This window comes from Cyprinus carpio, chromosome A17, assembly GCF_018340385.1.
Source record: "Cyprinus carpio isolate SPL01 chromosome A17, ASM1834038v1, whole genome shotgun sequence".
Classification (NCBI taxonomy): domain Eukaryota; kingdom Metazoa; phylum Chordata; class Actinopteri; order Cypriniformes; family Cyprinidae; genus Cyprinus; species Cyprinus carpio.
The window spans coordinates 28,467,301-28,611,479 of NC_056588.1; the positions used below are offsets into that span (position 1 = coordinate 28,467,301).

At 37.7% G+C, this 144,179-nt stretch overlaps 3 protein-coding genes, 1 long non-coding RNA gene and 5 pseudogenes across 5 annotated transcripts; 5 read left to right on the top strand and 4 right to left on the bottom strand.

Moving 5' to 3' along the window:
* The first annotated feature begins 3,353 nt into the window (after positions 1-3,353).
* LOC122148225 lies at positions 3,354-8,543 on the top strand (annotated as a pseudogene).
* A 3,433-nt stretch (positions 8,544-11,976) lies between these two features.
* Positions 11,977-33,702, top strand: LOC109078632 (HEAT repeat-containing protein 5A). Its single transcript, XM_042774586.1, is given in 50 exon segments — positions 11,977-12,043; positions 13,737-13,936; positions 14,568-14,609; positions 14,611-14,721; positions 14,724-14,742; positions 14,980-15,017; positions 15,019-15,134; positions 15,389-15,434; positions 15,436-15,603; positions 15,606-15,645; positions 15,739-15,854; positions 15,857-15,896; positions 16,706-16,956; positions 18,053-18,164; positions 18,324-18,379; positions 18,381-18,477; positions 18,668-18,699; positions 18,701-18,771; positions 18,917-19,026; positions 19,405-19,550; positions 19,552-19,569; positions 19,679-19,842; positions 21,295-21,400; positions 21,501-21,527; positions 21,529-21,692; positions 21,771-21,930; positions 22,022-22,211; positions 22,318-22,487; positions 23,231-23,257; positions 24,248-24,268; positions 24,270-24,380; positions 24,383-24,395; positions 24,763-24,899; positions 24,902-24,944; positions 25,343-25,579; positions 25,791-25,969; positions 27,781-27,849; positions 28,136-28,234; positions 28,236-28,316; positions 28,496-28,718; positions 29,341-29,580; positions 29,797-29,924; positions 30,540-30,584; positions 30,587-30,689; positions 30,775-30,848; positions 30,850-31,048; positions 31,321-31,545; positions 31,655-31,806; positions 32,222-32,435; positions 32,633-33,702. Coding segments are annotated over 50 exon segments (5,799 nt in total). The 3' UTR covers positions 32,935-33,702.
* An 883-nt stretch (positions 33,703-34,585) lies between these two features.
* Positions 34,586-63,522, top strand: LOC109078631 (E3 ubiquitin-protein ligase HECTD1-like). Its single transcript, XM_042774564.1, is given in 44 exon segments — positions 34,586-34,840; positions 37,448-37,693; positions 39,167-39,401; positions 39,532-39,759; positions 42,955-43,236; positions 43,405-43,675; positions 43,790-43,866; positions 44,275-44,373; positions 44,469-44,583; positions 45,040-45,214; positions 45,365-45,503; positions 45,599-45,769; positions 45,921-46,143; positions 46,270-46,533; positions 46,621-46,697; positions 47,020-47,142; positions 47,266-47,412; positions 47,498-47,592; positions 47,773-47,878; positions 47,986-48,120; positions 48,233-48,372; positions 48,510-48,833; positions 49,271-49,437; positions 51,217-51,396; positions 52,643-53,485; positions 54,793-55,014; positions 55,237-55,370; positions 55,713-55,850; positions 55,852-55,873; positions 56,213-56,435; positions 56,540-56,594; positions 56,911-57,093; positions 57,478-57,691; positions 57,777-57,859; positions 58,048-58,175; positions 58,274-58,292; positions 58,294-58,479; positions 59,092-59,229; positions 60,112-60,719; positions 61,079-61,157; positions 61,718-61,811; positions 62,038-62,188; positions 62,382-62,526; positions 62,612-63,522. Coding segments are annotated over 43 exon segments (7,716 nt in total). The 5' UTR covers positions 34,586-34,840; positions 37,448-37,553; the 3' UTR covers positions 62,750-63,522.
* A 115-nt stretch (positions 63,523-63,637) lies between these two features.
* Positions 63,638-64,923, bottom strand: LOC122148226 (annotated as a pseudogene).
* A 2,442-nt stretch (positions 64,924-67,365) lies between these two features.
* LOC122148254 lies at positions 67,366-88,435 on the top strand (annotated as a pseudogene).
* Positions 88,436-94,718: 6,283 nt separating this feature from the next.
* On the bottom strand, positions 94,719-99,731 carry LOC122148255 (annotated as a pseudogene).
* Positions 99,732-114,738: 15,007 nt separating this feature from the next.
* On the bottom strand, positions 114,739-124,318 carry LOC122148227 (annotated as a pseudogene).
* Positions 124,319-124,915: 597 nt separating this feature from the next.
* Positions 124,916-131,637, bottom strand: LOC109066240 (G2/M phase-specific E3 ubiquitin-protein ligase-like). Its single transcript, XM_042774565.1, is given in 15 exon segments — positions 124,916-125,891; positions 126,043-126,127; positions 126,130-126,256; positions 126,698-126,870; positions 126,967-127,148; positions 127,630-127,931; positions 128,383-128,527; positions 128,611-128,735; positions 128,836-128,952; positions 129,387-129,493; positions 129,598-129,760; positions 130,152-130,276; positions 130,362-130,463; positions 131,064-131,161; positions 131,292-131,637. Coding segments are annotated over 15 exon segments (2,160 nt in total). The 5' UTR covers positions 131,353-131,637; the 3' UTR covers positions 124,916-125,643.
* A 78-nt stretch (positions 131,638-131,715) lies between these two features.
* Positions 131,716-139,687, top strand: LOC122148228. 2 transcript variants are annotated; one of them, XR_006162203.1, is made up of 3 exons: positions 131,716-131,831; positions 132,539-132,664; positions 138,797-139,687. It is a non-coding gene; the product is annotated as an uncharacterized LOC122148228 (long non-coding RNA). The 2 variants fall into 2 exon arrangements; XR_006162202.1 differs by lacking the exon at positions 138,797-139,687 and adding an exon at positions 135,672-137,939 and having other exon boundaries at positions 131,717-131,831.
* Positions 139,688-144,179: the final 4,492 nt, after the last annotated feature.

The window sequence follows — 144,179 nt, forward strand, 5'->3', positions numbered from 1 at the left end:
CAAATTGTGTATATTGATTTTTTCTTTATACTGAAGTGTGAATAGATTGCCACCTAGTGGAGGTGTTAGATGTTATGGGGGGGAAAAGAACACTTTTCACTGTAGTCTTTTTCATTTCATTAATTTTAATGGAAAATATATTTACAAAGAGACCATGAGTGAATATACTATTTTAACTCTATAGCACTTTGTAAAGAGTCAAGTAAATACTGATGGGATAAAATATCATTGGCACAATGTATTAAAGTAAAAAGCAAGTCATGTTTCTCAAGCTCTTTAGAATAAGCAACTGTTTTCTATTAACAATTTATTTCCATTTTCCATCTTCAATGAAATGTTGCTTTATGTTTAAAAGACACACATCGAGGCAGATGCTGAAGTTGAAGAAACACTGATTCTTGAAGATTCTGCTGTCTGAAAGCGCAAAGTTGATTAGAATGAAGTTAACCGAGGTACCGAGGATATGCAGTTTGTGAAAATCTGGGGCATTTCTGGGATTACATCACAGATGTCATGACAACACAAGTCCAAATGGAGACGAAGGAGATCCGGCACCTGCTCTCCCATGAGAGACAGACACTGCTCAGCCCTGCGTACTGATTCTGCATAGACTCTGAGTGGATATCCTACTAGAAAACACAGAGACAGGACAAAAATATAGAGGGATTTGCTGCATAAAAATCAAATAAATTCAGAATTGAGTCTTATCTTCCTTAACATGCTTGTCTTGATCCAAACGTTCTGAAACAGAAACTAGGGATGTCAGCAGATTCAAATCAATGGTAACACTTTACAATAAGGTTCCATTTGTAAACATTAGCTAGCATGAAATAACAGTGAAACGTTATAAATCTTAGTGAATTTTAAGTCATAAGTCAGAAAGAGCTTTATTTACACACACAAAGAATTTGAGTGAGTTTACTAATGTATTATTAAAATGAAAAGTTTCATCTGTTAATGTTATTTAATGGACCTGAGCTACATGGAGACCTTGCAGCAGAAGCTTGGATTTTCAAGCTATTGTTTGTAATGCACTGTTCGTTTGTTCAGGGAGTACAGAGCGTTAAAGGCAACAGAGGAGAGGCAGGGGTCTTCATAGTTCAGCAGCTCCAGGCTGCTCAGGCCAAACTGCATCTTCTGGAGTCACTCCTGTGTGAAAGACAAGATGGGACGGGTTATGACTCTACATACTGAGTCTTTTCTTCACCAGATTTTTCTTTCCTGAAAGTATACAAACCCGAATCATGTCCACATGCTTCAGTTGGACAAAAATAACCATCAGGGGGAATACCATATTTTGGTCCCAATCTCAAGGAATGGTGTTTTAAGTTGGGCAGGGCCCTCAACATGCCATGAAGAGCAGTTTTATGGATAGGCTTTTTATCTTCATGGTAATGTAATGCAGTGTGGTAAGACTGACAAGTTGTGAAATGACAGCACTTATCTCTGATATCGAGGCTCTCTTGACCTCACAGTCAGTTGTCTCAAAGATAAAGGGAGCTGGTCAGACTCAGACAACAACTCACTGACGGATGACGAGCCTCTGGAGGTGTTGTAAAGGCCCCCAGTGAGTGTCATCAGAGCTGTGCCATCGGCGCACGGAACCGATCCACGGCAGCAAAGTCACAATTTGTTGCAAGACTTTTGCTGTTGCTTTTGAACGACAATATAATTGATTTTGACGAAGAATTTTCCAGAAATGTGAGTCATAGAATTTTTGGAGGACAATAACACTGTCTTTCCATATAAGGACCAATGGTCGATCAGTCTCAAAGTACGTGCAGCTTAAACGAACATTCAGTTTGTCGCGATCAGAGAGAAATCCAAACACATGGATCCTAATTTTTTCAGGTAGATGAATCTCGGACATCGTCTCCTTTAACAAACGACGAAATGTTTACTGCTCATGTATTTTCTATACACAGATCATTTGGAATTCTCTCCAAATACATATTTCCAATACGCACTCTACTACCGAGGCGTGCTCGAGGCGTTCTTTCGAGTCGGATCTTTTCAAGTAATAAATTGAACCGGTTCACTAAACCATTCTGAAAGAATCATTTATATTGAAAAGCTTGAATGTAGGAAAAATTGTGTTACTACTGTGGAAATAGACATGTCAGAGGTGTCTATTAACTTCTCCAGCATGTCCGTATTTACAGAATTGTTTAAAACAATTATTTGAAAAGAACTGTCTGAAGAACCGATTCATTGAAATGAACCACTCACTTCTTGGCTTCGTTATTAGCGGAAGTGACGTCAGTTCTTACGCGACGCGAGACGTTAGCCGCGCTTTATCCGGGAAAATTCAAACCAGTTTATATGGTAAGCGAGTCGGTTTTGTTGTTGTTGTAAAAAAAAATATATATGCCCCAATGTCACTCAGTCTACTATATATTATGTTGGTACTTTGTTTCACTCACTGATATGTAATCGATCATTTTACACGGGGTTTGTCGACGGATAAGTGTGCACGGGGTTATTTTCGTTTTAACGTTAGTATTTTACAGCCAGACTAACACTGGATTTAGAGAAGTGTTTATATAGTTAATATTGATTAAGATGTTTTATTACTGATGTTGCGTGTCATAGTAATACAAATCCTGTGACTGATTTTTCATAGAAAGCGTCCAATTTTATAGACGAAAGACAGTCTTTATAGACGAATCAATCATCCCTTTTATCTTATTTTGTTAATTAGATTTTCCCCTTCGCATCTTACAGGATTGTGTTGAGAACATGGACCACTGTTTTGCTGAAAACATTTAGTCTGAATTTCCTCTAATACAACAATGTATCATCCACTGCAAGACTATTTCATAGCTCCTGAAGCCCCTAAGCCTGGTGACATGATCACACCAGTGAAAACCATACCTAAAGCAGCTCACGGTTGGACAACTGTATCAGGCAGAAAGATTTCAAAGCGAGATGTGTTGGTGATGAACTCCACTGCACAGAATGCTGAAGAAAATAGCCCAAATATCCCATGTGAGCTCAGCAGCATCAATGCCACGGCGGAGGTCGCCCCTCTAGACAAAGTGGACCTGATGCTGAAGAGGTGCAGCGAGACGCCGGCAAAGATTTTTGCAAGAATGAAGGCAAAAGTTCGGAGACAATATTCTGCAGGGCATGGGGCAGCCTCTGATCATATAAGCAACCAAGAGATCTGTGACAGTGTCCCTTGAACCCTGTAACCCAGACCTCTCATAAGAGTAACACTGACCATGAGACGTATGTGTTAGCCCTCTCTCACCTCCGCAGTCACTGAGAGGAGATGTACAAGCTCGAGAAATGGACTTACCACAGGATAGCTTTCCATCAGTCTTCATAAAGTGCCTGGAAGACAACACGAAACCTTTAATTACGCATCATCGGAGTCATTTATTGGTTAGTTCTCCATTTTTTTTTTTTTCAGATGTCATACATGGTTGATGAAAATGAATTCTACTAATATCCCTTTTCTTTTTCTAGAGCCCTATGTTTTACTTGAGAAAATACCTGGGGAGATGTTATCAGAGATGAGAAAAAGGCGAACGCAAATGCCAGAGAATCTTTATAACAGAAAAAGAGGTATGATTTTAATGTTATTATTTTAGTAATGGCTGTTATTTGGCATTTAAGGACCGTTATCTACAGCGCAACCTGACTCAATTATAAAAATCTTTCTGTATTTGTTTACTCAAGAGCCTCATATGCTGATGAACAAGGTGGTTCCTGATGAGATGTTAGCCCAGCTTCAGCGGAAACCCATCACCTACGTCAGCAGTTCAAAAGATATCAGAAATAAAGGTATGACTTTTAATTTCACTCTGTATTACTCATAAAATTACAGTGAGTGGTTAAGAATAATGTATATGTCTGGATATGAATCTCGTTTTAATGACCTTATACTGATGCTCTGTTTATAATGACAAGTTTTTGCAAAACCAGACAGAAATGCATAACTCTTAAGTTAGTTCTTATTTGTCTATGTGTTTTATATGTATGAACATATGTGCACTGGAAGCTTCTTCTGTCACCATGACAAATTCTGTGTGTGTGTGAAAACAAACTTGGCAATAAAAAAAAAACATTGGGTTAGAATTACAGACTTATGCAGAATTATGCAAAAGTAGCTATCATGCAAAGAACATATGACACTGATCATAACACATTAGCCCTGTGTAATTTTACTTACAGGTGGCGTTGTATTTGGTGAGAGGAGCATTTGCAGTAGAAAAGGACTTTGAGGAAGACCTCCTAATAGACACGTCCAGTAGCCCTGAGTCTGATCCGTTTGGTCAGTCGGAATGCACAGAAGTGGGTCCCTGTACCCCCTCAGCCTCCTCATAATCTACTGGATGATCCTCTCCTGCAGCTCTCTCCTCGGGTGTTGATCCCACGAAAGACAGCGTCTGTGTTTCAGTCAAAACAACAAGCTAAACAAGCAGACGATGAAGGAACCAATGTAAGTAAAAAAAAAAAATGTAGCATTTGTTTGCTTAATGGTTTTTAATATTTTTGTAATATTTTGTAGTTAGTACATTGTTTTTGTATTTTAGGTGAGGGGGATTCATTTAAAAGACTGGGTTTTGAAACTGCTCAACAAAGACCTTGTGGTTGATGGTATTCGCATGTAAGATATTTGCTTTCTGCTTTTTTCCTATTAGTCAAGTTAGTTTGATTAGATTTTTTTTTAAATATCTTAAATAATTGTCATAGTGTCTGTCTGCACTATAATATAATGTATAATGTATTATATTACAGCGTTATGCTTTTTCATTAATCTTCCGTGAAGCTGTTTTATGTGGCTCTAAATGCTTTTGTTTGATATATACAGAGATACTATGATACCTTGGCACAGCAGTTTTATCACTGAAAGAATCTCAAGCAATGTTCTCAAGACTTCATCTGGCAGAACCTATGTCCTCATTGGGAAAATGGCCAAACATCCCAATTCATGTAAGAAAATGCTTTTTAAATCAAGTTGTGTTACTTTGATTGTGTGTGTTTCATTTGACAATTTTGTTTTGACCCTTACAGCGTTTCCATCATGGTATTTTTTGAAGAAGTTTCTTTTTGGGTTTCCAAAAATGTGGAAGGAGTACCTGGATCAGTTTTTGAGTGGTCATATGGGGTAATTTGCCTCAAATCTGTTATTATGCTGTTTATCAAATTATAAAAAGAAACTATTCTTGTTTTAGACTGCAGAAAAGTCAGAAGGACAACAGCGGTGTGAAACCTCCCAAAGCTATAAATCAACAGGCCGCTAAAAACTCAACCATGCAAACATCCCAAAATTCAGGACAATATAATGTGTGAGTATATCATTTCAACAGTAAAGGTGACCTTTATATCAGTTGGAAAGTTTGCAAATCTGTCTGAATGAATTTATTATTGAATCAGTCATAATTAACTGATTAATTTATTGTCTTGCTGTGTTTATATTTAATTGGTGTCTGTATCAAGAATGTTTGGAATCCCAGTTTTTGTTAAACTATGTTCATCCCCATTGGTTTGAAATGATCACGCTAATATATTGAATTTTTTTCGTGGGATAGCCCCCAGTCCCATCACTCCCACTGACAACATTCAGCAGGGCAGTGCGAAAGTTTCCCGCAGTGGCCGGCTCATCAAACCACCATTGGAATACTGGAAAGGAGGGAGGATTGTTATGGATTCTGACATGAATGTCACTATCCATGAGGACTACTCTACCTCAGTGCTGTCCACGGTACTCTTCTCATTTCATTCAGCACTGCAAACAATGTCTTTGATCTCTAGTGGCATTTAGAGGGCCTTTTTATATTGGTATGGTGCAGGTGGACCATTTTTTTTAAAAATTTGATTAAATTTGATGTTATTTTTGCTTTCCAGCCAAAGAAACCAGTAACTATGGCAACATCACAAATCACAGAGGAACAATCATCCAGGCCTGAAACTCTGGGAAGAGGGTGCATTCATAACACGGTGTGTTTTTTAAAGCGCATTTGTTTTTTTTTCATTCAAATTTTTCACATTTATTTCGTTTTTTACAAAAGGGAGGCGTAACACATCCAGCAGTGAAGATGAACTGTCAGTGCCAATGAGGAGGATCAGGCAGCGTTCCAAACCCCAAAGAAAAGTCCCAATCTCAGAGCAATCCATCTCCAAGTGAGAGCACAACACTGAATAAAAACCTTCAAGAGCTCAGAGAGGACCTCTGGTTATGGCCCTCAGCTCGAACTCGGGTCATGCAGTGTGAAACAAAAAGCTAGTCAACCTCAAAGAAACCTCTCGGAGAAAACAGCAGTCAGGAGGAGAGGAAAAAATGCTCTGGGTTCAGGGTCAGAGATGATGGAGAACAGAAAGGCTGATTCAGTGAATAGTCATTTCTCACCAGCAGGGTCATATGATGATCAGGAATCGGGCTTTGAGATGATCCCGAAGACAAAAAGCAATGGCAAGTCCCAAAAGCAATTTCAGGAGGAACCACAATCCATGCCTCACGACAGCAGTTTTGCTTACGCCGAAGTGCTCGCATATACTCCAGAGCCCAGTACTCTACTGACTCTAACAGCTCATTTGCATCTCCAGACCCTCCAATAAGGCGACAAGGCTCCACAAACCGTAAGCAGCTAACAAAACCTCACAAAACTGAGGTCCCTGTGGTGCAAGATTCTACCACTCATGAACAGGACTCAGTGAGAGGTTCACGTAGACCAAAAAAGGTCCGCACGCGAAATTCAGATGCTTTGGTAGGAGATGCTGTTGATTTTGCCCACAGATGATGATGATGATGACGAAGAGAGAAGGCGACATGACAAAGAAGACCACGTTATTGTTGAGGAGGACAAAGACAAAGGAAAGCTAAATCTGAACTTAAAACCAATGGACACTTTCCGTCCTCAGAGGACACATGCATTCTGAGCACTCAGAGGATGAGGGAAAGTGTTCAACATGCAGTTTTCAAATAACAGAAGATCAAAGAAATCTGAAACAAGAAAAGCAAACCCAAGAAGCAAAAAGCCCCAAACAGAAAACAGCAATAAGCATGAAGAAGATGAGCTATTAGATGGAAAATGGACTGAAGAAGAGCTTCAAAAACTACACGAGTAAGCTTTAAACTTGAGTTTATTATTATTATTTTTAAATTTGGTATTTAAGTTTACTTGGTTTTTTACAGGATAGGAAATTTTTTTTACGTCATTCCTTTGGATGCATGAAATGTAGACAGATCATGAGAGCACTGTTTATTTCTCTGGACAGGGCTGTCAGCTCATTACCTAAGCACAAGAGCGGTTACTGGGCAAACGTTGCGTATATTGTCGGCACTCGTTCGGCTGAAGAGTGTCAGGAACAGTATAATTCCAATCAGAAGACCAACAAAAGACCCAGAATAAGAGCACAGAAGAAACCAGCAGCAACCGAGGAGCCAGGTTTCTATACTTTTAACTGTATAATTTGAAGGGGTTGTGACAGTTTTTTTTTACAGATTTACCAAATTCATGCATTTGAAAATGGAAAAAAACAATGTCTGATCTTGCTTTTTTCTCACAGGAAAGGAGATAGTTGAAAATAACTGCTAAAGCTGGAACACTTAATAAGGAGACAGCAGATGAGGCATTTCTTGGACCACATGCCCAAAAGATGACCATGACGATGTATTTTTGCCAACTCACCAATGCACAATAAGCAAATCAAGGTGATTTATTGTCGATTGATTTGGAGCCAGATGCTGCTTGAACTGCACTTTCAGACCTAATAAAGCCCCCTGTCTGAGTGATACCATATCTTGTCTATACCCTAAGAAAATCTAAACTGACATCTCCTGTAGTTTGCCTGTATTCGCTGGCAAATGGAGATGAAGAGTTCAGCCTGCTTCAAAACCCTGAGACGCCGAGTTCTAGCATTTCTACTGCTGCTAAAACCCCTCAGTGTCTGCACATCAGCCCAGGAATGCTGGGATCCATCAACAAGTACGCTTTCATCTCGACTGCCAAAGCTATATTTAGTGGCGGATGCTGAGTGCAATCATCAGGCTTAATGCCTCATTTTTTAAAAATGCAGATGTCTAATTTGGGTCTTTGTATAATAAACCATTAATTAATTTCTTTATTTTTTGTTTATTTTAAGGAATAACATGGACAAGTACATTTTCCATCTTCAGAAGAACCGGAAGGGACGGAAACGGGGCAAAAAGGCAGCACCAATAGTAACAGTCTCAAAATCCTACTTATCTTTAATGTTGTTCCCATAAGTGATCCAACTGTTTTATGTTTTTTTTTCCCCCATGTTAATGATGATGCAATATTCTTCCTGTGTAGGATAAGCTTACACCAACCCCAGTAGTCAAGAAGACTCTAAAGAGATGTGTTGGTATGCAAGTTACCTTTTTTGAAACACAAACATGCTTCAGTGTATTGAGTTGAAAAATATGTAGTTTATTAATATTCACCCCCCTGTGTTTTTTAACAGCTGAAGATGATGACTTTCGTGTGTGGAATATGCTGTCAGATAAAGATATCCCATCCAGAGCTGATGACAGTGACGAGGAGGATGATTATTTTATGGAATACTGCTGAGTTTTCACTATCATGGTTTAGCACTCATAGTTAAAAATGTATCTTAAATCAGTTCGTTTCAGTGCTGTTATCCCAATATTTTACGGTGTTTTAGCTTCTACTTTTCCAGTGTGTTTTAAAGTGCGTTTTGTTATGTCAAACACCAGTGCTCATGAAATGTTTGCTAGCTGTAGCTTACAAAAATTCTCAAATTAAGATTTTTAATTTGCCTTGTTAAGCCAGTTCTTCTACAATGCAGTTTATCAGCGGATTGTATTATATATTTTTTTTTATTTGGCGTTCATAATCTGCGGATGTTTATACCATGAAAATTCTAATGAAAGCATAAACACAACTCGATATAAAGAAATGCAAAAGAAAAGTTATAATTCATCTGGTGTAAAAGAAGCTGAAAAGGCCAACATTTTAGATTATTTTATTTGATTATATTGTAAATAAATATATAAGCAAACACAATGTATGAACAAATAAAACGGTTAAAACTTATTTTTGTCCACCAGTTTCACTCAAGTATGCTGTGCTCACAGTAAAGCTCTGTCTTTTTCTTTGTTATGTTCCTTCACGTTCTTCATAAATATATATTTTTGGAAAATGTCCCTATTGTCTTTTAGGTTTCAGCTGCTTCTGAAACGCTGTGTAAAAGCATATTAACAATTAACGCCTTTATATTTTCATATCTCTATCCCTAAACTACACTTATCCTATTAATATAAGTTTTTCTTGCAACAAAACCTTTTATATAATCTTGGTCCACCCTCTCTCTCTGAACCATAGAATGTATTTATAAAGCTGTTTTTGATACTGTAAATGTAACTTGAAGTGAATAACAGTGCTTGTGGTTTTTGGTATGCTTTGGAGTCCTGTTCCTACATTGAAAAATCCTGCCTAAATGGGTGCCTAGTCTTTTTTGTTATGTTATAAGGCCCATAAATGCTGCCTAGGTAGGTGGCTAGAAATGCTGTACAGGTACGCAGCTATTCTATAATGCAGATAAATTTAGATTCAGAAAAGGTTGATATACTATAGCCAAAAAATAAATAAAATGTCTAGGTAGACGGCCGTGTAGTTTGTTTTTCGACGGAGCGTGAGTTTGGAAGCAGCGGCAGCAGTGTGTTTGTTTCCCTCTAGCGGTCACTACGGCTAGCGCCGGTCACGGTCTCTTTAACGTGGCGGAAAAATTTTGCGCTTCACATTTTTGACTCGCACTTTCACGCAAGCATATATGTCTTTGAGGTGTTTACACACAAACAGTCGACTTGAATAGGGATATAACCTTTCTCACCCGACATTACAGTTGATGGATTTAGCAGGTAATACACATTTTGCTCAGGATATTTTTTATTTTAAAGATAATAAATCGCTGCTTTTGAAAGATTTATCTTGCTAGCATGTCAGAGAATTAGTTAGCACAATTGGCTAGCATTGGATACACGCTAGCATTACCAAACACTCACTAAATCACTGACAATTGCATGTATGTTTTAGTTTGAGATGTATGTTTAGTCAAAAATAAATGTTAGAGGATAACTATCTTTGTGTGAAGTTGGGAGCAAAGCGGTTTAGGCCTGGAGTCAGCATCTACTGTACATCAAGAAATCAAACACACACTAAAGACTTGTTTGTGAAAACATGTGCTTATTTATTTATCCAGTAGATATTATTTATTTTTATTATTTGGAGTGGGTTTTATTTCATTAGAAAGCTACCGGTTAACAGCGTAGCATAAAACACTTTCACAAGCCGCTGTATAACAATATGCAGATTAAATTCACCTTGAAACTGAATATAAGTAACCAAATTCACACAAGCAGTTCCTTTGCTGCTAAATAACCTGTTGAGAAAAGTAGACAGTCGTCTGACTCATTGTGGACCATCCAACACACCTAAAATAATGTCACTGTCCCCATCCGTTTTGTTTCCCCTGACAAGGGCTTTGATGTCCGTATCTCCCCTCATTAATCTGGTTTAAACGTTGAGATCCATTTAAAAGTCTTCTTTTAGTAATTTTAGTTGCGTGATCTGTTGGTTTCTCTCCAGACTGCGCAGGACTCAGTGGACATGGATGCATAATTCATATCGGCGACATATAACTTTACAAGGTACCTTTTGAAGAAAGGGAGGTCTCATTTAGAATAAACCCTTCATAAACTGGCATGGTTCACACACTTTTGCACATTCAGATTTACATCAGTTTCTTTCTTTTTTACAGACATCTTTGGGTGTAATCCTTTGTGGCTGTCTTCAGTCCTTTAGATGGCACAGACCCCGAATGTGGTCGTCCTTGTGGAAAGGAACCCCATTATAAAAGTTAAAAGGCAGCTATATATTTTCATGTATAAAGAACCCTATCTGTACTGTGATAAAAAAAAAAAAAAAATATTAGTATGTGCAAAATGTTTATTAGTTTCTATTGCTTTTTTATTAATTTTTTCTTTTTTGCTATACGCAACCATCGTACGGTACAGGGTTGTTATAGTTAACTAAACCATTTAAAATAATCATTACTTAAATAAATTAAAATATATAAAAAAAAAATTAAAGTGATTTTAGTTCAGCTAGTGGCCACAGCACACATTTTTCTTTTTTCATTTCGTTTAACATCGAATGTACTAAAACTAGCGAAAAAAACTATAACTGAAATAAAAATGTAAAAACCTAAATAGACACTTACTAAAACTTTAACTTAAATGAAAAAGAAAACCGAAAATGTTGTTTATTTGTTTTGCTTATAACAGTTTATTTTTATTATTTATTTCTATTCACTGTTTTTGTTTTTTAAACACGTTTTTCGTTAAACTTTTCCACCGACCCCTTGCCACATGTGAACTTGTGGTTTATTTCAGGGAGGATGAAGGTGTCTGGAATGTGAGGGGCGCTGCGGTCGAGGTCTCAGGTGAAAAGCTGGAGCGCAAGAAAGAGACAGAAGATGGAGCAGGTCTCATAGTTTATTGCTGACACGAGGAAGCCTTTGCAATCAGCTAAAGGAGCACCAGAGGGCTGAGTTTGTCTTCGAGTGGCTGGATTGTTTCCTCAAGAAAATACTCCCTGCACAGCCCGGGTGAAGCTGAGGGCGCTGACAATAAGCTCTCTGTTTAAGAGAAACACTTCTGTGTCTCTCTCGGTCTCTCTCTCTCTCCTCTCTCCTCCTCTTTTCTCTCTCTTCCTCTCGTCTCTCTCTCTCTCTACTTCTCTCTCTTTCGCTCTTGTCTCTTCTCTCTTCACTCTGATTCTCGCTCCTCTCTCTCTTTCGAACACAAAACACAAGCAGGCCTCTTTGAACAGACTCCCTGATTATTTGTCTTGCCTTCCACCGGCTGTCTCGCAGCTGGAATGAACTAGTGATCTATCTGTCTGTTTTTTCTCATTGGTTTAAAGTGCCACGAACGAAACCCAATTAAAGAGACGGGCCCTCAGCTAACCGCAGTAAGTCGGCATGGATCTGTGTGGGCAGGCCAATGTGAAACAGAACCAGAAGCACCTGTTGAGAGCAGCTGACGACGGTACCTGACGAGTTTCTCCTGGCCTCCCCCGACGCGATTGCTGCTGGCACAATGTCTGGGGCGTGGTGTACCGAGTGGTGGGCGACTCCCTCACACTCCAGCCTACACTGTGGACCGGCTTGCATGGACATCATCCGTAGCAAAGGATGACTCGCCCAGCTTCCTGCCTACCAATGACTGTGAGTGTCATAAATCTAGGAGCCCCCTACGTACCCACACATGCATCACGCACACCCACTGCCCGCACTACAGATGGGCTTCAGCTTGGTCACTTGCCAGTGAGTTACTCTATTGCTCCCTACCAGGGCAGGCCGTGCGGCCTGTTTGGTGTGTGCTGTATGAGCAAACTGGGGCGACTGCTCATCAACTCGTTTTAAAGAAACCATGGCAAACCTTCTGAAAAGCAATGAAGAGCGCAGAGGTAACGTGTGGCACACACCAGTATGTGATTTACAAAACACACAGGGATGTGACTGTACTCCCTACTCTGAAAAAAATCATGCCTTTTTGACACATAGTTTTGAGGTCAAACAGGTGATTCAGGTGTTTTGAATCATCACATGCAGTATTTTTTTATTATGACCATCACAAAATGCTTAGAACTTGTCAATTAGCTGATGGAATACACTACCGTTGAAAGTTTTTGGGTCAGGAAATTCTTATGATTGTAGTGTTTTTTATAAATGATTTATCTGTGCACATTATAATTCTTTTTTTATTCATATGCCCTCATAATCTTTTATCAACTTCCACTCCCTTGCAATGGCATCTCTTTCTCTTCTCTGATGAACATGGACCAATAATCTCACTCCTCCAGCAACCCGTCATTCACATGAGATCACAGCAATAGCAAATGACAGTGATCCAGTGATCCAATCAATGTCTGATGGTCAAATCAAGTGTTCAAGAAGCTGTTTCACTCGGATATATGTCACAATAAGGAAGAAAGGACAATCACAACTTCTGTTTCACGTGGGGGGGGGTGGACTTTAATGTTTTTGATAGAAGCCTGTTATGCTCACCAAGGCTGCAATACAGTAAAACCAGTAATATTATGAAATATTATTACAATTTAAAATGATTCTTTTTCTAAAATTAATATATTCGAAAATTACATTTATTTCAGTTATGGGAAACTTTGACTTGTCTTAAGCGTCACCATGATCTTTTGAAAAGTCATTCTAAAATGCTGATTTGAAGAAACATAAATTAGGATTTATCTTACCATCATTGTATTTTGAAAAACACTTGTATTATTTAATATTTTAGTGGAAATTTTTGTTGAATGAAAAGTTAAAAAGAATAGCATTTATTTCAAATAGGTTATTTTGTAACAGTGTAAAAGTCTTTACTGTGTCTTTTTTTTTTATTTCTTTAAAAAACACACACACACACTGACCCCAGTTTTTTAAATGGTAGTGTGTGTTTTAAATAATTTCTATAAATTCTATTTCTACTAAAGGTTAAAGACAAAACTCTAAAAATCAGTGTGCACTTTTTTTAGACATTAATTATAGACATGCTATTACTTTTCTAAGAAATTCCATTAACTGTCACAGTTATAAAACAGGCAAAATAGACTTAAAATTATAGGAGGGGGGCCCCGAGTCGTATATGGGGAAACCAGAATATCACAGAGAACTAGGGATGGGCACTTTTTGAAAAATGGATTAGAGATATTTTTATATTGTAGAAGACCGTAGCTGTAATAAATGTGTGCTTATGTTTTATTTTGTCCAGTCTCAGGGCCGCTGTGAGATCATGCTGTGTATTGAGAGGATTCTGAAGGGTTTAGGTGTGAGTGCTGTGTCCTGTCACAGAGACATCATCTATAAAGCTGCTCGCCCATGTCTCACCGACCGCTCCATGGGTGTGCGCTGTGCTGCCACAAAGGTACTGGATACACAACCACATGCCTCAGTTACAAATCATATATCAAAAGTTAATAATCATCTTTTGTCAAACATGTATCACAGTTGACTGAAGGCAAAATCCACATTTTGTTCTTTCTTTCTTTTTAACAGATGTTTATATCGACCACAATTCAGTTTATAATATTCTTATTACGTTATTATATTCTCACAAATATCACAATATAATTAAAATATGGATCCTAAATGTTATTGTAGTATTTCTAGCTATAGAGGAAGTAGTGTAAAACACTTACTCTTCTTCATTTAATAAACAAAATTATAAGATTAATAGAATTTCTCTTCATTTTCTTCCAAACAAAAGCTAATTTGAAAATCATATTTTGTTTTTAGTTTTTGTTCAAGTCTTCCCAGAGAATCATTATCAATTTGTGATGTGAATTAGTGTTATTATTATTATTATTTTTATTTGTATTATCATCAGTGTTATTTTTGGTAGTGTGGAGTTTGATGTGTCTTTGTTGTGATGAGAAGTGGCGAAAATTCCCCTGAATATTTCAAATATTACTATAATCCCCAGTGTATTTTTTGCTTTTTCCGTTTTTAGCTTAGAATCTTGAAGTTGTGAAATGAACTATTTTCTTTTTTGACAGTGTCTTCTGGAGCTCCAGAGAGAGGCTGTCTTCCTGTGGTCCCACAGAGCTGGAGAATGTGGCCACTCTTTGTTTCCGGGCCTTCGAGGGCTCAAACTATGATGTCCGAGTCGCTGTCTCAAAACTGCTTGGCACTTTTATTAGCATCGGCACTGGAGCCCCAGACAGGCCATAGGTGGGTGGATTTCATTCAGTAATCTCAGTAACTTCCTCAGAGGACACTGAGTGATCATTTACCCATGGAGATCATGGAGATGAAATCATTCCCTCCTCTCCTCTCTCACCCACATACTGCACACACACATACACTCCCACTCGATTCCTTCTGTTCTATTTTTTATCCGCTCACACTCTCTCTCACGTGTCTCTTCTTTTCATTCTTCCTCCCCTGTTCCTGTGGCTTTGCTCTCAGCTCCGAGGCCAGGCTCCAAGCGCAACTCCCTGGAGGAGGGTGATGGAGCTGCTGAGTTCTGGTTTCCTGCGGGGTGGAGCCGGCCTCCTGCGGGCCAGTGGAGACATGTTGAAAGGAACCAGCTCAGTCAGCAGAGACGTGCGCGTGGGCATCACAAGGTCACCCACCCTCCTACAATCCTGATCTGAATATTTGTGTTTTAGTCACAGCATGACTGGCTTTATGTCTAGTGTTAAAAAAAAAGAACAAATGAAGGTTATATAATATCAGAAGAAATGTATTTCTGCCTCTATTTATGTATCAGTTATCTGTTATGCAAAAAAAAAATGTTTTTTTTTTTTTATATGCATTTATTTGATCCATTTCAGTTTAGTAATTTAACATGAATACCACATGTTCTCTCTCTTAAACAGACATGTGTGGTGTTTGTGTCCATTCTGGGTGGCGCATGGCTGGGAGAACCACTTCTCCTGTCTTCTTTCTCTTTTCATGGTGTGGGTGTCTCACGCACAGGGTGACGCAATAACCCAGCAGATGCTGTTGTCCTGCCGCTGCTGTGTCTCCTTCATACTGCGGGCCACTGTTGGCACTTTGCTGGGGGAGAAGGCCCAAATCGCAGCTGCCAAAAGAGGATCTGTCAATTGATCAGCAAACAGAAGAGGGTTTGTGGGTAAGAAAAACTCGGCCAAGGGTGAATATTTAGGTTTCGTTGGATATTTGAGTTGTCATTTCTTAATTGTATCCCTGTGTTCCTGTCAGATGCTGCTCTTCATGAGGGGAACATGGAGACACGTGTGAGCCCTGCGGAAGTCGCAGCTAGTCAGCATGTGCTTGTGTGTGCACTCTTTGAGCTGGGCAGTCTGCTACAGGACTTTGAGCTCCACTGCCGCACCCACTGCTGCAGGACACCAGCATAGGTTGTCATGCATTATTAACCAACGAACTCTGGGCACTCCATTAAACACTTTCTAAAGGATGTTTAGATACTCCATGGAGGGTACGGTTTAAGCACCTCTTTTTTCCATGCTTTAGTGGCTGTGGTGATGAAAAATGTCAGTCAAATGTAATGACAACATGTGCCCCTCTGTGTTCTTTGTTTTTATTTATTTATTTTTGTTTTATGTAGTTTTTTTTTTACCATTGATGTACACTAATGTTCAAAAGCTTTGGGATAGTAAGTTTTTGTATATGCAAATCTATATTCTGTTCATGCCAATGAATTTTAAGTATGGGGATGGACAGGATGTTAGATATTAAATGGTTAGAAACAAATGGCATCATAAAGGGTAAAAAATATTCTGGGAGACAAATATTGGTTACGGGGTTGCAGTAATTTCAAAAATAGCTGTAATATTTTTTGTCAATAGAACAGGTATAGACAACATCCCTGTCCTAACATAACACATTTTTTGTGGCCTTATACTGAAGTTTGAACCAGGATCAAAGGAAAGAAAGATGTTTTTCAGGTGTCTATAGCTGTATCTCATAGATTTTGTGTCAGTGTGTCTGCTCTTTAATGGATGTGTCACAATAAGGCCGGATGGAGGAAGAAGGAAGGAGAGAGCAGAAAAAGTGCCTACAGCTGCAGAATCAACACATCCATTCTGCTTCAGTGACACCGTCTTTAAAAACAATTCAGAAAGAGCTCACACTGTCATCTCGGATGCCTTGAACTTTACTAAAAACTGCAAGTTCCAATAGTTTCTTTGTTTTGTTTTTCTGACAGGAATGTTGGACACTGTGATCTCTGTTCTTCTTCACCCCAGCGCATCTGCTCGGCTGGCCGCCGCCTGGTGCCTGCGGTGTGTTGCCGTAGGGATGCCTGCTCAGGTGGCAGTGTTGCTAGACCGCTGTGCAGAGAGGCTAAATGCCCTGAAGTCATGCCCAGAGGCTGTGGCAGGGTACAGTGCTGCCATCGCAGCTCTGCTGGGAGCCATACAGCTCTGTCCGCTAGGAGTATCACACTCTAAGGGCAAGGTATGAATGAGATTTGTGTCTATATGTGTCCTATGCCTCCTTTTAAAGCTCACAGTAAGTTTGTTACAGTAAGTTTTGTTTTTTGAACATTGAGAAACTGAAAATTAATGACTTAATTTTGAAATGGATGACTTGCTCCTTTTAACAGCAATGTCATCCCTTTGGTGTTTCCACCATGTATTATTTCGTATTGCATACCACAAAGATGAAACATTGTAAACCTTTAAGGGATGTTCATGCCCAAAAATGAAATTACCCATGAAAATTACCCCATGATTTATCACCCTCAAAGCTGTTCTAGGGTGTATATAGGACTTCTTTCAGACAAAATGCACATCAGAGTTATATTAAAAAATGTCCTGGCTCTTCCAAGCTTTATAATTGCAGTGATGGTTAGTCAAGATTTTGAAGCCCCAAAAAGTGCATCTGTCCATCATACTCCACATGACTTTGGGGGCCTTCTGAAGCAAAGTGATGCATTTGTTTAAGAAAAATAACCATATTTTAAAACTTTATAAATCGTAATCTCTAGCTTCCACTAACTGCTTATGCGCGTTCATGAGAGTGGTGTTCCAGCAGATAAACGTAGGATGTAGGAGTAGTGTTCCTTTCTTCTGCAGAACATGGTGGTTTGTATACAGTGGTGTTTGCACATTTGGTATCATTGATCGATACTGCGAAAAAAAGAGTATTAAAACAGTTTCAAATATTTCAGTATTGAAAAACCAGTATTTTGACAACACTCATTTAAGGAACACTTGTCACTAAACTGTTTTGGTGACCACTGACAAAAATGAACAAATACCATTTCTTAAAATATATGTTTTTTATTTTCTAAAAAGAAATAAAGTTGAAATGCAGATGAGTGTATGATGACAGAATTAGCATTTTTGGGTGAACTATCCATTAAGGAAAAGAGCTTTATTCTCTCAGTTGGAATTCATGAAGAAATCTTGTGTTGCTGGGAAGAAATGTTTACTAATCCTTTTCTTTTTTTTTTTGTGTTACAATGTGTTTTTCAATGTGACTGTAAATGTTATTAGTATCGTGTATGGTTATTATTTTTCTTCATTCCTCTGGACTGGTTGCAGATCAGGTGATGACCTTGGCAGAAGATCTGCTGCGCTCTGCAACTCAGCAGAACAGCAGAATCTCCATCCAACGCACTCGAGGATGTTGGCTGCTGCTCAGTGCCCTCTCCACACTGGGTATGAACCAGTTTACTGGTTTGTGATCTTCAGTATCCCCAACATAGACAAGATAATGCCGGATATTGTAACAACCAAGTGTGCTAGTTTATTTTTCTGTTTTCAGATATATGTTTTTTTAACCTCCTTTTTGATCTTTCTGGTATCTTTTTATTCAAGGACCGACTGTAATGGAGCATCACTTACCTCGATTGCTGTTGCTATGGAAATGTGCCCTTCCCACTGTCTGTGAAGGGTGTGGAGAATGAGCTGCGGCGTGGAGACTCTTTCACCTGGCAGGTGACCCTGGAGGGGCGAGCAGGAGCACTGTGCGGTGAGGGTCGTTTTAGAATCTTCTCACGTTATGTCTCTTCTTTTCTCTTTTTTTTCATGCATAAGTCCATCTGCTGATATACTCCCTTACAATCATAGTAATAAACTTTGCTTTAGGTTCTTTGCTGTGTTGACTGCATATAGGAATAAACAGGATGTTAGTCTTCATATCTTGTGTCATTTCTTTATAGCACTGAAGAGTCTAGTGGTGCACTGCAAAGACCCTGCTGACCGATGATGTCTTAAGTCGTTTGTTTCCTCTCTTGTCCTGTGCAGTGGCCTGCTCAATCAGTGAGTATATCTTTTTTAGCTTAAAAAATGAAAATAGCACCTTGAATTTATTTTTCAAGTTATAAATGCCTTTTAAAGCATTGCAGAATGCAGATGTAATGTCAAACAGGATGTTGATTGACAAATATTTGACATACAACTCTTTTTAGGCTGCCCTCTCTCATTTAAATCCTATGGAACCAGATCAAAAATGCAGCCACTGTCTTTAGATTGAGAGTGTATGAGATCCTCACAATGCTTCAGCCTAAAAGATATGAAGGTAAGCAAATTCTGAAATGATAAACTAGATCATGTGCTGATGTTTTCTGCTTTTTAATCAGGGCTCACAGTTTGTGTTAATACAAAAGTTTGAATTGTCAGAATTACAGCAGAAATCACCCTGTCAGGGTTTAGTTTTGTGAAAATGGCTGGCTGACTGCACATTATCCCTTACTTGTTGAGTGGTCATTACCATGGTATTCAAGTGAAATGTGCTAAAGAAACAGTACTTTTAAGTCATTTTTATTACGCTTTGAAATTTAAGAGAGCTGTATAGGATACTTATTTTCATATCCCACAGTAGTGTATGAAAATTGGACTGTTTGATTACCCAAATATGTATTATTTGTTTTATGTGTGGTTGGGTTTGTTGGCTCAGAGAGCTTTGGCATGGTGTTGAAGCAGCTGCTGAACGATCTGACCGGGCCAGAAATCACAACATGTGCTGAGCTGAACCTGCTGCCCTCCCTGTGCTACAGACAAGACCTGGCACTGCTGGGCCCTGCACTGCAGGATGTGGGTCAGCCACTACATAGAGGAACAGGTCAGATCACAGCCTAATCATCAAGGAAATAGCCTTGTTAATGTGCAGTCAATGCTAGTTACTGCACACTTCATTTTGAAATCTCATTGCTTTTCTGTCTGTTTTAAAGCTCCATTGTGGTGGTTCAGGAGGTGGGACATTAGAATATGACCCATTTACCATCTTTGAGAAAGCCCAGGAAGTTCCTACCCCTCTCCCTCCAGGCTCTGCTTTAGCAGCAGCAGCTGTCAAGCTGTTTGGGGTGATTTTCCCCCACCTGGGAATTCAGCAGAAGTACGTCCACTGTCTCCACAGAGACTCCTTTCAGAGGGGTGCTTGAGTTTCGTGGTTTCTGTCATTCATTTGTATGCTCTTGCTTTTTGTTTGGAGTGCTTTTAGTTCAATTCATTTGAAAGAAAACACTTCAGTTCAATTAGTTCCTTTATATAGGACCTTTGTTCAAGCAGTACGCTTCATAATGCTTCACATCTGCAAATGGAACAGGTAATGAATGAATGATGATGAATAGCTAAACAGAAAATTCTCAGATGAAGTTGGCTATTTACTAGTTTTGTTTCCCTCAACTCTATAGTGATGGTGCTAATGGTGCATTCCAGTTTGTAAAATGATTTATGTAGTTTGTTTGATGTTACATTCACTAAAATGTGAATGTACTAATGTCTAAACTACAATATCCTTTTAAAGTTTTCAAATTGTTAGGAGTAACTGATACTTTTACTGATAGTGAATGCTTGTGGGGAACTGGCCCTTATGAGGTCTAGAGACTTTTTGAAGCACTTTCTTATGCAGCATAGCCAAATTTACATCCCGACTTCTGCATGCATTTGCATAATTGGGGGCTGTTCTGGCCATGTCCCATGCATTATTAAACATAGCAGTGGAGAGAAAATTATACTGATCATATGGGGCCATCGGTCCACTTGCAGTGCAATCTTTCATCCCACTAGCAGCTTGTCTAGATTATTTTTAATGTTTGTTTTTTTTTTGTTAGAAGTTGCAACAAAGACAACACACTTTTGGAATCTGGATTTTTTACAGTTTGTACAATTTTACCATCTGTTTTTAAAGAGGATTTTTAGAGAAGAACAGCTTTGAAATCACATATTAATTTTTTTGAAATACAATGGATAGATGAATGACTTTAGTCAGTATGCTTTAATCATGTTTTTTTCAATGAAAAATAGTTTATTATATTTTTTATAAACCACATGACAATGCCTTTTTCAGTTATCTAGTGAATTACATACTCAGCAAAAATGCATTTGCACCAAAAAAAAAAAAAAAAAATGTTTTCACTTATTTTCTTTTAGTTTAGGTCTTTGTGGATGAATATGAATGAAAATGAATAGGCCTCACAGTGCAAAACATTTACCACGAAGGAACGCTAAAAGCCAAACATCAGTAATTAGAAGTACATTTGGGCATCCAAAACATTAATAATGTACAGTATGGATATTTATTTTAAGATTGTTTAACAGTGTTATTTAATATTAGTGGTTTAAGAGTTTAATTTGTCATTGCATCATCTAATACTCACTTAAATTATTAGTGGTTTAAGAGTTTAATTTGTCATTTGTCATTTATTCAGTTTGGCCCAAAATATATCCAATAGCAACAAAGTCTGTAATATTGGCTAATAAACTGGTACATACATATAATGCATCCCTAGGGAAAATAAGATATAACAGTAGCTGAACGGTACATCTGTTGTATTTCCTGTCTCAGGGCTCAGATCCTAGAGCAGTTCTGTGAGTTTGTGCGTCAGCTTAAAGGAGCCCGGCAGCAGACTGTTCAAATCCATGTAGCTGCTGCTTTCTGCTGCACTTTGAAGGTAAGAAGCAATTTAAAAAGTAACCATTTAAAACCACTGCATTCACACCATGTAAAGCCACTTTGCGCTTCTCTCTCCCCCATCTTTTTTTGCCATATAGTGTTTGGCATCAAGTCGGAGGGAACTGGGGGTCAGACGAGGTTCAAAGACCAGCACTGTCTCTCCTATTAGGGGCGCTAGAGGGCCCAAACCCTCTCTTGCGCTGCATGGCTGCGGAGGGTTTAGCCAGGCTTGTGCAAGTTCTTAATGACCCCAATTTCACCGTTTCCATCACACTTATGAGCTTTGACAAGTGAGTGCATGACAAGTTGAGTGTAAAAAAAGAATATGGTTTTGAAACTATTCTGAAATGAATGTAAATGTGTTTTAGACTGAAGACAGCGAGGGATGCCATCACACGCACAGGTCATGCTTTGGCACTCGGCGCTGTATACCGTTACCTGGGTGGGATAAGCTCCCCTCAGTACCTTAGTACCTGCGTTGGGGTCCTGTTCACCCTGTCCCAGGACAGCACCTCACCTGAAGTTCAGGTTCAAAGACCACATGACTGTTTATTATCGCTATAAAAAATTAAAGAAGACCATGCACTAACCTTTCAGTGAACTATTTGCATGTATGCAGATGTGGTCTCTCCACGCTCTTTCCATGGTTGTGGATCTAGCTGGTCCTTTGTACCACAGTCACTTGGAGGCTAGTTTTAATCTGGTGCTACGTTTGCTGCTCTCAACGCCACACACGCATGTGGAGGTACAGCAAAGCTTGGGCCGCTGCTTTAACGCCCTCATCACCTCCATGGGGCCGGATCTGCAAGGTGCTTACATTTATTTACCCATAACCACACACACACATTGTCATCATGCAGGTGAGACCTTTACACACTCTCTTCTCTCTGCTCATTTAATGTAAACTGTCCCCAGGTGAGGGTGCAGGTGTGTGTGCAGTGAGGACCTCGTGTTTGGTGGGCTGTGCTGTGATGCAGGACAGTCAGGACTGTCTGGTCCAGGCCCAGGCGATCTCTTGCCTCCAGCAGCTGCACATGTTTGCGCCAGGCTTTGTCAATCTGGCCAGCCTGGTGCCCAGCCTCTGTGTACGTCATCAATGCACTTAACACTCACAATCATGCTGAACAACAGACATTTAACTGCATTCACAAAACATTTAACCGAACAGATTTCTGATAAATTACACACAGTGAACAAATAAAGTTTGTTTGACCAGAATTTGATTGAAGTGTGAAATATTAGGCTGTTATATAATTGGTTAATATTATTTTTCAACCCCAAGCAGCTTGAGTTATCAGCAAAAAAGTAAAGTAGGGTCTAAGGTTGATAAATAGAAATTAAAGGTTATGAAAGATTTTTAATTTTTAAATTTAAACTAACAATGAATTATGCACTCAACCAAGGAAATATACTTATTTTTTTTTATGTTTCTTCAAGTTGTCTTTAATCGTTACAGTGTTTTATTTAGGTTTATGTAGAAGGAGAATTTCAGTTTGGTTTAGGCAGGTGGTTTGAGAAGACATTTTCTGTAAAGGAATAGTAGTTTTTAATATCCTGGAAGATGTTTACAAGGTATTAATTATTAATTTTATGGCAGGTAACCAATAATTATAATAAATATATTATTGATATATTGTTGAAATATAACCAGTAATTAAAAAGAATGATATAATATATATATAATATATATATATATATATAATATATATATATATATATATATAATGATATATGAAATGAAATGAAATGGAAGAGGTGAGTGAGTGTTCACAGACCTGGCTTTGCCCTCATCTGTAGTGACAGTGCTGTTTTCTGCTTTCTTGTACAGGAAGTCTTATTGGATTATTCTTTGTTGGTAGGTTTTGTCTGTCTCTCTGCTGTCAGGCCACTTTATTCCCTTCCCTTCCCTTTGTTTGCACTTCATATTCCCTTCTTTCTCTTGCGTCTCTCTCTGTATAATTATGCTCTGTTGTCGTCCTCTCATTTTTCCCAGTGTGAAACTAACTCGAGAAGGATCTGGTTTTGAGCATGAGCAGACAGTGTCACTGCATCTAACTGCAGGGTTAATGCCAAGGATTAGGTTTGCTTGGCTTGTTCTTTTCTGTAAAGGCTTCTAACACTGACCACCCACACACAGTACACGACATTCACATCCACAGCTGTGGCCTCATGCCAATTCAAGCAATTAGCTTTATTACTATGAGAGCTTCAGTCCATTGCTTTCTCTCTCTCTATTCCTCACACAGCCGCACACACACACACAAGTTTAGACATTGTTAGACAGTGATTGAGAAAAAACATACTTTGTTTTCCATGCTCTATTTTTAAATGGTTTGATTTATAGTTCTATTCTTTGCAAACAGATCGCTTGTCACATCATTTAAAGCTCAAAACAAGCCTTGACAGTAGCCCTGCTGTCCCTTTCTTCTCTCCCTCTGTCCTTCTCTACACTGAAAGAGCGTTTGTGTGGGATCTTTTTGACATAACTAAACTAACTTTGATGTGAACGCAGCTGTCTGCTGAATTGTTTTTTGCACTTTTGTCTGGATTATGTTGTGCTCAGTTTCTGAATTCATCTACTTGCTCTCAGTCTGAACTATTATGGTTTATATATTATATCAGAGGTGTGCTGTATGGTTAAATAATTTCAACCATTACAAGTTTTTATTTAATTATTTTAAATATTTATTTTGTTATACCACCCAGCTCCAATGTCTCAGATACATTTTTCTATTTCACAAGACCTCACTTGATTCACAGCTCATCATTTGTAATCGTAAGACCATATTAATATCAAGATCTTATGTTACTTTTAATTTCATGTGTAATATTTGTGCATGTCCAGATAAACCTGTGCAGTTCGTACACTGTCTCTGAGGCGTGCGGTTGTGGCCTGCCTGAGACAGCTGGCTCAGAGGGAAGCAGTGGAGGTATCGGAGCACGCAGTTGCTCTGGTTAAAGAGCTACCACGCAGAGACACAACACACAATTGGGTGAGTCAGCATCGCCCCCACTGCACAACATGAAGTGAAAGTGACGTGTAGCAAAAAATTATGTCCCGTAGAATTTGTGCTCTGCATTTTAAACCATCCAAGGGGAAGCAGTTGGGGGTTCGTTGCCTTGCTCAAGGTCTCATCTTAGATGTAGTATTGAGGGTGGAAGAGAGTGCTGTACATTCACTCCCCCCACCTACAATTCTCAAACCTGTGACCTTTGGGTTACAAGTCAGAATCTCTAACCATTAGGCCACGACTTCCCATCATAATATATCAAGCACACATTTCAAGCAAAACGTCATTTGTTGCAATATATATGTCACAATGTGGGCTGTATGTTAAATGATTATTGTTGATCCTGCAGATGTCACTATTAAGGAGGTGGGATTGGAGGGAGCTTTGTTCAGTCTGCTGGACAGGGAGTCTGACCCGTGCCTGTGCCGAGACATTCAGGAGACGCTAGTCCACATGATGAGCTCGGCTGCTGAGGGTAACCTGGCCCCACTGGCTGTAAACTCTGCAAAGACGTGCTCTCTGCCTCTGCAGGTGGGCTTCAATCTTAGCTCTTTGAGCAGAATATGATGAGAATAAAATAAGCTTAATTTTTCATCCCAGGACGTTTTATCTCCTGTATCTTGAGTAAAAGATGTGTTAATCCTATTCACACAAAGAACACTGGAAATTTGTTTTAGTCTCTGAGAAAAGTGCACATATTTGAACAAAAGCAAAACGTGCTCTACTTATTCACATTTTTTTGTGTACAAAAAAAACAACAACTCACCTGACAAGTGAAAAGGCCTTGGGATTGGCTTAAAATGTTGTGAACTTTGTGTACAGGCTCATGACAAATTCCTTTTGTTTTAATTCCTTTAGTGTTTTGTTAGTTTGACTTGCAAAGAGTTGCATCCTTTGAGTATTTAGTTTTTCATGGTCTTATTCTGAAGACTCCGCTGCAGCTGCTGCTGTAGAGACGCAACAGGAGGAGGATGGAGATCGATATGATGACTCCTCTGCATTCCACGCAAAGTCTGAATCCAGCGGCCCCTTCAGTAACCTGCGCTGGTCCACTCGTGTGTTTTCCATGGAGTGTGTGTGTCGTATAATAGCACAGTGTGAGAACGGAAACAGTGCTCACTTCAACATGGCACTTGCTCAAGAACAGCATTTACATGAATCTGCAGGTTAGGACACATCACTTCTGTTGTGTTAGAATTTTATTTATTTTATTTCCATTCTTATCCAAATTGCTTTAGTGTATTGCTGAAACTCTGTATACTGGGATGTCTTTCTTGATGTGTTCAGTAAATCACTGGATCTTAGCGCCACCTTCTGGGGTGATTTATATACATGTTTTAACACTGTTAATATCAGCAACCCCTTCCTGTCTCTCAGATTTCCTGGTTCTCCACTTGGCGGACCTCATCCGCATGGCGTTCATGGCAGCCACAGACCACAGCGATCAGCTCCGACTGGCTGGTTTACAAACACTGCTGGTCATTATCCGGAAATTCTCCAATGTGCCAGAGCCTGAGTTCCCTGGACATGTCATTCTGGAACAGTATCAAGCCAATGTGAGCAAGAACTTAGTACTATTGAGCCACAGTCTTAAAATCAACTATGCACACTTTCATATGCCCAGAAAAATGTTGAAAGAAAGAAATTGCTTGTCTAGAACAAACATGAACATTGATTGGCAACTCAATTAAATAGGATATTTCCTAAATGCCTTTGAGTAAATGATCCTTATTGCAAATGTAATTGTAGGAAGCAGGCCCCTGCAAACTATTCATTTATTTTTATGTCTGGATTCTTTTTTTAATTATCATATTTTTATTGATTGATTGATTGTGCTGAAATTTCCGAAACATACCACTTCTGAAGATTGATGGAAAATATCAACAGAAACCCCAACTTATTATAATATTATATGTTATTTTGTAATATGCTTGTAATATTATATGTTATTTTATAGGAAGTTAATTTAATTTTGTACTTAAAAAAAAAAATCTAATTCAAAATGAACATTTAATTGAATTATCATTATTATTATTCAATTTGAATTATTATTAATTTATTAGTTATAGGCACAAATATAGCTTTTTCAGTTTCAGGTTTGCAGACTAACGTTATGAGAACTTTAGGTTTTTGCCAAGAAGTTATTTTGTTGCATCACTAGTTGTTTATAACTTTTGAAGACTGCCCGTTAAACTAGAGGATGCTTGAATATTTGAACTTTATGTTCTGAGCTGTACAGAAAATCTCTCAGCTGTTATTCTTAGAACCCCCCAGAAGTACCTGAGCTTGTTGATCAGTCTCTTGTTACTAAGTGCATGTGCATGTCTGTGTGCATGAATGTGAGAGCCTGTATCACTTACACTACATTAGGTTATCTGTGGGCTTAGCGTGGGGTCCTCATTTCAAACAGTGACGTGAAACATCTTCAGTATCGTGCTAGAATGTTGTACGCTTAATTATGCTTAATAAAATTACACAGTCGAGTTTGGTTGTAGGCCATCAGTCTTGTATAGTATATAAAAAGACTGGACAATAAAAAGTACAGTAATGTTCAAAAGTTTAGGGACAGTAAGATGTTTTTAAAATGTCTCTTTTGTTCACCAAGGCTGCATTTATTTGATAAAAAATTCAGTAAAACAGAAATAACTGTTTTTTGTTTTAAAATAATAATATACAGTTTCACATGATGCTTCAGAAATCATTCTAATATGTTAATTTGGTACTCAAGAAATATTTATTTTTATTATTGATGTTGATGCACAAAAATAGCAGGTGCTTTTTGTGGAAAAAGAACAGCAATTACTTGAAATTGATTTGAAAAGTCTTTACTGTCACTTTTGAATTAATGCGTCTTTGCTGAATAGAAGTGTTATATTCTTTAAAAAATAAACATGACTCAAATTTGAATGGAAGTGTATGTACAGAGTGTGAATCATATTTTTAAAACTAAATTTACATTTATGTTGCATTTAATTACCGGTAATGTATACATTGAAGTAAAAGTTCTAAACACTTTATTTTTATTTTCCACAATTTAAATTAATATCAAAACTATGAAATGGCACAAATGGAGGTATTGGAATTATGCAGCATCAAAGCTATATTTTATATTGCCATTCTCCCAGCCTCTATCATGAAATGCATCCTTGGAACAGTATATTATGGGCACTTATTGACTCATTCACGTTCTTGTTTTTTATTTAAATGAAAGTTTTGTATAGACATCCAAACATAGGCACAACTTATCTTATCTTACAAAACTTATTTTAGCATAAACTTTTAGATCAGAAGATCTCTAAGGCTATGAGAAACCTCCCAAACTTCTGATTGGACTGGTTTAAATACTAAATGTTGTTTGATGTTGTAGGTTGGAGCTGCACTCAGACCTGCCTTCCATGTGGACGCCCCTCCGAATGTGACTGCCAAAGCCTGCCAGGTGGTCCTATTTAATGAACTTAAGCATTATTATCTATAATAATTACTTTTCTGTTTTTGCGTTTACCAGCAAATACCATGTAACCCAACACACTGTTTCGAATCTTGAGTCATATTTGTCACGGGTCAATTGGGCATCCCAAATATGTTCCTTTTTTTAGCATTAAAATTTCCAAAACAATCCTTTACACAATGTTTTTAACCAGTTGAACCCGCTTCATGCTTGTTTACAAATACCTCGAGTTCACGTGGGTTCACTTGACCTAGTTTCTTTTGTTGGTGTTCAGGTTTGCAGTGCATGGATCGCCAGTGGGGTCATCAGCGACCTGCGTGACCTGAGAAGGGTACATCAGCTTCTGGCTTCCTCTCTCGCCAAAGTTCAGGTGGGGGAGAGAAGTTTCCAGTCAGCTCTATAATGAAAGCACCTTCACCATGGAGACGCTGGCTGTGCTCAAAGCCTGGGCAGAGGTACTGAACACCATCACACAAATATTAAAGCAGTACCTCTACGTCTGGCCATTATTTAATTCTAGGGATGGGCAGTATGATGGTATATAAAGTACAATGGCCACACTTTTGGTACATCTTTTTTTGAAAAGAAAACTTTAATCTCACCTGCGTCTGAGTAAATCTATGTGTCTGTACAGGTGTATATCACAGCGGTACAGGGCTCCAGGCAGAGAGAGAGTCCAGGCAGCCTTCTTCAGCAGCAGAATGATGAGGCTGGGACTACAGGTCCAGCAGGGGCTGGTTTGCTCAAACTGGTCCAGACTGATCTTGCAACCCTGAGCCGCCTGTGGCTGGCTGCCCTTCAGGACCATGCCCTGCTCACCCTGCCCTCACAATACTCCAGTCAACTCCCCTCCACAGGTCACTACTCACACTCTGTTTCTCAGATTAGACACCTACCTGATGGAAAATAAGTAGATATAATTCTTTACTTCCAGATTTAATATCAGTGTTATGAAAAATGCTTAATGCCTCTAGTGCAACCAGATAAATATAAAAAAAATGGCAATTTGCAAACAGATTTTCCAACCTTGTTGGCCATGACTTAGCCAAACAGATAATCCTTTCTTAAACTCATACCATTGTTAAATTCTGGATTCTTTGATGAATAGTTCAAAAGAACAGCATTTATTTGAAATAGAATTATTTTGTATTTTTACAAGTGTCTTTACTGTCACTCTGGATCACTTTAATGCATCCTTGCTGAGTAAAGGTAAAAATAAAATTAAACAATAGAATTGTTTTTTATAAATGCATAAATAAAATAAATAAATAATAGAAAATATATATTACTAAGCCCAAACTTTTGAATAATAGTTTAATTTTTAAATTGGTAATTCAGATTATTTATTCAGATTATTTTATTACCATTTAAACAAAATTTAAAGTGGACTGAGACCCTAATTTTATGATTAATTTAATTTTGTGTTATGTATCTTGTTTAGAGCTACTGTATGTGAGTATGTGCATCTTTATTTGTCAGGTGGCTCATTTTACACTGCAGAGACGGTGGAACAGGCCCGTCCACATTATTACAGTGCCTGGGCTACCATTCTCCACGCTACTGCTCTCTGGCTCAACAGCACTGGATTCATCATGGTGGACGAGGGACCTGCCAACCTCTCCAGACCGGTCACACCCACCTCCATGGGCCAGTCTACCTCATTGAGTAGTGTCAAATCTCCAGAAGACGTCAACACTGACCGCCTCCACCTAATCCTGGGTACAGATCTCAGTGAATATTTCCGGTTTCATTAAGTGGATGTAGTTCAAGGTTTATAGGGTGTCCAGAGCTAGCTCTCAGTCATTCAGAGAACCAAATTTTGCTCTAGTCATTTTACATGGGCTGATTATGAGGATCCTAAATACTAAAAAAGATTTGAGATGAACATATTTTTAGTCTTGTTTAATGTTCAATTCAATACAATTTTCCCATCAGGAATCAGTGTGGAGTTTTTGTGTTCTCCTCACTCTGGAGACCAAATGGAAAACATCGATTCTTGTCTTCAGGCTCTGCAGGCCTTATTGGAGGTGCCTTGGCCCCGTTCCAAAGTGGGCAATGATCAGGTATTCTATAATCAAAAACAGATCAAAAGATTTCTATTTCAAATACATGCTGTTCTTTTGATCTTTAATTTGCTTTCAAATATTAAGAGACCCGTTCCAAAGTGGGCAATGATCAGGTATTTAAGATATATATATATATAATATATATATATATATATATAAAACACTGATGACTTGGCCATCACAGGAATGAATTGCATTTTAAAATCTCACAATTTCACAATATTGCTGTTAGTATTCTATTTTCTGATCAAATAAATGCAGCCTTGGTGAGAATAAGAGTTGTTGTTATTAATGTATTTTCTGAGTAATTTTGTAACTTATTTGTATATTTGTATTTTTTTTTTAAATTTTTTAATTACAAATCAATGGATTATACTTTTGTTCAACAACACACCAATTGTTTCAGAAATAAAAAACCTCAGTAGATAAATACTCCATAAAACAGTTTTGAAAGTTGTGCCATTGTAAATACTGTAAGTCTGTAATGCATTGAGATTTGTGTTTTGGCATTTGTTTTTCCCATGTACTTAATGTCTAGTATGTTTTTGTCTAGTTTGTCTTTCTCGTTAGTCACTCTGTGTTCCTGACAAGTGTATGGTGTTTTCTCTATAGGCTCTGGGTGTGGAGATGCTCAGCGTTCTACACAGGCTCATAGTCACACTCGGGAATCTCCCAACATTCAACTGGCTGTGCTGGAACTGGTGCGACAGATTGTTTGTGCTGCTCAGGAGCATGTCAAAGAGAAACGCCACAGTGCAGAGGGTAAGTCTCAAGAACTACTTTGGCTCAAATAGTGTAAAGCATAAATAACCCTCTGAATTCATCTTTATTTGCTGTATTTGGTCAGCTGATGATGGTGCAGCAGAGAAGGAAACTGTTCCTGAGTTTGGTGAGGGGCGGGACACTGACGGCCTGGTGCCTTTTTAAGTCTCTTGTTTTTGGAGCACTGGAGCTGTGTCTCTGCACACTTGTGAGAAAGCTTCCGCAGCTCAGCCCCAAACTGGCTGGCAGCCCCACTGGGCGGGGAGGGCAGACCTGCTCCCTCAGCAACACTGACTGTAGACTCGTCACATCTGCTCTGGTCATCCTCTCAGAACTGCCCTCCATCTGTTCACCAGAGGGTAGGAGGTCCAGAGAATTACTGCGGCCATAACAGCTTTCAGATTATGAGAAAATCATTCCTCCAGCCTACTTTTCATTTTGTTTATTAAATTTACAAATTACACTTTTTCTTATTCTATTACAAGGTCACATAAAACAATATACTGTTTGTTTGTTTTTTGTCCTCTATCAAACATTTTGTCAAACTTTAATATGAAATGTCTCTTTTTTTATTTTTTATTATTGTATAAATGATCAGAAATCTGACAGTGTTTTGTTCTTCTCTCCACAGGCAGTGTGTCAGTGCTGCCCACAGTGCTCTATCTGCTGCTGGGGGTGTTGAGAGAGGCGGTGAAGGGCTCTGTTGGAGCAGAGAGTGGACAGCTGGTACCAGGCATCCTGCAGGCCTTGCGCACTGTTCTCACCTCTCCCATGAGCAGAGCTGAGAAGAGTCGTGGGGCCTGGACTGAACTGCTGCGATGTGCACTGCACACGCTCTTGGAGTCTTGGCACACAGGTAGTGCTCTATCTCTGTCATCAACCACTCTCTGTCTGTGTGTGTTTTCAGCATGTTATAGAATCATTTGAGGAACATTCTCTGGTTTTTCATGGATTGTTTTGGACAGATAAAATGGAGCCTGGAGTAGATTAGGTCACCATGTTGACATCTCTCACCATCTTCCTGCTGTACGCCAGGGCTGACGTGACCACAGTGGAGCCCCTGCAGACACGCTGCATCCAGATATTCAGAGCCAGTCTGGAATCGAAGGACCCCGTGGTGAGTGAAGAGGGATTTTTACACTACAGTCCCAAAACTTGGGGTCAGAGCAAATCAGCATATTAGAATGATTTGTGAAGGATTATGTGACACTGAAGACTGGAGTAATGATGCTGAAAATTAACCTTTACCCTAACAGGAATAAATCACACATTAAAATGATTAATATAGAAAAAGTTCTTTTAAATTGAAATATTTCACAGTATTAATGTTTTAATGTATTTTTGATCAAATAGATGCAGCCTTGGTAAGCAGAAGAGACTTCTTTTAAAACATTTTTAAACAGTCTTACCGACCCCAAACATTTCGAACAGTAGTATCTGGCTGTTTAAATGAGGAGCTTTGCTCCAATTCCTAAAGAAGAAAAAAACTGTTGACTATTCTTCTCTTGCATGTCTTGCCATTTCCCATGTAGGTGCTGAGCAGAAGTTATCAGTTGCTGGTATCATTTTTATTCCAAGGTCCAGCACCAGTAGCCAGGCCATTTATTCTAGCTCTGGGTGGATGTCTGGTGTCACAACTGCAGGAGGTTGAAAAGAGTCGTCCGCAAGGCCCAGCAGAGCTACAGGCCGTGCAAGATGCAATCCGAGCCCTGGAAGCACTAGTGTTTGCTGCTGATGAAACTCACTGTAAGTGACTGGAAATGTTTACAAGTTTTAGCCCCAAACAGCTGTAAGTTATGATATCATAAAAAAAAGAAGAATTCATTGATTATAAATGTGTTTTTTTTTTTTAATACTGTTAGTAAAATATTATAGTGTTGTATAGAATCTGACTCAATATTATAAGGACACCAAGCACTGAGTATATGTTTTTAAACATGCAGGTCCACAACTGGTGGCTGTGCTGTTGCCCATCCTCATCTCTCTCCTGCTAGATGAGAATGCTTTGGCATCGGCTCCGGCAGCCTCTCGCTCACTGCACGAGTTTGCCTTGGGAGACCTCATGCGCATCGGCCCCCAGCACTCGGCTGTCTTCAGAGCGCTGATGGCCTCCGCCCCGCACATGAAAGCCAGGCTGGAGGCAGCCGTCAAGGGCAACCAGGAGAACATGAACACTAAGGCACAAACAACTCGGGTCATTAGCAAAAACATGCCAAGCATTCAACTGAAGTTCAATTTCCTGTGAATTCTCCTGACTGGATATGATACGAGTATTATGATTTTAATGACTGAGTGAATGTTGAGGTGGTGGTGTAATCAGCTTTGTTTTTAAAGATAAATCAATTTAAAATTTGTTTAATAATTGTAGTCAGTTTTAAAACTGCATTAACCTCTATGAGGAACTTAATACATATTTACTCAGAAAGCAAGGGGAAGTGTGTTTCACAAGAAGCAGAACAGCTGGACCATGGGAGTGAATTTTATATGGCTACCATTTATATAAACTTTTTGTTAGTTTTAATGGTTACCTTGCTAACAAGCTTGAATGATTCTCTTTAACTCGGTTATACATAGCAGGATTTTTTTTTTTTTTTTGTAAGAAGAGTTTTTTGTAAGATTGTGTCTTAATAAAGAATGCAAATCATTAATTTCTCAATGCTGCACACAACCCTGACCAGCAGCTTCACTGCTGGTAATCAGTTATCTGCTGACTTTACATATACAGTTTTAGTGCATTTAAATATGATACATTTAAATTATGTTAAATATTTTAAGTTGCTTAGAGATAGTTGCATGTGTTCTGAATGTATATTCATGATAAAGCATTACAAACAGATACTTGCATCGCATCACTGCATTGATATGTGAATACATCTGCAGATTGCATTCATATGGAAGCCCATTTCTGTCACATAAGAAAATAAAATCATGGTTTGATAAAAAAAAATTATGAGACAGTAAGTCAAAATTGTGACATACTAAGTTACAACTGAGTAATAAAGTATTTTTTGTGTAATTGAGCTTCATAATTTTCACTTCATTTAAAATGTAACTTTTTTATGTTAATTTTGACTCATAATAGTTAAGTCACTTTTTACTCATATTTTTGACTGATATCAACTTGTATCGATTTGTCATCATTTTGACCATAATTGACTTTTATCTCATGATTTACGAAAGCATGATATTTTTTCTAATGTCGCAGAAATACGCTTCCATATGTTAATGTGGTACTTAACTATAGTTTTTACATTTTTTTTCTGTATTCTAATTATGCATGGAAATCTAATTTTATTTCATCACAACTGTTTTGCACTTGCATTGACAGGCTTTAAATGTAATGGACCAATCTTACATGAGCAAAAAAATATTAAACAAGCAGCAAATGAATATTTACTACTATAAACGCACTACAAACAAGTTTACAATGCAAATGGCAGAGTTTCAGCTAATATTGGACCATTGTTTATTGCCAGTTTCTATGAACTTAAGGTGCTGCTTTCTGCTAGAAGCAGCGATGATCAAGTACAATTATGCATTTGTAACTGTACTATATATTTTGTATGTTGTAAAATGTACAAATTAAAAATTAGGGTAAGATTAACATTTATTTTCTGATTATACTGGAAAAATAAAATCTAGTTTTGCTTCAAGAGTCGCACTGGTTTTAATTTACAGTGGAACCTGGAATATGTTCTAATTTGGACATGTCCAGTCTACTATGGTCACTAGTTTTCAAGATGAACGTTAACCTTACTAAAACAGTGTTTGATTTTGGAGAGTAAGTGTCACTGTTCACTTTCTACAATTGTGCAATCTAGGTGAATGGTGTGTAATCTGTGTGGCGACCTAGTTGACTGTAAATGGCGAGGTGCTTTAGCGCCCCCTATCGCTTAGCCGCATCGCTGCGTGTTTCTCACTGCTGCTGCGGAGCCTCGTGATATGCGGAGCCTCGATTAGTCCTTTCGACGGCTCTCCATTTCACTCAATATTTCACCCGTCGCCTTCCCGTTCACTTTGACCTCTACCTTACAGCAAACAGGAGCGGGGAATGAAACAATATTCACATCTTGCCGTCTGACAACGCCATCCAGAGAATTTTGTCCACCCTGTGTGTTTTTTCTTATCTTCTCGTCGTTCGGCGATAAATGGTGAGTATTTGTTTCGCTTGGCGGAGGGTTTGTTTCTCAGCCTGACAGACGCGTTCAGGCCGCGGGCGTCCATTCAACTTTAGCTCGAGGATTTACTGGTAAACATAAGGCCGCGTTTGTAATACTTGGTGTTTTTTGTGTTTTTGCCTTAACCTTACCTCAGACAGGTTTTTTTTTTTTTTTATTAGTAGAGAATATATCCATCCTATACAAATTAAGTAAAGGAAGTTTGGGATTAATTTAATTAGGTCTGTCGATGTGACGCTAACATTTTAGCTAATCCCAGCTAACTATCCCTCGCTTTCACAACCGACAATTTGTATTTATACGCATTTGCTGTAAAAACATATAGTCAAATATGACATTAACGTGAAAATAAACAGTTTTGGACTCTGTCATGGAGTGTAAGCTAGCATAAGCTGTCTGAACTCAAGAAAGAGGCCATCAGGACAAGATTGGACATTAATGTATGATTTTTTGCGCCTAACTTGCCTTCTCTAACGTTTAATCTCAAGTTACTGAGTTTGATAACGTCTTATAGTTCATGGTTGGAGATTTTCAAGGGTAACTGCACTGTTTGTTCACCTGCTCGGCTCCCAAGATCATGTTAGATGGCCATACATGAAGTTAAACACGCGACATGATATTATAAATCAAACACGATATGCGTGTTTCCTATTAACGTTCAGAGGTGCCGTCTGTGCTCACTGTGAAGGTGGTTTTATTGTGCTGCTGTATAGGCTGGTGTCATGATGACATCGGTTGCAATCAAGTTGTTTGTTCACTCCTTAGTCAGCTGCACTGGCAGAAAGTCAAAGAACATCATTAGAATCATGTCTGTCCGTCAGATATCATGAATGCAAGAGCCACGGATAAGCTGAATGTCTGCTTTGCTGGCACTTTATTTTAAGTTGATCTAAGAACAACAGCAGACAGAATCTAAAAATACATTACTACTTAAATTAACTTAGAAACTACCTACATTTCTTCCTTGCTCTTATATTCAGCTTAGGTGGGAATGATTTTAATGCTTCAGTTAACCCTGTAAAAGACCTGATTTTTTAACATGATAAATAAATAAATAAAATCTCAAATCTATATGGGTTATCAAGTAAACGTTGCTCCAATCCAGTAAATATTTAATTTTGAAATATTAATAACAATATAAAAATGACTCTTATGTTAGCTTTATAAAAATCATTAAAGATTTCGCTTTTTTTTTTTTTTTTTTTTTTTCAGAATTACACAAAGGATTTTTTTTTTTTTTTACTAAAAAAGTATGATCTATTGATCAGCGGGCAGTAGGCATTTAGTAGATTGTGTACATGTTTTTCAGCAAAGTTTTGATTATTTTGATATTTTATAGGCCTTAGAAATTCATGTATCAAGTATGATACAGTATACAATCAAGATCTTAACAATAACAATATGAGATAAAATTGTGTGTTATTACTGGATTGGTGGGCCTTGAAATAAACACCTCCAATTCATTTGAAGGTAGTATAATTATAGTAAACCTTCTGAGTTTTCTTTCCAAGAGAGAATGTAACCCAGGGCTATGGCATCAGAACTTGTTTTCAGAAGTTTAGTATATTGAATCTATTGTGTGGTTCACAATGGTCCAGTGTGACTGTTAAAAACGGCTCACAAAACCAGAAAGAGCTACTCGGGATATGTCAGCTCATGAATTAGAAAGTTATGCTGAATGCATTTGCTATGGAGTATAATTGTGTAATCTGATTCCGGTCTGATTAATCACAGTCCGGTGACATGCATATGTAAACTTGTTTTAGAGTAGCAAAGTAACGTGCTTGTGTGTGATATGTTTTTTTTTCTCCTCTCCATCCAGTAAATCCAACAGTTGCTTTGATTGAACAGTTGAACAGAACATTCTTCCTGAATCAAGTTAGTCACTTAATCTGTTGATAAGTGGATCTCTGTTTGTTAGTCTCTAAAGAAGGTGGTGGATCTATCAGAAGCCTGCCTGTCTGTAGCCACCTGAGCAGTAAAGAAGAACAGACTTCTGCTATTTGACATAAATCTCCCGTTCTAATAAATTTATCCTCATGCTTGACTCAGCTTTTCTGTCTCAGGAAAGTAGTGCTGCGTTTTCTGTAATGGTTTGTTTCTCAGAACAATAAAAGCATAGTGATTTCTCAGTTTGTATTCCCTACTGTGTGTCTCTGAAAAGCTGGGCTGTCCGGGCCATGCAGTGTGAGTCATTGATGAACTATTCATCATGCGAACTGTTGTTGGCCAAGCATACTTATCAGCTTATCACAGCGATTTCTTTCAGTGCTTTGATTACAGGCGGCAGTTCATCATGTTTATAGTCTGCTTTACTCCTATTAGTATACCTTTGAAGATCATACATCTTCAAGCAGTCGCCTGCTCCACCCGTTTCATTATTACCCAAGAGTTTTCCTTCTGTTATTTAAGGGGTGTGTTTTCAGATCAGTGCCAAAAGATACACACCAAACAAGTGGGAGAAGTGGGAAGTTAAGGCCCATGGCAACATTGCAGAGGATTTTGTGTGATGTTTTTGTCTTCTGTTGTATTCCCGATGTCATTTCCATGCTCATATTTTGTTTTGTTTTTCTCCTGAAGGTGAAGACTTGATGAGACAACTAGAGGACCAGTGACTGCCCTGTTCATTTCTCTCCTGCTGCCGGCGGGGTTTCTGGGTGTTGGGTGGGTAGGGTAGTGAGGTGACATGGCGGACGTGGACCCAGACACATTGCTGGAGTGGCTGCAGATGGGACAGGGTGATGAGAGGGATATGCAGCTCATCGCGCTGGAGCAGCTCTGCATGCTGTTGCTCATGTCAGACAATGTTGACCGCTGCTTCGAAACGTAAGTCTGCATACTGATGAGGTGCCAGTTCTGGTTGGCTGAAGGTTTTATTGCTTTTGACAGTGACAATAGCGCTTTTTATATATTATTTTTAGATGTAATATTTTGCAAAATGTAAATTGTCTGAAATTTTAGGATGTGGTACATTCAATGTAGCTTATTAACTTGAAAGTGTGACAAGTAGGGCCCTATGAAATCCGTTTATTCGTTTAATTTTTTTATTAAATTTTTTTTTTTGTGTTTTATTTTTTGTGTTTTATTTTTTTTTAATTTTTATTTTTTCCTTTTTAATGGTTAAATTAAATTTTATTAATCAAAAAACATGTCTATTTAATTAAAATCATAAAACTTATAGATTTTCACATCATTTTATTAAGTTTAACAAAAATTACATGTTTAGGGCCCTATGAAATGTTTATTTTTTTCTTCACCATATGTTTTATTGTTACCTAATTCTGTGTTTTAGCATGTCTAATTATTTAAATGCATAAAAAGAACTTAATTTATTCATTTTTTTCTTAAAATAGCCTTATGAAATGTTTTTTTTCCCCTCAGAAATTCTGTGTATTTACATTTTTCTGGTTATCAAAGGAAGGCATAAAACATTAATTTAATTTATCTTTTAATTATTGAAAATTAAGCAAACTTTATTTTTTTGTAAACAAAGCTGATTTACTATTAAAATTAAAACATGGAAGAAATGTTGTGTGATTATTCATTAAAAAATAATGTGTGTTTGTTTTTAGCAGTAGTAGTAGGCTATGTACGTTCTGCTGAACAATAGTAATACATTTCTGGCAAATACTTGTCTTTAAATTAAACCAGACTTTTATTTTGAGGGGTTGCTTTGAATACCTTTACAGTTCTGTGTACGTGATATGACACTAGTTTTACTCAAATAAAAAGGTCACATGCTCATGAAGTCACTCTCAGAGCAGTGTTGTGCTTATTTCTCAAACTGAGTAAGCCAAGGCAGGACAGCCACAATAGCTTCTGAAGATGATCAAGACAAACAAGGAAGCACCTCGGTTGTGTTGGGAGTATTTTGGTCTTAAATGTGATAACCCTGCTCAGTCACAAGTGGTTTGTAAAAAGCTGTATCACAGGTAGTGGTTACCCAAAGGAGAAATGCAGCAGTCATCTTAAACCCAAGTTTATATTTACAGTTGACTGCAATTAATTAAGGGTAATACTTTTTACAGCATGTCACATGAGTTAGAGATATACTGTTCACTTTGAGAGGTTGAAACAATGCTTTGTTTACCTAGGAAGAACAGGAGACATGCATTGGATTTCATTATTTTCTGGCTTTAAATAATAATAGAAATTGATTTGACACATTTTAGGTTTATTGCATCACATATCACTCTTGTATTATCTAACAAATTAATCTTGTATCAGCATTGTCCCTCCGTATTGTGCAGACCTAATAACCCTTCATTTCACTCTGACACTGCTGTCTTGCCACCGCAGGTGTCCTCCACGGACATTTCTCCCAGCTCTGTGTAAGATCTTCCTGGATGAGAGCGCACCAGATAATGTGCTGGAAGTGACAGCCAGGGCCATCACCTACTACCTGGATGTGTCTGCTGAATGCACCCGCAGGATTGTGGGAGTAGATGGAGCCATCAAAGCCCTGTGTAACCGGCTAGTGGTGGTGGAGCTCAACAACAGAACCAGCAGAGATCTGGCTGAACAATGTGTAAAGGTAAATATTCCTATATTTACTGCCATGACTTTCAGACTTTTTTTTTTCCCAGTCAATTTTTCCAGTGCTGTTTTTGAACAGTAAATTCCTATGCATGATGGTCATACTATATACTGTCTTGTGTCACCAGGTTCTGGAGCTAATCTGCACACGGGAGTCTGGAGCTGTATTTGAAGCGGGTGGACTGAACTGTGTGCTGAGCTTCATAAGGGACAGCGGTCATCTTGTGCACAAGGACACATTGCACTCTGCCATGGCAGTAGTTTCTCGTCTCTGTAGTAAGATGGAGCCACAAGACTCTTCCCTAGAGACATGTGTGGAGTCCCTCTCTAGGCTGCTGAAACATGAAGACCACCAGGTTAGTACATGAGTAACACTTCAAGAGATAGTTCACCTGAAACTTGTATTAAAAGCATTAATCTCAACATGAATTTATAAATTTAATTGGACTCATGCCACCTCTGAGGCTCATTAAATGTCTGAAAATACACCTACATGCCACTTGTGTTCTTCTGTTCCACCTCTGTACAAATTAATTTAGTTAATACTGATTTAATTTGATTGGTAACTTATTCTTCTTACTCTACTTGTTCTTATTCTGTTGTTTTAAATAGAAATTTTAAAAAGCTTATAAATATATATTTTTGAAATTTGACATAAGATGACACTTTTAATAAAGTTAGAAAAATGCCATTACAAAGGTAAAAATATAATTTCCCTCTAAATCACTTAGTCATATATCACCTCATAATGGGAAGGCTAATTTTTGATCAGTTTTTTTGATTAAACATTAGGGAAAAAAATGATTAAGCCATATCTTAGAAGGCTGAGACATTCCTTCATTCAGAAAGCATAGAGATGAAAGCAACCTAAAATAATGAAACATTAAGTGACATATTAGTTTAAACGGTTTTTAATGTTTGTTTAATGTATATTTTGTATAAAGGAAAAAAAACAAAAAACAGAAATATTTGAAATACACTGATTCTGAAAGGCATTCATAAATAGTTTTAATACAGTTCTTAATGTCAGTTTGGAGGAGAGCATGATAAATTTTGTTAAGCTGTTTTGAAAACCTGTTTTGATTTGTTTTTTTTTAAATCAATGTAGAATGTCTGTACCTCTGTGTGTTGAACTGATCATCACTGTTTTGTGTGTTAAACACAATCTATTAAATATAGACAACTTAATTATACTGAAAAATAAATCTGACAAAAATACTATTATAAACTAGGTTAGTGGATAATTCAGCAGCAAAAGTTACTTTAGAAAAATGAGTGCACAATAATTTTATAAAATCTAAACATTTAGTGAAAAAAAACATTAGTGGGTAACAAATAAAACTGAATAAGTGTAGGACTAAATCTGGTAGAATGATACACATTGCTCTCTGTATTTTTGTAAAATACATTTATGAAAAACAAGTAAATATATACTATAAAATTAAAAGAAATCTCTTTTTTAATGTATATCACAGTAATGATGCAGCAACGTGATAGGACAGAACAAGAAAGTCTATTAATAACCTTTCATTGCACAAAGGTATTATAACATGAAAGGCTCTAATACAGAGCGGCACAAAGCACTTATGCACATCCTGCGTGCAGAATGATGCGCTTGAAGCAACATGGAGTCACAACGCAACTCGTAGAAAAGTTCAAAGCACAGGGATAAGATATTGATACGTAGTGTGTTAATCTGTGCCTTTTCTTTTAACAGTTTTAAATTTCAGTTACAGTTAGTGTTGCACAATATACCAGTACTAAAAAGGTATTGCAATACCCTACTTTTAAAAATGGTACGATTCTTCATTTTACTAGTACCGGTACATTAAGAATGACAGCATTTTAATCAGAGCCGTATTTCCTGAGTTGCGTCATTGTGCGACAGACAGCAGGACAGTGTATTCACTTCAGCTCCCTGCATGAACACTGGCCGTGCCAAACTGTATATATCCACACAGCACTTCTTAAAGTTATCGACGGTTTAGGAGTTAATAAGAAACTTGCAAGAATGAGAAAATAAAGTGCGGGATGTGCTTGATGTTAAAAAGAATTAAGTGCAATAAACCTCGAAAAGTGCTAGCACACACCCAAAGCACATGCACAAAAGTCCAGCATGCGATCGTGAATTCAGGTCTCTTTCAGCAGTTACTGCGCTTCAGCCGTCAAATACACACACAATGATGTTAAAATGCCCATCTTGGTTTATGACTGAAATGAACATAAACAGCTGAGAAAGAAAACGCGTTTATCAATAAATTGGGTGTATGCAGCTCTTAAAAGTGATACCAGACTAATATTTCTGCTGCTGTCTGTCTCTACAATGTTTATCAAGAAAAATAGAAAATCACTCACTAATCTTGACTAACTTTACTAGCTTTAATAAGGATAAATGTATGAATGTTTCATTCATACAGTGAAGACTGTACTGTGCTTTACTTTTACATTTTGATTACTTTATTCAATTTCTGTATCATCTCTTTCTTGAATGCTACTGTTAAATAGACCTACTGTATCTTAAAACACTGTTTATTTCATTTGCGTCTTTTTTATGCGTTTTATTATATTAGTCCTTTTGTTTGTTACTTGCATCTTTGTTCTTATTATTAATAACAAAAATGACTATATCATGATATAAATTATTGTGAAATAAAATTACTCCTAGTGTGGAATAATATTTTGGTAATATTTCCCACCCCTAGCTCATGCCCTCAGCTGCCTTATCAATGTTGCAAAGATCTATGCATACTTGTAAGCTCGGCTGTAGTTGCTCACCACAGGCCTGTGCTGTGTGATTAGATTTTTTTTATTTATTTAATTTTTTTTTAAGGGGAAGGAAATGCTCAAAAAGAAACACTGATCAACTAAGAGATTTCGTTCTTTTTCTGTCTTTTTCTGTGTTTTTTTTTTTGTTTTGTTTTTTTGTTTTTTAATTAAATTTTTTTTTTTTTTGGTTTGGTTGGTATCGGTTCAGTAGTAGTATCTAGATATTTTAGTCAGGTATCGTATCGGGACAACAGTAGTTATGGTGCTTTATAATGTTTTTGTGCCTTTCGTTTAACAATAGCACAGGGTAGTATACGCACAATATCGGATTTGGATCGGTCTTGTGTACGATCCATCAGAAAATGGTAGTATCGGAGCTGATAGCGATACTGAGTTTCGGATCGATGCATCCCTAGTCATTACTCCGTCTTCAGTGTCTCATGATTCTCCACAAGTCATTCTTTGAATAGAAAGTTCAGAAGATTAGCATTTATTTGAAATAGAAATATTTTGCAACATAAAAGTCACTTTTGATCAATTTAATGCATCGTTGCTAAATGGAAGTTCATTTCTTTCGTTAAAAAAAAAAAAAAAACACATACTGAACCTAAACTTTTGAATCGTAGTGCAAGTAACTGTTGGATAATAGAAATAAAATCAGGTTTATACTTTCATGTGTAGATCAGTTTCTTTTCCATAGTTGTAAAGGACTGACTTTGTTGGTAAAATTACGCACAAAGGTAATGTCAACTTAATGCTAATTATTGTCCTGGTGTCATGCACAGGTGTCTGATGGAGCTCTTCGTTGCTTCGCTTCACTGGCGGACCGGTTTACGCGGCGAGGAGTTGATCCAGCCCCATTAGCTAAGCATGGACTGACAGAAGAGCTGCTGTCCCGTATGGCTGCGGCAGGAGGGACGACATCTGGACCCTCCTCCACCTGCAAGCCTGGCAGGACCTCTAGTGGAGCCACTCCATCTGCTGCGGACTCTAAACTGAGCAACCAAGTGTCCACCATTGTCAGCCTTCTGTCCACACTCTGCAGAGGCTCACCACTTGTCACACATGTAAGATGTATATTCACAGATATATACTTGCTAAATGTTGCAAGTACTGTGTGTTTCCTCAAAGTTTATTATTTTTTTATGACAGATCACTGCAAGAGGATGTGTATTAAAATCACAGTTTCCACTGGTTACTTTTTATGAACATTTGTGTTGCATCTCCTCCTTCAGGATCTTCTGCGCTCAATGCTGCCTGACTCTATGGAGAGTGCTCTACAGGGGGATGAGCGCTGTGTGCTGGACACCATGCGGCTGGTGGACCTACTGCTTGTGCTGCTCTTTGAGGGACGCAAGGCTTTACCCAAATCTACAGCTGGTTCTACCGGCCGTATCCCTGGTCTGCGGCGTCTTGACAGCTCCGGGGAACGCTCTCACCGACAGCTTATTGATTGCATACGCAGCAAAGACACAGATGCTCTCATCGATGCCATTGACACCGGTGGTAAGTGTTCAAGTAGTGCATGCAAGATCATTTGCGGGGGGGTTTTGTGGGCTATTGTCAGTTTGATGTTACATCCTGACTAACATGTACTGTTACTTTTTATTTCCTTCTAAGCATTTGAAGTAAATTTCATGGATGATGTAGGACAGACTCTCTTGAACTGGGCATCTGCATTTGGAACACAAGAGATGGTAAGATTTTTATTAAAAAAATAGACTCTTTTTAAATTTTTGGATTTTTGGAATTTTTTTTTTGTTTTTCAGTATGCAAGATGTTGGATTTTGGGTTTGTGGAAAGTGATGAGGAATGAGATAGCAAATAGCAGACTTGTGAATAAAGGTTTTATTCTTACATTGTACAATATGGTTATGTGGAGGAGACACAACTAAATGGGCAAGACTGTAATTCTGGCGCCACCAGTAGCACTGTTACAAATCCCACGCATAATGAAAACTTAATACAATCTGATTTCTTGACCCTATGTGTCTGGTAATGGCTTGTGTTAGTTGGAATAATGGGGTCAGAATGGGCTCAGTGCAACAGATGAACATGTTTTTTTTAAGGATTGCAAGTACTCACACTGTATTCTGGGCTGCTTAGTGGAGTTCCTCTGCGAGAGAGGTGCTGATGTCAATAGAGGCCAGAGGTCATCCTCTCTGCACTATGCTGCCTGTTTTGGCAGGCCACAAGTAGCCAAGGTAAAGTGTTTGTCATGTAACTGACTCTTTCTATAGTTATTATACATTGTTTTTAATGTATTGTATTTATTTTATGGCAAATGTTTTCCCAATAGACTTTACTGCGCCATGGGGCCAACCCTGACCTGAGAGATGAAGATGGGAAAACACCATTGGACAAAGCTAGAGAGAGGGGACACAGTGAGGTTGTAGCAATTCTCCAGTCTCCTGGTGAGTCCATCAGCTTTCATCTCGACTTTATGACAATATTGTTTCCCCTTTTTCTTTTGAAAGTAAAAGTTTCAGAAGATTGAACTAAAATGTTCCTTGGGGGATTGGCTAATTATTCATAAAATGTCGACAGTGAGGCTATATGGTGCTATCAGAACATTGCTGTTGTCTTTTGAGCATATCAAAAGCAGCCAGACACAGCAGCATTGGCGCAACCAAAAGTGTGAATTTGGGACAGACTAGTTGTTTGGACAACCAATGGAAGATTAAGAAGTGTTTGGAAAGCCCTGTTTAAAAACATTTTTATTTTAGCTATTTCTTTGTGGTGATACTGGTGGCATAGAAATAACAACCGTGTGCTTTAATGCAGTTGCTCACAATTAATTTTTTAATGGTGAATTCAAGGGGATTTGTGAGATTTTCAAAATAAAGTGTTTCTTGTGGTGTTTGATATAGGAGACTGGATGTGTCCTGTCAACAAGGGGGATGACAAGAAAAAGAAGGATGTTAATAAAGAAGAGGAAGAGGGCAGTGAGCCGAAAGGTGACCCTGAGATGGCGCCCATCTACCTGAAAAGGCTGCTCCCAGTATTTGCACAGACCTTTCAGCAAACCATGCTGCCTTCAATAAGGTGAGGGGCTCTAGAGGACCATCAGTGCCAAACAACATTTTTCAGAAAGAAAATCAGTATAGTAACATTTTTGTATTTTGTTTCCACATGTCAGTAGGACAACATTGCTTTCTTTTCAATGATAGTTTGTTTGTATAATCTCTTTCACAGGAAAGCTAGTTTAGCTCTGATCAGAAAAATGGTGCACTACAGTTCTGAAGTTCTACTTAAGGAAGTGTGTGACTCTGATGCTGGACACAACTTGCCCACTGTACTTGTGGAGATCACTGCAACTGTGCTGGATCAGGAGGTTGGATGATTTGGTCTTTCCCTCCTGATGATCTTTTCTGAAATTGAATAGGTTTGAAGTTAAGGCTTATTGACCTTTCTACTCCTTTTTCACAGGACGATGATGATGGTCACCTGCTGGCACTGCAGATCATTAGAGATCTAGTGGATAAGGGAGGTGACGTGTTCTTAGATCAGCTGGCCAGGCTGGGGGTCATTAATAAGGTATCCACTCTGGCAGGACCCACATCAGATGATGAAAATGAGGAAGAGGCCAAGCCTGAGAAGGTCAGACTCAACTCATTCCAGATTTGCTTTTTTAATGTCGTTGAGTTTTTTATTTTGTGCATCCAGAAAGTCTGTGTTGATGAATAAACAACTTTTTCTTGGAACTATTCAGAATATGCTCTGAAATAAATGAGTCTGTCTTATTTTCCAGGATGATGAACCACAAGAGGATGCCAAAGAGATCCAGCAGGGGAAGCCTTACCACTGGAGAGACTGGTCCATCATCAGAGGCAGGGACTGTCTCTATATCTGGAGTGATGCAGCTGCTTTGGAGCTTTCCAATGGCAGCAATGGTTGGTTCCGCTTTATTCTGGATGGTAAACTGGCCACCATGTACTCCAGTGGAAGCCCAGAGGGTGGCTCTGACAGCTCGGGTCGGTCTCCTGCAAACAAACTGATCAATCAGTCAAAGAACAGAGCAATCTTGGCGTCAAGTAAATCGAACAGGATGGCTCCCGGGAACTATAGTAGCAGATGCTTTCTTTCCCTCCCTCCTATAGAGAGCAGAAGTGAGTTTCTGGAGAAGCTGCAGCGTGCTAGAAGTCAGGTCAAACCGGTGACAGGCAGCCAGCCCATCCTGTCCACACAGGGCCCCACCAAACTCACCGTGGGGAACTGGTCTCTAACTTGTCTGAAAGAGGGTGAGATTGCCATCCATAATTCAGATGGCCAGCAGGCCACCATCCTGAAAGAGGACCTACCGGGTTTTGTGTTTGAGTCAAACCGAGGCACTAAGCACTCTTTCACTGCAGAAACCTCTCTAGGTAAGTTTGGAATATTAGTTTAAAAACATCCAGTTTGCCAGTATCGTTCCTCAGTCGCTCAGTGATTGGATTCTTTGTTTGTCACAGGGTCCGAGTTTGTTACTGGCTGGACTGGTAAGCGAGGAAGAAAGCTCAAATCCAAATTGGAAAAAACTAAACAAAGGGTAGGATTACTGAGCATTCTTTTTATCCTTTAGAGCATGACTGACAGATGTGACCATGCATATTGAGTCATTGTTACATGATTCTCAGTAATCATTTTAATGTGCTGATTTGGTGCTCAAGAAACATTTCTTATCAATGTTTAATAATAAATTTGTTGTCCCGCCACAATATTTGTGGAAACTGTAATACTTCAGGATTCTTTGAATAGAAAGATAAAAAAAGAATAATAAATCTTTTATAAATAAAAAAAAAAAAAATCTTTCTAACCCCAGAACATTATATTTTATTTATTTAAGTTTTATTTTCTTTTAAATTCTGTAGGTAAAAACCATGGCCAGAGATCTGTATGACGATCACTTCAAGGCTGTGGAGAGTATGCCGAGAGGTGTGGTGGTCACTCTGAGAAACATCGCCACACAGCTAGAGTTACATACTAACAGACAGGTAGAATTAAGCTTAAAACTGTATCTACCCATACAATATTATACCTAGAGAGTTTATTTTAGTTCCCATGTAGTTGAGGTCAAAAAGAAAATAACAATGAGAGTTTGCTTCTTGTCTCTTCAGTGCATTGAAGGTGAAAACACATGGCGAGACCTCATGAAAACAGCTCTGGAGAATTTAATAGTTGTTCTTAAAGATGAGAACACCATTTCTCCATATGAAATGTGCAGCAGTGGCCTCGTACAAGCACTTTTTACTGTCCTTAGCAATGTGAGTCATGCACAATTTAACTGTTACGTGTAAACATGTTGTCTGCTTTTATAACCCTTTTACTTATATCACGTTTTCCTCACAGAGTGTGGAGCTAGATGTGAAACATGATTGTAAGCCTCTGATGGAAAGAATAAATGTGTTCAAGACTGCGTTTACTGAAAATGAAGATGACGAAAGGTAAAGTATATCTTCTCTTACACATAATGGTAATTGAGCTAGATACAGCATGTAAAAATTATCTCTTCCCTATATTTCTGAGTCTCAACCAGCAGCTAATTTGTCTGATTTGAACACAATATGAGAATTTGTTTTCCTGTAGTCTGTTTGTCTTACATTTATATTGTTTCTGTCCTCTAGCCGACCAGCAGTTGCCTTAATCCGCAAACTGATAGCTGTGTTGGAGTCAATAGAGCGCCTACCTCTCCACTTATATGATACACCAGGCTCAACGTATAATTTACAAGTCAGTCTCCATGTTTGGCCGTAGATTTTTAGTTTGGTGCATGTGAAACAGTGACAGTTAAATTATGAATTGTGATATTTCATTAAAATCTTTTTCTGTCATATTAGATACTGACAAGGAGGTTACGCTTCCGTTTGGAGCGTGCTCCAGGTGAAACAGCCCTGATTGACAGAACTGGTAGAATGCTAAAGATGGAGCCGCTGGCCTCCGTTGAGTCACTGGAGCAGTATCTGCTCAAGATGGTAGGAAAGCTTTTTTGTGTTATTTCTTCTATTATTCCATATTTACATATTTAGCTGTATGCCCACCGGCATCTGAGAAAAGATCATAACTTTGTCTCATCCCTTTCCCCAGGTGGCCAAGCAGTGGTATGACTTTGACAGGTCTTCATTCATCTTTGTTAGGAAGCTCAGAGAGGGTCAGAGCTTCACCTTCAGGCACCAGCATGACTTTGATGAAAATGGAATTGTGTACTGGATTGGCACCAATGCGAAGTGAGCTGCCTTGTCCTTTTTTGCATCATCATTTAAATTGATTTAATTGTAATTGTTTATTCTTACACTTCGAACCCCATAATGACCCATTTAAACAAAGCGTTGTGCATAAAGAATCCACTTCTATTTGACCACAGGACCGCATATGAATGGGTGAACCCTGCAGCTTATGGATTAGTGGTGGTGACTTCCTCCGAGGGCAGAAACTTGCCCTATGGCCGACTTGAAGACATCCTGAGCAGAGACAGCTCCGCGCTCAATTGTCACACCAACGATGACAAAAACGCATGGTTTGCCATCGATCTTGGTTTATGGGTCATCCCCTCTGCATACACACTTCGGCACGCTCGTGGATATGGCCGATCCGCCCTCCGGAATTGGGTATTTCAAGTGTCCAAAGATGGTCAGAACTGGATGACTCTCTACACCCATGTGGATGACAGCTCCCTCAATGAGCCGGGGTATGTGTGTTATAACCATTATTTTGGAGTGTGCTGTTATTGTGCTCTGCCTACTCTGACTTGACCATAGCCCCTTTCGCACAGTGCGTTGATCCCGGAAATTTGTCAAAAAATTGCCAGAGTGCCTTCTGTGTGAGTGCAAACACGTCCAGGGATTGATCCCGGTAATGATCCTGGGTTGGGGACCTAGTAAAATTGCCGGGATCAGTCCCGGAACAAGCCCTGTGTGAACAAAAGGCAGGACCAAAGTCTTTACAGGAAGTGTGTAAATGCATGCACAAATTCAGGAAAATCACTGGCAGTGTGAATGAACCAAAATCAAATTGTCCTGGGACAGATCACGGGACACATTATCCGTGTATTTTCCGGAATCTCTGTGTTAAGAGGCTCATGTGTCTTTTTTGTGCACCTGCTAATATGTCTCATTACTGCCTTAGGTCAACAGCCACATGGCCTCTGGATCCATCCAAAGATGAGAAGCAGGGCTGGAGACACATTCGTATTAAACAGATGGGGAAGAATGCCAGCGGACAAACGCACTACCTCTCCCTGTCTGGTCTAGAAATCTATGGCACTGTTATTGGTGTGTGTGAGGACCAGCTGGGTAAGTGCCAATAATTTCTAATACTACACTGTCTCATTGTAACCCAATTATAATATTTATGCCTAGTCAAAGAGCTGTTTGTTGTAAGGATATGAGTCTTTGCCATGTAATTGATCTGATTTCAGTAACCTAATGTCATTGATTTTTCTATTGGGATTTGTCTCCCAAAGCACCACATGGCAACATTGAAGATTTTGTAATGTGCTACACTATTTCACAATACACAGGGTTTGTCTTTAAAGTTTTATGTCCCACAGAAGGTTTTCAGATTACTTGAAGAGTGATTTAATGAAGAAATATGAATTGCAGCTCACCTTCAGCATAATAATTATTTTAACTCACGCCAGACAGAGACTGAGACGTTGCTCCTGCATGTCATGCCAAACCTCTTATGGCAGACATGTCATCAGATTGAGATCATTTTTTTGAGATTGGCCTTTTTAGAGAATGCCAATCAAACATCACAACGCTGTTATCGGCCGATAGTGAATGGTAGCCGATCAATCGGAGCACACCTAGATGTAACAGAAGTAGCATCAGATCTTTTTTCATATTGTTACATACAGCCGATAAATTATCAAAAAAAAAGAAAAAAAAAAATGTAGGGCAGGGACTTATTCTATATCTATTGGTTGTTGATTGATGAAGGAAGATCTGAATGTGAGTTTGTGTCTGTTGTACGGCTGCAGCTAAACGATTATTTTGATGATCGATTAGTTGCCCGATTATTTTTTTTCCCCGATTAATCGGATAAAACAACCCCCCAATTTGCTTTTATTTTGACAAAAACACACTATTCCACATTCTTCCACATTCTACCCAATGTCCTTCAAACAAAAGTGCCAACTGAATGCTATGAAAACATACAGTGCTTAACAATTTATTAGACCACCTGTCATAATAGAGAAAACACAAATATTTTAGGATTAACAATTTATTAAAAGTAAATCTAAAAATGCTATTGTAATTTATTGGGCAAATAACAAAACGAAACGACTAAATAGTATTTATTCACATAACAAAAAAGGGCCTCCTTTGCCTTTGAGAACAGCTTGCATGCTTGCTGGCATTGTTTATGTACTTAGTTTATGTACTTTTTTTCTGCCTCTCTTTCATAGATAACAGCAATGCGTATATTATAGCATTAGAAATAGCCTACTACTGTAACTAAAGAGCTTACGCATATTGGAGGACTAACCAGTACAGAAAGCTAAAAAATGATTTTGGTAATTACCAGTACTCTTAGTTAAGAGCAGCAATGGCACAAACCTTACAAATCGGTAGGCAGACCCGACTAATCGATAAAAAGACTAATCATCGTTGTCAATGATTTCCATTATCAATAATAATCGATTTTATCGATAAGTTGTTGCAGCCCTAGTCTGTTGTAAGAGGAAGGGTTTAAGTGGGATAAAATTATTGGAGACGTCCAGTCATCAGAGAGTCTGTCATTTCACCTGAAAATCAAATTATGACATTTTGATTAAAAATAACATGGTCAAAAAATGAAACGTATGCATGGTTGAATTTTTCACAGTAGGACATTTCATGCTGACTTTAAAGAGTCATCTCTCATCACGACAGTGTTGTATTATGTAAATGAAATGATCAGGCTTCCCATATGAACTGAGTCATTAAAAGGAAGCTTTTTAGCAAACATGTTATTTTAATTTGTCTACACCATCACAAAAAAATGACCTTCCTTAATTGCATGCTATTTAAATTTGCTTTGTCTCTGCTCATTTTTCCAATCAGTTGAGGTTTGTTCTGCATTGTCAGGTAAAGCAGTGAAGGAGGCGGAGGCCAACTTGAGACGGCAGCGCCGGCTCTTTCGCTCTCAGGTGATGAAGTACATTGTACCAGGGGCACGGGTGGTACGCAGGGGTATCGACTGGAAGTGGAGGGACCAGGATGGCAGTCCTGCTGGAGAGGGCACTGTGACTGGAGAGGCTCATAATGGTGAGGACCAGTGTCACTTTTGTGCTCTTAGTGTGTGCATCCAACCATTGATAGCTTGTATAGGAAAGCACAATGTGTAATGCGTATGCCATAGCAGATTTCTGTACAACGGTGTTCAAGGTGTCACTGCATCGGACCACTACATGAAAAGTTCTTTACTGGCCAATCGACAATGGAGTTCAGTGGTACTTCAATGTTTTTATGGGAAACAAATTGTGAACATCAAGTGCATTTGCATGTTTTGAGGAGCTTTCTGCAGCAAATCCATCACAAGTGAGGGGGGGAGATGGAGTTACCCATTACTGACGTTCACACATTAAAACAGAACAAAAGTTAAATCACATTGGACTTGTTTTCCCAGCATGCCTCAGAGGGACTGCTTTCAGATCAGCCCTTCTTATTTTCTTCACAAATACTGTGTGTAGTTAAATAAAACAACATATGGCTGGGTTTATCTGAAACCAATCTTTCTTCCTGTGTTTACTTATTGATGTGATGCTTTCCTCTTGCTTCTATCCTGCATGTTTTAAATAATATTAAAAATTAAAAAAAAATCAGTTTCACACTCTGAAGTTCAATGATAAGCATTAGATTACTACTTTTTGCTCTCTGCAACTGTCACTCCATACTTTTTTGTTTTTATTAGTTTGCTATTTTGAAGTGCAACCTTTATCCCTCCCCCCCAACTTAACAGGTAACATTTTTGATGTCCTAATCGTATTATCTTAAGCATCCACTCTGTTGCTATTGATTCTTTGGGCAGCCATGTGTCAGTGTGTAAAACAGCATTTTTTAACCTGTCTCCATCAGTCAAGGCAAGTGCATGTTGATGTCACAATTTGCAAGCTCCGAATGAACTCCATTGCAAGTGTATTTGACACTGACCAAAATGATTCTTCTGTTCTTTTTCTCAAGTGGCTTCATAGCTTGGCATTTGCAAAGTTCTACTGCCTTTATTTTATTTTTTTTGTCATTTTCTGTGCTTCATGTTTCTACCTCACTGCTTCACCTGGACCAGAGTGATTTGGGCTTCTTCTTAGATGATTGCAAGTATATTGAATATGAATTGGAGAGATTTTTTATAGATCTAAAAATCAAATTGACCTCATTCGATGATCTTGGTTTATTCTGTTATTTCTGGTCCAGTGTCGAGCAAAAGCTGTTGTCTTTGACTCGCTGCTGTCTTTCTCTGCTCTCTTGCTGGGTCTCACCCGTTCATATCCCCCCTCCCTCCCCCACTTTCCAGGCTGGATTGATGTCACCTGGGATGCCGGTGGCTCAAACTCGTATCGTATGGGTGCGGAAGGGAAGTTTGACCTCAAGCTTGCACCAGGGTACGACCCTGAGTCAGCGCCGTCACCCAAACCTGTCTCATCCACTGTTGCAGGCACGCCGCAGTCCTGGAGCAGCCTGGTGAAAAATAACTGTCCAGACAAGGGTGGCTCATCCTCCACAGCAGGGGCCAGCTCCTCTAGCCGCAAGGGTAGTAGCAGTTCGGTGTGTAGCGTGGCCAGCAGCAGCGATATAAGCCTCAGCTCCACCCGAGTAGAGCGCAGAGTCGAAAGCCTGTTGGAGCAGGGAGTAAGCATCGGAGAAGGGCCCCTGGGGGCAGAGGGCCAAGAACCGATAGTTGTGCTTTCCACAGCTGATGCCGGCTCTGCCTCCAGCACCAGCACACTAACTGCAGACACAGGAAGTGAAAGTGGCGAACGTAAAACACCAGCACCCGATGGCACTTCAAGACAGTCGGCAGAGTCAACGGCTATCTCTATGGGAATCGTGAGTGTGAGCTCACCAGACGTCAGCTCTGTTTCGGAGTCCTCTAGTAAGGACGCTGCATCCCAGAGGCCCTTGTGCTCTGCTACCAGTGCACGGCTGTCTGTCAGCTCGCTTTTGGCAGCTGGAGCGCCCATGAGCTCCAGTGCCAGTGTCCCCAACTTGTCCTCTCGCGAGGCCAGCCTGATGGAGTCGTTTGTTCGCAGAGCACCCAACATGTCTCGCACCAATGCCACCAACAACATGAACCTGAGCCGAAGCAGCAGCGACAACAACACTAACACACTGGGACGCAATGTAATGAGTACTGCCAGTGAGTATATTCGGCTCCCCATTTTTCTAACAGCCAATACCAGGTTTAGGTCAGCGTTTCTCAACCTTTTTGACTCCATAAGCCTATACTGTCCACAACAATATTCAAAGGCCCCTAGCCTGAATTTTGTTTTAATCTATGGGCACTTCTAGTTACTGCAAATTTAAAAGTAACTACAAAAGTCAAAATTAAAAGAATTCAGTTTCAGGATTTTGGAAGTTTTAGAAGCTGAATAATCTTTTTAACCAATGAAATTACTCTTCCCAGTAATTTGTCATTTACTTTATAAGGATTTTTTTTTTCTAAAACATATTTGTTACTGATGTTCTATCAAAATAAAATATTTTAGAATGGGCATAACTAGTAAAAAGTATATTCATTCTAATAATGAATAAAGAGTTTTAAGATTTAATTAATTTACAAATCACACTTTTATAAAATTATGCTCCATTATGGTTTCCTTTGAAGAAGAGTCAGGGTTCCCACTATCATGACTTTTTTTATTTATAAAATATAAATTTTATATGTGTGGTGTGTGTGTGTGTGTATATATATATATATATATATATATATATTATATATATATATATATATATATATATATATATATATATATATATATATATATATTTATATTTATTATTATTATTATTATATATATATATATTTTTTTTTTAAATAAAAAAAAAGTCATGATTAAGCTTATTTTAAATGCTTGTTTTGTCTTATTTGAAATTATCTTGAGGCCCCTAATGGGCCTTGGCTCCTTAGTTGAGAAACACTGGTTTAGATAAATTTTTTTAACCAAATGTTTTGTATAACTGACTTAAGTGGAGGATTATTATTTGATTATCATGTGGGAGATGTTCTCAGAAAAATTATAGTTGGGTTAGAAGTGCACTCTGAAACATGTAAATAGAGAAATAGAAAATGGAGAAATAGTCGTATTTCCTGTCTTTTGTAACCATTTCTTTGCTGTGCCTTAGACTAGATTTGCATTAATAAAATTTCATTTGCAAGCTTTTCTTGCATTTTCAGGATGTTTCTTGAACCTTATTTCTCATTATGTAACCGTAACCATTTTGTTGTAGGAGTACAGCGTTACTTCCTGCTCTGGATTATTTAACTGTTCTGTGAATATTAACATGACTCAAAGTTTTGCCATGATTTGCATATTGCAGCCTTTTGAAGCATGTTTAGTTTGTAGAGTGAGCTTTCAGTTTTCAGTTACCTGCTTATTTTGTTCTTTTTGAAAACTAATCACGGGTTTTTATTTTTATTTTTTTATTTTGTTTGTTTGTTTGCAGCTTCTCCTCTCATGGGTGCACAGAGCTTTCCTAACCTTACAACCACTGGTACCACCTCAACTGTCACAATGTCCACCTCCATAGTAACCAGCAGCAATAATGTAGCCACGGCAACTACAGGTTTGTCCGTCGGCCAGTTGCTAAGTAACACGCTGACGACCAGCCTGACTTCTACATCTAGTGAAAGTGACACAGGTCAGGAGGCTGAGTTTTCGCTCTATGGTAGGCCATGTTACATTTATTATTCACTCTCTTTTCTCTCATCTGCTCTTGTTGTAGTACACGGCCTTTAGTCAGCTGGTTTTCTTTTTGGCATATTAATCTCTTAATTTGTTTTTGCTTATTACTAAGCTAATTCTCAGTCTTGTTCTCTGAATTAATCTCCTTGATTTATTTTTTTGCAATATGAAAGCTGATGATTTTCATCGATTTTCTTTCACTCAGACTTCCTGGACAGCTGTCGGGCCAATACATTGCTTGCCGAGTTAGATGATGAAGAGGACTTGCCAGAGCCAGACGACGATGATGATGAGAATGAGGATGACAATCAGGAGGAACAGGAGTATGAGGAAGTTCTGGTACGGTCCAGGGTCAACCTTGGTTACCACGTTCATATTCATAGGGTAAAACCTGTTGTAGTTTCAATAATAGTACAGTGGAAATCCTTTGTTTTTAGTTTTCTTCTGAAATTTGGTGTTTGTATTTTTTTACTTTGGTGAATAATGGTGGATTTATTGGTTAGGAATGTATTTGTTTTTCCTGTTTATTATTATTATTATTATTATTCATTTGTTTGCTCGTTTACTAGCATGTTTCCTCTGTGTAGCATGTTAGGTGAAATATGTGTTTCACATTTACAAGCAGTTGAGCATTATGTGTAAGAGAGCTATACCATTTTGCTTTTTCAATGGCGGCTTAAGGAGGAAGAGGAGTATGAAACCCAAAAGGGGGTCGGCGCAGGGACCTGGGACGACGACTTTGTGCTGAAACGACAGTTTTCTGCTTTAGTACCTGCATTTGATCCTAGACCAGGCCGGACTAATGTCCAGCAAACTACTGGACCTGGAAATCCCTCCACCAGGTACTGTTGATGCTGTAGAAAGGGGATAAATTCTTATCACTCTGTTGGCTGCAGTGTTATTGTAGTATTATTTTTAAAGTATTATTAGTATTTTTTTTAGTTTTAGTTTGGGTCATTTTACTACTTCAGCGTAAGCAAAAATGAGCAACATTAACTTGGCAGCTAACTGAAGAAAGTTTTCATTTTTGAATTTATTACATTTATATTTAATTTATTTCAGCATTATTTAAATGAACAAATTCGAATAGTTTAACCATGACACTGCTGGGCTGCTGAGTCAAGCACAGCAATCCATTGTGATTTTTTACGTTGTAAAATTCATGTTTAATGTGCTCACAGGTACACCTCGCTCAGAGGTACAGGAGGAGGTTGAGTGTACACCTTCACCCCGTCTGGCTCTCATCCTGAAAGTGGCAGGTCTAGGGACAACGCGAGAAGTAGAACTACCTCTCAACAACTACAAGTGCACCATTTTCTATTATGTCCAAAAGCTTCTCCAGCTCTCATGCAATGGTGCTTTTAAACCTGACAAGCTTAGACGCATCTGGGAACCTACGTATACGTGAGTCAATCATTTCACAGTTGTTTTTCATATCAGATTGTTTCCATTTATGTAGTGTGTTCTCCTAGACATGTTAATAAACTTAGTTGTTTTTTTTGTTGTAGGATAATGTATAGAGAATTGAAGGACTCTGACAAAGAAAGAGAGAGTGGAAAGATGGTAATGACACATTTTTAACGTCTCTGCTCCACACTATCTCTCTACCTATCTTCCTTTCATTCACTCACTCTCTTCGGCTCATTAAAATCTTGGCTGTGATTTTTCTGTGGCTGTCCACAATGTGTAAATGCTCCTCCTCAGTAAACTGTCTGTCAGCCGTCACTAACCTTAAAGCCAGAAGACTATGAAATGAATCCCAGTGGTATCTATTGTTAAATGCACAGGCCTCTCTAGTGGTTAAACCTACTGTAATGCATGTGTATTGCGTGAGACTTTACAATCAGGAAAGACCAACGTTTGGTTCTTCCTGTTGTAGGGTTGCTGGTCTGTAGAGCATGTGGAACAGTACCTTGGCACAGATGAATTACCAAAGAATGACTTGATAACCTACATGCAGAAGAATGCAGACTCAACTTTCCTGCGCCACTGGAAATTAACCGGCTCTAATAAAAGTATTAGGAAAAACAGAAATTGTTCGCAGCTCATAGCTGCATACAAGGTATAAAATGCCATCGGATGTGCATATATCTATACATACCATCTCTTTATTTTCCCTTCTCTGTTTATCAAGTGTTTTTCTATTTCTTGCTTGACTGTCACTTGTGTAACCACCTGTTAGACAGTTTTTGCTGTCCTTTTTTAAAATTTTCTTGCCTAAATGGGTGTAAATGTTGTACCATAAAAGTTTTTAGGTGTCATTGTGGACTTTGTTCTCTATTTGGTTTGATTTTAAATTTTTTTGTTGTCGTCTTTGGCCATAAACTATATAATTTTGTAAGAATGCAGTAATCGCATTGGTTTAGGTCTTGTTGTAATTGTTGTAAAAGGGTTGGGAGAAAAAAATTACAAGTAGTTTGTGTTAACAGTTCATATGGTTTTGCAGGACTTCTGTGAACATGGCTGCAGATCTTCAGGACTGAGTTCAGGAACGTTGTCCGCCACGCAGAGCTGTGACATTCTGAGTGCTGCACGCGAGCAGGCTCAGGCCAAGGCGGGCTCAGGACAGAGCGCCTGCAGCGTAGAGGACGTACTGCAGCTCTTGCGCATCCTCTTTACTATCGGAGGAGAACCCTCATCCGGCCGCACACTACAGGAAGGTAAAGAGTTTGTCTGCACAACATTGTCTTCAATGAGTTATTTTCTCCATTAGTATGCATTCATAACTCACATTTCTTTGTGTAGATGTGGAAGAGCTGCAGTTCAATGCATCACCTGAGGAATTCACCAGCAAAAAAATTACAACCAAAATCCTGCAGCAGATTGAGGTAATTTGATGTGTTAATTATGCATGTTGTATGCATTGTAGATACAATACCGTTCAAAGCTTTGGGGTCAGTTAGATTTTTGAAGAATTAATACTTTTATTCAGCAAGAATGCTTTAAATTGATCAAAAGTGACAGTAAAGACGTGTAATGTTAAAAAATATTTCTGTGTTTTTGTGTTGTCTTTTAGGAGCCACTGGCCCTGGCTAGCGGGGCTCTCCCAGATTGGTGTGAACAGTTAACCAGCAAGTGTCCTTTCCTCATACCATTTGAAACCCGGCAGCTTTATTTCACCTGCACTGCATTTGGAGCCTCCAGGTCTGTGATTGTAGTATTGAAAGAGATTTTTATTTTTACAATATTCTAGAATACTAAATCTGTGAGACAGCGATTTGAGAATTTGCATCTCTCTCTAGGGCAATTGTCTGGCTCCAGAACGAACCGAAGAGAAGCCACTATGGAACGTTCCCGACCATCCACAACGGTTCGCCGTGATGATCCTGGCGAGTTCCGTGTAGGTCGGCTCAAGCACGAGCGTGTCAAGGTGCCTCGCGGAGAGAGTATGATGGAGTGGGCCGAGAGTGTGATGCAGATACATGCTGACAGAAAGTCTGTACTGGAGGTAAACGCCACAACATTATGTTTGCATTAAAATTGTGGGGTCTAAAAATCGGAGACTGCTAGTGAAAATGCTTTTGTTTTCAATACATATATTTTCATTGTAGATGTAAATGTACAGTTTTACTGCATTTGGCATGTCTTTTTGTTTTAATGACAGCAACACTGGCGCTCCACAAGTATATGTAAACATACAAAGGAGTTTGATAATCAGTGCCACTAATTTAATTTAATTTTTGCATAGAAAATACTCCTAGAAATGGTTTGGAAGTTGTTTTCTTTTCCTTTAAATCCTGCAACTGTTTATTTCCAGGTTAAAATCCAGGTTTTCAGTGTAGTCGCAAGCTTTTGTACCTCAGTGTAATGGCTAAGATATTTCTTCTGTTATTTCTGCTGTAAATATGACAGTTTTACTTGTTTTCAAACTATTAACTGAAATTGGGAGTGTTGATAGTTTAAACATAATTCATTTTGTAATTTCTTTAAGTTTCAAGTTTCTCATTCTGTATGTTTCTCATTAAAATATTTTTTTTTTCTTTAAATTATATTAAATAATTTTTTTAAGTCCATTTCAGGCTGTTTGATGAAGACTGATCATGATTGTTATTTTGCACAGGTGGAGTTCCAGGGGGAGGAGGGCACTGGTCTTGGACCCACCCTGGAGTTCTATGCTCTCGTGGCTGCAGAGTTCCAGAGGACTTCCCTTGGTATCTGGCTCTGTGATGACGACTTCCCAGATGACGAGTCACGTCAAGTAAGTATTTTACTGTTTTACCGTAAGACACTGGCCCAGATATGGCAGATTGTTTTTAATTGGCTGATTAACCCTCTGGGGTCTGCAAACATGCCGGTGCGTTTTTTGGAATTGTTTCCTTATAACACCGAAAATAACTTAAAATAGTTAGTCATTTTTTGATTGTACAGATAAGAGCAATACATCATTTGAATCTGTAAAGGTCTTATTTGTATACACTCATAATAATGAAAAAGAAAACGAAAAGGTTGCATTTTTTCTGCCGTCTTGGTCTCCGTGAACTTCTTTCTGAAACGCGTCACTAAAATTAACCAAAACTCAGATTGCTTGAGACAAACGAAAAATATATATATATAGAAAGCTTGAAGTGTCTACTTTTAAATTAAGTCATGTTAAAAACAGATATTCTCTGATAAAGTAATCCATATTAAACCAAATCGAGGTCCAGTTTTTCCCATCTGAGCTCATTATCTGTAAGGTGATATCTTAATCTTTTCACAGGGATTTTGTTTTCATAGTTAGATATCATGATGTATTGTTGTAGGATTGTCTAGCAAAATATTGATTATCGCAGAATCGCTGTATTTGTGTGATTATCGCATCGTGAGCCATGAAAACTGAAAAATTTTGAAAACAAAAAATATGTATCAAAGTTTTGAACAATACCCGTCCCTACTTAAAAACACAAACATGTACCTTCACGTTGCCTACATATAAGTGTAGCACAGTTTGTGCTGAATACAGTGTAATCAGACTTTAGCCATATGTTTTTCAGATACTGAAAAATAGCACAAATGTCAGGGCATGTCAAAACTTTTCCATGGTCCCAAAACCCCTTCAGACCCCAGAGGGTTAATGAACTTTTTCCATTTTTTTTATCAGGTGGATCTGGGCGGAGGCTTGAAACCACCAGGCTATTATGTGCAGCGTTCCTGTGGCCTTTTCCCTGCTCCCTTCCCTCAGGACAGTGATGAACTGGAGCGTATTACCAAGCTTTTCCTGTTCCTTGGCATCTTTTTGGCCAAATGCATCCAGGACAACCGGCTTGTGGACCTGCCCATATCCCAGCCTTTCTTCAAACTGCTCTGTATGGGCGACATCAAAAGCAACATGAGTAAGCTTCTTTATCAACCTCGTGTCGAGTCGGACTGCCACTTCTCTGAAATCCAGTCCGAAGCGTCTACCGAGGAGGGTCAGGACACATACTCAGTGGGTAGCTTTGATGAAGACTCCAAGTCCGAGTTCATCCTTGACCCACCCAAGCCCAAGCCACCAGCCTGGTATCATGGCATCTTGACCTGGGAGGACTTTGAACCGGTGAATCCTCACAGAGCACGGTTCCTGAAAGAGCTGAAGGCACTGTCTGTGAAGCGCAGGCAGATCCTGGGCAGTAAGAGTCTGTCAGAGGATGAGAAGAACACACGGCTACAGGATCTCATGCTGAAGAACCCTATGGGCTCTGGCCCACCACTTAGTGTAGAAGATCTAGGGTGAGAGATAAATATCACTTTGTATATTAATCAAAGAAAATTAGGCAACAATTAATTTACAGTCTCCTTGTATTATATGTTATGCAGTCTCCTTGTTATACATTTACTATTGTAATAACAAGTAATTATACATAATTACGAGCAAATAACCTAAACTAAAGGTTAAACTTAACCGTACAGTAAATGCATGTTATTAATATTATTTAGTACTTAATTGTGTAATTAAACTGTAACAGGGACAGATTTGAAATCATTACCTAAAATTAGTTTGAGATGTTGCATGAATGTTACTTCCTTGCTTTTTGCAGGGTATTTTATTTACAGACGGTACTCATCTAATGTTTTATTTTTGTTATTAGATTAAATTTCCAGTTCTGTCCATCATCCAAAGTACATGGTTTCTCATCAGTAGACTTGAAGCCCAATGGAGAGGACGAGGTAGGTTACATGTTGTTCGGATACACCATCGAGTGTCCTGTGTGTACTGTTGTACAAAATCCTGTTGATCCAGCCATATATATATATATATATATATATATATATATATATATATATATATATATATATATATATATATATATATCACTGTATCCAGAAATATTGAGCAGCACAACTATTTTCAACACTGATTTCTGAAAAGTCCTGTGACACTGAAGACTGGAGTACTGGCTGCTGAAGATTCAGCTTTACCATCACAGGAATAAATTACAATTTAAAATATACTAATAGAATAAAGTTAATTAAAAAAGTTATTTTAAATCATAATATTACACAATGTTCTATTTACTCTATTTTTGATCAAATAAATGCAGCTCTGTGAGAATAAGACATTTTTTTTAAAAAATCTTACTGACCCCAAACTTCAGCACGGTGGTGTATGTGTGTATTTTAAACACAATGCTTGCGTGGTCTGTAATTATATAATTCACGTGTTTTTTTGGTGTCATCTTTGTTAAAATAAGTTATGAATGCTAATAATTCTACTGTCCTCTCATCAGATGGTCACCATGGAAAACGCAGAGGAGTACGTAGAGCTCGTGTTTGACTTCTGCATGCACACAGGAATCCAGAAGCAAATGGAAGCCTTTAGAGGTATGGCATCATGCCCTGTACTTTCAATACGCTCGAGCTACACAGTTAAAGTACATGCAACTTGGCTATACATCAGTTTATTATTATTATTATTTTTTTTTTTTTACAACATTATTCTTTAGTTACAAATATGTTGCTAAATGCAAAATGTATACATGTTTCGTTTGTTTTTGTGTGTGTGTTTTATCTTTTGTTCTAATTGCAGTCTGTATTTGTTTTGCTACAGAGGGCTTTAACAGGGTGTTTCCTATGGAGAAGCTCAGCTCATTTAGTCATAAAGAGGTGCAGATGATCTTGTGTGGCAACCAGTCTCCATCCTGGACCGCTGAGGACATTGTTAACTACACAGAACCTAAACTTGGCTACACGCGGGACAGGTAGACACTATTGTTATTTCTACATTTTATGACGGGATACTGGCTATAATGGCTGAAAAATATGGTACATGTAAACCTCTTTGAAATAAAGATTTCATTCAGCTTTCTAAAATGTCAAATATATTAAATAACTTGCTTGGCCACATTTTATACAGTATATGTATATCATGCTGATTATTTAATTGTATTTCAGTCCTGGTTTCTTGCACTTTGTTCGAGTGCTGTGTGGAATGTCATCAGATGAGAGGAAAGCCTTCCTCCAATTCACCACAGGCTGCTCGACCCTGCCCCCTGGTGGACTGGCCAACCTACATCCACGTCTCACAATAGTCCGGAAGGTATGCAAGCATGCAATTTAATCAAATCTATAATGTTAAAAACCCAGCCATCCCTTCATACCTGCTGTCGTCTTTTCTCCTCTAGGTTGATGCTACAGATGCCAGCTATCCTTCAGTTAACACGTGTGTGCATTACTTGAAGTTGCCGGAATATTCCTCCGAAGAGATCATGAGAGAGCGGCTCCTCGCTGCCACTATGGAGAAGGGCTTCCACCTCAACTGAGCATGCTCTCCCTACATCATTGACCAACTCCCATACTGGTGAAGCCTGTCGTGTTTTGTTGCAGAAAATAAAGCTGTGCTTTGATGAAATCCTTTTCCCCTAAGCACCTCACATGTACCCAAATAAACCGGAAAAACAGTCCCATCTTAGCTCCACTAGCTCCTGAAACTCCACTGACGGCTTCACAAGGCCTTTCCCAGGTCACTCTACACTGCTTTAAGGGCTTGAGCCGCTGGCAGCCAGGGTAGTCTCTCCTCACCTACTGTGTTTACTGTCATTGTAAATTTTGGCATAGATCATCTTTTTCAGACCCAGATATCACCATCTGCAGCGCCAGACCCTGGACACAAGCACACCCGCTTCTGTAGAGCTAACTATAGAGTGTTTGGGCATTTCCTTAACAGATTTTAAGTTTTACTAGTGCCTGCATTGTTGAAATATTAGGATTTTTTCTTTCTTTCATTTGTTTTACTTAATCTGTCTGCATACAATCATGCACACGCTTTTCCTTTTTTGCTTCCGTTACTGTGTATGTTTTCAACTGTTTGTTGCCCTGCTAAAGTATCAAAGTCCCCGAGTGCATTTGTGTAATTTTACAATAAAGCTATAGATACAGAAACACTGGTTCTGTGTGAAAGGCACATTAAAAAAAAAAAAGGTAAAGAAAAAAGACAAAGCAAAAAGCAAGCTGTGCTTTCCCTTGTATTTTCTTTGTATATTATAAACCTTTATTTAACTCAAGTTGCAGTTTGAAGTAAACAAATATTTTCAAATGTGTATGCTCCAAAATAATCATTAAAATGTTTGCAAAGTATCAACACTATCTTGTTTGCTTTTTCCTGCTGATGATGAACTGACACAAATATTTCTGTTTCTGAATCTGATTCACATAATTTTTTTAAGAGGAATTTTTAGACATCTTTGATAATGCATTGGGATTATTACAGATCACAACAAAATTATGTTATAAATAATTTTATGGACAATTAACTCAAGTTTAGACTCTTTATTTATATTTGTAACACTGGATCAGCTTTCAGCCATCTTGTCCAGGGCCAGGAGTGGTGCCAGTATCCGGGTCTTGTTTGTCTCCACAATGTGTCCATTCAGAATCATTTCATCAAGTATAATGTGTACTTTATCTAAACTGAACATGATCTGATTGTGCATTAAGGAATGAAACCCTCCTATAAATACACATGTATCATTGAAGAAATAATCATAGCCACGATCGGTCAATAATACTTAATGTGTAATTTCACTCATAAAGGATACATCTAGCTCACTCTGTCAAAAGAAAACAGATAAATCAATCGTAGTGAACATAAAACATTTAATATATGTCTTTACTAATGAAGCTGTAATATTTCTTAATCAAAATGTCAGAACTCACCACACGACTGAAATACTTGTCTAACACTTCGACGAAGTTGTGCACAAGTTCATAGATTGAGAGTTCATTCTGTGTGAAAGAGGGCAGAGACCATAAATCAGATTACAAAAGCTACTCGGAAAAAAATACTGATTAAGAACATTTCACCAATAATATTACTAACCTCATTTTCAGTGATGCCAACAACAATAAAAAGTGCAGCGTACTGCCGATAGACCATTTTTGTAGTCCTTAAACTCCACAAACGAACACTGAGGAAGAAGCAATACAAAAAACACTTAAGACATCTTGAGTTCAGCAGCAGATTTTAATTATGAACGGTCAAGTTTGAAGATTTGAAGAATTTAAATAAAACTCAACCACGGACTTGAAGTCTACAAGGTGGAGTACATACTTGTAAATGTAAATTCTATGTGTAGATACATACTAGATATGTGTCACACAGTGATGCTTGCTTAACGTGTACACTGCTTGATGTTTCTGTTGTTTATATCTCCCCTGAGGGTCAGTAATATTTGCATGTCTGTTTGATTGTCTATATTCATAATATTTTGCACGGCAAACAGTGGCTAGTGATACAAGTAGTGTGGTTAACCCTTCATTTGAAAGTAAATGTGACTGACCTCTTCCTTCCTCCGCGCGAGGCATCCCCTGACCACGTCAGCTTCCAGAGATGCTCTCTTCCCAAGCTCCACTTGTTCATAATACCTGGATAGGCGAGTCTGCCCCTGTTTTGTTGACCATAAGCAGGAACTTGATCATAGTGATTTAGAAGAGTGGCCTCCGCTAGGAAGGAGGAGCAATTACGTCATTACGTCAGCAAAAAAACTGGTAAAAAAAAAAAAAAAAACATATATATATATATATATATATATATATATATATATATATATATATATATGTTTTTTTTTTTTTTTTTTTAATAATTTTTGGTAAATATTAGTTTTCACCAAAATACCACAGTTACCACAATTATTCCAAAATTATTACTGCTAAGTGTTTGGCAGAGCTGGTCATGTGTGACTCAACATGGCAGCGTCCACGAGGGGGCGACCTGCTCTATGTAGAAAAATACAGCTTTTTTTTTTCATTTTCATTTGAGTATTTCTCACAGTGGCTTTTATATATTTATTTTTATTTTTAAAAAAATATTTTCTAAATGAGCAAAAGACATGTGCACCGAGAGGAAAATGGGAAAATTATTTTTTACTCCGCCCTACTAACTGTTATATATTGCTATTTTCAATGCCAACATTTTTATATATTAAAAATAGAAATTATGTCAATAGTAAATAAAATGATCACAGTTGTTACTTGTAAATTGATAAATAAGATACATAAATTTCATTATTACCAATAGTTTTCACCAAAATATCCGTTACCACAATTATTGTTACTACTGTAAAATTGTTAATGGTGGATTTTTTTCACCTTTGTGTACATCATTGGAAAAAAAAATAATTCAAACGTGCTTTAATTTTTTCTAGGGGAAAAAAAATTGAAATAAACAAAACAGAGCGCACCTTTAAATTATGAAAAGAAAAGAAAAAAATCTCATATCAGTTGAAGCTATTTTACCTTTATTAGAAGATAATGAAGATATATTACTTTTATTTGAAGATATTTTACTTTTGTCCGCCCTACTTTATACAGGTGCATCTCAATAAATTAGAATGCTGTGGAAAAGTTCATTTATTTCAGTACTTCAGCTCAAATTGTGAAACTCGTGTATTAAATAAATTCAATGCACAGACTGAAGTAGTTTAAATCTTAGTTTATTTTTTAATTGTGATGATTTTGGCTCACATTTAACAAAAACCCACCAATTCACTATCTCAACAAATTAGAATATGGTCACATGCCAATCAGCTAATCAACTCAAAACACCTGCAAAGGTTTCCTGATCCTTCAAAATGGTCTCTCAGTTTGGTTCACTAGGCTACACAATCATGGGGAAGATTGCTGATCTGACAGTTGTCCAGAAGACAATCATTGACACCCTTCACAAGGATGTTAAGCCACAAACATTCATTGCCAAAGAAGCTGGCTGTTCACAGAGTGCTGTATCCAAGCATGTTAACAGAAAGTTGAGTGGAAGGAAAAAGTGTGAAAGAAAAATAACCAACCGAGAGAACCGTAGCCTTATGAGGATTGTCAAGCAAAATCGATTCAAGAATTTGAGTGAACTTCACAAGGAATGGACTGAGGCTGGGGTCAAGGCATCAAGAGCCACCACACACAGACGTGTCAAGGAATTTGGCTACAGCTGTCGTATTCCTCTTGTTAAGCCACTCCTGAGGGGTCTTTCCTGGGCTAAAGAGAAGAAGAACTGGACTGTTGCCCAGTGGTCCAAAGTCCTCTTTTCAAATGAGAGCAAGTTTTGTATTTCATTTGGAAACCAAGGTCCTAGAGTCTGGAGGAAGGGTGGAGAAGCTCATAGACCAAGTTGCTTGAAGTCCAGTGTTAAGTTTCCACAGTCTGTGATGATTTGGGGTGCAATGTCATTTGCTGGTGTTGGTCCATTGTGTTTTTTGAAAACCAAAGTCACTGCAGCTGTTTACCAAGAAATTTTGGACCGCTTCATGCTTCCTTCTGCTGACCAGCTTTTTGAAGATGCTGATTTCAATTTCCAGCAGGATTTGGCACCTTCCCACACTGCCAAAAGCACCAAAAGTTGGGTTAAATGACCATGGTGTTGGTGTGCTTGACTGGCCAGCAAACTCCCCAGAGAGAATCTATGGGGTATTGTCAAGAGGAGAATGAGAAACAAGAGTCCAAAAAATGCAGATGAGCTGAAGGCCACTGTCAAAGAAACCTGGGCTTCCATACCACCTCAGCAGTGCCACAAACTGATCACCTCCATGCCACGCCGAATTGAGGCAGTAATTAAAGCAAAAGGAGCCCCTACCAAGTATTGGTATTGGTAGAATTTTTTTTATTTTATTGGTCTTATGAAGTATTCTAATTTGTTGAGATTCTAATTTAGTTGACTTTTTTTTGCTAAATGTGAGCCAAAATCATCACAATTAAAAGAACCAAAGACTTAAACTACTTCAGTCTGTGTGCACTGAATTTATTTAATACACGAGTTTCACAATCTGAGTTGAATTACTGAAATAAATGAACTTTTCCACAACATTCTAATTTATTGAGATGCACCTGTATACGTACATCTAATTTTCAAAGCCATATGTTAATATCGTCAGGTACAGAGCCAGTCATTATTGATCTGGTCATTGTACAGCGCCGTCCACGCATGCGCAGTGTCCGCCCGTCAGTTCTGTATTCGGATGACTCCAGACGGCACAGGGTTGGGTGAACGCGTCCCATCATGCAGCGCGCGAACCAGTCCTCCCTCACTCACTCACCCCCGCAGTAGGAGACTCACATCCAGGGATCGGACTAATGGCGGCCGGCAAATCCGTGCGCTGACACGAAATCCACAACAGCCGCTCGGGTACCAGCCTATTTCGTGGCGGGGGCAGGGCGACGTCGCTTCGCTACACGAACGGTAAAGAAGGGAGGGCTGAGGGGAAACAATCGGCGACTTCTAGCAGGACTTTCCTATTTTTAAACATGGATGAACAGCCCGGCGGAGGAGGAGGAGGAGGAATGGCCGCCCAGAGACAGCAGCAGCCCGCTCCGCAGCAGGGCAACAGCAGCATTAATCCCCAGATCTCCAGCGCTGGAGGAGCGCCTATGGTTCAGCATCAGCAAGACGAGATGCCCAGGCCCCAGCAGTACACTATCCCGGGGATTTTACACTACATCCAGCACGAATGGGCCCGTTTCGAGATGGAAAGGGCGCACTGGGAAGTGGAGAGGGCTGAGCTCCAGGTACAGACCCGTGGATTTGCTGACACACTAGTTAGAAACCCCAAATCGGGGCATTGATTGCCATCAAATCGGCTGCTTTATTTGAAGACTTAACGTTGGTTTATTAAGCAATTTACTACAGCTTTACTACAGCTCTCGCGAGCTTCCTGTCCGCCCCATTTATGCTTAACTTAAACCCTTCCATCATTATAAACGAATCCGTCTGCACTCCAAGTATGCGTGACATGGCATTTAGTACGCTTACATTTTAACACAGCGATCTAGTGCGTCGCTCGTAGTGTGGATGGGCTGAGCTAAGCTAAGCTAATATGACATCGCTGTATGTATTAACGATATTACGCCACACTCGGTACGATCGAGTCAGATTATCTTACCCGCGAGCACAGGAGCAAATCTAAAAGTCGTTGTCGCGGATTAATCGTGTCACCAGAAGGCATCTGTCAACGAAAGCCAGCAGACTTTGTCAACTATTCTCTTGTTCTGCCATTTTGTTTTGGTCAATATGGCGTCCCTTCTTTTATTGATCCTTCCTTCTAGCGTTCACTTTCACACCCCGCTGTAAATGTAGCGTTTTTCTGACACGCTATATCCGTTCTTTTAAAATTTAAAAAGTAAACGACGCCGTTTCTTTCTGATTAACCTGAGAGTTCACTGGGAGAAGATGTTAGGCTGAATGACAGCGACAGCCACCATTCGCCTTCATTCTGTGGGAAGAGATGCAGTGGAAGAGAATGGAGACCGAGACTTCATTTATACTTCACATAAGAAAGTTATACAGGCTGGGAACAGCATCAGGGCGAGTATGTGAGGACTTAATGTTCAGTGTTGGGTGAACCATCCCTTTAAGAGTGTTGTGAGCAGATAGTCTTGTTAGTTTTGCTCCCCATCTGTTTAGTATGTTTCTAAAGAAATCAGTCACCTTGTTTTTAAATAGCTGAATGTATCAGCAAATATATTACACCATCATATTTATTTAGTCACCCTGATGTTTTTACCAAACCAGTACGACTGACACAAAAACCATTTGATCAGTTTTGTGTGTGCAGGTTGTTTTGACAGCCATACCTTTAACAGCTGCAATAACTTGGTCTTAAAGGAATAGTGTACTCAAAGACGGAAATTGTCATCCTTTATGTGTTCCCAAACCTGTATGACCAACGCACGTACTTCTGTGGCACATAAAAGAAGAAATTTCTAAAAATATCTCCACATGACAAACAGACGGCTGCTTAGTTAAATTTTTATTTTGTGTGAGCTGTGTTTTATACATTGCAACACTACTGTTTTGGGGAAACTATTACTTGAAGTGTTCTGTTACCTGTATTGATGGGTGTAGCTGTCATATTTTTAAGGCCTACTAGAGCTGAGAGTGTCAGTTTAGCTTTTGTGAATGAGGAAAGGAGCTGGAAGGCCTGGGGCGGGATGTAGCGTTATGTAAACAGTCAGTCTTCCCTTAGCAGGCCGAGGAGTTTTCACCACCCCTGTACAGACTTGTTCAGTGACATGCTTTGAGGATGACTCCCAGCTCAAACTTAATGGGCACTTTTCATTATTCAGAGGAAGTCAGCATGTACTCTCCCACACTCATACCATCCAGGTTTTCTCAGAAAAGGGTTGGTCTTGTTTATCTGCACCACATTCCATGTTTCAGATGTTAACTTGCCACCAAATCATCCGACGCTCACTGAACAACATACTTCAAACCAATTCATTCTAAAAGTTCAGCCGTATCGAATCGTGAATCGTTATTAAATATGAATGTTTTGATTCTCCAGCCTTACGTGCAGATGTTTATGTCCATTATCAGGAGCTCTTCCATGCATTTAGCATATTTTGTACGTGTAGGAGACTTGATGTGATCGTAATGAATAGTTGTTCAGTTCTGCTTAGACAATGTCTGGCTCTAATTGATGTGAAAGTCTTGTCAGTTTGTTGGGCCTCGTAGGCATAGCTGCTAGCAGAGATGTCCTGAGCAGTCGCATGGGGACGGGGTCTGATGAGTGTTATCTGGGTTAGCTCAGGGTTTGTAGGTCATGGTAGCACCATCTTCAGTTTGTCAAGTGCAGGTTTTATATTTGTCACATTGTAACTTTCATGAATGTCTGTAAATCTCTGCCATCTTCTCCTTCATATGTTACCGTCTGACAAGTTCTAACTGAAATCAAAATCATTGCTAAACAATTCACAGACACACTTACTCAGTCACAGGTATTCAATTAGCTTCTATTCAGCAGTTTAAAAAAGCAGTGCTATTTTAGTAACATTTACATATCCTTATTGTATTGTATTATTATTTTGAATTGCCTTTGATTTTATATTTTCAGTTTTCATTTTAGTTTTTATTTTTGTAGTTTTGTTGCATGTTTATTTAGTTATCATTGTTGTTGTTTTTCTATTTAGCCTAGCTTTATTTTCACTTCAGTTTAAACTTATTTTATTTCAGGTAGTTGGAATTGGTTTTTTTGTTGAGTTTTTTAATTTTATTTTTGCTTGTTATATTTAGCCTATATTTTATTTTTATTTCCTTATTGGAATGAACAGAAATAATTTTAATAGTTGTACTTTCAGATTTAGTTAACAATAGCATCACTGGAATAGACAAATAATTAATATCAAATATCTTCCATTTGGAGCAAAAAGACAATTAGGCCTAGTTTGTGTATTTCTTCTTCACTAACAAATATTATCAAATATAGTCACTTTGCTTCCACTTTGTAATGCTCACGTACTTTAATCTGAAATTTCATAAATACAGACAAACAGTGTAATCCATAGCCTAACCCTAAACCAGTCAAGTGTGATGACCAGAACTAACTTTTATATAATAGTGAATGTTGTATTTTTTGGTATTGTCATATTGTAGTTGCATCCAGTTTTAATGAATCATTCTGTAACAATATTAATCTTTCTTAAATATACTTTCATGCTGTTTATTTCTAACTGAAATATAAAGTTCTGCTTCGGATGTGCTGTTCGTTTTGGTTTATACACATTTTACTTGTATAAATATTGTACTATTACATTTTCAGTATATTTCCATTGTGCTATTATTAAACCCATAGGGTCCCCTCATTCAGCTGTTTTTCTCCCACAGCACAGAGTATTTTTAGTGTCTGTGTTCAGTCCGCACAGCTGAAATGCTGTTCTGCCGATCTTTAAATCTGGTAGGTGACAGAGATTTCCAGCAAGCATCAGAGAGCTGCTTGGGGCTGTGAGCAGCCAGCTGTTCCTGACCTTATGTACCAGCCATCCTCACACTGACACTCGCAATGCTGTTTTAACACAATAGTGTTCCATAGTATTACCTGCCAGGACTAGAGTTGTGCTGATAGACAATAGTATTGTGTATCGAAGATAGTCAGAGTTATCGCCAATGGCTGATGCCTTAGATGATATAAAGAAGATTATTATTATCATCAGGGATGTGCCAATCCGATACTGCCATTTTCTGCTAAATCGGGTTTTCGGTCAGACAAGACTGATCCAAATCCGATATTGTGTGTATACTATTGTGTTATTGTTTAGCCCCACGAAAGGCACAAAAACATTATAAAGCACCATAAAGTTTCCGTGCGCTATATTCCAGTTGTTTTGAAGTCGTTCCATAGTTTAATGTGAGGTACAGATGAATATTTAAGTGGTTATATTCAAGTTGACGTAAACTCTTCTAATATAATAGAAATTCTACATTGATTTAAATAAAAAAAAAACTGCTAGTATCGGATCTGTATCACCCATAAACAGAATTTTTGGGATTGGTTCTGAAAAAATTGTATCAATGCATTCCTAATTATTATTATTATTATTATTATTATTATCATCATCATCATCAGACTACTATTATTATCTAATTAATATTAGGGCTTGTTTTTCATCATATTTCTTTTTACACATTTTTACAGTGTTGTGAGTTATAACCAATCACACACGATTCTGATGAGTTTATGAATGCAATGGCCAATCAGACGTAGGGTTGTGCCGATAGACGATAGTATCGTGTATCGACGATAGTCAGAGATATCGATGATGTCGATAGTCAAGACGATATTAGGCTCATTCTCCTATTAATGTATTAAATTATAATAATATAATTATTATTTTTTTTATTTGGCTGCCTATTTGAATTCAGCTATCAAAGTGCCTCGCTATTTCACTTCAGCACCGCATTTCACACACACGTGCACAAATGAGGATTAGAGCCTGTAGCCGGTGAAGAAGTCTCCATCCACAAACAGACATAGCCTACATCGTCTGCAGATATAAAGAATTTCATTGCACTTTAACAAGTAATCTGAATGGCCTATATATTTGCAATATTTTAAACGAGCCCTGACTAACTGAGTTTAATGCCACAGTTATGTTAGAATGCACCTCATTCATTTCTGTTGGGGTTGCTTTGGGTTCCTCATGGGGTGCACGGTCCGCAGCGCTGTATGACTGATGCATCGGTTCAATTGAACTTTACTCCAAATATATGAACTTACCTGTTTTAAATACTTTATATTTAACGTGTTCGTTTATGTCCAATATTTAGTGTTAAACTGTTGGTCTTTAAATGAAATCTGCTATTGATTTTCACCGTTGACTGATTTTGCAGAACATTTAGACTGATAACTTCCGTGTGCAGATGCGGCAAATTTGACTTTATATGAACTAGCTGTTTTAAATATAGTATTTTTATATTTAACGTTAGTTTATCAGTATGTTTGAAAGTATATTTTTTCGATTATTGATGATTCCATATGCTCACTCTCGCGCACCTGCGCAGTTTAAAACACCAAATAGTCACAAAGGCCCCATTTACACTGCATGGTTCAAGTGACCCAATTCCGATTTTTTTCCTCTCATGTGGCACAGATCGGATATGACCGGTGAACGTGTAAGCAGGAAAAAACCGCATGGATTCCGATTTTCTCAGATCGGATTCAGGCCTCATTCATATGTGGTAATAAATCAGATATGAATTGGATACGTGCATTTGCGTGTGCCATGTAAGCAGACAAATCGGATATTCCCCAGTAAATGCGAGTCGTTCGTCATTAAAAAAGTGACGTCAACTCAGGTGGACACCACCAACTGAGATCACATGACTTATTATAGGTGCGATGGAGGATGAAGGATACACACAGTGGAGCAATGCGGAGGTTTCATGTCTTTTAAGTCTTTGGGGCGAAGAGACAGTGCAGGCAAAAATGCAGGGTTGTTACAGAAATAAATCCGTGTTTGAAGACATGTCACGAGATATGGGGAGGCACGGTTTAAGCGATTTTTTCTCCGCCGTACGAGACCAATGTTTTGCTGATTTTTTTTTTGTTTACTTTTCAAAATATTGTGAAAACCAAAACACTGTATAATTTTATTTGCATCTGCATCCATTGTATTTCGTGCTGTTTTACTTCCTTTTCCGGGTCAGAATGTCTACGTTTGGTAGTTTCAGCAGTTTATAGTGTAAATGCAAAAATCGGATACGGGTCACTTTTAAACGATGATGTCAGCGGGTCGTCAAAAAAATCGGATATAGTCAGAAAATCGGATTTGGGCATCAAGACCTGCAGTGTAAATGCAGCCAAATTATCACAAATTCTCTCATCATATAAGAGATTTATTCATCATACTACAGTGTAGACGTAGTGATGTTCTTTGATAATGTAAATATTCTTTGCTCGTTTTCTGTAGCTGAGAAAAAGTATGTATTATAATTAGTAAATTTCAATGTTTTTATTGAATTATCATGTTTAATACAAATTCAGTCATATTAAAAATATTTTATGACATGACATCCATATACTACTTAACTTAAAAGACATAAAGTGTTGTTAATAGATTACACTAATATTAGGCTGCTTTTAGCCTTACCCTGGAGTAGGGTTACTCTCCGGCTATGAAACTAAGTAAATAATTAAATAAATTAGCATGATAATATCGTGTATTGGCAATTTCACATACTGATGGTATGACTATGGAGCATATTTCCTAACACTAGCCAGCCCTTTAGACTGCTTAGGAAGTGAGAATGAAACTGAATCACCAAAAAAGTAGGTCTAGTCAAGTTAGTCCAGAATTAACACATTGCGTTCATGCTATTGATGTATGCTTGATCCTTAAAAATTTGGTAAGGTGAATTTCTAATGGCCTAATGCTGTACTAATACAGACTCAGCTCATTAATATTCAGATCTTAATGCATGTATCCCATTACAGGGATGAACCAAGTAGTAATCTGATCACTTCAAGCTGCATGTTTGTTTGTTTGTTTGTTTGTTGGAGTGGTAAACTTAAACTTTAACACAAGACTATGCCAACTAGACATGATGGGGATGTTTTAAGATCAGAGAACTTATTTATGATATGGGCCATATTGGACAAATGGAGATGTTTTGAGGAAACACTTGTAAAATTGAAATGAATATCACCCACACATTTACCAGGCTTGCTATGGGAAAGGACTTTTAAAGGCGAAAATGTCCCTTTTTTTTTTTACTTTTTTTTTCTACTCACCATTTATTTAGTTCATCGTTATCATCAGTATTTTGTGTTTGTGGTTTCATCAGGTTTCTCGACTGCAGTGTCAGCATCAAGACCCGGTCAGCTCTGTTGGACTGCCGTGAAATGCTGTAACCATTTGCAACTTAGGAAATATGAGTCCTTGATTAACAAAAGAGGAAGCTAGACCAACGAGGAGTGAAAACAATGACCATTTCAGTCAGTCCCTGATGCAACTTCAACCGTTATGACTAATGCTGCAGATGTCTTTGCTCTCACTTAATAGTCTGATTATACTATAACTTACTTGCTTACACACTGAATAGTTGAACAAGCCTTGTCAGAGGATTTTGTCCAGCTGGTTTCTTGAAATTTTGTAAAGATTCAGCACAATTGCAGGCTTGAGAGAATGTCTAATCGGTTTATAAATTAAAGTAAATTTTCTTAACAGGTTGACTACAATACAGTTCAAAGGTTTGGGGTTAATTAGTGTTTTTTTAAGAAATGCTTTATTCAGTTAGGACGCATTAAAATGATCAAAAGTGACAGTAAAGACATTTATATTCATTAAAATGTGATATATCGCCATGGTATATTTGACATTTTTTAAATATCGCACACAGCGCTCACATTCTCCCTCTTCATGTTTGCTGTCGCCGTTTAACAGTTCTGTCTAATATGGATAGAAGTCTGTAATAAACAGATAGAACTGTTAAACAAAGGTTTATAAAAGGATTGCTTTTATATTATTAGTAATAGAAAGGCAAACATTATAATGCTTTCTCGTTTACCGTCAACATTGAGCAAATACGCATTTATATCATTTAAACAAATCTGTAAAAGTCTAATAAAAATTTAATTCACAAACCTTGAAGAACTTCAAGGACTTTGAATCTAGCTGTTAGATCTTGTTAAGTGCTTTTATATCCTGCATGATCGCGTGTACTTTGCATGAAGGTAGGTCCATGCAGATTGAATTCAGCTTTCAATTCAGAGTTCAGCTTCACTGGAGATGCACAATCGACAAACTTCAAACTCGTGATTTCAAACTATGCTGCACTTTATCCTTTTGCCCGCTGTCATATTCATGTCATTTTCACTGTGTGCTGTATGTAAAACGAGTGTTACTTTGGATTTATTTAAAAAAAAAAAAAAAAAATTCAAATGCACATAGCCTGCCCAGATTACAGAGTGCCCTCTTGGCTACAGAGTTTACTTCCTTTTATTAATATTTTTTAAATATTTATTTTTATTTGTGAAAAATACTGTAACAGGATTACAGAATCAAGAAGTTTTCATCTAAAGTATGTTTATTGCCACATTTTTACACTATTTATTTTAATATTATTTCAAATTTCTTAAATCTTAATTAAAAATATATAATATTATTATATCTATATATATATATATATATATGTGTGTGTGTGTGTATATAATATATTATATATATATATATATATAATATATATATCTATATATATATATATATATATATATATATAGATATAAATAGAAAATATTTATACCAATATATATTCCAGTATTTATAATGTTATGAAAGATTTATTTTTCCACAAAAAATATTTTTTCCCACAAAAAGCAGCACACCCGTCTACAACATTTTTTTTATTATAATCAAAGTTTCTCAAGCTCCAAATCAGCATATTCTGATGGATCATGTGTCATTAAAAACTGTAGTAATGAAGATTCAGCTTCACAAGAATAAATTACATTTTAAAATATATTTAAATTGAGAACAGTTGTTTTAAACGGTAGTTAATGTTACTGTTTTTAATGTATTTACTATATGCTCAAATAAATGCAGCCTTGGTGAGAATAGGAGACTTAGACATAGGTTTTGGATGATGTATAGAACGAAAGCTGTTGAAAAAAGATATTTTCATGATATGCAGGTAGTTCAGCTTTAGGTCAGGCTGAACTCGAGATTCTGAAGTGTGTTAACTTAACATAACAGAATTGCACAAATAGGTTTCCTGACTGTTCCCACGCCTGCCATCAGTGGACAAACCAAGTAATGCTCAAACAAAACCATTTTTTCATAGCGCTACAGAGTTTGTGCTTTTTTGGGTAAATCAACCAGCACTTTTGACAGTCAGCTTACTAGTTAGTGGCATTTTAAAAGTCGTCTTTGTCCAGTACAGTTTATTTCAGAGAAATGAAAAAATTCAAGTAGTCGAACAGCTTTCGTGAGTTTGTCTGTCAGACGAATGGTTACGTCAACAGTTAGTAAAATCGTCATTAGCTTGTAATATTCACTGCTGTTAACTCATTAATCTGACAACTGTATGGTGGAATGTGTCATGCGTCGATGAGGGCTATTCTTGCCCCATGCGCTGCAGCTCGCCCCTTGGTAAGGCTCTAGTTTTGGCCAGTGATCTCACTATGTTTCCCTTGGGCTGCCTGTGAGGCGTCTCAGTGGAGTGACCTCACACATTGATTCCAGCGCTGTGAACGTGGGGGTGGGGCTGGGCGATATGACGATAATATTGTATATCGATATCTTGTAAGTATCACAGTGTTGATGTCAACAGTCAGGTAACAGATGATTATCAACATTATCGGGGAAAAAAGACAAACCTAATAAGTTGCAAAAAATATTTTTCACAGCCCCATAGTCAAGAGTTTAGAAAGAAAACAAGGGTGTATTGGATCGGTGCACTGACAGCAGCCGCTGCCGCCAGTCATTAATGTTAATCAAGGAACAAAAGAAAAGAAAATCACTGATCTTGACTGAATCACTTTTGTAAACCTCAGTTTATATTTTATTTGCCTGTTGTTTTGTGCTGACTACTGTAATGGCAATGTGCATCTGTGTATGTGTTCCAATATAATTTATCCTTATTTAGGGTATAGGCCTATTATATTTTGATAATTAAAAGTTTAACAGAAAAAAGATAAAAAGTAGCACTGCATGTGTTTCTAAATATTTATTTAAACAGACTGTATAATGATGAAAAACCATAAACATGATTGGTATAATTAAAATATGCAAATTCCTCAGTGCAGTATTTTTACAGATTCTTTAAACCGTGTATACAATATAATTGTTTGATTAAGCTGAGATATAGCACTATAAACTTTCAAGTTTTGTTGCAAACGGATAAAGACATTAGTAGGCTTCTCAGCTCCCAGTCAACATGTGCACGCATTCAGTTTCTGCATCCCAACACTGAATATTATATTGTGGCCATTGTATTTTGATTAATAAAATAAAAATTATAAAAATGACAATACAAAAAATGTATTTAATTTACCTTGCTTCTAAATTAATAAAGCAGTTATTTTTATTTAGTTAAAAACGGGCCAAAAGAGACATCCAAACGAGTAGGCTACCAGAAAGGGAAAAAACATAAAAAGGGAAAAAAAACGTAATGTTTTTGCTTAGAATTAGATTTTAATCCCTACATGATTTTAGTAATACATGATAAATATCAAATACGTTATAGCTTGAGTACAAGTTTAAAAACAGCGGAGCAATTATTATAATCAAGGAAATTAAAGTTACCATCATGAAATTTGTCTACTTGGGGCGATAATTCCAAGAAGAAAAAAACGTCGGAAAATAGGCATATTATATTCTAGACATTATTATATGACATCAGCATGCATTTATCATTGTTACAATCACCGCCAGAATGTCCAGCTTCACCTGATGACTTTCACCTCTATGATGAGAACTTAAAACTGGGTTCTATTATTTTTCCTCAACAGTTCACAAAAACGAAATTAATTTCAAAAGCAAACTTGATAAGAACAGAGTGGAAATTATTAGCAACACCAAAGTAACAGCAAAGCTAATATTTTCTGTTAGTTTAAGCTCAAACTAAGAAAAGTAAAACTAAACTTAAGACCAAACTGAACATGGTGTGTGTTTATGGTGCAGGTCGGCAGTGTTGTCTCAGCGGGGGCGGGGCATGGTGGAGGTGGGGCTTAGGTAGATGATATTATAGGATATCACAGTATTTTTATATTTGATATTTTTTTACATGTCACCCAGCCCTAGTGGACTTCTGCCAGATGCTTAGACAGTTCTTCTCAAGAACTCACCTCATACTCTTTGCAGTGATGCCACAGTTACTGATTTATTTACAGATAATGGTAAATAATGTTTGTATAAGTCTGTAGGTCAGAGAATATATATATATATTTGTAATCAGATCATGCTGTTACGGGGTCATACACATGGTGTGTTTTTGAGTAGTGCAGGCCTCGGTGTGTCAGTCTTGTTCTAAAATGTCTGTACAGACAGCTGTCTTGTGTGAAAGCTCCTTCAAGCCCAGCCTGTGTTCTCTCACTGGCCTTTTCTCTCTTGATCTAAAATGTAGTTTCTTTGGATATAAGTCTTTATGAGTAATATAAAGTAAAACATTTTCACAAAAATTATTTGTTACAATTAACATTTAATTATGCTCCTAACTTGTATGTAAGTTCCATAATGAGGAATGCTTATGCCGTCAGAACAATTCATGTTATTTTCATATTATGGCCTATAGCCGATAAATTATCTCCTATTAAAATTCTATACTATTATTATACTAAAATCAATTATTTTAAATATTAATATAAATAATATTATTTTAATGCTACACTTTATTTTAGTACAATTAGGCAGAATGTGCAATTTTGAAAATGTATATTCTTTTTGAGATTTGCCTAAAGATTACATTTAACAGTATTATGAAATTGTTAGTGTTTTTAATGAAAAGTTTGATGTGATGATGGTACAGGCAATCCAAATAGAGGAAAAGAGTATGCTCAATTAAATTCACCATAAGAATAAAACTTTGTATTCTTTATGGAATATTGTACAGTTTGTTATAATATATAATTTATCCATCATTTAAAAAAAATATTCCATCCCAATCTTTAATCAAAAATATTATAAAAAACGTTTCTTGTTTGAGAAGCCATTTTATCCGTATACACTTCCGTATATACTTCATATACTAGTTTTTATATGTTGCTATATTTCTTGCCATTGCTTCACTGGGGGAACTTTTTCTGTTTACAAAGTATTACACTTTGCTCCTCAGCATATTGCTTGTCAGATATTTGAGTTTGACAGTTAAATATTTTTAAGTTCATGAGGTGAAGGTAGTGTTGACTCGATCAATGGACTAGCGTCTCACTGTCCTGCTTGTTGTGCTGTATTTTACATGTCGGAAAGAAATGCCCATAAACTTTTTTTTTTTAAGGTGAAATTTGGAACTTCACTTTTATTTAACAAGTTGTATTAAACCCTATATTTCTATCTGTCATCATGCGGTTTAGGAAAATATTGTATAATCGAATTGTAAAAGGACAGGACCACCTCACCTTTCCTGTTTCTATGAAAACCGTAAAGGATGTCCTTCTCTAGTTTACCTGCCAAACAAATAAAGTTGTCACGAGAGCCTGCAAGAGCTCTTTTTCTCCAGTAGGTTGAGGGTTTGGGTTGTCTATAAATACCCCCTCCCCTTGCCTCCTCTCATTCACTTCCTGGCCTTTAAGAGGGGTCAAGTTGCACAGCTGCTCTCATTTGCTAATGTTAACCTGCTCTGTAGAGCTCTGTTCCTCTGGGTCATCGCCCGCCAGTGGCCTTGTGTTTGTTCCTCTTTAGAAAATAAGAGATCTTTGCATTTTTTGCTTGTTTGTTTTGGGTCTGATTTTCCAGGGCATCTTATAGCCAATTAAAACTGGGTTCTTGGCTTTCATTCAGTCTGATTCAGCAATCGATTTGACTGATTCATTAAAAAGAACTGCACTAATGTAACAATCCATTTACAAATGCGTATTGCATTAAATGTTCACTTTTGTGTGATGTCAGCAAGGGCAATGCTGTTTATCGTCAGTATAGAGGGGGGGAACTATGACTTCACTTTGTAGGCAAAAACCCGGAAGCAAGTTAGCATTTTAGCACTTCTGGTTCCAGCGTTCCAGAGTCATTGGGTTTCTTGAATGGGAGTTTAATTAAATTCCCTAAAATAAGGTCTGTGTTTAACACAAGCTCAAAATGCTTTCACATTTTATTCTACGACAAAACACACCAGTTACACCCCACTAGTGATTTTTTTTTTTTAAACTGTTACGTTTCTTGAAAAAGATGGTTGCTAACAAGTTGCTAAATGGGACTACAGGCATCGTCTTAGACATTAAAAGTCATCACTCCAAACTGTTGATTTATAGCATTTTCCAATTGTAGTATAATTAGTACAGTTAATTGTAGGATAATCAATTAATAGTTTCCCCGCATTTGATTATTTTTGTTTGCCAATATTTTTTGCTTTGCCCCGAAATGCAATCACAAGTCTTCAGATGGAAGATGCTTGTTATATTGCTTGTTTCCTACTGATGCGGAGACTGACAAGCTGGGCAAAACCATGATCATATTCTGTGCATGTTTTGCGCAGCTTGTCAGTAGTGTAGTAAATGCTGCTCCATGTGAAAGCATGCACATGTAGAGATTTACCACTGATTACAGAACCGGCTTTACTGATGAGATGTACATTAAATATCGTGCCGATATTTATCGTGCATCCCTAGTTTGTACAATAAAGTAAACTCATATTACGATTATTCCATGTAAACACCACATTTACCAGCTTTACCTGGTCACCGTGAAAGTGAAACTAACAATGCATAGTGCTTAAAGCCACACTAAAATTAAATGTTTATGACCATATGAAGCTGTTAGAAAGCAGAACATTTGAGGATTTTCTAGAACCAAGGATAAAATAACAATTTGTGTAACCACCCTAACAAAATTATAGCTGAAATGTGGTACTTTATTAACTAAATTAAATATAATATCACCACATCCAAAAACTTGCTCACTCTGCTATTTAATAGATTAAATGCACTAGAATTTTATTGAATACTACATGGAGACTACACTTTTTTTTATTCAAATATTCATTTTAATCAATGATTTATTGACTTAATGCACCTTATCTCGAAATGTACAGAAATACGTGCTTTCATATGTGCTTTAGTTATGATAAGTTAATTTATTCACTGCTTGCTATTTATTATTAATGTTTCATTTCTGTTTTAAGTTTGGATCTAGTTTTGTATTTATTCCAGTTTTTATATTAAAAGGTTCATGTAACATGGATTAAAATTCATCCACAGAGTAAATCCTTTTCACTGAACATGCTTCTAAAAATAAGTTGTGGGAAGCATGGTAATGGTGACGTTGTAGTTCGTTTTTAGTCTTTTTTTATGTTTTTTTTTTTGGAGTTGGTATTTAGTATTTTGGTTTTGTAAAGGTTATATTATTTTGTGAAGATTATTATCTTGATGGACAAAACGTCTAAGTAAGTGGTTGAACACAGAGCTTTTTTTTTGTTTGTTTTACAATAATTCAAAAGCCTATTGAAAAATCCTATTGGCTTTTTGTCGAGGGAACCGGTGTGATGCTAACAGCTGATTGGCCTACAAAGTGACATCATAGTTCCCCCACTCTATATTATTTTGGTGCCAAGTCTTTCTTATAACATGCAATTCACAAGCTAAAATATATACACTAGTTTAACCTTTTTGACCTCCTTTTGTGTCTTGCAGGCCCGAATAGCGTTCCTCCAAGGAGAAAGGAAGGGTCAAGAAAATTTAAAGAATGACCTTGTTAGAAGAATAAAAATGTTAGAATATGCATTAAAGCAAGAAAGGTTTGTAGTGTTTTTTTTTTTTTTTTTATACATGCATACAAATATTATGAATTTTAACAAAGATTCTCTCTTCTATTTCCAGAGCAAAATACCATAAATTAAAATATGGGACAGAACTAAATCAAGGTGAAATGAAAATGCCTAGCTTTGAATCAGGTAAGTGGACACAACCTACTTTTTAAAATGTGTACATACACTACCATTCAGAAGTTTGAGGTGGGCATTTAAAAAATTTAAGGTTTTAAGTCTATTAAGGCAGCATTTTTTTTTGATCAGAAATGCTATAAAAATAGTTAGCCTATATTGTGAAATATAATTACAATTTGAAGTAACTGTTTTATTTTAATATATTTTAAAATGCAATATATTCTTATAATGGCAAAGATGGATTTACTTCAGTCTTTGGTGTCACATGATCCTTCAGAAATCATTCTGATATGCTGATTTGCTGCTCAAGAAACATTCCTTATTAATAATGTTGAAAACAGTCGTGCTGCTTAATGTGTTTGTGGAAACTGTGTTGCATGTTTTAATAAAAAAGGCAGCATTTATTTGAAATTAAAAAAAAATGTTTGATTTTAATTTTTTTTTTATGTTTTTTTGCTTGCTGAATAAAAGTAGGAATTTTAAGAAAAAATAACTGACCCCAATCTTTTGTATGTGTATATACATATATGTTTTTGTTCTGCATTCAATGATGTAGTTTGTTTATTCTGTTTCTTAAACAAGATACCAAAGATACAGAGGTCTCGGCTATACCTCAGAACAGCCAGTTAACGTGGAAACAGGGCAGGCAACTCCTCAGACAGTAAGTTGGCTATGCTTCTCTGAATGATACATCCTGTGTGGGTGTGAAAGTATCAGTTCGGCTCAGTTCATGGGCACCTGCGTCGTCAGCTTATGGCTGTTTATGTCACCTGATTGTCTGAGCTCTGTTCTGACTGTCTTTATACCTCCCTTCTCCTATCCTTCAAGATATCTTCAGGAAGTAGGTTATACGGACACAATACTGGATGTCCGGTCGCAGAGAGTGCGGTCGTTACTGGGGCTGTCAGGCTCAGAGCAGAACGGTTCTGTGGAAACCAAGAACCTAGAGCAAATTCTCAATGGAGGAGAGTCTCCAGCCAAAAGAAAGGGACAAGACATGAAAAGGTACAGATTTATTTCGAATTTTTTGGGGTCGATTTATCTGGTAGATTAATATAAACAGTTAAAAGAAAGATTTCCATGTTAGCTGTTGTAAAGCATTGTTCATGATGCCTTTGGTCTAACAGGAATCCAGAGGTTCTGGAGACATTTAATTTCTTAGAAAATGCTGACGATAGTGATGAAGAGGAAGATGATGAGGTGATATAATGGAAGATGTGCCTGACAGGAGTAATAAACGTAGAATAAAGAAGCATAAAATTAAGGTGCGTAACAATTTGAGTTAGTTATTGTTCTCAGTATGACTTGTTTATGTATTGTATCCTATGATGATAACTTTTCCAGGTCGGAAATGAAGGTTTGGCCTCCGACTTACGGAGGACCCCGACACAGAGGATTGGCACTGAAGGAGTTTGACTTTTTGGTAAATGCAGAGGATGGAGAAGGTGCCGGGGAGGCTCGGAGTTAAGGAGACGGCACAGAGTGGGGTAAATGTACATTTATATTTATGCATTTAGCCGACACTTTTATCCAAATGCGACTTACAGTGCATTAAGGGTAACAATTTTTTTTTTTTTAACCTACAGGTGTTCCCCTGGGAATCGAACCCACACCTTTTGCACTGCTAACGCAATGCTCTACCACTGAGCCACAGAATTGCACAATTGCAGAAAAATATATATATGATTTTTTTTTTGTCTTGCAATTCTGAATAAATTGCAGGTTCCGAGATATAAACTCAGAATTGCAGAATCTGTAATGAAGTAGGGCACATCTCAAAGGAGTGTTTGATGACTGAGCTATGCCTGCAGATCTATTATCATGTAGGGTTAAAATAAGGCCTGCAATTAAAGGACTGCTTCACCCAAACAGGAATATTTTGTTATCATTTACTTGCCCTTATGTTGTTTCAGCTCTGTTTTCTTTCTCCCATGAAACACACAAGAGATTGCAGGTCTTTAGAACTACAGTGAAAGTGAATGGAGATTTTATACTGGCTCCAAACAGGATGTTAAAAGCCCCGATAGGCACATAAGTGCATAATAGTCGACAATCTTACTGACCCCAAACTTTTTTGACCGTAGATGTGTCTAGACGTGCATTAGGTATGCCTACATCAACATGGTGAAATATGACTTAAGTCAAAGCTGTCATAGAGCTCCAGAATACTAGGACATGTTAGTGGTATTTCGGGAATACAAATCCACCGTCTACTTTCAGGACAGTGCTTTGTGGCACACGCTGGCCCTGCGGTAGAATCTTAATTAGGCCAGTTGCTGCATCAGCATTCCTGACAGCTTCCAGCACAGAGATTCTCTTACTGCTCCGAGCAGAGCCAGCTGGGTCATACACATCAGCTCATTGCATCCGCGACACACCTTCACTTCTGCTTGATTATCTTCTGACCTCTTTTGTCTTACCTCTCTTCTGTCTTTTCTGACCCACTTCTAAACTAAAGATTATGTAAATGCCACCATATGTAGAGACAGTGTATTTTTGGGTCAAGTGGCATGGTTGTGTGTGACAGTGTGTGTCACCCTTAAATCAAGACAATGTATACCATAAGTCGCTCTGTATAATTTCTTATCTCTGTATCTATGAGGGTTGCACAGAGTATGGTTCTAAAAAACGGTTAAAAAAAGTGTTTTTAAAGATAAAACTATATAAATTAATATAGAAAAGGGTCACAGTAGTACTATCAATATACTAAAGTTAATGCCTATTACAAAATGCATAATACAAAATTTGTATTAAAAAAAATACTTAATGAAACTACAAATTTTATTTAATGAAACATTTATTGGAAAGTATAAATATTTCTTAACTAATAAAATGTTGCAGTAACATATATATATATATATATAAGCCAGGGTGGAAGGAATACGTAGAAGAGCTTCATGTAGAGGCCCGCAATGCTTTTTAAAAAATGGGCAGGAGTCAGGCAAAAGTAGGCATGGCCCCTTGTTTGAAACAAAAAAAAAGCACTAATGCCAGATTTAAATGTGCACTTCGCTATTAAAAAGAAATAGAAAGCATTATGAGGTTCGATTCACTGGCTTGGAAGCTGCAAAATAATAAAATGTTAATGATTTCTGGAAAGAAATTTAAACCATTAATAATTGCAAAAATATCTCTTCTAAATCTAATATAGATGGTGTGGAGTGGTCCTGATGAAATTTCACAGTTACAAGTGGAAACATTATTGTGTGAACTACTAAACTTCCCTGTGTAAAAGTAAATCTGTTTGTGGTGGATAATGTGGAGTATAATGATGATGTTGTTATTACTTCTTTCTGAAATCCATGAAGCAATAATATTGAAGCTATAAGATATTAAGGCATGGTCGGGGACCATATTACAGCTGAACATCTTAAACTTTGCCAGCAGAGAAACTGTGTCCTCTGGTGGCTATATGTGCTGCCACAGGGTTTTTTTGTTCATAGGGAGTTACCTGATTCTATGCTGCTATCCTATTTAGAGCTGGAATTTACCTGTTATTAAGGATAAAAGTAGGGGAAGCTGAATAGCTCAGATAACTATAGGCCAATAGCTTTGGCCAGTGCTATGTCCAAAAGTGCTGGAGACAGTTGTTCTGTGTGGGCTTGAGAGGTAATGTCCCGTCTACACGATAATCAATTTGGTTTTAAACTAAAGCATGGTACTGATTTATGTATTTTTTTGCACTAAAAGGAAATTTTAGATAGATATAATAAAACAAAATTCCACAATGTTCTTGTAAGCTTCATTGATGCCTCCTAAAGCATTTGACCGTGGTTAATCATCAAAATTGTTTTTAAAATTGATTAAAAGTGGGGTCCCTGGTTTCTTGAGGATTAGAATCTTGGTCTATTGGTATTCTCATCAGATACAATGAGAGTCAAATGGGGGAGGGTAACAACGGCTCCCTTTAAAGTGACCAATGGGGTTCGACAGGGTGGAATTCTGTCTCCTTTTCTTTTTAATGTGTATATGAATGATTTGTCTATGATTTTAAATGCTTGTGGTACAGGTTGTAGGGTTGGTGACTCACTAACTAATCACCTTATGTAATGCTGATGACTTGGTCATCTTTAGCCCATATAGTGCTGGTATACAACAGCTTTTTGAGACTATGCACACAGTATGGGTGTAGATTTTGATATAAAGTATAATCCAAAAAGAGTAAAATTATGACTATAAAGTCGAGATGATAAACATTCTCATTTTCCTGATTTTTATCTATCTGGTACTGTACTTGATGTATGCACAGATATGTACATATATCTGGCCATATTATTGCAAATGACCTGTCTGATGACAAGGATATTTATAGGCAGTCAGGCCAGAAGCTGTATGTGCAAGCGAACATGTTGTGTCGTAAGTTTAGTATGTGCTCTGTTCCCTGTGAAGATTTCTAATCTTTAGAACATACTGTACACCCGTTGTATACTGCCTATCTTTGGTGCCTGCTATAAGCAAGATAGCATTAGAGAAGCTCACAGTGGCTTATAATGACAGCATGAGGCTGCTGCTAAGAGTTCCAAGAGACTCCAGTGCAAGCCATATGTTTGTTAGTGCTTAAAACCTACCTGTGCTGCAGTCTTGCGTAACTTAATGTTTAGATTTATGGGTAGGGGTGTCTGAGTCAAAATGACCTAATTGCTGTGTTGCATAACCCTAGACGAAGTTCTGTAAGATTTTTCGTCCAGACTGTGGGAACCATTGGTGTACATGTCTGTATGTTAGACACTGAACACTGTGGAGGGTCTATTTTTTACTTCTTGTATATTTATTATTATTTTATTTTTTCTCCCTATGTATGTGTTTTTGTATTGTACTATGGATCCCTCTTCTGGGTCTGGAAATAATAATAATATATATACATACATATATATATATATATATATATACATATATATATATATATATATATATATATATATATATATATATATATATATAATTTTTTTTTTCTTTTTTTTCTTTTTTTTTTAATTGCTTTTTTTTTTAGACATTATTCCTACCTCAGTTATAAGAAATGAAATTGATTACCCTGTTTTTAGAACCAAAGTTGAGGTTCTTTTTTCTTTATAAACTCACCCGCGCAGGTTGCATACCCCTGGCTTTTGGGAACCCCCTTCCCACAAGACGTACCAGAGGCTGGCCTGGTGTCATTATTCATATTTAAAGTCTGAAATTTGGTTGATTGCGCCAACCCGTGTTAGTGTTGTACATTTAAGGAACTGTATTTCACCCCTCACAATACTGTTCAACTGTGATGTCTTTGATAGTTAAATGTCTTTTACTAAGCTCTGTTTTCCACTGGGCCCTTCTCTTCTTCTTTCCTATCTTAGTTGAGCCTTTGCCATTCACAACGTGGCTGGGGTTCAAGCCCTTTTCATGGGCTATGATGACATGTTGGAAAGTGTGCTGGGCCTGGGAGACCTCGCAGATCTGAAAGTGTCCAATGACGAGGCTGAATACAGCTATGATGTAAGTACCCCAGCTTGACAAAGACTGCTCCTCTGCTTTGATAATATTCTATTCTTCATAGTCTCTGTTTAAAAAGAAAAAAAAAGGTCTGTTCCTTGCTCAGTTTTAAATGCAGTCTGTATTGTGTTAACCATCAGTTAACAGTTATAAAAACAGCTGGTCCTGTTTACTCAAATGTCATGTACTATATTAGTTTAATTCTGTATAAAGGTTACAGAGGACCTCAGTTGTCCAAGCTGGTGTGGTTTGCTGTGTGCTCAAATAGGACAACTATCCTAATGCCTCACAGTCAGTCCACCTGCAATTCCCAGGTTTCGTTTCACAGTTGTTAAAATGCCTCTACAACGGCCCCTCCCCCACCCTCTATTTTTAGCTGCCAGCCAATAAGGACGCGTTCAGGAAGACATGGAATCCCAAATATACCCTGCGAAGCCACTTTGATGGAGTGCGGGCCCTGGCCTTCCATCCTGTGGAACCGGTGTTGGTCACAGTCTCGGAAGACCACACCCTCAAACTGTGGAACCTCCAGAAGACAGTTCTCTGCCAAAAGTAAGGGCGCGCTTGGGCTTCAGGGAAAGGGGAGTCTTGGGATTGGCTCTTTGGTCTTCGAATCAAATATCATGCAACATTAATGTTCCAAACAAACCCTAAACAAACTTTCATATTGCTTTGCAGAAGTGCCTCTTGATGTGGAGCCCATATACACTTAGAGGGTATATGTGAGTATTTAATTTAAGGAAATTGATCTTTTTATGCACTGCTTTTTGATTTGCTTCAAAAACATTCCAGTTTATCCTAAATGTGCTGAGCAGAGTGTTGTAGAGAAAGGGAGTATGTACGATACTGTACATGCCAAACACAAGCACAGCACAGCTGTAATATGCTCAGAAGATGTTGAGAGTTATCTCCTGGCCTCTGGAAGGCCAGTGCATGAGAGATGGTGTACATGTGCAGAATGTCTCACTGTTCCAGAATCCACAACACCAGCCAAAATGCGCATGATGTTAGCTGTTTGAAGATGCATTCACTAAGTATTTTTGTTTGCACAGCAGAGTTTATTCCAACACACATACCCATACCTCATGTAGTTTTCAAATACGCCTGAAGGACTTGATTAGCTGGTTCAGGGTGTGTCAGGGTTTGTCTTACTATGGGGAGGTCTATAGGTCTGTGTTACTTACTATTGGAGAAAGCGAACTGTTAATTTGGGATCACGTGTCAATAACCAATCACATTATAGTCTTGACGTCACTAATTTTAGCAGAGTTGGCAACACTGTCGCTTATGCATACCATGTGAATGAATGGAAAATGAGATACAGCTGAATCTCACCTGTCGCAAAAGTCAGTAACTTTTTATAAAAGTTTTTTTTTTGGTGAAATCAAATACATCCAAAGTATGCTTAGTTAAATAAGCTGGCTGAAGGATTGTAGTTGTACAGGTGTCGTTCTGTAAATGGAGAGCTGTTTCCTAAATGAAGTGTTATACTACTAGTGAAGCCTCTCCTCCAAGTTAACATCCATTTCAAAAAAAATTAAATGCCTTTATCTCCTTCTTCCACATACTGTAAAGCATCAAGAATAGCATTATCCACGTATCATTGTTGACTAAAGGTGCAGGCTTGCATTCATAGACTTGGCTTAAACCTGTTAAGGCTGGGGAACCTCCAGAACATATTCAACAAACTGATGCTTTATACACTATGGTCTAGTCTTTACATATGCAGTAGAGTCATATCCTTCTTTGACTAAGGTTTCAGCTTTGCTTGCTAGTGAGCTTGGTTTCTGCATTACACTTAAAACTAGTACTGAGTTGAACTGGTGCTTATGAGCACCACTATGTCCAGTGCATGTATGTTGTATTTAGTCTTGCAACTTTATGCTTAGGCTGTGTATGGTGATTGTGCACTTGCTGTCATAACAGGCAGCTGTTGACTGTGCTAGAACCAGCTGTTGTAATTCATTAGTTGACTCTGCCATTTCCATGACAGCTGATTATTAGCCTATTGTCCTTAAGGTGCACTTGCTCATTGTAAACAGTGTTGTCAAATTTTTGACTCCACCATTGTCCACAATGATTTTTAGCCCTATTGCTTTTCCAGTTTTTGATTTACTGGATAAGGATTTAAATATGTTTGACAAATTTTTTACCATCTTTTTATTTTTACAGTTTCTACTCAAATTAGACTTGAGACTTGAAACATTTTGTTTACAATAAATTTGAGGACTTACTGCTTAAAAATGAGAACCATATGCCATCTTTTCTTAAAAATAGTTTAATGTTATAAATGCTGCCTAATAAACACCAATTGATTTTAGGTCCAAACATTACTGTAATTCCAGTTAAATCCACCCAATTCAGACCTCTTCTTCTGACACTCAACATTTGTTTGTTCTATTAAGGTAGGAAGTGGGCCTGTGCCTCATTGGCTGTGACCTTGCGTGGCAGGCAGTGTTTTAGTGGTGGAACAAGTTTATCAACCAGTACAGTGGTGCGAAAATCCCCAGCTCTACGGGTCGAGTCCTTACGAACACATAAGGATGATGAGGATAAAAAGCTTAATGTGACTGTGGTACATAAGATTCATTACCGTCGAGTAGAAACTTTTACACACGTTCAAGAGAAGAACGGTTCACAAAGTAGGGAAGACCTGTCTGATCACATAGTATCTTCACCAGGTGGTCCCTCTCTGTCACTCAGATCCCAGTGTGTCGGCCGCTGGTACGTTGTTGGGTTCACAGTGACGCAGAAAGTGGATTGGCTACAGTGGAAATCAAACTGCCAGTTCTCTCAGGTTCAGGCTGTGGGTACGATCGACTGCTGTGGGAACCTCTAGGAGAAGTCACCAGTGCCCTAAAAGATTTAACTCCTGACTAGAGGCGAGTGTGAAGTTCTCTTGTATGTAGTGTTCTGGAAATCAAATTGGACATGTTGGCAAAACTTAATTTTCTGTTTTTCAGATCATGGTGTTCCCACACATCAATTGATTTCAATGGGTGTGATCCAGCTCATATTGTAGGCATCCTACAACACGGGAGATGTCGTTGTTTATGATCTAGAGACATCTCAGCCCTGTCTTGGTATTCTCTCCTCGCATTGTGAGGAGGAGGCCGGACTGTCCTTCAAGACGAGAGCCCCAAAATCAACGTACACTTGTGGAAACATGTGATATAATGTCACAGCATAGTCTGTGGTAACAAATTACGGGGGTGTGGAGAATTGACTTTGTGGATAAGTTGACTTTCTTATGCTTGTTACAGCTATTCCTTTTGGTCAATCACACTTAATAAAGAAGCCACCCGACCCCACACTGCCAATCACAGTCACCACTCATGAGGATAGACAACATCAAATTCTTTGATAACATAGGGAGTGGGTGTGTTTTTATTGGTCATTTTAAAATGTAAAGAAACCTTCTGTCTTCAGTGTCACATCATCCGCAATATGATAATGTGATGCTCAAGTATTATCATACAGCTGCTAAAAAACAAATTGCTGCTAAGTATTTTTGTATAAACTGTGATGTGTTTTCCAGGATTTTTTGATGAATAGAAAGTTCAAGAGAACAACATTCATTTTAGAAAGAAATATTGTGGAACATTATAAATTTTGGATCAATTTAATGCATCCTTGCTGAATAGAAGTCTTAAAAAAGACTACTCGTGTGTACTGAATATTTGTTGTCAATATTATGAAGTTAGTATTCATATTGAATTATATCTCAGATCATATAACAACATATATTCATAACTTATGTAACTATGTGCTTTTTTTTAGATTCTCATTTTGTATTAGTTATTTAGTTTATTTATTTATTTACTATTTGTTCGCGAAACATTTTTGTTCAGTAATATTTTGCCAGAAGTCACTAATATCCAGAGGAAAAAGCGCAGATTTGTTGGAAGTGTCATGTCTGGGATTATTCACCCCTTTTTTTCCTTTTTTTTGTAGGTGGTAAACCCATCCATGACAATGGTGGCTCACTTGGATGCTGTTACTAGTCTGGGGCTATAGATCCAAATGGCATCTACTCTGATGTCAGGAAGTAAGAGTTTTTGTTTTGTTTTTGTTTTTTCCCTTGGCTTTTTTACCTCTCATTTATCGTGATGTATATATCCGCTGAAGAACAAAAATTCACAGAGATCTGGAAATAATGACAGAATTTAAATTTTGTGCAAAACTATCCATTTAAAAATGAACTCAATTTGTCTTCATTTATCGTTACACAGGTTTCATGATAGTTACCATCCGCTTGTGGAACATGGGACAGTAAGACGTGCGTAACAGGAGGTTACAGCGACACAGGAAAAAGTCAGACGAGGCCATATATGATTGCTTGCCTTCCACCCATCTAAGGCATACATAGGAAGTGCCGGGAGCTGATGCCCTGGCCAAAGTGTTTGTATAAAAGAACATCCACATCTGAATGCATACGTGAAGATCGAAAGAAAGAAAGGACTGCTTCACTGCCTTGTGTAACAAGCAGTAGCATTTCTCACACTACATTGAAGTGGCTTCCACCTTCGCACTGTCAAACTCACACCACACCACACAACATTACCAGGTGCCAAAGAGAGGGGGACGTGCCCGTGTTTTTGCGAAGCCAGTGTGGAGTGCTCATTAGTTTTAATCTTTCTTTGTTTTGTTTTCTTCAAAAAAAGAAAAAAATTACTGTAATTTACTGTAAGTCAAAGCTGGAGTGAAACCAGTGCTTGTAGCCTTATTGTGACTGGTTTTGAACTGAGCTGATAATGTGTTACTGTAGGTATGTTTCCGTGACCATAGGAGTGGTATCATGTTCATCCATAAGTAGAGTTATCAACCACCATCTCCGAGCACCAGAGGAACTAACTGAGTCCCTGCCCTACACCGAGCCATAAACCAAACCCCTAATCTCAGTCCCACAACCTCCTCACCCTAATGCTAGCGTTGGCAAATGATACAGTTAAACTCAGTCAACCTTCATAACCTTTAGCGCTTGTTTCTTTTGTGTGTGTAAAAAAAAAAAAAAGTATAGTTTTTATAATCAATTTTATATAAATAAGACTGTCATAAAAAACCGCTGAAAAGCAGATTATTTTTTAAAGGACTATAATCCCACTCAAGCCCTCCATTTTATGCGGTTCTTCTTTCATGAAGGTCTTGTGTCTCTGGACACCCTGGATGAGTGCATACTACACTTGCCCTCTATCATTGTTGTATCACATAACGGAGAGACATAAGCTCGAAAGCACAGCGCTTGGTGCCCTGAGAGTTTAGGAATATTTACAAAGCACAAAATGCAGGCATCCCTGTCACTAGGTGATCCCCTGTTTATGTACACCCTGATTGTAAAATGAGTGTTTAACAAGTATCACAGGTAGATATCCGACTTTTTTTTTTTTGCTATTTTATTTTTAGTTTGTGAAGTCTTATCCGTTGTTCGGAGCATAGCTTGATGGTTGAACTCAACGATTGGGTTGATGCTAACCAAACCCCAACAGTTTTCTGATAGAAATGTTATTAAGGAATATGGGTGAATATACGAGCTCTGTTAAACACACAGTTTCTTGGAAGGCCCTGAAAACAGGGGTTTTAAATTCAACCTCTTGATGCTGGCGAGTCAGAGGAGAAACGATAAGTTAAAGGGATACGTTCCCCCAAAATGAAGATCTGTCATTTACTTCACCCTGGATCTGAATAAAAAACAGGACCTGTATAACTGGAACATAACCGCTATTCTGAGAAAGGAAATGGAACTCAATGCATCACCAAAACTTTGTTTTCCAACATTCTTCCAAATAAACCCATACAGGTGGTAAAAGTTACACGTGGTTGAGTAAATGATAGATATTTTCGTTTTGGGGATTGGAGTTGTCAATCAAATGTATTCTAAAATATTTGGTTCGTTTACCACAATCTTATGGGGTTCAAAATGATTTTTAAAAGGAAACAATGCAGTGTTATGCTGTTGTAACAAAAGGACATTTTGTTGTGTAATGCATGGATTAATACTAGCAATAAAGTATTTTTTCTAGTCTTCCAAAAGTTCCGATCAGTTTTTGAAAGAGTTTTGATGAGTTTTGTAAGGTTTTGAGTGGGATTACTATGAATACAACAGATTTTTAAAGATTGTACCACATAGCAAAACAACTGTTGAAAAAGAATGTATATAAAAATGTCTTCTATAATAAAAATAGTAAATGGTTTGTATCTGTATAGGACATGCCCAGTGTCTCGACAATTTTATGCAGCGTTGTATTTTGACGAATAGTTGATGACGAGGTTGAAAATTTGGATTCACGATTTTAATAAAGGTTTGTACTGTGAACAAAAGGCTTATCCTGTTCAGTTATGAGGATGGTTCAGCTGGTCGAATTGTACAAAACACTTTGTCCTTTATTGAGAAGAAAGTAATAAATTAGTAAACAAATGTAACAAACAGTTTGATGCCCCCCTCCCAATGCGTCATTTTTCATTATACGTGAGGCAGTAAAGCATGCATATGGAAAGGTACAAAAAAAATAGGTTCGATCTAATACCAGGAAAGAATCATTTAAGAAAAGGGGGGGAAATGCTATATAATCTAACGTTAACTTTTCCACCGTAATCTTCCTCGCACACCCAGACATACGTGATTCATTGTGAAAATGTGACGTTGCGAATGTACTACAGTGCATTTATATTATTTGCTAACTACCCTGGGAAGAAACTATATTTTATTCATAACCCAGATTTTATATATGCAATTGTGTGAATGAGAAGCTGTGCATTTGTGTACTGCCATCAGAATGCATAAGAGGGCGCGTGTTTCACTGACGATCCTCTTCATGACTGCCTTGCTTACCATCCTTGTGCACTCTATTTGCAGTTATGCAAGGTAATCTCAAGTCAAAATAATATAAAAGAGCCTTTTGTTACAGTGACTCCTCCACAGGAAAAAAAGACCTGCCCAGAAAAAGCAGCGAAAGAATGTTTTTTTTTTTTTTTCACCAGGCACATAAAGAGAAAGACTATAAATCACAAATAATTACATTCTCCACATTATAGAGAGGTTGCCATACAATACTGTGATACATTCTGTTAAGCTGTAAAATCCTTTGGATCAAACATACCAATACCTTTTATAACAAAACCGTTCAAATCCCTTTTTCTACAAAAGACAAAAGGGATTTTTTCTTATTCACGCTTGCCCTTTTTTCTCCTTCCTTTGCTCCACTTTCTGTTCTTGCCTCAAGCAGTTTGCACTGTCTAGTTGAACTCTGTGAAGTCCCTGCAGATGCCCCGTACGATGGGCTGCTGGAACTGCCCCAGGCCGGTGAACTCACGAGTGAAAAACACATGGCTTTCCTTTGGGGCTCGGACGACCATTGCCTTTAGGATCTTCCATCGGAGCCCAAGCTAACGCCCACTGTATACACAGTGATTCCTGTGAAAATACAAGAACAACATGGTTCAAGATGACATCACACTCGTTTATTTTGTGAATGGAGTATTGATATTTTGTGCATTAGAGATAAAAATACTTTTTTAGAGCTCTTAAATGTTCTAGATCAATTGTTTTGACTCTTTACAGACCCACCTACACCCATACCACCTCAGGGACCTTCACTATAAAAATCAGGCTAGATTTTGTTGGTAATACCTAATTATCAACTTTAAATAAGAACTGAAACCCCTGGGCCTTCAGGGACCTGCAAACCCTTGGTTGAAAACCTAGGTTCTGAGATGGACGTCAGTGTAAAAAACATACCCTCCCTCTGGGAAGCCATAGCCGGCCCTCTCACATCATCATACGACTGTCCATCAGTGAGTGATGATTGAGGAAATTCTTGTTGGAGCCTGTGTGGGGTTTAAAGAGACTCTGCACTGCATAGTTGATGGCGTCTCCAGTGGCCGTTCCTCCGCTCATGTATGGGATGCTCTGCAGGGCCCTCAGAGCATTATCTTTTGTGGTGTGTGCTCATTGAAGTTGAACTCCATCCTTTGGTCGTAGGTGAACTGAATGGCACCGATGCGAGATCCAATGTCAGATAGATGTCGAAGGTTGTGTGCGATAGAGTGAAGAAGATCCAGCACAAGCCGAAAGTTCCCATCACCTACACTGCTGGAGCCATCAATCAGGAAGCCCAGGTTCACTGAGTTATAGCATGTCTTGCTCCAGACCATCTGATCAATGGAGCAAAGTTTATGAAATAGTGACTTCACAAACTTGGTGTGGTGCCGAACCAGTTTGGGCATGCTGAATGTTGAAGAACTCATTGTCCTTGCACACTGCCTGTGAGATATTCTGTCGGTATGAATGGATTTCAGCAAACTCATACGTTACCACTGAAAGATTTGTGTTTTTCCCACCGGGTGGGGGGGGTGAATTCATAGTGGAACATCTTCCTTTCTCATGACGTCTTGCTCACTCACCAGGCCTCATCTCCTCAGGCACCATGGGCTTGGAATCTCCTGTATCGATGTTAATACCAGACTCTCTGGCTAAAATTGCTGCCTCCTCCACATTATCGAGAAGGCCACCCATCCACCCCACAAACACCACAATGATCCGTGGGTAACCTCTCCGAACACCAAAATCCGGATTGAGAGAAGGTCCTCACAGTGGGCAGTATGGCCTTACCTGTGCAAAAAGGAATGAAATCAAGACTGCCAAGTTCTTATTATTTAAGCCAAAGCATTTGTGTCAACAAATCTGTGTAAAAAAAACAATTTACAGTGATGTATTTACAATGGAAGTCACGTGGGCTAAGGCATTTTGAGAGTTTCAAAGCACAGATGTGAAAATTTTTGCATGCTCATTGTTATACGACTATATTAGCAAAAAGTGACTCTCTTTTGAGTCATTGATTCAAAAACTTGATTCCTTCATGGGGCAAAACAAATGACTGCCTTTGGAGTAACAGAATCATTCACTCGACCTATTTGTTGCCCAAAAACAACAACAAAAACAGCTCTTTCATTTAGGAATGTAAACAAGTTTATAACCGAGTTACTGAATCATCCATTTCAACCAATTAGTTCAAAACACTGATGTGTGTTTTTTCAGAGATGCGCAAATGCTTCGTTTTTGGAACTATTTTCATTACTAGAAATAGGCAAAGTCACTGGTAACATGCAAAAACAGGTTTTTTCCTTTCATGTTGAACTTTAAATGTTTTGAAGAGATAGGTCACCCAAAAATATGCCTCATATACTGCTTCAAAAGATTTGGAATATACTGTATGGAATACATTTACGATGCTTTTAAAACGATAGTTCAATCAAACCTGAGACTGTGGGTAAGCAAATAGTAGCTGGTCCCCACTGACTTCCATAGCATGGAAAAAAATACTATGGACATCAATGGGAAAACATTTTGTGTTCATCAGAAGAAAGGAATACAACTTGAATGTAAGTAAATGATACAGAATTTGGATGAACTCTCTTTTAAGTCTAGTAGTTGATACTTTTAAAACTGTGTATTTTAATATATGTCGGGGAACTATTGATTTCCATGTAAGTGCATTACAGTAAATGGCAATTTATTTAATTATTATTTTCCCAAAAAAAAAAAAAAAAAATAGGCATGAGTTAATTTAGATGCTCTAGATTCATTTCATCCGATCACTCATTTTAAAATGTGAATTGAAGTTGAGGTTTATAAACCTGAATTGGTATTGCCCCCAATGATATGGGATCTCTTTGATGGCAAATGTCAGATCTTTGGCTGTTGTATAGTTTGACAAGTAGAATTCAGTTCGAGGTGCCTCACTGGAAAGACAAAGATGGAGTTATACTCGCTGAAAAAGAAAAAAAATGCTAAACAACTTGGATTTACACAGATCACCTGGTTTGCCACCACTCCTACATGAGGACCTGGTGTTCCAACCTTCAGCATGGCTACAAGCTTACTGACAAAGCTCTTCTGCAGGTTGAAGCGGCGCTGTCCAATAGTTGTAGCTGCTGATCCAGCAGCAAAGCCATATCGACTGGGCAGTCTGCAAAAACATTTACACAGCTTTTCATGTCACAATCATATTTGTTTGACTAACAATTTAGAGATTAGAAAATCCGGTCATACAGGACCCTTGATTGCTGTTGTTGTTGGAGGAGGAGGCTTCTTCACTGTCTTTTTGACTGGTTTTCTTGGCTGCAAGGGAGAAGAATGGACACTCAGTGTAGGCTACATATGTCACTTATTTCAGTTTTTCTGAATGCTTGTTACCTAGCTCAGACGCAAACAGTGGCAGAACTTCTGGTTTGGCTGGACACTTCAAAGGCAAGCTAATCTTATTCCTGAGAGAAAAAAAAGACAAAAAAGTAACCTGACAAATCTGTATTGATAAACAACTTTAATATTCACTTTTATATTCTATTTCCTTTTATACGCTATATCAGTCATATAGAGACCAACTGACCCTATGTTCAGTGTATTCAAGAACAATGTATTACGATATGCTAATTACACTTATTCTAATATTATTGTTCCCTAATTCAATATTGATATATTTGTATCACAATTAGATTGTAAATGATAAAATTATATTTTTTATTTTAGACAGTGTGCAGAGCAACGGTGACACATCTGTACAACAAATCAAATCAAATTCTAAATCAAAACCCTAGCATTTGTAATAACGCAAACATAATTGTCTCCACTCACTGGCCACAAGTGAAAGACGAGCTCCATTGGGACAGGGACTGAGACCGACTGGATGCCATGAGCATAAAGAGCTGAGGGTAGTTGTCCTCCCTTGCAGTCCGTGAACCTCCACAGGTCCACCAGATAGACTTATGGATTCCTTCTGGAAGACAGACCAAAAAAACTTTCCTGGCTTTTTGGAATTTCTAACAAACTTATCATTATTTCTGTGATTGTACCTGTGTATCGCTGCTCCACATATGCTGGAAACAAGAGGCATATACTCCGGAACCAAACACTCGACAGACTCCAGAGAGTGCAGTTTGTCTGGGCCAGAGCACTATCTGTACGCGTGTCTGGTATGTCACACGTGTGCACGAGTTGAGTTCCACAGCTAATTGGTGTTGGAACTAAGAAATATACAACAGATATTACCCATAAAATGATAATTTTTTTGTATGATAAAAATATTTTGTTATTTTTTTTTTTTTGATTCTGTTTGCCTTTGCTAATAATATAATGATTACAAAATAAACTGTTTAAAACAATTAAGTGTTTGTCATTATTTACATAAAAATGTAAATAAAGTGGCCCTAACCTTTTAAATATATATTTTCAAAAGAAGAAAAAAAAATAGTTAGCTGAATATTTTCTCTAATGTAACTCAATTCATTATATTTCATATGAAAAGAGTTGGGGGGAAAAAAGAGAGAGAAAGAATGAAAAATGGAATTCACTGACCATTTAAATCAGATCCAAAAGTGCAACAGGTCAAAGACAGCATACCGGTAAAAACAAAAAATCATAAACTATAAAGGCAGTGACATCTTTGCATCACGGCAATAATTCAGAATAAGTTAACGATCACTTTGAAGAAACTAACTGCTTACCTAATACATGAAGTACAGCAAACCACATCGACATGGTTAATGAAGAGATCTGTAGAGACAGAAGAGCATCATACCAGGTAACAATGAATAAACCCCATTTTTCAATCATTTTTATAAAGCTTTTTTTTTCTTCTAAAAAAAAATTGAATGAATACCTAAGGCTTTAAAATCATCGGTTCATTTTTTCTTTTATCTGGGGTGTTGTAATATTTTATTTTGCGCACAGAAGTGAAATCAGGTGGGGGATATGAATAACCAGGAAAAACGTAATCCTCCCCAGACACATCCATCGACAAACAGCTCCTTTGGAAACGCATACTTCAGTTAATCCGCTCATGAATGAAGGGAGAAGGAGAGAGAGAGAAAGAATAAAAGATGCGCATATCCTGGATATATAAAATTAGCTTTATTAAAATGCACCAAACAGCCAAAAATCATCAACCCATGTAGATTAATCCAACTTACAGATATTGTGTAGGATGACGTTTCCTCAGGAACGCTTAGGAGAAAGCTTTATAGAAAAAAAAAAAAAACTCAAGTAATTCCGTTATGGATGATAGTCCAGAGTGCGTCGCTGAATATTGAGGGAGAAGAGCTAGTCCTTTAAATCAATGTCCCCGAAAACCCCAATGATTCTCTGCACTGACATCACAAGAGGCGGGCCTTACATCCAAACCACCTGAAAAGGACATTGTTTTAAATCATCTTGCTTTTTCAGCCGTTTAGAAATAGGCCTAATAGTACTACAGTTGTACCCATATAACATCTATATGCTTTAACACCTTGTAGTCTAGTTTAGTGGTGAGTAAAGAGGAGAATAAACAACAAATGAACTCCACCATGCACACATCATGACTAGGCCCCGACTGGGGTTGAAAATAACCTTATAATCTAAACACACAATCTCATCCAAAATGGTCTGAATGGACCTCAGAGCCATTGAGAGCCTGGACCTTACTAAACAGAAATGGAGATTTAACAGGTAGTCATTTAGTCATTTGCATCAAGCAGACCCTTTTTATCCTAAATGATTTTCAAAAGACTTCTGCATCAAAACTCCCTCTTGGATAGGCTTATTGCTTGCAAAAAACTGTTAAATCATCCATGAAGTGTAATTTATCTTCAGTATACAGAGAGTGCTTAGCATGTGAAAGGACAATTGGGTGCATTAGCATGAGCCTGTCCTGCTTTTAAAGAGGTTCCCTGTCTTCTAACTTGACTTTGATGAATCATACCTGCATCAGCTGAACTGTGGAAAACCATTTCCAGGTGTAGCCTTGGCAGCGAAACAGGGATATGATTAGGTCCGTGTTACTTGTGGCATATCACAAACTCAATGGCATTCACTGATTGAATGCTGTGGATGTTTGTATGGGTACGTGGTGTGTACAAGGTGCTTTATTCAGTGTCACAAATTTAAAAACCTCTCATGGAATGACACCCAATCTGTCTGTTATGAGCCTCTTTGAACAACATGCTCACACTGTTGACAACTGGGAACTGTCCCAGTGTCTCAGTGTACTGAATATTTCACAGAACACAAAGTCTAATTTCGTCTTTCGTCTAAAGAGTTCTTTTATAAAAAAATTATTGTGAAGGTCATGGTGGAAACATCAAGCCTTTCAATCAGCAGTTAAAGAAGCTTATTGTGCCAAACTGGAACAAGAAAAGGTGAACTGGTACTTTAGATTGTGTAGAGAAGTAAACAAAGGCACAATCAGGTGGTCGTTAATAAGGTATTAATAAGTGAATGAAGCATAATATGCGAATATTAATGCAATGTATAGAACAATTATTCCCAACATACACGCAATTAGTATTTTTAAATTACATAAATTAAAGATTTTCATATGTATTTTTATATTCAAACACTACCGTTCAAAAGTTGGGGCTCCAGTCACGATTTTTAAAAATGAAATGAAATACTTTTATTCAGGAAGGAACACATTACTTTGAATCAAAAGTTAATGCTAAAAAGTTATGACTCGATTTGAAGTCAATGCTACAAAAGATTTCTAATGCTGTTCTTTTGAACTTTCTATAAAGAATCCTAAAAAAAAAAAGTTGGTTTCCACAAAATTATTAAGCAGCACAACTATTTTTTAAGATTTTTTTTTTTTGTTTGTTTTGGTATATTTTTGAGCATCAAATCAGCATATTATATTAAAATGATTCTGATGGATCGATAATGAAGGAATAGCAAGAATTCAGCTTGATATAAAAAAATACACATTTTGAAACTACATCTTAAAATATATTGAAGCAAAAACTGTTTTTTTTTTTTTTTTAGATTGGAATTAAGAGTTTTTACTATAATTTACAAGTATAAGATACTTTTTTTTTTTCAAAAAAAAAAAAAAAAAACTTATTGAACCCAAACTTTTAAACAGTAGTGTATTGGAGTGTATATGAACTGCTAACCGTTCTATTTCTTGATGCATATCAAATAAAGAAAACTTTTTACTAGTTTTTTTTTTTTCTTTTTAACTAAATAATTTTTAATCAAAATTATTTAAATTAGTATTAAATTATTTGTATCAAACTTATTTAATTTTTTAATAAATTATTTAGATAATAATTATCTAAATAATTTTATTTTTCGTGAGAATTAACCCAGCGTCAAGGGGGTAACAGTGTGTCCCCTTATGTCATGGAATAGTTTTGTTAGATAAGTCATGGTGATATTTCCTGTGATTTGGTATTACAGAGTAAATTTGTTCTCATGGGGGCAGCTTGATGGTCAAAATGGAAACAGTTGGCTTGACTTGCTCGGGCTTTGTGCAGTCAGATGGAAACAATCTGAAATGATGGCATAAGTGACACACAAAGTTTCCTCCCAGCCAGCATCAACAGTCACGTTTCACTCCATGTGAGACGTCATGGGAGAAAATCCACAGCGTTTCGTCCAAGAATGCAAGACTACCACTCCACTCCTTATAAATAGTAGTAACCGTCTAATACTTTCGATGGATTGTCTCATTTATGCGACTGTCTTTCACCGACACAAATAGTATGCTTGGCAAATCTGCCATAGACTTGAGCCCCCCCCCAGAAAAAAAAAATTTTTTGTCTGCTGAAAGAGAAATGTATTTTTCCCCAAAATAAAAAAATAAGAATAATAAAAAAAATCTTTCATTCTCTATGTTGGAAACTTAACAAAAAAATAAAATATTTCATCGATTAATATAAGAGAGTGTTTATTTTAGGTTTCTAGTTTTTGAAGGAATAGTCTTTTTATGCCATGCTGCCACATTGAGAAACACCACTGCAAAGTGATAAAACGTCTCCAAATGTGGGGTATGAAGATCTGCAGCAGTTTAAAAAAAAGTTAGAAACAACTAGTTTGAGGTTTGTGTAAAGGTCGTTTTCAGCCATTTAATTTGGGTGAGTCTATGTTTTCGTGCACTCCTGCAGTCTCACTCAGCTTTGCAGGGTCATTATAAAGAACCTCCTAATATGCTTTGTTATGTACTTGTCTCCTCCATGACGAAGCTAAATGGACTTCTATAGTTCAAGTAAAATGTGCTTGTACATTATTAGATAGCTTGACAGTAAGTGGCAGTATATTTAGCAATATGTTTTACTAACTACCTTTCAAAACGTTGTTGTAGAAAGAAAATTAAAGCTTTTTTCAGGATGCTTTAATTGATAAAAAAAAAAAAAACGTAAAAAGACTTTTACTATTGTTACAAAAGTACTTTTTCAAATAAATACTTAATCTTTTTATTTAGCACGATAACTGTTTTCAAACATTGCGAAATATAAGGAAATGTTTTTGAGCACCAAAATCGCAAATTAGAATGATTCTAAAGGAGCACGTGACACTTTTTACTGTATTTCTGATCAAATAAATGCAGTGGTGAGCTTTAAATACTTTTTTTTTTTTTTAAACTCATACCCCACTGCCAAACTACATAGTACCCATCGGAACATCTCTTAGCAGATCACGACTTTTCTCTCAAGGACTTTTCCTCCTCATAAATCATAAAATTATACACGCATCACACTGATTAATAATTCCCAGAAATTTAATAGAGTTTTCAACTGCCATAGTCTTGCACCAAATAAGCATATGGGGTCTGCGCCAAAAAATCTCCTTGCATAACAGACCTTCTTTAATCCCCAACACCGCTAATGTGAGAGAACATTCATCACAACATCATGCACACACAAGATCCTCTTATTTTGTTGACCACGGTGTGGGGGACTGATTCTTTTGGATTTCATTTGAAGAGGGCACATGCTTGACTAGAGTGCATTTTGAGTTGCTCTGAATAGGGCTGGAGAAGGACATTTCCCACAGACCGTAAGATTGGGTCACTGAGGTGTCAGTCATTTCTTTGAGAAAAATCCTTGCTCATCTTACCACTTACCACTTGCTCCAACCCTCTGGTACAGAGCTTCCTATGTTGGGTAACTGGACGACAAACACTTTTATCTACTTTTTTCCTGTAGTAGAAAAAAAAGATTAAAGCATGTTATAATTCCCCCGTTTAAAAAAAAAAAACCCTTCACCTGATATTAACGGATCATTTGCGTCCTATTTTTTCTGGTTCTATGCCAGGTTGTAAATTTTTTTCTGTGGACCTATGAGGTCAGATTTGTTTGTTATTAATTCTGTTTGTTCTGAAACTAGTTACTGACCATGAATTAAGACTCTGGATTGTTTTGACTGTTCCTGCTGCTCTGTTTGGACAAACCTTCACTGTTCCTCGGACTATAAGCACACCTGCTGCTTTTTGAATTATGTGCCTGGATAATATAAAATAAGCACCATTACTTGACTGTTTTCTGTTCGTTTCTGTGATTGAGTAATTTATATTCAGTCCAGACAACTCCTGCATATCTCAGTGCAGACTTTCTTCTGCCCTGGAAGCTCCAATCGCCAAGAAAAATTCCTTGTGCGTGTAACATACTTGGCAATAAAGCACTTTTTCTGCCTTCTGGACATTACTGACTGGTGTCAAACAGGACTCGGCTGAGGAGGGTTGTGAGAATGGGACATTCTTACTGAGCATCACCAGGATAAGTTTTGTGAACCCTCCTGCGCTGGTGTCCCCCAGTCCATCCTAGAGGTTCAGGAACAGTCAAATCACAAGCCAGAGTCCAATTCCATAAGAACAGACCAGATCAGTAACTAGGTTCAGACAAATAGATGAATAACAAACAAATCGACCTCATAGGTCACAAAAAAATTCTTACCTGGCATAGAACAGAAAAATGGTACACATCACAATTCCTTTCTGATATGCTTTCTGATTACAGCGAGTTTAAAATCACCACTGATTACCGCCTATTAAGTTGGGTGGCTGGAGAAACTTTGAACAATTCAGAAACCAGGGTTTTTTATATATATTTAGTATATATATATGGGATATCTTATATCTAAGATAATATATATCTATATATTATATATATACATACACACACAGTATATATATATATAGCTTTATACATGTAATATTTTATTTTAATGATACTAAAATAACACAAGCAGAAGAACCATTCATGAGATCATTTCTCCTTCCCCAGATGTTGCTCCTCTTTAAAGAATTTTTGGTGCCACAAAGGTTTATTTTTTTTATATATGGATTTTGTTATCAAAAAATTCTGAAGTTAATATTATGAAGCATGTAGGGAGGTCATTTCCATTGTTTTTGTGGCAGTCGTATTTTAGTTCTTCTTCTGTTTTTGGTTAGCAAGAGAGTTGTTTACTTTCTTCATTCTTCAAAAGTTAGATTCTTTCCCTCTTAGCTAGATTCCCTCATTTTATTTTGACCTTTCCTCTTCCCAGAAGTATTTTGTTTCCTTCCTTAATATTAGTATTCTTTTTTTTTAATTCAAGATTGGTGTTTGATGTACTGGGGACGGGAGAATCATAATCTTCAACAAGCCCTAAATTGCGGAAGATGTAATACAGACGTGCCATTAAATGTGTCACACTTTGACCAAGTCTCAGAGTCAGAGATCAAATGACATAAAACCTTTAACCCCCCTCTGAAATTAGTGGATTCACGCCAATGACCTCACACTCAACAGGAAGCATTTGTAGACCATGTGACCCCTTCTGGTAAGCGATTGTGTTGTGAAGTTAAGACATACAGACAGTGAATGTACTGCATGACTCCTAATCTTATGCTCATCATCTTTATTTAAACATTCATAGTACTTAAACTAACAATAAAAGACAGCTAAAATTCTTCGCGGAGGCGTCGCTGATTTTCCACATTGAATCCATGAGGGACTGACGCTCTTGCTGGACTCCTTGTGATGGCCTACGCTGGCTTTCGATTCAGGAGACTCTCTGTCTTCCCCTCCTGTTACGGTGTTTTCACTTGCTTATTGGTCCACCGGCTCATCCTCCTTAAAGCCATTCGAAGTCGAAGCTTGCACATCACCACTTTCCCACCCCCCGGGCCAGCACAGGAGGGGGGGGGTGTGGCCTGTGCGCTGATGTGGGTCGGAGCCAGTAGAAAACAGACCCTGCATGTCCCTTTCGGAAAGGCTTAGAGCTCGCCCAATGTAGATAAACGGATTGTAGAAAGCGCTGACGTTGGCAAAGATGCTGGCCAGGATGCTTTGATGGGGGTATTTGAGTAACCCCATGCAGACCACATTGAAATGACTGCAATACGGGAACCAGTCCAACATGAAGGCAGCACACAGCCTGAGGAGACCTGTAGCGAGACCAAGTACCACACATACTTGAATACATACCTTTCTGCATCAGTCTTCGGTTTGATGATTAATGGTTAATTTATTGGGGCGACAGTTTTCATACCCGTGTGATGCTGCGTTCATCTTTTCTCTCCTCTTGCCTCTCGTCTGACTATCTCCTCCCCGACGGGACTTGTGGCTGAGTTTGTACTGTGCGGAGGATGGACACATAGTAAAAACTATAACCAACATTGTGCATCAAAGAAGTTGCAGAAGAAATACTGATATCGTAGAGCTTGTACCTGAACAGAGTACAGCGCTTGTGTCCAATCGATTTTCGCACGGGATTCAACCCGTGAGCTGCAAAAGAAATCAAATTCGGTGAGTCTCCATTTCCACTCATTTGTCAATTTCTAAAAGATGTAAACATCCCTCGTTTTCAGTCCCTACCTCTGTAACTGTGCCCCAGCCCAGGAGTGTATCTTCCAGCCCAGAACCAGAGAGCACAGCCAGACAGCAGCTATGACCAAGCAGATATTACTCTTGTTTAACGGTCACATGACTTGAATGACATGGCAGCAACACACGCATCAGCACAGTCCCTACATAGCCCTAATCAATGCGGAGTTATCTAGTTTTGTGCAGCCAATGCTAAAAGATCTTCCTTAAAAAAGAAGAAGAAAAAAAAAGAAGTAAAACTAACATGGTTCTAGATTTATCAAAAACTCACTCTTCAGAGGGTTTCAGGTCTTGGCAAACCTGGTTCCCACGATTTATCCTATCCTTCAAAGTAGTTTTGGTCAGATCACTTGCGTCCTACTGTCATCACTATGGTTTTCAAACTTTTAAAATAACCAAGGACCCCCAACGTGGATGGATTGCCTTGTGAGGGCTCCCTTTTTCGAAAAAGATAAAGGCAGCTCATATAGTTAATTGCATAAAGATCTACTTTTACTGTGGGAGAAATGAGCACTTGAAAAAATCTCCCCTTTTACACAGAAAATCCTAATTTCCGCAAATCCCACTAGGTGCTTATTGGGATTATAACACCTAGTCCCTATTATGCAAACTATATTAACTTCTTTTTTTTCAATGAATAAATAGGTGCTCGTTTACTTGATGTATTTATTTACATTTTTATTCGGAAGTTGATTTACTATAGGGATTGTTCTAGGTTATTGATTATTTATTTAAATAAATGAGAATCAATTAACATCTTTGGCCTTTAGAAAGCCAAATGAAACTAATATGACCATTACTAGTCAAATTTTTACTCAATAAATGTGTTATATATGAATGTTAGTTTTAAAATAAATAGAAATAGATTTAATTAATCTATTATAAATCACGTAAAACAATGTTTGGTAACATCGACTTTTTTTCAAATCACTTGCTGGTGCATGACCACATAGCAACCCTGCCGTTCCTAGAATTGGGTCATTATATTGCACCCTTGCCTAAACTCTCTAAGATTAATGTATGTAGTCTATTTGTACTCCAATAGTCTTTGAGAAACCACATAAAACATTGAAAATGTGGGGGGCACTGATTTTACATAGATTTTGTCATGTAGACTTACAGAGCAGCTTAAGTGTATGAGCACCTGGACTAAATATTTGTACAGGCTATATAAAGGTATAATAACCCAGTAGGTTTTGGCCAGATCGAGCATACCCCGATGCTGAGGCGCTGAACCTTTGGATGTAGCGGATTACACTGATTGCTGTCAGTGTGTGTGATCGCGGATTAGTCCGAAGAGCAGGCTTTTGAATCCAATCACCTGGCCAATACACAACAGTCTTATACAATGTGCAAGCAGGTCTGGCATATTTTCCCACCCCCCCCCCCCTCTGCAAACTCTGAGGCAGTAATCGCTCTGAATCACGCTCAGCACACACTAAACCAGCCCTGGGGAACAAGCCAGCAAGATTAGAGGGGATAAAAGTACATTTGCCCGTGTCCTTTTGAACGACTACAAATAATTCATCACTTCAGCCTCTCCTGGCTCATAACACCACCTTGCCAGACTGGCGAAGGGAACACAGGATGGACGCTCTTCGCACGTCACCAGATACTGCGTGATGTTCTCGTAAGAGCAATTCATCATTGAGTGAACGTGAAGGTAATCATTGTAAAACTGGCAGGTTGTAATTGAATTCATCTGGAAGACTCGCAAAATTTCTTTTAGCACCTCCCTTCATGTCGTTCTAAAGTTGTTAATGACTTCCCTTTAGTCTGTGGTGATGAAGCTAGTGCATTCAATTTAATGTTTTTGTCCACACAGTGATATCTAACGGGGGTCAACACATTGGAGACCCCTTTTTATTTCCATGGTGTAAAAAGTCAGATTATACTCCTTTGATTTCCCCAGAAGAACGTCAACCGTTTTTAAGTGTAGCATGAGAGCGTTCATCATCTCCTTACCTTGCAATTCCAAAGGTCTTTTAATTATAAGATAGCCGTCCTCTCTGAGCACATCAAAACCTCAGGATTCCCACGAGTAATACCCAAAAAAAAATAGCAATGCTAAGCATCAGAAACGGCCAGGTTGATAGTCAAGAAATCTCTGTGGCTTCAAGAGACTTTCTTTGCTTGGTTAAAAGCAATATTTACAACCGCCCATTTCTCATCCAAGAAAGCCAGCCTCATCAAAATAGAACTGTACATTCACTGATTGCCTGTCGTCTCAAACATGTACATCTTTCTATGTAGCGAAGCTCAAAAAGAAACAAATCATCGACACTTACAGAGAAGTTCAACGCAATGGGTCCAGACCTTACCTAGTATCACCAAATAGACACCGATAGCCGTTTCTCTCTTCTCCATCCGTGCACTCGATAGACTGTGACATTTGAGTGAATATTTTTTTTTTTTCTTTTTTTTGCGTTTTTTATTTTTTTTTTTTTTTTTTTTTTACTTGTTTTTATTATTGGTGGAAATGCCATCTCAATGTGAAAATCATTTAGGGTGGACGCATCTGCGGGTGATGTTCTGCTAGGGTTCCACGTTCTTGTTCTCTTCATTGGTGGTAAGATCTAGCAGACTAGACCGAATACCTTCAATCTACACTTAAGCAAACATCTGAACGCTGTAGCTGAGCACGCAGTGTTGAATTAGACTAATTGCAATCGGTCCTTAGCTTTGTTAAAGACTGTAGAGACTGAGGATTTTTGGGAACAGTTTTCGTCCGTCACCAAACCACTTAGCGGGAGGTCAGTTACACTCTAATCCTTAACGCACCTAACGTCAATAAGCCTGTGACGAGGCATAATATGTCCTAAATCATATGGCTGAAGGACCCAGTAGTAGACGTCAAGAAGAAAACAAAGTGTCAACTGGTGCGTAAGACTTGTATTGTTGGGAGCCTTTAGTATTGAATTTAACTAGTATAGAGTAAAACAGTATAAATTACCTGGAATAATGAGTGATTCTGAAGTTTCGAGGTGTTTGTACATGGATACACACAGAAAGATTTTTCTGATATCTTGAGTTGAGTTTGCGATAAGGGTGGTTTAAATGGACTTCAATGCTCACTCCTATTTCTGCCCAAGCTGGGAGAGCTATGGAGAACTGAATGGGGTTCTAGTCTTAACCGCTCTGATACTGCCTTTAATCACATCAAACATTTCAATCAAAAGTAGGATTAACTACAACTGAATAAATTGTTCGGGCCGCAAAGTACCGTGTCATATTAGTTCATATCATACCAAAGAAAGATTTGGGAAAGAAGCAAGACAAACTTCCCTCGTTTTCACTCAGAGCAAAGGGGTAAAATTATATTTAACAATGAAATTGATGTGGGGGGAAAAAAACTAGTGCAAATATATTTTAAAATATTTACAGAGGAAAGGGCACGTTATGACTTGGTGTCCAATTTTGTTGATACAAAGGACAACATAGCTTTTTGCGTGCAGCATCAAAATCCTATCCAAGACACTCAAAGCAGTGCTGTTCCCTCCCAACGCACGGATAATCGGTTGGATTTTAGAGCCACGGATTGCCAAGCATCTGTTTTTGGGGCTGACTAAATTCTGTCATTTTGGATTGAAACGCTGTTAATAAAATTTGTATTCTTATCTGAAGTGTGATGGCAAATCTGGTGAGTGCCATCTTGAATGTTTACATTTAACAAAATCCTGTTGTCCATTACCTGCACTTTCATGTAGTTTATGTAGTAAGGGAAGTGATCATAAACCGTTTTCAATGAACTGGGCTGCATTGAAAAGCCTCACTACAGCCATAAAGAACCCGCTTCCCTTGTCTTGCCTGTAGATAAGGAAATCATTACACTCATCTTCATAAGCAAACCAAGTTCTGTCATTACAGCTCTCAGAGGGATTGGCCTGGTAATGTATCATGACAATGGTAATAAGTATTTGGTTCTGGCGGAACAGATCTGCTACCTGGCTGCTAGCGGCAGAGCTAAGTACAGAGGCTTGCAGCTGCCCATACATCCACACATGCTGCAGTGAGCATGTAAGAAATATTGCTACAGCAGATATATAATCTACATTGAAACAAACCCCCATATAGCATCACAATGAAGCACCTCGTAGCAGATCGATACAGTGCAGCGGGGGAAGGTGGAGGGTTTCGGAAGCAGAATGCCACTGCTAGGGGGGGGTAGTCCCTAGTCTAAATTTGAAAATTCTGGATCAGCGAGCTCAATTGGCTACCGATAACTGTAAGCGAACCAGTCAGCTGTGGCCATGTGCTCAATGATGTCATGACGTCATATTGAGTTAGAACCTATCGGACTGTGCCATCTAGAGTTCATGCGCAAAACTCTGTATTTCTTTGTATCACATTTTACATGTCAGTATGTGTGGGCAGTCCTACCTCTTTGTGTAGTGTCAACAAGATTTTGATACTCTATTTAATTTGCCCCCACAAACGACAAAGACGAATGGCCTGTGAAATGAAAATGGTCATCAGCTGCTAAATCGTCAATAGTGTGTGAATTTCACTGCACGCTGTACAAAATGTTTCCTATATTAAATAAAACCTCTGTACTATTTTCACAGAAGGACTCAAATGGACCTCCTACAGATGTGAGCACAGACACACTGGGGGCTTCCAGGCTCACTTTGGTCAGCAGCAAGGCCTAATCTTCACTAGGACACAGAAGGCTATCTGTGCCATAGATTAAACCCTAGTGCCAGGTAACAGTGCATGGGCGCCAAAAACCGTTAAGATAATGTATCAACATCCACATGGTGCCAAAATCACAACAATCAGATATCAGCATTGCTTTTTATACTCACCTCTTGCAAGGGGTTCTTGTTCCTTGGAATGGAGCTGAGGGAGTTAAAACAGTTAGGATTAATTCATCATGGCAATGGCACAGGCAAAAGAGCAAAAATAAACAATATTTGTGTGAAAAAAAATGACCGGATCTTATATTCTAAATATTTTTTAGTGGAAACGGTTACAGCTTTTGGCAAAGGATGTGCCAGATCCGTTATTTACCTAACTTCAGTACAGTACTGCCTTATGTGCATGTAATAAAAGACACAAGCGATTTTAAATAACTCCATGGATCAAATGCCTTTAAAATAATATTTTTTATACAGCGGACCAAATCAAACACAAAGATGTATCATCTGAAAATATAAGGAGAGGCCTACCTCTCGCTTCCGCGAAGCATCTTGGGATCGAATGTATCTGTAGTCATCAGTCTCCTCTACAAAAAAAATTCACAACACATAACATTAGGGATTACAGAGCGGGCAAAAGTAAAATTAAGGATAAATCACATCTCAGCGCACCCGCCAGTCCCCCACATCACCATCTCCTAAAAACCACCTCATCCATCTACATTAAATGGGCTGTATCAAGATCTAATGCTTCCCAGCAGCTATTTCGCCTGAGGAAGGTTCAAGATGGCCTCAACACAGTAAAATGTTCCTCGCAGTTTTGACTCAAAAAGCAAGATTATCCATCTCTCTACTTTGAAGAGTCTCGACACGGAAATTGAGGAGAGCTGTCTCTGCATCGCTGGGCGAAGGGCCAATGGCCTTCCTACTTCCTCATTCCTCCGTATCGGATGGGGGGGGCCAAGCCCTGTCTCTCTTCCCCCCACGGGACCTCAGTCAGCCCCTGGCCTGGCGCTCTGGGTGCATACTTCATTCTGGGAAGAAATACTTTGCTGTCGAACTCGCCACTGAAAAAAGTGCCTCACTTTGCACTTCCAAATGGTGAAATGCTCCTTGGATTTTTCTGCTATCGGGTTTACCCTCATTGGGTACACCATTGCAACCTTGTCACACAGGCCCATCTGTGAGGACTATCTGATTGACGGCGGAGACAGGAGATTCTGTAGCGCTCAGCTGCCCAGCTTTCCCAACAACAGCCATATTGTGCAGGGCACTGAAATTCCCAGTAGCTGAGAAAATGATAATACGGGTTATGTTCAATTCAAGTTTATGGGCAGCGAACCGGGGTGGGGAAGTATTTCCAGTCGGTAACACAGGATACGCCATCTGTCCACCCCAGATTTTGAGATCGAGAAGATCAGAGGGACCCTGAGGGTGTTTCAGAAGGAAATATGGTCTTTATGTCAAGGAACTAGAGGGGGAAGCTAAAAGGCCGCAGTTACACAAGCAGATGATTGCAAGAGCTAATATGTTAGCTAGCTTGTCTCCATTACAGCGCATTATACTTAAAATGCATTGGGGACAGTTCTTGGAATTGTGCTTAGGGAGAATTCAAGATGTCTAAATAGAGAGGAGTGCTAGAAGTCATACTACGAGGGCACTGTCAAAGATCTGCCACATCATCTCTTCTGTGGTAATTCCACATTATATAAAAATCAGCATCAATCACTCCCCACGCACCATCCCAGCAGTAAGTTGAATTTCAAAGCATCGGGAGAATTTTTCAAAGCAGATTTTTCCTTCAAGGCTATCCAATGATAACTTGAAAACAGCCAGTATGTTCAAATACCCGATGCTTCATATACAGACGTTTTGCAGAGAATGAGATCCTCGAGCATAGCAGAACACAATCCCATTATCGATGAAATAGCTTCAGCTTCTGTAAAGATGTCCCCTAGTGCTGCTCACATGAGGGGTTTGCACCCTTGTTCCACCTCACAAAGGTGAAAAGCCCAAATGGACTGCTTCCAAATCCCTCAGCCCAAGAAACTTAATACATTGTGCTTCGGGTTCACACACAAGAAACCCTCACCCTCTCTCTCCGCAGGTGTTCCCCTGGCTGAGACAGTAGCATAAACCGTGCAGCTCAGATTGCCTGGGTTGAGGTCTTGGCACACTCAAAGTGCCTCTTCAGTGCCTCATTCAGTGTCCCATAGCGCTGCAGAGTCATACGCTATAATCCGCAGTGGAGGTAAAGTCAGCCTTTGCGATACACAATACCATGTGCACACCGGACACAAATACACTAATCTTTAAACATTTTTGGATTTAGGCTTTTAGCTAACAATCAGCAATCACAATAGATTTATACTAATAAATCAGCAAAACAAGTTGAATTTTTTTGCTTATGAGGGAGAAGATGAAAGTTTGAAAGAAAGGGAGTGAAACAGACAAGAGTGCTTACCGGGTTAGACTTCATTTCCATCAAGTTTGTCCAAGATGCGAGTAACCGGCAAATTCTATGAAAGAAAACAATTGAGAATCATAATAACCCCAAAAAAGAGACATTTAGCAGATGCTTTTATTACAAATAAACTTAGAAATAAGGAACATCACAAGCAATTTATCAACAAAAGCCACAAGTGCCGCAATATCAAATATCAAAATAACAGAAAAGAGTTTGTGAAGGTTCTGGAAAATGCTGCTCGCTCATTGACCATTAATACATTACTTTTATTTCCCCAAATTAATTTTTTCATTTGTTAAGGAACTTTTTTTTAAATAGTGTAATAGCCTAAAGGATACTTCGTTTTTTAAGCATATGTTGCTAGTAAGGATATAGGCCTCAAATTTTTCTTGCACTAATTTGTGCACAAATTGGTGTAACTGGCCCGGGCTGTTGAACAACAACAACTACTTGGAGACAGCAACAACAGCAGATGTCCATTGTTGACAAATGCTTATGTTAGGGGGATAAGCGGATACCTGCCAACTCTAGTTTAAAGTACAAAGACATTTCAGTCAGCCATAACTTCAGGAAAAGAACAACGCAGACACTAGACAAGATGAAACTAGTGCATGTGTTGAGCATGTTGAAACTGAAGTATAATTTGATTCTGGGTGTTTTTTAGTACATTGCGTTTTGGTAGGGTGCTCTTTTTGGTATGGTTTTTGGTGGGTGATTTTAGCTCATTGCTATGTGTTAGTAGGCTGTCCAGTGTGTTTTTAACGAATTACTTCCTATGCTGCCTAAACAGGCCTGGGTGTATTTTCACATCGATATGCAGTTGCTACAGTGTTGGGGTGGTTGCTTACTAAGTAAAAAGAGCCCAGACTTTGTGATATTCTGGTCCTTAGATACAGCCCAGGTAAATACTTACATGCTGTTTCAGAACCAGATTTTTCACCCCCTCCATCACAAACTGGGGAGCCAGTGTTCATCACCCTCGAGAACAGTCTGAAAAATGATAGGCCAATGCGTTCAAAACACATATTACAAATCAACAAAAGGACTCGTATTTTGAGAAATACTTTTTAGCTTCATACCCCATTGGTTTCACTCCACTGCTCCCGTAATTGGCTGGGGTTGCAGCCATCTTTGTAAAAGCTCTGGAAAATAGGTTATAATAGTTGCAACACTACTGTTCTCATTTTCTACAAAAATTTAAAGTAGTAACTAGGCAAATGCAGGACAGTGTATTTTGGTGTGTTTGTTTGACAATGGCCAGAACGTACTTTTCCATTGCTTAATGTAGTTTAAGTGGGGATAAGTCGCAGCCTGCATCTACTAAGGCTCTCTTGTACTGCTCTAGATCAGCCTAAAAAGAAACAAAACTGTCTTTATTTATTCAACACTCTCAACTCTCAAAATCAAACAGTTTAAAATTATCTGTTTTTTTTTTAGAATGAAGGATTACTTATAGCTCATAAGCTATAAGCATTCATCAGCGGTCAGTAGAAACTCTAGTTCCCTTTTAGAGACAGAGCCGTCTATACCACATGAGTGAGAGGGCTGTTTTCATGTCACCAACCTCATTACAGCCTCATAAAACAACAACAAAATGACTGCCAACAATAACCTATGCTGGTTCAGGAGGGACACAGATGAAAGAAAGGATAACCACAAAAAGATGTAGAAAAAAGTTCAAAAACTCTGAGCACACTTCTTTTTTGGAAAGTCAAAGCTTTTACAGCCTGCACTGATAAACATAATAGAGGATGACAGTTCCTTGCCCACATGACAGGCCAGTGCGCTTTCTCCAGGGTTGAAAATGTGGTCACTTGGACATTGTCCATCCTAGCTTGGTCCACGGGTCCAACCCCTCGAAAGTGTACTCTAGAACTTAAAAATGTCATTTGTATGTCCATTTTAAGTAAATCCCACAACAGAGATCTTGCCATGAGCTGAAACAATCCTGCTATATCAAGGTACAAGAGTAATAATACTTGGCCGTGGCATCAAAAGGGTGTCCAGTGTTCCTCAAATCTGCGCTGCATGTGTCCCAAAAGACAACAAGGCTTTTGAAGAAAACAGACTAAAAGTACAGTTTAAAAAAACCCGGGCCGAGCTTCATAGGGAACCAGGGGACAGAATGTTTTTTTTGGCTCCATGTGTCCATAAACAATGAAATCCATGCATTTCCCACTGATTATAATAAATTGTGGTGTTACTGAAAGCGCACATCAGGGTAGCCCACCACAGTCAACCTATGATTTAGGATTATTTATCTGGGACTCTTAAAAGAATATTCTGCGACTGCATTCATTACAATTTAAGCTCAGTCAATAGCATTCGGGGCATAATGTTGATTACCACAAAAATTTATTTCCATTTGTCCAGCCTTTAAAAAAGAAAAATATGGGTTTAAAGCGGTGCAAGGATGTTTTCACTAATACAGCCACAAGATGTACAACTAACCTTTACTATGTTCCATCCATTCACATTATGCCTAAAAAACCACTGTAAAAATGACAGCTCAATTAATATGTTTTAACAGAATAATTAATGCAAGTGCTTTTATAAAATAGTAAGGTTCACACCTTAACCCCCCCCCCCCCCAACAAAATTGGCCCCCATGACTTTTATTGTAAAAAGTGCCTCACCATAATCTCGATTTCTGCCTTTTTTAAAGAAAACAAGGGGACAAGTTGCATTATTTGGGTGATAATCAATATTATGCCACAAATGTTGTTACTAAACTTTACTGAAAACTGGACTGTTCCTTTACGGTTTCTATGATCTGAAGTTTCTTAGAGAATATAGCTGACTATGATAACTATTTATAGTATGAATACTCTTTGTTCATGACCGAGATGTGGGGCCTTACCTCAGATGGGGGCTGCTGGGAAGTGATGTAGTAGATCAGAAACAGCCTCATTTATCTTCTGCTGTTCCAGCTACCAATAAGAACAACCTTTTATACATTCATTATGCAAATGCATATAGTTACTTTCAATACCAGAACAACAAGAGTTTGCCAGTGTGTGTGTTTTTGTCCTCACTATTGCTTAAAACATAATCAAAAAAAATCAAACATTGCACTCATCGGAACAATAAAGCACTGTAACACTTAAAAAACAACTGATCATTATCATTATAGTTAGTGGCCATTCCTGTGTACTCATAAGAAAACCCATGAACCTACAGAGGACCCTGTGGAGATCAAGAAACTGTGTCCTCTTGAAACCTCACAATGCTGGCAGGAGAGAAAACAAATCTCATCCTGTGGTAGCATCACAGAGAGTCTTAAAGCAGACCGCTTCCCCCTAGGGATGTGATGTATTTAAGTCCACTAAACTGGAAAAATGACTGGATGAGGACACCGGGTGGGATAGGCTCTCATTAGGGGGAGGGGTATGAGTTACTCATTCAATTAGTTTTGTTTGATCTCTCAGGATGGGGCTGTTCTTGGTAAAACAAAGGTTTATGCACATGACAGTAAGGCAGCATGCCATGCTTTGAGGGATATAGTGGTGTTTTGGATAACTGTCAAGCTCAAAACAGCAGCTGACGAGGTCAAGGCTTATTAAAGCAATAAGTCCCCACTTGAGGCCAAGTGTTATAGAGATTTTACCACAATTATGGAGTGTTGTCAGGCAGACTGTGTAGATTGTCATGGTTGCCAAGCCACAAATTAATCAAAGATACTATTATTATCACCATCAATATTATTACTATTACCTAGCATTATTATTATTGGTTTGTAGCAACTTATGCGGGTAGCATAAAATTCAGTGCAGTCACGGATGCACATATTTTGGCTATTTTACAGTTGCTTCAAACAGGGCTCATCCAATCAGATGGGATTTTTATTTTTTTTAATCTGTGGGTTTTTCTTCAGGGAATTGTATAAAAGATAAAATAGACTGTAATCTAGGGCTGCACGGTTTTTCTGATAAAATTGCAATTGCAATAAAATAAAATAAAAAAAGCCCAAGTTTGCTGTGCTTGTTTGTAAGGCTGCACATTTTGGTAAAAAATGTAGTGATATAAATATATAATATGACTATAAAATAATAATAGTAATAAAGATTATTATTATTATTACTAAATAACATTTAAAACAAAATACTATTAAAATCTCACCATAAAATACAGTAATAAAATTAATATTTAAGAAAAAGAATAATAGAAATTATTTTACAGATATTCAGTACTGATAATACTGAATTTCTTAATTTCTTAATTTTCCATTGATCAAACCATCATGCTTTTATTTCAGCAGGAAGCACTTAAAGCTTCTCAGTTTAAAAGTGCTTTTTATTATAAGATAATTGGTACATTGTTGCATTCCTTAATGCACGTTAATAAGTTAACTCTCAACTGCATGAGAATACCCATACAAAAAAAAAATAATAATACTGAAATATATAAAAAATTACTGACCTGGTCAATTATGACAGGATTAAAATCAAGTGCATTACCACTTCCCCCATCCTTTCCAAATAGGGCTTAGAGATGGAACTGATTACACTGATAGCCTGGAAATCAGCCACTCACCATCAGGATCACTGATAATGTCCAGCAGGGATTTATCAAGTGTGGACTTGCTCATGAGTTTCTCCTCATATTCGAAGTACACATCAAGCTTACGGCTCTAAAGACAGAAAGGCAGATTCAGAGGAAAAATATGCTGCTCAACCTCACAGAAATAATACAATGTGCAGAGAAGATGTAACTCAAGAGATGAAAAACATTTTTCTCATGGAGCACTGACCTTGATGTGGTCCAAAACCGCTGTGGCAACGTTGGTGTGGAGGTCAATCAGTCTCTTCTTTTCCAGGAGCTCAGGAAGAGAACTGTTTAGAGAGAGGAGCATGCTGTTATCTTACTCTATATGCATAGGGTCAGGCAGGGGTACAGCGGTAGGCCTTTATGTGTACAATGACTAATTCATATGTAAAACAGCTCTCAAGCAATAGGAGTCAAGTACTGGGTGAAATTAGGATATATTTTATATACATAATTTAATAAAAACTGGGGGGAAAAACATTGTATATAAAAAAACATTTCTGGCATTAATTTATTTGTAAAAATATCCATCATTAATGTGCACGCAGATAATTAACATGATCACTACACCATATTGGCCCTTCAAACAAAAATCTTTGATTACTTCATTTTTACAAGGAACTTCTTACCTGACAGCTGAGGTAAGTTTGGCAGTGTTATCTGACAACATACTAATAGCTCCGTCATCCTCCCCTTCTAGGCCCTTTGAGGAAAACCACAGTTTTTTCTGTGTTAACCAGCATGCGACAGTTCCATCATATACAATTTTTGCATCAGCCTTATTAACCTACCATGATACTCTTGAGGCGTTTAACCTCATCCTCTTGTGCTCGATATGTATCGAGCTCCTCCTGCACAGCTTCTGCAACCTCAGGAAATGGACTGAAATGGTGAACAAAAATGAATTAAATGCTTTCCATGCAGAAGAGGCAAAAATAAATTACATTAAGCTGTTGTAAATATATCAGTATAAACTGCTGAATACAGTCCTGAAAGCAGGAATGAAACGAAAACACTTTCCAAAACACAACTGATGATATTTTGCAAAAACAAGCAATGACACAAATTAATATTAGCAAATGTTCTTTAATATTAACAAACTGACTGAATTAAGACAACTTAGGGATGTTTTCCTATAAAACATTTACACGCTTGAAAGTACAGTTGGTTTATTAATGTCCTTAAAGGGATAGTTCACGCAAAAATTTGTTGAAAGCAACATCAGACATAATAATTGATATTAGACTTTAGAAATTACATCAGACATATTGATTACACAGTCACTAGTTCAAAGATTTCAAATCAGAACACTAGAAAAAAACATCTAAAAACATTGCACAACAATGATCTCCATTTGGATACATTTGGAGTTTTACCAGCAGTAGATGATTACCTTCCTTTGTGTTTTTGCCAAAATTTGTCAGCAGCAGTGAGATCATAGCTCTTCTTGTTTTTCTTTTTTGGCCGCGCTCCAGCTGGGCTGGCCTCTGACCCTTGAGACTCCTCCACACTGACCCGGTTCAGGTGGAAGTCCTGATATAGGGGACATACTGGTTAGGCAAGGCAAAAGAACTGAATCAAAACACAATACAGGACCTAAAATAACATACATGCCAGCTTTTACTAATACAGAATAAAATCCCTCAGAGTACAGCTGCATACAGGGAACTGAGACGATATTAAGGCAGAAGCAGTTTTGAGACGGTGGAAAAAAAATACCCAAAGGATTAATGATCATTGGCACAAAAAGCAACCCAGCATTTACATTCCACATTTCATGAAACTCCTTTGTCATCCATATGATAACTGCGATAGCTTCATCTTTCTTTATGCTGCAACTTGGAACTATTTGCAGTTTTCCATTTTGGAAAATAAATGACATTAACACTAGTAAAAAATGAATGAATTGTGGGTCACGTGAGTTTTATTTTAGGTTCTGCTCACCAGCACATCATGAATTAGAGCCTGATACGTCCATGTGTGGTGGAGAGGAGTCGCTAGATCCAGGTTACGATCGGCAAGAACAAACAGTGGCCTCTGAAAACTGTGGGAGTGATGAAGGGAAAGAAGGGATATTTTTATGGCCCGATACTGAAACATTTCTCACCGTTTAGATCTTTCTTAAAGTGTCCCAGTTAAGGACACTTGATTATTTATCTCTCTCTCTCTCTCTATCTCAGTCTGTCTGTCTGTCTCACTCTCTGTCTAGGCTATCTATCTATTGATCCATCCATTCATCCATCCATCTGGAGGGATTTATTTTGGATTAGGTGTTTACAATAATAATTTTAAGATCAAAGATTTATAGCTTAAATAAAGTATACTCTCATAAAGTCAGTCGTATGGAGGTGTGCAAGACTGTGAGTGTGTTTTTGCTCCACCTGAACTGGCCAGTGCCCATGGTGTCTCCGGTGAACAGGCTGTTACGAGCATCTCGCAGATTCTCTCTCAGTTTTTCTTGTCAAGTTTCTGAGAACAAAAAAAAGTTAAAACAACATATTAATATTCTATTAGAAACTAGTTGTGCAATATGTATAAAATAAATGAATCCAATAACTGAGCAGAAGGTGTTAATTTTTTTCTCATATTACAGTCAGACATTCCTTTGCTGAAACTAATCATCTAAAACTCAGCACTAAAAGCAAGCCGAGGTTGGACCGAATCCCACATATGGAACAAAGAGGAATTTTGTACGTTCAGTGAAACTGAATTAAGCTACAGCATCAGTTAGCAAATTATGCACAAGCTATGAAATGTACAAATGCACTGTAATGCAGAGATTAGTGTAGGGTTTGAGGTGATAATCAAATGACCAAAGCCATTCTATAACACTCAGTTATAGAATTCATAAATTTGAAAAGAAGATAAAGGTGTTTCAGACTGGTCATACAGAAAGTATCAGAGGAACATTAAAAAACAGAGCAGTGACTCTCTTACCACGGCTACCATTTCAGCAGCATTCCCTCTTGGACATCGGATTATTGGGACAGCACCTAAGATAACAGGAAAGCTTATTCATTTGAATATCTGCTGCCAAGCTCCCAAGACAAACAAAATTACATTTCAAAAACAACATACATGCACTTAATTTGAATTGTGATGTTTCTGTCATATACAATTCTAGTAGTCATGTAGTAAGTAAACAGAACCTAACTGAAATATATCTAATGCATTATCTAAATATTTTTGCCCTTTGAGCAATACACAAAACAATATTAGGAAGGTTCTGCCACCCAGTGGTTCTTTATGACAGTTGAGAGTTAAACTAATGGTTGTAATCTGAGAATTATTATTTTTAAAAAAACAACTGCTCTTTAATTTTGATTAAATATCAAGTCTTCGTCAATCTATAATTTTCACAGTTACTTCTTGTACCATGAAAGAATGTTGCCTTATTAGATTTAAGCTGGATTAAAGCAGTGGAAATCTCCATATGAGGAATGGATTTGTGTCTTAGCACAAGATTTCAGTAAGCAAGAAAAAACTGAGTATTATCCATTTCTGTGCCAAAGAATCTTTCAAGGTGAATAAGTTTTTTTTTTTTTTTTTTTATGTTAAAAGCCAGCCTAATATAGAGACAACTATAAGTAAACCATATGTTGTTTGATTCCCTTAAAGAGAGTAATCAAGATTGTGGCTCTGATGGAAATACCCGTTTGGCCAAACAATGGAAGACAGAGGGAGTGATTGGGAATCCTGTTTGGAATCATCAAACATTAATTCTGCTACTTCATTTGGTGCTGATAGTGGCATAGAAATATTTACAAATAAATGCTTCTAACCCATAAGTCATTATACAGTGCACATTGTCAAAAGTGAAAGTAAAGTCATTTATAGTCTTGCAAAAATGTCTACTTCAAATAAATGCTGTACTCTTGAAGTTTCTATTTAACAAGCAACTGTTTTCAGCATGGAAAAAAATTAATGTTTCTTGAGCACTCAGTCAGCATACCAGAATGACTTCTGAAGGAATAGGTGACACAGAAGACTGGAGTAATGGCTGCTGAAAACAAGTTTGCCTTACAGGAAAAATTAGCATATTAAAATTGTAATAATATTTTCATGATATGACTGTTTTTACTGTATTTTGAATCAAATGAATGCAGCCTGCATAATAGACTTATTTTAAAAACATTCTAAAAATCTTTTGAACAGCAGTGTATATGCATGCAAGGATAAAAATTTACCAAGAGTGACAAAAAAGCAGAAGAGACTATCCACTATTGTGTCCATAATGCCATCCATGTCTGTGTCCATGATATCTGGTTTATTAATTGCTGAGGGCAAAACACAGTATTACCATTAATAACATTCAGATTACTAATGAAACAAACATGAAGTCAACACTTCAAGCCACTCTAGCAGCTTACCATGGTAGGAGATGTGTTCTTTGTTTTGATTGCAGAGAATGAACATATCATCTTCAAGTGTGATGAAGTTCAAATATTGATCAAAGACCTGAGGAGGAACAGAACAGTCTAATATTTGAACTGTAGAATGAAAATGAGCAGTGCGTTATTTGCCTTCCTTCAGGAATTCACAGAGCTCGTCTTTTTGGTAAAAACAGGCTTAATTTAAAAACATGATTTTTAAATTAAACGCTCCAGCAAATTGAATCAAATTTACAACAAATGTTTTGGAGTTACTTTGGTCACCAGGTTGACAGCATTAGCTGCTAGAGCAGCACTTGCTATGTCCTCCAGTTTGCTTCTAGAGATTGCTGAGATGAAGTTCAAATAGTAGGACTCATATAGTTGGTTTCGGAGATCCTGTAGAAGTGAAAATAACTTTTAGTTTTTAAATAGCGTGATCTTCACAAATTGTCCTGGAACGGGATTGACAAAAAGACTGACTCAATTATTTAGTGATCATATTTACTTGACATATCCTGTCAATGTTCTCCTCTGTGGGCATTACAAAGTAAATGGCAGGAACATCTGGAATGGGGTCGCGATCTGAGTGCAACAAGCTAGAGGAAACAAACAAAAAGTAAACAATCATTCAAATCAATCTAATCCAATTTTTTTTTTTTTTTTTTATACAAAAATTAATAACATCTTAGAGGTTATTACAGGTGCAGAGTGATGCCCATGTCCCGTAACTCTTTCACAGACAGCAGGGGAGATATGATGTCCTGGCCAAAGCGATCGTAAATGAGAAGCTAACAAGAATAACAAAGGGTAAATATTCAATCAAATTATAATTATAAAAGCATCCCCGAGCCACGTTTAAAAAAGCAATGGATAGTGGAAGTGTAAACCCAAAGGTGTGTGTTGAGAACCCTTACCTTCCATACCGGCTCAGCTGTTGTGTTTTTCAAAGGTGGGGCATTGAAGTTGAGCATTCGCTTCAAAGCAGCTGAGGACAGAAACATCATAGAAATACAATACATCAACATTTTTAACAACTTCTATAACTACTTAAAATCATTCATTATTGCAGGGAGATTAATTTACTTGATTGTGTTTCAAAAGACTTGTGTGTATGCATTAAAAAAATCATTATACACACACACACACAAATTAAATAAATAAAATCATTGAAGCCTACATGCGTTGGCAGGATTTGACCAGAAAAACTCCTATATTTTTTTTTCTCCATATTGTAAGATTATGTATTTTATACAGTATCCACACGCTATCCATTTTTAATCAACAAATTATCTATTGCACATTCATAAAGACGAATATGATTTCTCACAGTAGCAACTGCACATCAAGTGTCAACATCCAATAATAGCAATGTCAGACACACACACACACACACACACACACACAAAGCTCAGGCTTAAACAGTATTCATATAACATTATGATCATCACTATTTTGTGTCACTAAATATTAAGCATAATCATTTACGTTAAGTCACTTTAGCAAGCATGTGAATTCATATCGTGGGTTCCTTATGACAGGTCTCTGGGATATTGATAGCCGTATAATTCATAAACGAGCTGGCTGGCTATATGTAGTCATCAAATCACAAGCGCTTCTTTATCTAGGCAAGCAGAATAATAGTCCATTCATCTGACGTTATCCAGCTGCTAAATGAATAACACGGCTAGCATCCTCAGCGACACTGACAGGACTGTACAATTTCAGCTGTTATGTATTTGGTATTATTGCATGTATTTTAAATAAAAAAGATGTTTTAATAACCGCGATTAAAATCACTAAAATAAATTATATTAACAGTATCGAAAGTTTCGATATAAATTCAAACTTATGAGCAGACCTGTCTGTTTCTCCCGGACGGAGGCCGCCATCTTTACTGTTTATGCAGTGACGACTGTGAGGGTGACGTGGCAACGGCGAAACGCTGTCTGCGTACAAGAACGCGCACGCTGACACAGATGATCACTGACGTACAGAGATGATTGAGGTGCACACTATCTGTCTGGGGCTTTTGGTTTAGTCCTTGCAAATTTACAACTATTGATTCAAAGTTGTTGGATGGATCAAAAGTTTTCAAGTATTTTAATGTCCGTGGTTCTCAATCAGGGGGCCAAGGGTCTCTAGGGGTCCTTAGTGAACTTCTAAAGGGGTCTTAAAATGATTTAAATTTTGATTATATTACAAATGTGTGATTTTTAGACTCATAGACATATATGGACTATAAAAATGCATTGTAACACTATTCATTATCATGTTTAATTATGATCCAAGGAGTGAAATAATCATAAACCACTTAAACTGATATAAATTTTTCCAAAAATTGATTACATCGTACAACAGTTGTGTCATACTTTTTACCACAACCAACAACTTAGCCCTAATAAAATTTCTTTAGACTATCTTTTTGATTGTTCAGTAGTATTTAATATTCTAGTTTAGTAGTTGTTTAATAGTTTAATGGATAAAAGGGTGAGGGTATGAGGGTAGTAGAAAAGTGTTTAATGTTTTATGACAGATATAGAGCTGGCAAACTATCATACACACTTAAACTACTTCTGGAGAAGTAAAACATTACACAAAAACAAAACCAGCTTCTGGTCTCTGGCACAAAACAGTGAGATCATTCAACTCAGTAACTACTGGTTCATATAGTGGCAGCAGTCAGCCATTGTATGGCAAAAAAATAAATAAATAATAATATTTGACAATTGCACCATCTTGTGGCTAACAAAAAATTACAACCTGTTGTTATTGTGAACTGTTGAATCAAATCAAATTCCCATTACTGCTAAATACCCATGCTGTTCAACAACACAGAACTACTCAATAGTGTAAACTCTGGCCACGCTACAAGCTATAACCTGTGACCTTCTGAACTGTGCACCTAAATTTACAAGATAAACTCAAACACAAAGAACTATCTTATCAGATCTAAGTTTGTGGAACACGTATTGCTTTGCAGCTGAAGACCTAATGTGGCTAAGCGGCTCAAAGCAAAGCTGTTAAAAGCTGTCTTTGTTTTCTGTTCAGGGATTCCAATTTACTGATAATTAACTGTGATGACTTAGCAACAGCTGGGTTAATGATAAAGTGAGGAGCAATCTATGATCAAATAATGTTAACGTGAGTTAGGTTGAAAAATACTGTTTATATAACACTCAATAACCCCAATAAATAGACCATTGTAGATCATTAGGTAAATCTACGCTGTAAACATAGTGAAATATCCAGTTTTTTTTTTTTTTTAAATGTCCTGCATGACGGAGAACTGACACAATGTGTAATCCAAGTGTTTCTTGAAGAGCTCATATGAGGGTAGTATTGGCAGAATGAGATGATTTGCATCACAGTGGCTCTGAGGAAAGGCACACGAGGGGTCCGATGAGCTGAAGAATGAAATAGAGGGAGTGGGATGGAATCCAATGGATGGAACCAAATCTGTAGCAGTGGCAAATGTTAGGAGGTCCTCGAGTGATGCGGCACACCGACCCTCTGAAACACAAGGCAAAGGTTAAGATCATGCAAACAACTGCTTGTTTTCTAACACATCTTAATGTCATATATTGTATTATTAGAAATGTCCGAATATGCACAATAATCTAAATTCTTCCAACACACAATATGAATCCTGTAGGGAACATACCGTCACACTCATGCAGATACTTTTTCCAAAAGTTTAATGTTGTGCTCTCTTTTTCTTGTTGCTCTTTTTCTTCTGAAAACTGGACCGGGACAAGAGCTCCATGACTGATTCAGCTGTGAGCCTTTCCACAGGCCCACAGAAGACTGAATGGAAAGCCTCTGTACACATCTGAACCTGCTCAAACAGTCCCAGTGTCCTCAATCCTTCACGAAATCTGAGAAAGACGATATGAACTTAAATGAGTATTTACTACAGTGAGAAAAATTGAGAAAAGTGAGAAAAAAAAACTGTTGTATACACTACTATTCAAAAGTTTTCTTAGTAAGATTTTTGAAAAAATGCAAACTTTAATTCAATGCTTTAAATTGATCATAAGTGACAGTAAAGGCTTTTACATTGTTACAAAAAATTATATTTCAGATAAATACTGTTCTTTTAAACTTTTCTATCCATCAACAAAGCCTGAAAAAAATGCATCACGTTTCAACAAAAAATATTCAGCAGCGCAACTGCTTTCAGTTTTGATAATAGAAAGAAATCTTTCTTGAGCACCAAGTCAGCATATTGGAATGAATTCTGATGGAACATGTACAGTAACACTGAAGACTGGTTTAATGCTTCGCCACCACAGGGATAAATAAGTTAAGGTACCAACCTCTGCAGAGGCAGCTGTAGTCTGATGATCAGGTAGAAATTTAGTACATCCTCCACCAACACGTCCTTCTCTGAGAGTTTGCTGATCTTTCGCCAGCAACCTGCTGCTTCCAAATATTGTGACGCTGACTGCATTGCGCATCTCAGCTCCTTCATGGAGTTTGCTTCTACAATCTGAAAGTACACTCAGAGTTTAACAGGTTCACTATAATCACGTGTCTCAGTGCAACAGCGGTTTTAAAGTACAGTGTAAGGAAAAACAAAACTCACCTGTCTGATTTTGTGTGCAAAAGCAGTGTCTCCAAGGTCTTGTAGCGTAGGTCTGTAGTTTGTGGGGTAGTTAAACAGACTACGGTACAGTGCGGGAGAGAAGAAGCCCAAAGGAGGACCTCCGTGAACCAAAGAGAGGGCCAACAGACTGCCGACTTCAAAGTAGAGATCATCCCTCAGAGCTGTTCACACACAACAACTGTTAATTTTGAAGGCCACCTAAGTTGTCAGCAGTGAGAGGTACTGTATAAGTTAGAAATGGTACATTTTTAAAGGGGTGCTATTATGCTTTTTCACTTTTTCAACTATAGTTAGTCTGTAATGTTGCTGTTTGAGGCTAAAAAAGATCTGCAAAGTTACAAAGCTCAAAGTCCAATTCAAAAGGTGATATTTTATTTAACAGAAATCACTTTTCAAAAACTACAATGAACGACTCATTTGGACTACAACGCATATTTTCCGGGATTTCTGATATCACAAAGATCGACGAATGGGACGAGACCTGGTTGAGCTGCACTAGAGAAGGTATCAATGAGTGTTATCACTATGTCGGAGTATGAGAGCCTGTTCTAGTACACCCCCAAAACAAAATCAAGACCTTGTAAAAGAGCATAATAGGACCCCTTTAAGAAAACGAAATCGAAACAAAAAAAAGTGTCTTACCTTTTGAGTTCAAAGCCAGGTTTTTAGTTCCATCAGGTCCCTCAAAGATTTCTGACATCAACAGTTTCGAAACAAGCCGTCTGAGGAAGCGACGCTGATTTCTAATGTTGTTGTTTAGTTTGTCTTTGGAGAATTTCACAGAAAGTGTGCAGAAGGGATTAAAGTCACTTTGCCGCAGAGCCTGCAGAGCTGCTTCCAACACCCCCTCATCGTCTTCCACTAGCACCTCTGTGGACTGCTGCTGTGATATCTGACAGGCCAGATCCATTAAGACCTCTGGAGAAGTGGCTGGCACACACTGCCTAGAATACAACCAGAGAGCTACTACTACACCAAAAATACAGCAAAAATCATGATCCAAAGGAAGCGCTAGAATAGATTCTGTTAGAGTGCTGCAACACCACGGAATTCATTCATGTTGGGTTTTGTTCAAGATGGAAAAGAGACTGAATTCAGAAATCTAAAAAGGAAATGATAATACTAATAAGTTATTACATTATAATAAAATGTTATTATTATAATAATAACAAAGTAGTTCATAAAACAATAATGATGATTATAAATTCAATTAGATTATTAATGATCATCATGATTAAAAAGTAATAATAGATTTCAACATAGAACTTTTCCACAAGCTCAAGGACGCTTTACAATCAGCACACAGCTTCTATGGTATAACGGTCCAGAGGCATTACGTTTAAATAATCTTGAACATTTCCTACTCATATCAGATGCAATTAATTAGGAAAGTACCTTTTACTGATGATTGAAGAGTGAAGGTCAGAGAGATCAGGCAGATTTAAGCCGTCATCTCTTCCCTCCTCTTTTTTAAACAGCCGCTTCCTCTCTTGCCTTAGAGTCAGTGGTGATTCAACATAGTTTGGCAATGACACTGACTCTGGGGGAGAAAAACGATCCATGCATGTAACTTTAGAATAATTCTACACAAGCATATTTGAAACAGAAGTTCAGATAGCTCACTTTTTCCCTCAACAGCAGCTTTACAGTCAGCACAGATCCAGTCGCTTTCGTAAAGCTTAAGGTTGGAACATTTTCGATGAGTTCCCCTAGATCCACACAACTTGCAACGAACAATTTCAAAATACCTGTAAAGCAAAGGCATTTCTAATTATAACAATAATTTAAAAAAAGAAACCGATTGGAATTTCATGATTTCAGAATGACTTAATACAATGCTTCAATTACCCTGACTGTGAGCTGTATTTACGACCTCTGTGACTGTGACACTTCACAGCATCACAGTGCTGGTACACTTGCAATAAATCTCCAAATGCATTTTCCTCCAGTTCCCATGCTGCATCCCTGAAGGATATACAATATATTTAAAGAACAGGTCACCCATAAAATAAAATTTGCTGAAATTGACGAAACCTGAGGTCATCCAAGTAGTAGACGAGTTTTTTTTTTTCATCTGAAACAGATTTGAAGAAATTTAATATCACATCACTACATTTTGGATGGCCTGAGGGCAAGTACATTTTCAGCAAAATTACATTTTTAGGTGAACTATTCCCTTTAACATAAATAGTAATGGAAAATGAATAGTTTTACAATGCCATATGTTTTGCCATGTGAAAGTGATGTGCAACAAAATATATATTAAAAAGAACTATTTTAAAATACATAAAATATATAAAATGTAAATAATTCCAGCAGTCTATGTACAAATCAAACACTAACGAATCAGAATATTTTACATTTAACCACTAGAATCAATATCAGAAGATTTGATTTACCGCTCTGGTATATATATTCCCATTCTGAGCATTTCCTGCTGAAACTGGTCCTTGTTATTACAGAGTGTGCATTTGAAGAAAAACATGGCAGCGCTGTGTGCATAACGCTGAAACATAAGAGATGAAAACCAGGCTCAAATTTTGAATCCCATATTTTAGTATTTTATACATATTTATTTATATAATTCTTCTGAATTTGTGGTACAATTACCTGTACACAGTTTCTGTGAAACCAGCTGCCATGGCACACAGGACACTTGAGAACATTGTAGGAGAGGACGGGTTCAATGGGCTCCAGACAGACGGAGCAAGAGAGGGGCAGACTGGGGCTAGAGACCCAAGACTGACTAGGTGCATGCTTTTTACAGAAAGACCTGCAAATGATTGGCATAATCAATAACAAGATAAAATGAAATTACCAGAAAAAAAATAAAAAAACCTTGAAAAGTTTTTTTTTTTTCAAGAAATTAATACTTTTATTTAGCAAGGATGCATTAAATTGATCCAAAGTGACAGTAAATAAATTTATAACGTTAAGATTTCTATTTCAAATAAAAGCTGTTATTTTCAACTCTCTACTGATCAAAAGATCCACAACAATATTTAGCAGTACAATGGTTTTCAACATAATAATATCAAATGTTACTTAAGCAACAAATGAAATAGAAAACCTACCCCCTAACTTTTACATTTTAATGTAGATTTTATATTTACATCTCGTCTTCCAATGACAATTACATTTTGCATATCACAAAAGACACTTACGGAAACAAGTCGGTGAACTGGAAAATAAACTCCTGCTCTAACCCACAGGGCATGTGGACCATTTGCCGACATCTTTTGATGGAGCACCCCACCGAAGCACCAATCTTTTTGCAGTACATGCACCTCTGCAAGTCAAAAAGCAATAGTTGTAGTCTCAGAAACCTTTCTAGAGTGTTAAACAGAACATGCCATGGGTCAGTGTGTACTTACCAGCCTTGAAGATCTGCGGATCTCCTTTTTTATGTCATCCACAAGAAAACCATGAACGTCTTCATCTTCCTCCCCTCTCTGACATATTCCACTAGACATCAGCTGTAAAATTAGTGTGAAGAATAACTGACTTGTACCTTTATGCTTGAATTATTATTTTAGTGACACTTTTACAATATATGTACAAAATCTTAAAATGTAAAATAAAGCTGTTAACTAGATTTAGAAGCTGATAGCTTTCAATTTTGAAAAGTCATGCATAAAAAAATTAAAAAAAAAAAAAACTATTATAAATATTCTATATTCCCATAAGAGATTCATGACTGGCAGAACATTTAGAAATAACCAACTATATCAGTGACATTCTAGTGTAGATTTATGATCATCAAACTGGGGTCTGGCAGGAGGACAGTTTTAAAAGGACAAAAAAAAAAAAAAAAAAATAACAATAAGAAATAAAGATACATAGTTTTGTATCTTCTATATCATTTATAAAATATAATAATATTTATGTCTAAATGTTCATCCCTCTTGTCTTGCCAACTTATTTGTGTTCTAGAACAGCTGGAAAAAATCATGTATGATCTATAGCATCAAAAGATATCTTATATTTTAGGGTAGGGTTTCACAACACTAGAAACTAGAAAGGGACTCCGAAATGAAATTCATTGCACAAATATACATCATCAACGTCTGGCTCACCAAGCAGAAATAGTGGACTGTCAGTTTGTGCTGTTGGAGGGTGATCTTCTCTCCATACTTATCCGGAATGTTGTCACATCTCTTACAAAGACTACAGACTGAAGGACAGACACAGATATGTAATTCATTTGACGATATTGTGTTAAAGATGGTATATAGGCACATATCTGATTATTATCGTAACGAAGAAATTCGTTGCTACATAAACCTGTGGGAAGAGCAACTTACTGAGGTCTTTGTCGGCGTGAATCTGTTTTATTTCGGTAGTCTCCATTTTCATCGCTTTCATTATTGTGTATTACACAGCGAGCATGAAGTAAAACCGAGATGTTACAATGGAGATTTAAAGAGCTCTAGCGGTCTGTTGTTACTGGCTTGACAAGTTCAGTATCTGCCATTGGACTCACTTTATCACGAGCTTTTTCTAGTCTTCTTACTCCGTAAGACAAAAACACATAGTCCTTAGGTAACCGGGTTTTTTAATAAATTATATTAGACTCATATATAACTTTATTATGAGAGTAAGAGTATAAATCGCAGGAAAATTCAAAATTCCCTCTGCCAGGGAAAATCCGACTCTGCTTGTTTTTGGTTGGTTGAATTCAAACCAAAACAGAGGTTTTCCTGTGGGAGGGGCTCTGGGGTCACGCACCACGCAACTTCCGTTTATTTTACAAAATCAAAGTATACGAATTTTATGACAAAATAAGTTGTGAAAGTTTGATTTTGTGGAAATAAGCTTTATGAGGTAGAAGTCCCAAACTGACAGTAAGTGATACTTTTTACAGTGTCGTTATATTTGATATTTCATATCAGTTGTTTAGAGCGACATCACAGTACCCATACGTTTTTATAATATTTATAAAAAAACATGATGTAACACCTGATCTGTATACATGAAATGCAGCATTAGTGCTGCCTTAAATTTTGCAGCTGCCATAAACAGAGTGTAAATTTAATTATTTTTATTATTACTTGTATGACTGTGTAATAACATAATAATTTATCATATCATTTTATTTAATTTGATATTTTAATGAATTGTATATTTCTGTATTCAAAATTGTAACATTTAAAGCATTCATTTTACATACTTATTTCTGCTATGATTTCCAAATGCATTTATTCTTCCACTGCAGAACTGTGTTTGTAAAAGCAAAGGCAGCATATTTTTGTATTTAATATGCTGCTTCAGCTGCAGCTTTTTGCTGCCTTTGCAAAGTAAAGTTGACTTTATAGACCACTGTGCATAAAATTGCTCCAAAGGTTTTGGTTTAATTGGTGTAAAGCATTACATTACACTTAGTGTACATTGGCGTCTGTGCATTGATTAAATACAACTGAAGAATTAATTAATTTCTATATGCTGTATGTAACCATCACACTTTTACCTAACTGTGTAATGGTTGCTGTATAATAATAATAATAATTAAAACTTTTTTTTTTTTATTCTCATTCTGCAACTTCAAAAACAGCTTTGGAGATAAACTAACTGTTAAAGGCTCACCTCCAGTGCACTGCCTTCCTCTCCTGCCCTAAACAACAATCTAACCTTCACAAGATGGAGAAGTTCTTACTTCAAACTCTAATGCATTTGAGAGGTGAGAGAAAAGAACTGATGGTTTCACACAGTGCCTGCTTTCCTCGAAAGGGTTAAACATAAGAGAATGTGCCTAGTTGATTCTTCATCAGTTTGGCTAAATGGTTGTAGAGTATGGTGGTAGTTGATAGTGATGTTTGATTGAGAACTGCTTCCCCTTCCCAAATCTGACACAGATCTTCAGAATATCAGCTTATGATATTTGTACGCTAATTTGACACATCAACACTAGAACAAAGCATAGGTTTTAGAACCATCTTTTTTAGTGAAATGACAAAAGGTTGAATATTAATTGCACACCATTTCTTAAAGCTTTCCCATTTTTAATAGTGTGTGCCAATTTGCTTGCAATGTTTATTGATTTGTAACAATAAGCAATTAGTAATGAATTTACTTTTGCATTCATGTATTAATTGTAATTTGTCTTTTATTTTATTTATTTTTTACTTTTTCAGACTTGCTATAAAGCCCTGTGAAATATTAGTGATTATTATTGAAATCTGAAATAGTCGCTGTTGTACAGTGCTATGTCAGGATGTTGTCTTGTGTATTATAATGGAAAACAGTGCATTTGTACTGTAGTGCGAGTCTACTGGCCATTGTAATAAGAACTGATTAATACATCTGGTGCCCTGGAGAGAATACTGTTTTTAGAGATTTCTCTACTGCTCCAGCAAGTGCACACAAAATCTGCATTCAGTCACTGGATGCACCTGTAAACTAACCTGTGCTGCCCTGCTGGCAGTCACAACTTATTCATAAACTCACTGGAGTGGATTTAAAACAAATAAAGTACTGGGCTGCATGCATGTCTTTCTCCTCTCTGAGCAGATCCAGGGAGACCAGATCAAGGTCTTGACTTGCCTATTGTTTGACAACACTTGCGAGGGGGTGCTTGAATGCTCTTTTGACTTGAGATATAAGATTACAGGCCATGATTTTCCTCCTTTCGCTAAATTCCAAAGGGAGTCCAAACAACTCCCTCAATTTTCGACGCAGCGCTTCCTCCCCCAGTGTCCAATGCTTCTCTGCATTATGCAAGCTAATTTAGCCAATTATGCACAGGTGTGATGCTAATTCTCCTCTCACATACTGAGCTCCCAACAGTAAAAATAGTATAATTATACAGCTGTTCACATGTTTTCCTTCCCAGCCACTGCAACAGCCTCTGTCTCACAAAAACCTGCATTTTACTAAAGGCTATCTTGAAGAATCTGCCACGACTTCCTCTCCTTTCAACTCAACTGTTCATTGTTGTACTTTGTGAAGCAGGTGTGAGACTGTATCACACTCCATATGAAATGTAACTTTGGATATTATAGCACAGGCACAGACTAAATTGGAGTCTACATAGCCTACAAAATTCTCCATTTGTCAATTTAGAAAAAAACGTTTTCTTGTTTTTCACTGGCAGTTTTGCCAGTTATGTCTGGAATGTCACAGACATAGTTTAGTTACTACATACACTCTTAAAAATAAAGGTTCTATAGAGAACCTTTAACATCCATGGAACCTGTCCATTGCACAAAAGGTTCTTTGTGGTGGAAAAGGGTTCTTTAGATTATTAAAATGTTCTTCACTTTAAGAAAAAAAATGTTCTTTAAAGAACTGTTCACTAAAAAGGTCCTTGGTTTTTCAATGGCATCACTGCAAAACCCCCTTTGGAACATTTATTTTTAAGAGTGTAGGAACAGGAAAATGTGTAAATAGTTCATTGAGTCTAAATTCATAATTACAGAGGAAGGTGGAAAAGCAGCCATTTATAAAACAATGTTTGATGGGAGTTTTAACCCGAGCGTATGAACGTTCATCTCGAATGTTTCTGAGGAAGTGTAATTCATTCCTAATCCCACACTTTCACACACCTCTGAAAAGTCCCCAGATTCTCCTTTTTTTGATAGTGATAGAACTTACATCGGGGACAGCAACCTTTTCATTATGTTCTGTCACTTTTGATACGTTTAATCGGCATGACCACCAACCCAGATGAAGAGCTCTCTCCTCCAGACAAAAAGAAAAAAACTGGATATTATTATCAGGGTATGTAAGAGCTGAAAACCAGTTCTTGAAATTGATGGCTGAGGAACACAGTCCCCTGAAAGAAGTCAAATTAAACGATCATGGTCCCTAGTTAGCTGCCCTTTATATATATATACAAATTTCTGTAGGGAATAGGATTGACTCTGACCCCACTCTTGAGGCCTATTGGTGCACATGTATAACAGCTTGTGATATCTCATCTCGTGTGGCTTGAGGGAATTGCTGTCTACACAGGCCAAATAATTCTGTTTCTTTGACCTGTGGTTCATGGAAGTCTAATTATCAGCTTCAGCGCTGGGCTCGCCGGGGTCCCCTGGCCACCTTAAAGGCCCTGGGCTGTCACCCTTTCCATCTCCCCTCCCAAAATGAAAATTGAGTTGTCTGCAGAGTGATAAAATGTGTCTGCTAATCAGACATGTGAAAAGATCCGTGGCAAGAGTGGCACTGAGGCATGAGAGAATTGCAGATTTCTTTCTTCCTGTCTGTCAGATTGTCTAAAGTTTTACTAACATATATAATCACTTGAAAACATTCTTTTAGCAATGTGCACCATTTCATATAATAGATGCTCATTAGTCCTGTTAGCACGACTTGAGCTGCTGGAATTACTTAATGATTTCCATGGTTTATTTGCTTGTGAGTTAAAACATTTGCAGATTTATGCCATTTATCCAATTTTATATGGTTTAGCATGTTTAATAATGTCTGCATTATTGTTCATCCAAACAAGTTATTTTTCATTATTTGTGATATAATATGGCACTCCATAAATGTAAAAAACAAGAACAGAGGAAAACAAATATGTCAATGTGCGTGTGTGAGAGATATAGAGAGAGATGGGATGGGGGTCCCGTTTTTCATCACCCTCAGGTCACAGGGTTCACTCTTGGGTGGAGCCTTTTTTCTTTCTGAGGCATGCTGGGGTATCAGTAACGCAATGTTTCCCCCACACAATCTTTTTTTAAAAGTGCTCTGAAAACAAACAGAGGCTGGACTGCCATCACCAGGACTGCAGCACCACGACTACTGACACAGGTAACACATTCACCCAGCATCCCCTCCCTTTATAGCTGCATCAACTAAACTAAACACGCCTCCACTGCTGGGACGGCGTGATTTACTTCTTTGTTTCTTTTTTAAAATATCGCTTGTGTCGTTTGAATGCACGAAATTATTAATTCACGTTGTTGCATGCAAGAACTGGATCTTTCTGTGAACATTATTCTGCCGCCGGGTCTGAAAAGGTTGAGCTGAATAATGGTCTCATTTAAGAGCGTTTCAATTCAACCTTTGAACCTAGCGCAGATGATTGGGTTGTTTGCTTCCTTTCCCGTTTTTGCCAACTAACATAATTCAAGATCGACTTTTCCTGTTGCTCTTATGACTCAACAAACAAGAAAAATAACTTTTGAAATTGCATCTCTTAGTCTCACATTGCATTGCTTTGGTGAAATCTAATTTGAGAGAAAATGGCAACCCAGCTGTTCTTTTGATAGAGAATCACCAAAACATGGGTTGCATAGTCCATCCTCATCTACACATCAATGAGCTTTTCTCTTGTCTGCAAGGCTATAATTAAAGCTCTGTGCTGTGCTAGGGGTAATTTATCCTCCTTCTCTGGCTCTGTGCTGAAATCAGGTAGCAGGGCATGATTGCAGTGGATGGGGTGTTGCACTTTGCACAATGCGGCCGCTTTGTGTCCTTCGAACTTGTGGAGCACATGTGGATGAGCTCCCATTAAATATACAAATTTATTATGCAAACAAAAGGGGTTAATTATCCACATATTTGTATGCAGGGTGTAAATGAATTATATGGGGAAAATGTGTTTCATAGCAACCGTCTCTGGAAGGAAGGTCGGGTTGTTGTTTTTTGTTGCTGCTATGAAGGTTATGGTGCACTATCAGAATCATCAGAGAGAGACGTCGGACCAATGACCAGTTCAAAATGGACATTTTACTGCAAAATTGAATTTTTTTATTTTATTTTTAGGACTAAAGCAGGATATAAAAATAAGAAAAGAAAAATGAATTCACTAAAGCTTTTTCATATGCAACAGCATCGCCATATAGAGGTTTAAGCAGCAGACCAGAGAAAGTGAGATCATTCATCTCCTCCATAATTAATTGCTTTATCTAGTCAATTAGGCATGCATGTTAGCACCTGCACATTCTCTGAAGACAAAGGAGAGAATTATTTCCCAAAGGCAATAGTAGCTAACTCATTTCAGCTTTAATTTGTCAGAATTTCAGCTTTAGTATTTTGTCAAAATGTTTAAATGAAAAGATCAGTCTAATTTTAACAGCATGGAGTATCAGTTATGTGGATTTTATTTTTAATTTATAAAAAAAAAAAAAAGCAACAACAGGGAATGAAGATGCTCAAATTATATATAATTGATAGAAATCCTGATCAGAAATCCACCACAAAATTATGAACGGCTCAACAGTAAATGTACTAATATGGTAGAATCATCACTTCTACGACAAAAGACTGCTTTGTAAATTATCTTCCTGATTTGTCTCAATTCCTCAGCTTATACGATAGCTCAGAAAAACTTGCTGCTGTAACAGAAACTATGGACTTCCTCTTTTCTATCACTTTAGACAAGGTTGCTCCTACCCTTAAAGAAAACAGTCAGCCATGTTTCTAGCATTTGTAAAACCACATTTATCTATCTGAAAAATATATCTAAGTTACGACCTATGGTTTCAATGTCCAAATGCAGAAACGCTAATTCATGCGTTCATGACCTCAAGGTTAGATAATTTTATTGTATCTATTGGGTGTTTGCTCTGTGCGCTTAATAAGCAAACTCCATCTGGTCCAAAATGCAGCAGCTGGAGTATTTACTAGAACCAGGAAGTATGATCACATTAGCCTGGTTCTGTCAACTCTGCACTGGCTTCCTGTTAAACATCGTATAGATTTTAAAATCTTGCTAATTACTTATAAAGCCCTGATTGGTTTAGCTCCTCAGTACTTGAACCAGCTCTTATCACATTATTGTCCTTTATGTCTGCTGCAATCTCAAAACTCTGGCCATTTGATAATACCTAGAATATCAAAATCAACTGCGGCCAGCAGATCCTTTTCCTGTTTAGTGTCCAACAGTGAAAAAATCTACCTAGCATTGTTCGGGAGGCAGACACACTCTGTCAGTTTAAATCTAGATTAAAGATCCATCTCTTTAACCTGGCATACAAATAACACACAATCACTTTTCTATAATTCAAATCCGTTAAAGGATTGTAAGGCTGCATTAAGTAAGTCAACCGGAACCGGGAATTTTTCCCAAAACCTTTGATGTTCTTCATAAGTCAAACTATGTATTGCATTTTTTATAGTATTTTTCTGTATCATTGTATTTCTTACTTCAGCATTAGTTTAGTTCACCATTCCGTATCCAGATCAGATGGTTACTGCAGTCACCCGGATCCAGTCTGATTCCAGACCAGATGGTGGATCAGCATCTAGAGATGACCTCTACAGCCCTGAATGTCAGAGGAGACCATGTCAACTAGAAGAAACCCAGAGACAGATCCCCTGTGAAGACCTTGTCAGCCATCGGGAGAAGACCACGAGAACCAGACAAGTCCTCTGCAAAATCTGACTTGTGTTGCAGCCTGGAATTAAACCACACCATGCTGGTTTCGTCTGACCAGAGAAGAACAGATAAAAAATGTAATCATCAAAAATGATATTAGTTATAATAATAGTCTAATAAAATCATATATTTTCATATCAATTATAACTTTTATAATATTATATAACATTTTATTTTCTACTGTTGAGCCATGTTAATTACTGTCTGTATCTCAAATAACATACATCATGTTCTATTTGAGTTCCATGCTTCACTATGACTAACCATTCACTTTTTGCCTGCATTGAGCCCTTGAGAATATGACCATGTTCATGAATAACAGTTCAGGCCAAGCAAAAATCACCAAACTTTACCACAAAGCACAGCAGCTGTAGGACATTCGTCAACCCATCATTAAAGGGATTAGGCAATGTTGGTAAATACATATTTGAGAGGTCCTTTGGATTTCCTGTGAATAAGTGATTGACTAGCGTCTCTCTCCAACAGGGAAGCAGGGATTTCGAGGATGTCAAGACCTGGATTAGCTGTACCATGAGGGAGTCACATGAAGATTTTTAGCAACAGTGAACCAGCCATCCCACTCCTCACACTGTGCATTTCTTCTGAGAGTCTGGGATATGGAACAGTGGCCCCAAAAGTATTTTTGCTTGAAGTGATGTAGTTTGGTTCTTCTTAAAAATCATATCTTGTTATGTAATGCAATTGTATTGTTGGGTTTTTTTTTTTTTTTTGAGTGTCCATACTTGTTTGAGGCCAGTGTACATTTCACAAAGACCAGTTGGAAAAGAGGTCATGTTTAATGATCATGTAGGAGTCGTCCTAGTGAAAGGCACAGACAGAACAAGAGAATAAGAAGGAGAGAGATAAACACATCTACAAACATATCTATGTAAAATCAGACTCAACTTGCAGACTCAACACTTTATTTCAACCACAGAAACAGAAACACACTGTTTTTTTACACTCTAAACTATGCGTCTCTTACCAGATGGTTCTCTGAAACTTATTTACAGTGGAGGATAATGGACTATATGTTGCTTGACCCCTTAAACCCTGACTTATCTTGATAGAGGTTTAATTGAATAGGGTGTAAGTGTAAGCCGTGCGGAAGAGTGTGCGGATAAATATTTCTTTAGCCAGCACTGCTGTGGTATTCTTGATATGTGATGATAGATAACTGTCAAAATACATTGACAACCTTGTTTTCAAGGTTAGCACGTTCCAATTAGCCCCTTCTGTTAAATGACAGTTATATATAGCATATGCCAAATACATGATTGAAAATGTCAATGGATCATTTTCTGCAGATATTATAGACCTTCATTGCTTTATATGCACATAGTTCTGTGCATAAGACATGCTTTAGCTTAAGCTAAACAAGTTAAATGTGCTCCCACTCTTATTATGAACACTTTAGAACAAATTAGTAATAAATATATACATAATATAGATTTACTGTATAAATATCAAATGCAGCTGATGCTGTTTTTATTAACCCTTGACAGTGAAGCAGAATGTGTATTTGTTTGTTGTCTGCTTCGAGAACATTGGTGTGACAGGTTGAAATGCAGTCCAGAAACATGTTGCCTAGAAACTAATAGAGTGAATAACCCAATATGTATGTGTTTGTCCTAGTATAGGTAACCATTGGCAACAGCAAAATCTCTCGTCTTTCATGTTAACCTGCACGTTTATTTTTTTTTTAACAAGAATACGAATTTGAGTGTCGTGGAACGACTTGACATTTCATGCATGAAAATATGAAATGCACAAATGTTCTTGGAATATTCAAAGCATGTTTATTTTTATCCCAGAGCTTTTGATTGGTTTTCTTGAATTTGACTATTCGTTTCTGAAACCTAGCTGTCTCAGCTGGAGCAGATTTCTCCTTTTTTTCTTTCCTGTATTTATTTATTTATTTATCATGACACAAATTAATATGTGCTCATCGATTTTTTTTTCCACCCACCCAGTTGTACAAACATGGTTTGCAAGGAATCAGTCAAACCCAGAGCGAGCATGTCTGAGGGGAGCTACATTTCTGTTCTGTGCTTGCATACTCGTAAATGCTCCATAAATATGGCCCAACACGGTTATCCATTATATATGGGGACTCGTCTTAAGACCATTCCCTTTGCACATGCACAGCTGGGGAGTGATGGAGGCGCACACTGCTGGGGGAGGTGGAGGTCATGTTAAGTTCTCTCCACTAGTATGCAAGCACTGCTCAGGGTAATCAGGTTTTTAAATAAGGTGCCTTGTGCTTACAGTATTACTATTTTGCATAAGCAAAAATCAAGGTTACAGTGAGACACTTACAATAGAAATGAATTGGGCCAATTTTTAAATGTGAAGCTTATAATTTTATAGAAGTTATTTTATTTATTCTTTTGTTATTTGTTTTTTATTTTTTATGTGTAGCTGTTTAAATTTTATTTTTTTTTTTTTTTATATGTGAATTTTTGTTTGTAGACTCCCTTGATTTCCACCAGGTAGAGGGCGCCAATGAGTCCCTGTTAAAATGACAATATTACACTGCTTTTTAGCAAGAATATACAATGTGTTTAGTACTTTTTAAGCAGCATAAATTGGATGATATTTCTGAAATGTTATCAGAAAGATTATGAAAAATACAAATATTTAAATTTGAAATTGCATAATTTAAATGAATGTATCTGCAAAAAGACTGTTTCCTGAACCAGCCTGTGATGCGTCTGCCGCTTCAGACTCACAGCCTGTAAGTATGTTTTTTATATTTAAATAATTTGCCAATGATGATAAAAACACAAGTTTTGAGCAGTAGAGTAGGCTTGTTGTTTGGTGTTTCTCAGATCACAAATGCAGGCATGCTTTTATGTTTACGCAGCGTGATAGGCAACACAACGCATAAAGAGACAGTATAAGTCATTATAATCAGTAATTATGTCCCCCCTGGATGCAGCAAATGCCTCGTTTGTAATGGGTTTTTATTGTTTTTTTTTTGTCTAGTGATGTGATGTTCGTTTAATTAAACGTATTTTTATTTTTAAGGATCTTCTTAGTGAACCGCTTGAACTAGTTCACCAAATCGAACTGAATTGTTTGAAACGATTCGCTTCTCAAAACACGCGCCTTATCCACAAATTACTTAAATTATTCGATTTATAAACGTGCCTTACACTCCCTCTGACACGAAATAAACCAATATCCTGAGTTATTCAGTTATTCCTAACAGTACATTGACTGAACTGCTAAAAGAGAACCGATGATGGGATGTGCACGAGCAGAGCAGCTGGACTGAGAAAGACACATTTCAGAAGGTGGGTCATAGAGGAGAAACTATAATCTACATTATATGGAAAATAATGTGTTTTTTGAACCTTAAACCGCATAAACACATTGCATTACACCAAATACATAAAATAATGTTCTTTTTAGCAGCATCATTTGACCCCTTTAAAAGAGTTTTTAAAAAAATCCAGAAAACATGATAAATTGTTCCATTCACATTAATCCAAAGGTTTTAATAGCTGTAATAATATAGGGACTTAAGAATCTCACCTAAGGCAATTTCATTTTGTTTACATCTTATGGTTGTAGTATTGAAGCAGTGAGCATTTTATTAATTTTAGTCAGTTCACAAACTGGCCTCATTCATTCCATTGTAAATGCCTCACTCCACCCCAGATTTTTGCTTGTTGGACAATTTGAAATTAAACTTTGTGGTAATCAGCCACAATATATTGCTGTACAAAGGTTTTGAACTTTTGTTTAGCCCTTCCATCACAGCACATTCATGAAAACAAATTGATGCGCGTAGTCTCCAGACCTCCAGATCAGCTTTTGAACCTCTTTGAACTGGCAAAAGTGTTAGAAATGCCAGGATCAACAGTCTTCTAATGGGATTAGATATTTCCCTTGCTCCTTGCAGCCGTAGGTCATTCCCCTCATCAGGCTTGTCTTCCATGTTGTTCAAATGAATTCTGCTACATTATTAAAGATCTTTTGGGGGATTACAGAGACACATTTTTCTTCATGTGTGATGTGGTTAAATTCACCTACAAAAACAGCCGAATGTGAGCTGCACTGTTAATGCGACATGACATGGATGGCTTTGAGCCATGTGCTGGGCATGGACCCGGTGCAAACAGGGCAATTGTTTAAATGCTCTTTTAATGGTTTCACTCAAGCAACAGATTACAGTGCAGACATTTTCAACTTTGAGTGATTCTGTCAACGGGAAGCATCTGTCCAGGGAAGCTTAATTGCTTTAATGAAATATTGAGAGTTTTAGTTGGCTTGTCAGGTGGTAGGGCTTGTGAGCAGCTCTAGATGAGGCCCTGGGGTCACTGGATACTGGATATGTCTTTTCCTCAATTCTGTTCCACTGTGACTGGTTCAGATTGACTTCATATGTCCATAATGCATGTACAACTGTCTTAGAAGTTTCACTACTTGAATTTTTCTCCACAAGATTCATTTTCAAAGGTATGTAGGAGCTCCTCATTAATGCACCTTCCATGACAGCCTCTGTCAAGATGGAGAGTCTTTGCATGGTAGGGGGCCTGCAGGTGGATTAATTTGTTCTGCCAGGTTCCTCGGGCCCCATGCTAATGAAGGGAAGAATACGGATCAGAGCTCATGCCATGGAGAGCCGTCCAACTCCTATGATGCCCTGCTGGAATTCCTGCCTGGATTAACCAATGACTTCCCTACTTCAAGACCTTATTAGGCAGTGTTGGTCTCCCCATGCCACGGGAGCAATCCAGGGTGAGCAGGTCGGTGAACAGTTTGGGATACGGGGTAATGAAGCATGGGTAAGCGAAGAGCGGCCCAGCTCCAAACAGCACCCCTCCTTTCCTTGTCTGCTTTCCCAAATTGGATGTGTTTATAATACAACACACTCCAGAGAACAAACACAGAATGTGGAGGGCATAAGGACATCTCTCCTCTTTTCTCTGCTCCATTGTTGATGCGTGGGTGTCTGTCAAACACTGTTTCCGTCAGCGCAATCATGAGGAGCTGTACAGCTTACATCTGGCTAAGTGTGAAACTCAGTATCACCTAAGAGATCTACTGTTAAATCATGACTTTTATTTGTCGCCAAACCTTTGCTTGAAACCAAACACAATGTGACATTAAGTAGTTTAGATATTCTACTCAGACACTGCACTTTGAGAGACATACAGTATTTAGTAAAATAATGAAAGATTTTCTATAGGTTGAGTGAAGAATTCAACCTTTTTATGGCAAGGTTTATTCAGATTGTAAAATGTCATACGGTGTGACTTTTTCCAAAAATGTTGAAATTAACAATTCATTATACTGTGTTTGTAAAAAAATACAATGAAAATATATTTGTAAACTTTTTTTAGAAAATAATGCGTACATTCATATGTATTCAAGGTGTAAAGGAAATATGATATTCATTTTTACTTGGTTACAACACATGACATTGTTAGAATCAAGTTAAACTTTTCTTGAAAATGGTATAAAAGTTTTTTATGCCATAAAAACCACATGAAATCAACATGAGCACAAAGAGTATTCGTTAATATAGTAGAAACACTTATATGTGTCAATGATCCAGGACCAATGTGTAACAGGCCTCTTATTTTCACCTGTAATTTAATAGTTTTCACTTGTTTTGGTTTTAGTCTAAACAGCATGTTTTCAAGGGTGTTTTCATCAGGGGTTTTCAAAGTGTAGGGCTACAAGGGAGTGCTAGGGGTTCCATGGAAAAGTTCAGAGAAACCAGTGTAAAAATGTAATAAATAAATAAGAAATAAAAAGATTAGAATTAATTAAATTAAATAAATAAAAATGACATATAAATAAAAAATAAATATAACAGTACAGTATTACATTGAGTAGAAAAACAACAGAATAA